At 44.7% G+C, this 144179-nt stretch overlaps 1 long non-coding RNA gene across 1 annotated transcript; it reads left to right on the top strand.

The window, feature by feature from the left end:
- Positions 1–21827: 21827 nt before the first annotated feature.
- LOC138258370 (uncharacterized) lies at positions 21828–98718 on the top strand. The gene is made up of 3 exons (XR_011198410.1): positions 21828–21944; positions 27553–27603; positions 97161–98718. It is a non-coding gene; the product is annotated as an uncharacterized lncRNA (long non-coding RNA).
- The last annotated feature ends 45461 nt before the right edge of the window (positions 98719–144179 follow it).

The following is a 144179-nucleotide window of genomic DNA, read 5'->3' on the forward strand; positions in this document are numbered from 1 at the left end:
GCCAAGTCCTACAATTGGACACCCCGCTAAACATGCATTGAACACTTGAACTACATTTAATAAAGGAGACAGTGATGAATTATAAACCTCTCAATCCATGGAGCCTGTCCCATCCACCACTTACCATAGGACAGCAGCCAGCGGACAGGTCACTAGGTGCAGGGGAGGCACCTATTATATACGGATGGTACACGGCGACACGCTACAGCCCATGCCCGTGCAGCCAATCATAAGCCACTCCATAGAAAAAATGAGCCTCACACGAGGTGGACAGAATTGCGGTGGCATCCAGCTTCCAGCTTTGTGGACCACCTTAAGGCCTAAATACTGTGAGCAGCAATAGCAGCGTCCTCGCAAGGGAAAACAAGATGGTTAACGTGCCCATCTCTGCACCCCTTGGCCTGCTCTGTGCTCAAGATTACTGAAGCCGTGTGCATGTTTTCTTACCAATGTTGTGAATGCTCCACCGAGATGCTCCATGCTGGTCTTGTGGAGCAAACTCAAGCCCACTCTTCCATCGCTCCTCCTTCCCAACTCCAGCCTCTATGTGTATGCCTAAACCACATCCAGTACATACCCCCTGGTGGTGAACATCTGCACAGTCAGCAATGTAAACAATACTCAAAATGAATAAGTAGCGTACTCTATAAATCCAGATCCAGCTCTGCGACCTCACCATAAATAAGCCTTGGGGGCTGGTGCAGCTACGCTTAGCATACCATACTACACTAAATGCCCAAAGAACAAAATCTGGAACAGTGAAACCAGAGGAACACACGCTCTTGCACCACTAACTGATCAGCTGTTATGATATAGCTGTCTTGCACCGATAAGCAACTAATCAACGTACTCTTACGTCTACTGCAATTCCCATGATGGCAGATCATAGTGGCCCAAGGAGGACACCTCAAAACATCCCTCCCAAACTATAGATGAATCCCTGATGCTTCTTTCCCTAAATTAATACCCTCTGCATCTCACATAGCTCAACAGCGCACCCTCTGTAGCTCACATTAATTAACTTCACCACACAATACGCTGTCAACCTTAAAAATCTTAGGGATCAACCATTGGGTGCGAATTCTATACTCTATCCCAGTAGAACTTAGCTTCCTCACCGTGATAGACTTCCAGTCAACCTACAACCATGTCGCCCCAACAGACCTCCACCATGAATCGTCTGGCAAATTACCCGTGCCCATTAGTACGTCACTGACTTTCTAATAGTATGAACCTATTTCTCTGTTTGAAACAAACTAGCTAACCTGCAGGGCTGGGTAGCCACTGAGTTGATTTGGGACGGGCCAGAGTGTGTCTCAGTTGTCTCACGAAGAATAAAGGTGGGGGAATGCATCTTAAATACATTCCAAGGGATGGGTGGAGGGTGGGTATGGGTTGTTCCTTATGTTATCATTTTATTTTATTGTCTTGTTACACCGGCTCTTCTTTTCTCCTGTCTCTATCTCTTCTATTCTGTCTCCTTCCACTCTCCCTGACCCCTCCATTCTCTTCCTCTGCAACATGGGTGGTCCCCCAAAATACACTACCTTAGTACACACTTAACTCTACTCCAGGGCACCATTCACACCTGTGGACCAATTATGTAGCTTTGTACTACACAACACAATCAAGAACAAGGTGTTTCAGCTTCACTCTCATCCATGGGTTTTTCCCCTCACAACATCCCCCTCAACAATGTAAGAGCCACACTTACTCAACATGGCTCTCCCCCTAAACATACTCTCACAAAGAGGCTTAACCATCTGGTAAAACGTAGAGTAGTGGCAGAGTACTTTAGCAAATTAAAGGGGGGTATCATCCTCTTATGAGAGACCCACCTGAAATCTATTCACGATGTGAAGTTCTACTTGTCATGTATTGCAGACATTGGCCTCTCTCCAGTTCCACAAAAAATAACTGGGTGGTAACATTAATATTAAAACAATCCAACATCTCAGTAGTATCACACACTCATGACCAGTCTGGCAGATGGCTCATATCTAAGGTGAAAAAAAGAGATCTAGAGTTCTTCTGTAACCGAATGACAATGCTACTGCTTTTCTTGGACCTACCAGACAACCTAGGTATGATTTTAGGTGGAGAGTTTAACCTACCAATGGATGGTAACCTAGACAGAATATCAGCCCACATATTCATAGCCAATAAAACACACAAATGAAAATTTGTTGTAATAATAATAGCCTAGTAATGTCTGGTGATTACACAACCCAACTGGTAGAGACCATACCTTTTACTCCTCGTCTCATCATTCATTCACACAAATAGATTATACTATGTTAAGCAACTTCCTACTTCACCTCTCCCATTCCCCAAAATTTGAACTGATAGTGATCTCTGATCAAGCATGTGTGCCCATTCAGTTAATGCTCAATGGCCCTTCCCCACCACCTTGACAATTGCGCTTAAGTGATTAACTGCTTAGATGAGCCCAACAACAGGATGGAAATTGAGAAGGTCATTGAAAACTTCCTTGAGGAAAACCCCGCGAAGGATACAATCCCCACCAGATGCAATGCCTTCAAAGCCACACTGAGAGGAACACTGATCCATATCTTGTCCCTAAACAATAAAGCTGTAACCAACCGCCTCAAGGAACCAGATTTGGACATCCAAAGACTAAATACCCAGCTTAGATAAACTAAAGACTCATCTCTCCTAACTAAATTGCATGCCGCACAATACAAATACAACCAATCCTCAGCCTGAGGGCCCAGAAATGGATTGAGTAGTAAATGCAGGTAGACTTTGCAATAACAACAGAGCTTGGAAAACATGAGCCAACTACTTAAACTTCACAAAAAACAAATCTCTTATATCGGCTATAAAGAACCCTGACTGGGTGGTGAGCACATCGACAAAAAGTATACTCAACACCTTTCAATCGTTTTATGCTAAACTCTACAACGCCAACAAACCAACCTCCATAACTAAGAGCAACAAATACCTGGACTCCTGCAATGTTACAACAAGACTCCCTTGCCATCAATGAACCCATCACAGAAACTGAAATTAATTTGGCAATACGCTCCTTTAAAACTGGGAAAGCCCCAAGCCCAGACGGTTATTCGGACAAATTCTTTAAAATATTTGCTTACAAAGTGACAGGTTCCCTTCATGAAGTCTTGCAAAAGTATACCTCCTCGGTTCACATCACTGGATTCACCCCTGAAGCCACAATTGTGGTGATCCCAAAGGAATGGAATGATCCCTTAAATGTGAAGAATTACAGATTTCTCTCCCTTATTGTAGGAGGCTGGCCTGGTTTGTAGTGGGTACCTTGGGTACTTACACATTACACCAGGTCCAGGTATCCCTTGTTAATGAATGTAGTAGTGTTCTAGCAGCTTAGGCTGATAGAGGTAGCTATAGCAGAGCAGCTTAGGCTGAACTAGGAGACCTGCAAAGCTCATGCAATACCACTTCTAGTTACACAGTACTTATGCACAAGTAAAGACAATACTCAGTGTTACCAAAAATAAAGGTATTTATTTGGGTGACACATTACCAAAAATATCTTAGAGACAATATTCCTTCTGGAGGTAAGTATTATACACAATATATACACTAGACACCAACATTAGACAAGTAAATAGTCATAGAACAATGCAAACAGTAGGAAATCCTATAGAATGCAATGGGAGAAAATAGGTCTAGGGGCAACACAAACCATATACTAAAAAAGTGAAATGTGAATCACAAATTCCCCCCTAGACAAGTGTAGTGTGTGCAGAATCGCCGGGAGAGTAAGAATACAGTAAAGGTAAATAAATTACCCCACCCCAGAGCCCAGAAATGCAGGAGCAAAGTACTGCAAGTTTCCTTAGGACACACTACTCCTCGTTTTGGGGATTTTGCAGCAGCCAACCAAGTCTGCAAAGAACAACTGCTGGATTATTGGACCTGAAGACCTGCAAAGGAAGGGGACCAAGTCCACAAGTCGAAAGAAGTTCCAGGAAGGACAGGAGCCCCTGCCAACACAGAAGAGGGTGCAAAAGAAGAGTCCACGGTTAGTCAAAGACTGCAGAAATGCACCCTAGGAAGATGCCAGCGGGTTCCTGCATGATACAAAAGATGTCCCACGGCGTGAAGATCGTTGCAGATGAGATTTCGTGTTGGAAAGCGCCCACAAGCCTTGGCTACGGCAAAAGTATGTTTTCCATCAAAATGGCATCAGATGGACCCAGGAGGGACGTGGGGGCCTCAACTCTATGTGGGGAGGAAGAGGGGGCTCTCAGCACTTTAGAGAGCCCTCAGGATGCCAGCCAGCACCCCCAGAAGCCACAGGATCCAGGTTCAAAGGAGGTGCAAAACGCGGTTGATGCAACACAACAAAAGAAGGTCCCACGCCGCCGGAGAGCAACTTAGCGAGTTGAGCGTCGCAGGGTGGAGTGCTGGGGACCTGGGCCAGGCTGTGCACGAAGGAATTTTGCAAAGAGTGCACAGAGGCCTCAGGAGGCGAAGAAGACACAATACACAGGGGTACCGTCATTCTCAGGGAAGGCAAGGTCTAACCTCTTCCAAATTGCGTCAGCAGGACCTCAGGACAGTCTATGTTGATGATGTCTACCCTCTGTGTCCTTAGGAGCAAGCTTGTTGCCGTGAGAGGAGTCCCAGGATACCGGTCGTAACCTTGGAAGGTGCCTGCTTGGAGCAGGGGAGTGACTCTGTCACTCCACAGGAGTTTTCTTCGGTCCTTCTGGTGCAGAATGAAGACAGGGAGTCCCAAGAGCATGCACACCGTGGAAACTGTTGCAGTTGCTGACTTTGACTGAGGTTGCTGAAGAAGAGTGTCTCTTGTAGACACTTTGTTGCAGTAACAACGTTTCTTGGAGGAGGCTGCGGTTGATCCGAGGTCAGAAGAGTCTGAAGTTGTTGCAGAGGATTCCTGAAGGAAACTTGCAAGCAGAATCTGAAGAGAACCCACAGGAGAGACCCTAAATAGCCCTGAGAGGGGTATTGGCTACCTTATCAGGTATGGACCTATGAAGAGGGGTCTCTGATGTCACCTGCTGGCCACTCAGAGCCCTCCAGAGTGCCCCCACACCTTGCAAAGTAAGATGGCTGAAGTCTGGGACACACTGGAGGAGCTCTAGGCACCACCCCTGGGGTGGTGATGGACAGGGGAGTGGTCACTCCCCTTTCCTTTGTCCAGTTTGCCGCCAGAGCAGGGGAGAAGGGGTCCCTGAACTGGTGTAAACTGGTTTATCCAAGGAGGGCACCATCTGTGCCCTTTAAAGCATTTCCAGAGGCTGGGGGAGGCTACCCCTCCCCAGCCTGTAACACTTATTTCCAAAGGGAGAGGGTGTAACACCCTGCTCTCAGAGGAAATGCTTTGTTCTGCCTTCCTGGGACTGGGCTGCCCAGAACCCAGGAGGGGAGAACCCTGCCTGTGAGGTGGCAGCAGCTGTAGCTGCAGTGCAAGCCTCAGAAAGCTGGTTTGGCAGTACTGGGGGTCCATGGTGGAGCCCCCAGGATGGATGGAACTGGCTCCCCAATACCAGATTTGGAATGGGGGGACAATTCCATGATCTTAGACATGTTACATGGCCATATTCAGAGTTACCATTGTGAAGCTACATATAGGTATTGACCTATATGTAGTGCACGCGTGTAATGGTATACCCGCACTCACAAAGTCCAGGGAAATGGCCCTGAACTATGTGGGGGCACCTTTGCTAGTGCAAGGGTGCCCTCACACTTAGTAACTTTGCACCTAACCTTCAGCAAGTGAAGGTTAGACATATAGGTGACTTATAAGTTACTTAAGTGCAGTGAAAATGGCTGTGAAATAATATGTGCGTTATTTCACGCAGGGTGCAATGGCAGGCCTGTGCAAGAGTTTGTCTGAGCTCCCTATGGGTGGCAAATGAAATGCTGCAGCCCATATGGATCTCCTGGAACCCCAATGCCCTGGGTACCTAGGTACCATATACTAGGGACTTATAAGGGGGGTCCAGTATGCCAATTGTAATTGGTAAATATAGTCACTGGCCTACAGTGACAATTCTAAAAGTAGAGAGAGCATAAGCACTGAGGTTCTGGTTAGCAGAGCCTCAGTGACCCAGTTAGGCACTACACAGGCATACACATTAGGCCATAAATTATGAGCACTGGGGTCCTGGCTAGCAGGATCCCAGTGAGACAGGCAAAACATACTGACATATAGGTTTTTATCTATGAGCACTGGGGTCCTGGCTAGCAGGATCCCAGTGACACAGTAAAAACACACTGACACACACTCACAAACAGGCCAAAAGTGGGGGTAACCATGCTAGAAAGAGGCTACTTTCTCACACTTATTAACATTGACAGCAAGGTCTGTGCAAAGATTGCTGCCCACAGACAATTGGTAATTGGTCATTCAAAACTTGATAGCGAACTCACAAAAGGGGGTCCTCAAAGGTAGACTCAAGGTGGACAACATCAGAACATTCTGTCATGTCTTAGAAATAGCTAAGCTATCCCACTCGCCAGCAGCGGCCCTGGCACTAGATGCAGAAAAGGCCTTCAACAAGGTATCTTGGCCTTTCCTACATGCCACATTAAAGAGGTACCACCTTGGGGATGAGTACATTTGCATGTTTATGGCCCTTTATCCAAACCCCACAGCAAGGGTCAGGGTCAACGGCCACCTATCCCAACCCCTCACTCTCTCACAAGGATGAACCTCCCCAATTATCCCGACTACTAAACGGCATTTCTGATATCCAAAGGCGCATGGTGGCTGTGACCAAAGGAAACCACATCCTACCCCCATGGTTTAGCATTGAATCTAACCTAACCTCGACCCTCCCCCTTAGTTCCATCCTCACATTACACAATCTCTCAAAATTTCCTCTGGAACACTCCAGACCAGTAATAATGGGCACGGTTGTGTCACTCCTACTTCTCGACAAACGCCTAGAACATCGACTACACGGGTCCCCTCTAGCCTCCCTATGGTTCAACTGCACAACTAAACGTGAGGGGAAGATGATATTCTGGAAATCAGGGTCCCACAGGGCATAAAATCCATAAATAATTTGGGATCACGTTCCAACCCTGACCCAGTCTCATCTTTGCAAATGAAATTTGACTTACCTAATGTAGACTTCTGCAAATGTTTAAACCGAAAAGTGTACTGAGTAAACTGAAACCCCCACACAACCCGGATATCCCTGGAATATTAGGCATCCTTAAAAGCAGAGGCCATACTGCCTCACATATCTTGAGTCATCTAATGGAGAATATTTGACCAGAAATTGGAACCCCATACACAGTCTGCATGCTCCTCAAATCTCACTGAAACAACATGACAAAAGATCTGGAAATCTCTCTTTGATGCTAAAATCACCCATGCTCTAGCACATTCTAAATTTTGGTCCATCCACAAAGCATTGTGGGCTCCTGCCAGAATACATAAACTGGATCTGAGGGACTCAAGCACATGGTGGCAAAGGGGGGTGGGACAAGGGAACCCTTAACATATGTTTCTTGACCGCAAAATGGAACTCCCATTATGTGCAAAGATCCAAGCACTGCTACATGAGGTCAACAGGGATTACAATAGAAATTGAGTTCCTAACAACTGTATCAGGCCTACATGCCAACCCCCGCTCCTTGGAACTCAATGCCCACACCTCCCTGTTGGTCGACCTCCTCCTCTCCTTAGGCACCAAGGATTGTAAATCAACATTGCCAAGCTTTTTCAGCAAAATGGTGGAATTTGCTATGCTCTTTCAGAGGCGCTGACAACATCCTACACACAAAACGTCACGGCACTTCCAGCCCCAGATGTCTTTGGGTTGCCTTCAACAATTACCTACAGGAGAACAAACCCCTGTGAACCTCCCTCCTCCCCACCAGGATATACCTCAACCATTTGCTCACTCTTGCCCGGTGCTCGTAACTGGTGCCGTTGTCACCACCCAGTGTAACCTATCATCTCCTATTTCTGTCTTTCTGTCTTTCTCTCTTCTCGCTCCTACATTCCTCCATTAAGATTTCCTCTTTCCCCCATATATCTCTCTCCTCTCATACGCCATCAGACCTCTTCCGATGTACACTCCGATCAGACAAGATCACTCGGCATAAAGTCTTAGTATCACTCAATTCCTTCAATGCTAGTCCTCTCGCTCTTTCAATATAAATAGTGCCATGTTTGTTTGAGACCGGAGACACTTAGGGGGTCATTCTAACCCTGGCGGGCGGCGGAGGCCGCCCGCCAGAGTTCCCCCCTCCAGAATACCGCACCGCGGTCAGAAGACCACTGCGGTTATTCTGGGTTTCCCACTGGGCTGGCGGGCGACCGCCAAAAGGCCGCCCGCCAGCCCAGTGGGAAACACGCTTCCCACGAGGAAGCCGGCTCCGAATGGAGCCGGCGGAGTGGGAAGGTGCGACGGGTGCAGTTGCACCCGTCGCAAATTTCAGTGTCTGCAAAGCAGACACTGAAATTCTTTGTGGGGCCCTCTTACGGGGGCCCCTGCAGTGCCCATGCCATTGGCATGGGCACTGCAGGGGCCCCCAGGGGCCCCACGACACACCCCATACCGCCATCCTGTTCCTGGCGGGCGAACCGCCAGGAACAGGATGGCGGTATGGGGTGTCTGAATCCCCATGGCGGCGCAGCAAGCTGCGCCGCCATGGAGGATTCATGTGGGCAGCGGAAAACCGGCGGGAGACCGCCGGTTTTCCTCTTCTGACCGCGGCCAAACCGCCACGGTCAGAATGCCCTGCGGGGCACCGCCAGCTTGTTGGCGGTGCTCCCGCCGACCCTGGCCCCCTGGGGTCAGAATGACCCCCTTAGTAGGCACCTGTTAAGTCATGTTATACAACTGACGGATTTGTACATTTGCACCACAGATGACACACAAATGATAGCATTGCCTCTCTCCCTCCTCCTGCAGCAGGAGTGTACTGCTTAATTTTGTACTGATTGTTCCTTTAGTTTTCCTTTTCCCTTTTTATATAAAATAAAATATCAGAACAAAAAACAAGTTACCCTCACTGGTCTTAAAACTCACCACAGGACCCGGTGAGTCAAAACAGATGAGAACTACTTGAGAGATATGTTAGTCATCAACTTCTTACCTAGCATCCTATAGTCAGCGGCCCTCTGCAGTGAACATGCTTCTTGCTATCGCTTCTCCACAAAGACAGTGTGTTACTGACTAATCAAGGTGTTTAACATAGATATCAAAGGGTTGAACTTTAGCTCTCTACAAGCATCAATTATCAAACGTTACTTTGATTGGCTACAGTGGGATCAGCCAATCAGTTTTGATTTCATTGTGACCTCCATGCTTGTGAGGGGAATGGTGGACATCAGATGATCTGATCACCTAGTGCAGTCACATAGTTGTCTACTTGCTGTCTTTTCAAATATTGGTCTACCTCAGCATAGGCTTCTTTCAAGAGACAACTAGTATTTTTTTCTTTAAAGAGGGCTTACTGACCAAAAATAATCTAGGTTACATTCAGAGGTCTTTTGAGATATGGGCAAAGTGGGCATTTCCCAGGACTCCCATTTTCCAAGGGGCCCCCTGGGAAAGTGTTTTTTTCCTCTACCCCATTTCTCTATCTAAACCTCTGTCTCTACTTCTGTCTCTGACTCTGTGTTTCTCCTCTGTGTCATTTTCAGAATTGTTGGGATCCCGAGCAACGCATCTTTAAACTGTTTTTGTGTGACCCTTAAACATATAGGCCCATATTTATATTTTTTTTAGCGCTGCATTTGCATCATTTTTTGATGCAAAAGCGGCCCAAACTTGCCAAATACAATTATATTTTGTAAGTTTGCGCCGTTTGAGTAAAAAAGCGGCGCTAAAAAAGTATAAATATGGGCCATCATTTAGTAATACTTGGCGCCATGCTGGCTTAAATGAGCAGACAACAGATCATATAATGTGAATTTTTCCCATACAGAGACCCCCAACTATATCTTGCCCGGGGCCCCCAAAATCCTCAAAACGACACTGGTTACATTCAAAGAGCACACTTGATGTTTGCAGTGACTTGTCTATTACCATGAAGATGAAGGTAATTTATAACCTCCAGTAAATTCCCTGAAAAATAAGAATGCAAGGCCTGTGTCTGATCTTTCCATCCCACGCCCAAGGGATCTACCTTAGCCACGGCCACTAAATTTCCCTATACAGCAGTCATCTTCCCAGTTAGAAATATCAGCTCTTTGGAGATACACAGTTTTCTTCAGTTCAGTGAACAAGCTAGTAGCCTTGGCATGCACATACAGAGGGCTTTAAATGTGCCTGGTCCTGCCAGTGCTCATCACCAGCAGTCCTAAAAAGCGGGTGCTGTGACGGGTCCCTATCGGGCTCTCCATTACTGCCCTCAAATCTTAACTCGGTATCAGTACCACCCTTCACTGTCTTTGATGTAACTTCAAAGGGACTTGTTATAGTTGCATCAGTCTCATCATTTCAGAACTGAAGCATTTTCAATATAATATACAACAAAGCCATTGTTGTACTTGTTTATCTTACGCTACTAACAACCATTGACAAAACCAATAGTCCTGGCTTGTTTTAGGTGTAATGTCAGTTGTATTATGTACACGTCCTTAGTTATACAGGCCAAGCCCCTTTAAGAGGCCCCCTCCCAGTTATTTCATCCCACCTTTAAACCCTGCACATACATATTATGAATATAGCCCAACTACCTTCCCCTCGCGTCAATACTTTTTGCTGCACTATGTGAGTAGGATTGGCAAATGTTGATCCCTCTAAATGCAATCTGCCACCACCCTTGGAAGCTGCTTAGTTTTGTCATTTTGTTATGTGTATTAGCAGCTCTATCGCTATTCGAGGTGAGAGTGCGCCTGGGGGGAATATTTCACTGGATAGAAAGATTTGTGACTCAAAGCAGCAAATCACTGTATCTGTTTTTATTATCTATCTTGCGATCCACTTACTGATACATTTATTAAAGACATATAGCCACAGTGTCACTCATGTTTTCAGCCACAGCCTGCAGGCTACCAGTGTCTCAACACAAAAAATGAAGGGGCATCCCTGCAAAGTGGATGAGGGGGCCCTGGATCTCCCATTTCTCGCATATATTCAGTGCCCTTGGGCTGAATGAGGCCCCCCTGAAGGGTTGGAGGCCCCCGGAAGGATTCTTACTCCCCCTGAAACACAATGACTGCAAGGGTCTGTGTTACGCCCCGGAGGCCACTTATTTTCCCCAAATGTGGCCTCCTTCCCTATCCACTTACTTGTCTGCCACCCCAGTCTGTATTGTTGTGGCAATGATGCCACCTTTTGTCGACAATTACTGAGTGCATTTTTGTGTGAATCACTCTCCCTTCTGTACCCGTCCAAGATCGTAGCAATCGATGGTGCAGCAGATGCGGTGGTACCAGGGACCAGAGACATGAGGGGCCCTCTGAAGACTGATCATTTCTGTATTTAACTATCCAACCTATCCAACCAACAGCAAAGTGGCTCCCATTTAACTGGCTTGCACTTGCCCCCCACCCATCTCTGCTCCGCCGTCCCTGCCACCCATCTGTGCTCCTTTCTGCACCACTTTATCACTGTTTTGTGTTTGCTTTAGCTGCCTGCTTTGTTTTCTGTTCCCCTGTCCACTCCACTTGCCTCATCTCTTCCCTTGCCAGTCCATGGCTCCTCCTGTGCATAGATGCCCCTAGTTAGTGTCAGCAGTCATTCTTAGGTCTGGTGTGACAGCAAACCTGCCTGTCTGCAAAGCAAGTTGACTCAATTATTTAACGTGCAGAGAGTGGGCTTTGTCTGCCCAGAAGACTGTTTCTCTCTCACCTCATCCTGCTGGTTATTTGATGCATCATACTGCCTCATGTGCAGTGCTTGCATTACAATGCTTGGGGATCTATATTACATCTCAAGCATACACTGAATCATCTCAAACTGCATTCATCATCTCATACATGCAGTGTCTACATAGGGGAACCCTTGATTTGTTTTGTTGTGACTGCTGAGGCTTTACCCAGAGTTGTAGTCAGGACATGTGCAAGGGCTCCCTGCCTGCTCTCCCCAATATGCTTTTTCTCCGTGTGGCTTTCTCATATACTTTCCATTTGTGTTTATTTCTAGTTTTTTTTCCTCTTGAATGAACGTCCCTGTTGTTTTCTTCATTTGAGTCCTATCCATTATTCTGCCCATTGTTTTCACATTAACAAAACTGTCTAGGCCATCAGTTCTGACGTTTCTCAGCTAAAACATGCAAACACAGTGATGCACAAATGCTGTTTCTGTGTGTGAACACATTAAAGCCTGACCTATTGGTTAATGTCTTCTCCTGTTCCACTACCTGTCCATATCTGTCTCCACAACCCTGCACCCTCTGTACTGACTGCTCCTTTCCCTTACTGCATCAGAATTTACAAGATGTGTTGGTAGTCATGGGTATATTCAGGGGGTGCATCCCATTTTTCTTCTGCTGCATGATGCAACCTCCTAATGTCCTTTTGCTGCCGTTGGTATCGTTACTGTTTTGTTCACATATATATTCCAGGCTGCAATCAAAATGTGCCAATGTTGAGCTTCTGGGCACATGCTACTGCATATCTGTGGTTCCACCCGGAATCATGAGCATGATGAAGATTCTCCTCTAGGGACCTCCTCCAAATTATTGTCCATCTCTCTGTGTCTTCCCTCTGCATCACTTTATTCCCCTCCACCTGCATCCTTTGCCACGCTTTCTGTATTCGGATCACTGACGCAATATCGTGGTATACAATATCATTGAGAAAAGAAGTTTGTCAACAACATTGTTTACCACAATATCGTGCTCCTGTACTTATAATGGTAAGTACAAAAATATAGAAAAACATATCATTGACATTAACATTGTCTAAACATATACAAAAATGCAATTTTTTAAACATGAATAGAGTTTAAAGTAGTAAACGTGAAATAGTTTAATATATACATTTAATATAATTTAAATTGAATAAATTCCATGACTACTTAAAACTATATATGATTATGTAAAAACACAAAGACACACGTGTTTTTATGTATGTTTATGTATATATTTATAGTGTAACACAATTAATAAAAATATATTTATTTTACATTAGTTTTTGATATTTTAAATGATATATTTTCATAGTAATAAATTATTTCATTGTCAACGATATTTGTGCAAATCATTTCCGATATTTTTGTCTCCTGATATTTTTAAGTCATTATTTTGCCCAAGCACCCTCAACACCAAAGCAGGGCACCAGCACAAGGTAAAGTTACCAACATTGTCTTAAAAGAAACCCCATTGTATTGCATTCATGGCTTCTGCTCATTGCCACTAGGCTATCTGACACCTTAACCCGCACAACTTCACCCATAATCACCTGACCCTACACAAGGAATAAGAAGAGATCCCAAGGGAAGCGCTTCATATGACTACATTTTGGGGTCATTTTAGGCCCAAGGTACAGGTGCATAAGTCTATTTTAATCAATGAGGACTTTGAGAATGGGCGGTGACAAAAGCACATCACAATAACCTGGGGTTTGGACAAAGATTGTGCTGTTGAACGAGCAAATACAACAAATAAGACAAACTCCTTAACTTAGGGGGTACGGAAAAGGAGCATCCCGCCGAGACCTTTTTAAAAAAAAGAAAAGAAAATGTGCTGAATTTTGAATGATATATTTATTAGTTTATATGTAAAATGCGTTACAGGTGCAGCAATGCAGGGTCCAGCCACTCACAATGAGCAATTAGTAAAATAAATGACTATTGTTTGACTCTTGTCTCAGGGGGTTATCTGAGGAGAGGCAGAAATGAGAGGCAGCTCTTGAATTTACTCAACATTTTACACGTCATAGAGGGAATGTTGATTAAAATAAGCCTATGCTTGCTGCAAGTTTGTATATTTATTATAATGCACATTATCAAGCATGCACAACATAACATCGTATATACTTAAGGTGTAAGGATTGGAAAGCTAAAAGGAGCACAGTCTTAGTGCACATGAAATCAACATGATAATAGTGGACTACACCACAGATGATCTCATAAATTACACTCATTTATTTGCCTCTAGTTGCACCAGAGGCATCTGTAAAAAAATAAAAATACAAGCCTGAGTTAGTTTATCCATCTGCACATCACGCAAACTAAATTTAAGTAACTTTCATCTGTTTTCGAGTGGCTTTTATGTGAGACGTCTAGGAGGCAATATGTGGAATTTCTACTCTTACTCCAGGCAAAGATCTGAAAAAAAATGTAGGTTTTAAAAATAACACATTTTTTTCATTTGCATGAGGTATTATTACTCTGACATAGTATCCTCCTTTTGCCATTTATTGTGCCCAGGAGGGAGGTAAGAAAATAAAAAGACAGCAGTCTCAGGTTGGATTTTTGTGTGGCCAGCTTTAATTTGGCTGTCTGTGCACACACACCAAATTCTGCAAGACAAAGCGCATCACAGCCTTGTTGTTAAAGCTTTGTCCTGAACGCCCTCCAAGTCACCTGGGAGTGCTGCAGCACCTATTGCACCCCTACTTCCAGCGCCTCTGTCTGACAAACCACCGCTTCTAGGCACAGGGCTCTGGAGCATCAGCTACATGCTCAGCAATACAAGCTTAAAGTGATGAGATGAAAGTAGACGTACAGCTAATCGACTAATTTTCAAAACAAAGGGGCATATTTATGAGAGACTTGTGCCGCCATTGCATCACTTGGAGTGATTCAGCGGCGGCGCAAACCTCTCAACCAAGCCACTTTGCAGGGCTTTGGATGACCTCATAGATATGGAGTAAGGCGAGGCAGCGCTAATTCACTATCTTGCCTTACTCTGTGTCAGGGAGACATTCCATGGGGTTTGCGGTGGCTGGTCCCATGCAACACCCATGGATTTTGACGCATCCTTAGATTTAAAAGGACTTGTAAAGCTGGGGCTGTGTCACAACCTTACACCTCCATCGTCAAGGAATTCAAAAACCCTGGATCAGACACCTTGGACAAACCCTCCACTCAAGACCTTTGCGACAACCTCGTCACATTTTTCTACTTACCCTTTTTCCACTCCACCCTTTGTACCAGACTCCACGATGCCGGCATCCACGGCAAAGCACTGGAATGGATTAGATGCTTCCTGACCGGTAGAACCCAGAGTATCAGACTCCCACTGTACACTTTGGCACCCACAGAACCCTGCTACGGAGTACCCCAGGGATCCTCACCAAGCCCAACCCGCTTCAACATCTGCATGGTCCGCTCCCCAAAATCATCAGACATCACAGATTAAACATTGTCTCCTCTGCCAATGATACCCAACTGATCCTCTCTATTAGACTTTTCATCCTTGGTGTGGTCTCCCTTAACTTTTTGTCTGTTTCCCAGGTTGTTGATGTGTGCTGGACTCTGATTTTGCTGTTTCTGTTACTCTGGGCATTTTACCACTGCTAACCAGTGCTAAAGTGCAAGTGTTCCTTTACAAAATGTGTATGTAATTGGTTCATCCATGATTTGCATATTTGATTTACTAGTAAGTCCCTAGTACAGTGCACTAGAGGTGCCCAGGGCCTGTAAATCAAATGCTACTAGTGGGCCTGCAGCCCTGGTTATGCCACCCACATTAGTAGCTCTGTAAACATGGCCCAGACCTGCCATTGCAGTGTGTGTGCAGTTTTCAACTGTAAATTCGACTTGGCAAGTGTACCCACTTGACAGGCCTAAACCTTCCCTTTTCTTACATATAAGGCACCTGTACAGTAGGCCCTAAGTAGCCCTAAGGGCAGGGTGCAGCGTATGGTTAAGGTAGGACATATAGTAATGTGTTTTATATGTCCTGACAGTGAAATATTGCTAAATTCGTTTTTCACTGTTGAAAGGCCTGTCCCACTCATAGGTTAGCATGGGGGCTGCCTTTAAATATTATTAAAGTATAGATTCTCTTTGGGAGCGGATTGACATGTGGAGTTTGGGGTCTCTGAGCTCACAATTTAAAAATACATCTTTTGGTAAAGTTGTTTTTCAGATTGTGTTTTTGAAAATTCCACTTTTAGAAAGTGAGCATTTTCTCGCTTAAACCATTTCTGTGACTCTGCCTGTTTGTGGATTCCCTGTCTGAGTCAGTTTGACAGTTGGGCTGGTTGCCCCTCTCACTAGACAGTGACATAAAGGGAGCTGGGGTGTAGCCTGCATATCCAGATGAGCCATTTTTGCTAGAAGGGAGGGGAGGAGTGGTCACTCACACCTGAAAGGGCTGTGCCTGCCCTCACACAATGCAGTCTCCAACCCCCTGGTGTGTGTCTAGGGCCTGGCCTGGGCGGCAAGGCAGGATTTCACAATCAAGAGAGACTTTCCTTTGAAGTAAGCCTATTTCAAAGAGAACACTAAGAAGTACAGGCAGTGGGTGACCATCAATGGACAGAGGGTGGCGGCTCTGAGAGACACAGGAGCCAGTGAGGAGTCAGCTGGTGGCTGAAGAGCAGATCGATCCCCGGGTACTTCACCAAGTTGTTACAGTGGACAACTCAGAGCGCCTGTGCAGAGTCGCGCAGGTTCCCTTTGAATGGGGGGAGGACTCTCAGGTTCCTTGAAGGTAGCTGTGAGTCCAACGATGCCTGTAGATTGTTTGCTAAGCTATGACCTGGAGGATTCCCCTTGGAAGGAGGTGGAACACATGTCTCACTTGAAGATGGAGATGTTGCATGGGTCTTTCTGGGTGGGTATGCATATCCACACAGTCAATGAGAGCCCGTCAGGGTGGTCAAGAGCCCCTGGAACCTGAAACAGTAGCCCGGAGGACTGCCAAGGAGAGGAAGGGCAAGGGGCACGGGAAACCAGCCACAGAAGTTCCCACGGTCCGGGAGGAGGCAGAGCCTGGGGGTGACAACCTGGAGCCTACAGGGGAACAGGTGGCTGAAGTGGGTGAGGTCCCTGAGCTGCCGCAGTGGCAGCAGGAAGGGGGGCCCACCAGGGAAGCATTCTGTGCAGCACAGAGGACATGCACTACTCTGGAGGGTTTGCGATCGCTCCTGATCTATTGGGAGGATGACCTCCTTTATAGTGAGCCTAAGGTTCCTGAGCCTGTGTCAGCCTGTATGCTGGTGGTACCCCAGTGCTTCAGTGCCTTCCTACTGGGGTTTGCTCTTGATGTGCCTCTCGCTGGACATTTGGGGCAGGACAAGACCTTTGAGAGGCTTGTCACCCACTTTTACTGGTCCCTAATGCGCAGGCACTCCGATGCACATTTCAGGTCTTGCCAAACTTGTCAGGCAAGTGGCAAGAGTGGGGGGAAATGTAAGGAGCCCCTCCAACCTTTAACAGTTGTTAGTACTCCCTTTGAGAGGGTAGGTATTGACATTGTGGGGCCTCCAGATCCCAAGACAGCCATGGGCAACAGGTTCATCCCAGTCTTGGTGGACCATGCCACCCGGTACCCAGAGGTCAATCACTTCCCCTGTGGTGGGTCATGCTTTGATGGGGGGTTTTACCTGCATGGGGTTCTCCAAGGAAGTGGTATCTGATAGGGGTACCAACTTCATATCCACGTATATGAAGTGTCTGTGGAAGAAGTGTGGGGTAACCTACAAGCTCACCACCCCTTACCACCCCCAAAGTAATGGTCTGGTTGAGAGATTCAACCACACCTTGAAAGGCATGATTATGGGCCTGTCAGGGCCCTTGAGGCGGAAGTGGGATGTCCTCTTGCCATGCCTTCTGTTCGCCTCCAGGGAGGTGCCTCAAAAGGGACTTGGGTTTAGTCCCTTTGAGCTGATCTATGGCCACTCTGTGAGGGGACTTTTAAGTCTGGCCAAGGAGGCTTTGGAAAAAGCTCCTAGTACCCCCCCTTGATGTATTCAGTTACATGCTCGTTTTGAGAAACCAGACTGCCCGCTTCAAGAGTCCCGCACAGGAGAAACCGGAAGGAAGCCAGGAGGACATGAAACGCTAGTATGACCAGAATGCCACTCTGGCCGACTTTCAACCTGGACAAAAAGTGTGCGTGATGGCACCAGTGGAGCCTAGGGTGCTCCAGGACAAGTGGACTGGGCCATTTGAGGTGGTGGAGCGCAAGAGTGAAGTCACCTACCTGGTGGACTTGCGGTCTCCAAGGAACCCTTTAAGGGTCCTGCATGTCAACTGCCTCAAGCCGCACTTTGAGCGGGCTGAACTGTCCATGCTCCTTGCGACAGATGATGGGGTGGAAGAGGAGAGTGAGCCTCTTCCTGACCTCTTGTCTGCAGGAGAAAAAGATGGGTCTGTGGAGGGAGTGATCCTCTCCCCCTCCCTGACTGAGGAGCAGCAGGGTGACTGTCACCACGTGTTGGGACAGTTTGCCTCACTGTTTTCCCTAATCCCAGGAGTCACACACTTGTGCACACATGATGTGGGCACTGGGGACATTACACCTGTTAAACAAAAGGTTTACAGGATGACTGGCAGGGTCAGTGCTTGCATTAAGGATGAAGTATCCAAAATGTTAACTCTAGGGGTTATTGAGCATTCCAGCAGTCCTTGGGCCAGCCCAGTGGTATTGGTCACAAAGGCTGCTGCACCTGGTGCCACTCCAGAAGACAGGTTCTGTGTGGACTACCGGGAGCTCAATGCGGTCAGCAAGACTGACGCACACTCCATCCCCCGAGCTGATGAGTTTATTGAGCTGGTTGGGAGCTGCCAAGTACCTCAGTACGTTTGACTTAACCCCTGGGTCCTGGCAGATTGCCTTAACTGAGGGGGCCAAGGAGAGGTCAGCATTTTCTACCCCAGACGGACACTTTCAATTTAAAGTGATGCCATTTGGGCTGAAGAATGCCCCTGCCACCTTTCAGAGGTTGGTCAACCAGGTGTTGGCTGGGCTGCGTGCATTATGCAGCACACTTAGAAAGAGGATGATGCCTCAGGTGATTGTTTTTGTGCAGGAAGGTGCCCCTTCCTGCAGAAAAACAATTCTGCCTACAACTCAAAACATGGTGCTAAGGTGCCTGCAGTGACGCTAGGCTGCTGAAACTGCACCAGCGCAGGGGGAAAGCACAGGAATGCACCATATGCCATAGATATGGTGCATTCCTGCCCTTTCACTTTGACACAGGGCAGCACAGCAAGATGAGTTGCTGCGCTGCCCTGTGCAAAATCCCCATAAATTTGGACCTAAGTCTGCAAATCTCCTAATTTACCAGAGCAGCGATCGACTGCTGGTTGAGCAGGTAAATGCAGATGCAGGGGTGGAAAATTATTCTATTTAAGTGCTCAGAAGTTCCTCCACTTCAGATGACAACCTCCAGCTGCCACTACAACCTTCTGTTTTTTCTCTCTTGTTAAAGTTGTCCACCATTCTTGCATATTCCAGCTAACTGTCCGACTGATCTGACTAATTTAGAGTTTGGTGGGAGGAGTTTACTCTGTCAGAGATGGCAGAGGACCTTACCTTTGCCAACCTGCACCATTTGGAAACATTTGACAGCTGATACCAGCTGATACCATCACCAAGTGACTGAGTTGACCAACAAGGGCAGGCAGGAAGCACAGTGACAGCACAACAGATTAAGGAGGGCAGAAACCAGGGTGCACAGGCATGGCAGTGGGCCATGGAGGGCAGGGGGCAGAGACAGGGGCAGCAAGTTGACCATGACGGTCAAGTGAGAAGAGGAGTAGCAGCAAAGTAAACCATGCAGGGCAGATGAGAGGTGAAGTTGCAGCACAGTGGACCATGAAGGACAGGAGGGAGGGCTAGTGGCAACATAGCAGACCATGGAAGCCAGGAGGGACTGGGTTGGGGCATAGACTTGGACACTGGAGGAAAGGATTGAGGCGAAGGGGAAGAGGTTGCAAAATGACCATGCAGGGCAGGCCAAAGGGGCGGTGGCAGCACAGCAGACTATTGAGGCCAATAAGGAGGGACAGTGGCAACACAACAGAACATGGAGGGCAGTAGGAGAAGGTAAGGGCAGAGACTCAAACAATGGAGAGAAGGTGGGGGCACTGGGGAAGCAAGCTAAGAAAATAGAGCAGGTGGAAGGCAGTGGCAGCACAAGGGGGAGGGAGGGCAGAGGCAAGAGCAACACGCTGACCATGCAGGGCTGGCACGAGGGGCAGTGGAAGCACAGTTTATAATGGAGGGCAGGAAGGAGAGAATAGGGGCACACACATACAACAGAGGAAAGGTGGGGGTCAGGGGCAAGGGCAGCAGGATGGTTAGTGGTAGCACAGCAGACCATGGTGGGCAAGAAGAAGGAGGTAGGGGCATGCACAAAAGCCATGGTAACTCTATGCTGTATATTACAATGGTAATGGTTTTGTCAGTGATGCCATTAATTAATGCAATCAGTGATGTCATTTCATCAGAGTTGTCATCATTTAACATGTCATGAGTGATATGTGAGGGTATACCCAGTACATGGTGGGGGTGCAAATTATAGCTAGCTCAGTAAACTACGACTGGTGAATATGAGTGTTTTTTTTTTTTTTTGTTTTGTTTTATTAACACCCAACTAAAAAGTCACTTTAACCTTTGGTTTTTCAGTAAAAATATATGTGTGTGTGTATGTGTGTTTTTCAGTGAAAATTTGTGTGTGTGTGGGCATGTATCACCCCTGCTGTGAGGACCGGATCGGTCCACATAGGGTGGGTAAACACTGTTGGGCCCAGCTAAACACTATCCTTGCGAGGACCGGTGTGTTATGAGGACCCACCCCTGTAGTTTCAAGCAAGTGTATCAAAAAATCAGGACCCATATTTAAGAAGGCTAATGTCTCTTTACGCCACATTAGTGTAATTTTTTTAATGTTAATGTGCCCCAACGAGGACAAAATCGCTGCACTAGATTTACAAAGTGGCGCAATGCATGCATTGCCCCACTTTGTAACCCCTTGTGCCGCATTATGCTTGCGCCAGGCATAATGTATGCAAGGAGGGCATTCCCCCTTTGGGGGGGCAAAAAAATGGTGCAAAGAAATCGAAAGGATTTGTTGACACTAATCCCGCAAAGCCCCAAACTAGTGTCAAAAGTTTTGATGCTAGTTCCCTAACTACCACCATGGTGCGCCATATTTTAAATACGGTGCACACATGGTGGGGTTAGGGGACGCCAAGGGGTGCAAAAAAGTGGCGCTGCATTAGATGCAGCCCCACTTTTCTTAAATCTGCCCCTAAAAGTGCAGTTATATTTGCCTCGGTCTGCTTTATAACCTTCCCTACGTGTGTGTATGTGAGTGAGTGAGTTAGTGAGTGAGTGAGTGTGTGTGTGTGTGGGCGCACGCGTGCATGTATGTGTGTGTGATGTTTAAAACATCAATCTTGCTACAAATCAATGGAGTATTATATGTGTTTGCTGGAAGGAGATAGGGGAAAATATATTCAGGCTGCGGATCACTTTTACCTACTAAAAATGGGACTTTTACTCAGTGTAATGACAATTACAAAATATGTGGAACAATAGGAAAATGTCTCGGGGTTCATTAAGCCGCACTACAGAAGCCTTGATTTTATTTACTCAGTTAACTAAGTCCAGACCCCAGCTTTACCCACAACCTCATTTGCAGAAAGTGAGAGAATCTTCGACACCATATTTTGTGTGTTCCAATAGCCACTCGTGGCGGCCCTGAGTCCTGCGCTCGTGACAAGCTTTCAAAACCACTGTGACTCGCGAAAGAGGTCCCAGCCTGAGGCCTTGAGAGCACTCAGCTAACACCTTCTACCTGTCTGGGCCCATCCATCAGAGAAGATTTCACTGCTCCAGCCGCCTGTGATTTCCAAGTGACCCGCACATGCCTGGGACCCAGGCCTCGGGGAGGAGGACAGGGCTCAGCTCTGGGTCACCAGTGATGAAATCCACAGTGATCGAGAGCGATTCTGTCATAAATGTGCCTTTGGAGGGCTGGTGTGCAGCCAGCTTCAAGTGCCACTGAGCTGGAAGTGAGCATGAAAAAAGGTCACAACTTTGGACGAGTTTAAGAAACTTTGGAAAGAAAGGTTCTCGGATACAGCTCTGAAGTAACTATCTAAACCCTGTTTTCTCATTCTGCTGAACTTTTTGTCTTTTCTGTGGGAAATTAGAAAATGGCAAGTAATAATTGGGCAGACGTTTTCTGACTGTTGCTGTGAATATATTATAAGTTTGTATACACAAGTCGCAGAATAGCCACTGTAAAATGTATTATGCTGTAACAAATTTGTCATGACGGTGCTGTATGTCTATTTATTGTAAATTGTAAACTCCGTTTTAAGACTTTTGTTTAAACATATCATATTAGAAGTGATGCCTACTTTGTTGGTTTAGATTTTTTCATTTGTAGAGTTTCTACTGGAACATCTTAATTAGGAGAGGCATGCCTCCATGTGCAAAGCGCCAACAGCAGGATGAATCTAGGGAGCCAGAGCTGGCCATCTGCATCCTCTGAGATGCATCAGGGGGGCCTAGTGTTTGCAAAGATGCAAGCCTAGGACTGCGAAATGTGGATGCTTTAGCAAGCAGCTCATGCAGGGTTTTTGTAGTTGCCAGAAGTTACATACACAGGACACACAGGTGATTATCTGCACTACACACCGACGGCCATTCCTTCTGGACATTCACTGTCGGTGCCAACACTTCGGCGGAAGGGTTACTCGTCACAATAATATCCCGTCCGCTGAAATCTAAATTCCATTATATTCTATGGATTTAGATGTCGGCAGACAGGGTATCTGTCACCATTGTGACGGCGTAACCCGTCTGCCAAGTTCTAAATCAGGCCCTTAGTCTACGACATTCACTTAAACCCCCGGTCAGTCAAACAGACTATCATAGAATGCAGCCACCAGACCAGGGCATGCCCTAGCGCATCTCAATACACCATCCATCTGCAGAAACAACATAGGGTACCCAAATGTACCTTCAGACATGCAACCTGTCAAACATACATTCATACCATCAGACACTCACACAACCCATCAGACATCTATGCATACCATCTGACACCGATGAATACCAAACAGCCACTCAAACATAACAGACACCTATGCTTGCCGTCAGCCTCTCGCACATACCGTTAGATGCCCAAAAATGCCATCAGCCACTAACAGATACCATTAGGTACCCATGCATGCCATCAGCCACTTGCACAACCCATCAGACATCCATGCATACCATCAGCCACTGGCTGATACCATCAGACACCCATGAATACTATCAACCACTCACACATATCAGACACCCATGCTTGCCATAAGCCACTGACACATACCATTAGACACCCAAAAACACTATCAGCCACTAACACATACCATCAGATACCCATGCATACCAGCAGCCACTCACACAACCCGTCAGACACCTATGCATACCTTAGGGCACTCAGTCACACCATCATCCATCTCAAACACAATCAGTGTCACACAAAGTAGCACTGTACACTTCTCTCCACCAGTGGCGGCCAGCAGCTTTAGGAGGGAGGGGGCAGGCGGGGCACACACACACACACACACACATACTCATTCTTTCACACACACGCACGCACATCCATTATCAACACTCATACCATTCAAACATACACGCACGCACCAAACATTAATTTTAAAACATCACACACACTCATTCTTTCACACACGCACGCACGCACATCCATTAACAACATTCATACCATTCAAACATGCACGCACGCACAAAAGATTCAATTTGAAACATCACACACATACACACACACACTTACCTTCGGCCTCCAGGTCCCAGGAGGGTTGGGACTGCTGCCTTACCTTAGGTCAGCCAATGAGAGAAGGCAGCAGTCCCAGCCTCGTCACAGAGTGGGATGGGGTCAGTGAGACTGCTGACCCCACCCCACTCTGTGACGAAGTGTCACTGATTGACATTCGCCCTGGGCGCTTCAGGGCTTAAACCTGAAGCGCCCAGGGAGAGTGTCAATTGGTGACGCTTTCCTCGTCACCCCGGGGAGGGCCTCGAGGCACCTTTGCTGGGCCGAGGAGGTCACGCCCATAGGAGCTGTGACCAGCAAAGTTCAGCTCAGGCAGCCAGGAGTCTGCGCAAATCACGCATGTCTGCTCCTGGCTGCCTGACCTGAACATGAAGAGTGTCTGTCAGGCTGACCTTTGTTCAGCCTGACAGACACTGTTCATGGGGGGGCAAAAGGTGGGGGGGCGTGGCCCCTCCGCCCTAAAGGACGGGCCGCCACTGCTCTCCACCCATTTTTACTTGGCACCTGGTTCACAATACTAGCTTGGTTAACTGTCTAGCTCTCTGATCACCTATTCACCATGTCTTGGTACTCCTCCACTTCGTCCTGGCAGACCCCTTGAACATTTTGACATATCCAGTCCCTGCCCCCTTATCTTCTTCCTCTACATGACTTCTATCAGCTGGTTTATTTTCTCATTGCGATATTCATATGCACTACTCAACAAAGACACACACACATCTTCTCCTTCCCTCTTTAAGTGCCATCTAAACCCCCAAGGCCCCCTTCCAGTCTAGATGTCCCTCTGCCAGGTAATGGTAAATTTCAGAAAAACTGGATTCTTCTATTTCACATCAGCGCCATTTGCCACATTAACTCTATCTTTCTTGTTGTGTGTGCAAATATCTATGTTTCTCCAAAGACATTGAGGAAAAAGGATTGTTTCATTTGTGTGATTCAAAAGCAGGTATATATCTTCAATCACTGCATCTAAAGCGGCACAGCATAAACATAGTAGTCTGCTAGCAAATTCCAGTGCACCTAGAATCTTATTCCTCTTGTACTTTGAGGCTTTAGAAGTTAACCTCTGCCAAATTCCTTATGGATTGTTGTCATTGTTTGCATTTGATTACTAAGCCTCGCGGCAAAGAGCTGGAACACCTTGCCTCTTCACCTCAGGCAGTCACCATCGTTGCCTCAATTCAGGAAGGACCTTAAGACCTGTCTCTTCAACTGAATCACAGAGGGCCAACCCCTCTCAGCGCCTTGAGACCCTTACCGGTGAGTAGTTGCACTCTACAAATTAGATTTGATTTGACAAGGCGTGTCCAGAGGGCAAGCAAAATGCAAAGTGCTTAAAGCTATGACCCAACCAGGAAAGATGGACCTGTACCACTAAAACTGGTTCCAGAAGAAAGAGCAAAAGCCAATCAAGCCTGTGATCTTCCCTGGGTGCAAGTGGATTGGACATATTGAATATAATGAAGGTCCTTGATGTGACTTGAATTGTTGCTGTGCATTCCTCTACCTTTCTTTTTGTTTATTGGCTTACTTTGGGAGTTTAGAAGTGTCTCCTCCCTGCACAATGAAGTCCTCTGGCATTAATGCCTTCTTGGAAGGGATGAGAAAGTGTTCTACATATTAGTGCATTTCCTTGGCAGGTCCTCTGTTTGCACCGGGAAGCAGATCATCAAGGATGTATTTGCCCCAAAGGATCACGTCTTGTTACACTATCAAAACATCTAAACCTATGTTTGTTATAGGTAAAGCTTTACCTAATATAGTTTAAGGTAGCTGGGGTGATAAGGGACAGTTTCCCCTTGTATCCGGTCTTCGTTGTCAGAGATTGCAGTCTTTAATGTGGGTAGGTTTATCAAAGAGCCCATGAAAAGATTCTATTAATTGTATTCCCATGATTGTCAGAGGAAAATCTGCAGCCACCTAAAAGCAGACAAACAACTCCTAAATGTACACAAGGAATGCCGTTTCTGTTTCAGCACTTGCACACCCAGTTTATTTACAAAGGGAGGGGCATATTTATCAATTGTTCACGCAGCGCAATGTAACAAGCCACTTTGCTGCACTGCATGAAAGGGATAGGGCAGGAATGTGCCGTATTTATCAATACATTGCGCGTTCCTGTCATTTTCGAGCACTGGCGCAGTTTCAGGTGCCTAACCCTCACGCAGGCACCCTTGCGTCTTATTGCAAAGGTGCATGCATTGTTAGATGCAGCAGAGGTGGAATGAGGACGTAAATGAGGAGAAATAAAGTTATTTCTCCTTGTTGCGCCTCCAGTGGGAAGGCGTACAAGCCTGATGCATTCGGAGGTCTTCCAGTGTTGGTAAATCTGGGAATGTGTCAGAATCCATGGGTGGGTGCGTGGTAACACCCACGCTCCACCACGCAAGGCCTCCCTGCTGCAGATCAGCGCAAGCCAGCGCAAGCCAGCGATTAGCGTTGCCTTGCATTACTCTAGATTTATCAAGCCACACAGGGCCTTGGATGGCTTGATAAATCTCGTTTCGGTTTTGCGTACCCCTTGCACCCCTGTTGCATGGTGCAAAGGCAATTCAAAACCTTGATAAATCTGACAAGGTGTTATGAGGGAAAAAGATCAACCTGAGTATTTTCCTATTCTGTACACAGCCTTTGTAAACAGCAACCCCTTTCTTTCTGTCCTATGGAACCCATTCTCTCAGGGTGAAAAGTAAGAACACTTATTCCTTTCACATCTACAGCAAACTGTGCATCTAGTTTACTATGTTCTGCCATAATAAATACATAATCAGTATGATCTTGTCCCTTTAATATCTTATGCAGTAACACACAGATTAAATAGGCTTACATTCTATGTTGTGCTTTAGTTATGAGGTGAAATGGATACCAAGTCCAGCGGGCATTGGTCAAAAAGAGAGTACCACTTCCTTAGTTCCTAAATAGGGGATCAGCGAGCATCGTCTGCGGCTGGACCAGAAGTGAATAGGAACTGCAAAGCAAGATAACTGATGAAACCAGCATCTTATGGGAATGTTTCATTAACTAACCCACAGTTGTGACCAAGGTGACCCACACCCAACTTTTATTACAAGTGATTTAACTGAAGGTCTTTGAGAGTTGACTTCAGACTAATGGTATATCACAAGCCAGTGTCTCTCATTTTTCAGGTGGCCTAGACTTGCCTTGCGTTCCTGCCTTTGGCACACTAGGGATATTTCAGGACAATACCAGGCACAAACCAATTCCACCTAGTGTTGTCAGGATGTCCAGACAGGTCTTTGAAACAAAGAGGAAGGTGCTATCAATCAAAGGCTGAATAACCCTGGCTTGATATACCAACTGCATTTTCTAGTACATTTTGTACAGCACAAACTGCACTTCTAAATTATTACCTGAAAAAAACAGTAGTAACTCCAGCACCACTGGTACTGCAACAATTTACCCTAGAAAATTATGGAGGTTCAGACTTTAAATAAATGCCATAGTAAATAATGTACATTAAATTCAATTATTTTAAATAGTTACAATATAAATATGTTTAATTTAATGTTTAAAAACGTATTTATTATTTAACTGGAAAATATTTTAGCTACCTTTTTGAATTAAAAATGTAATGTAAATTAATTATTTTTAATTAATTCTATACATCACTTATAATGTTTATTAAAGAAAAATACAAAATGTATATATTCCTCTAGTTTGGAATTTACGATTTCACAAAAAAGTCAGAAAAAAATGTTAATTTAATGTAATATAGTTATGTTAATTAAGGAATACGTTCAAAATAAAGTTAATAAACTTGTAGCATTTTTTCTTTTGTTCTACATTTAAAAATAAATATTAAATGAGTTTACATTATTGTTTAGCATAAAAATATACTTAATATATTTTTTCAAGTTAAATATGTTTTTTTCATCTTTTCTCTACCTTTCTAGATACGTCTACTCAGTACAGGCAGAGATCTCTGATCTCCATCTATATTAAAGGTATGAACCAGCAATCAGTGCTTAATGTGTAAAAATAGCTGTAGAGGCTCACATTAGTTTCTGCATAATGCCTGGGTTCGCCAGCTACAAATGTGAGGGCTATCTGGCCTTTATTTCACTCCATGCCTCTTTCATACATTACTCTAGACTTCCTGTCTTTTTATCTTAATATAGCAAGTTCTTTTTCATGCATTCTTTTTCCAGTTTGCAAAGCTTTCTAACATTTCCCAACTCCTTTTTTGACCTTTTTCTGTCTGTAGATTAGTGCCTCTTTTTACATTCTTACCCCTCACTTTTTTGCCTGGTATTTGATGTTATTTTGACTAAAAGTGCACTCGGTTCCTGCTAACCAGGTCCCCCGTGCCAGATCTCTTTCCCTAAACTGTACAATTGTTTTCCCAACTGGCAAATCCTTTAGCACCCTCTGTAAGTCCCTAGTAAATGGTACCCCAGGTACCTAAGCCTGAGGTGCTAAAGAGGGTCCCTAGGGGCTGAGGCACGAATTGTGACATCCCAAGGGACCCCTCACCAAGCACATGATGGGCAGCCATTGCAGACTGTGTGTCTTCTTGCAGACAAACTTGAAAATACAAAAATACAACATGGCACACAGCCTTTGTGCCTTGTCCTCTAAACCTGCATGGATATATATGTCACCCCTCTATTAGGCCCTACAGCCCTAAAGCAGGGTGCATTATATTACAAGCCCATTGGCTACTACCCTACACACCCCAAAACACCTGAATTTAGTACTTGGGGGAGTGCCTGGCCCCAGAGAAGCAGATACTGACAACGTAAGAAGACCAAGAACACCAAAGAGCTGCAACAGCAGAAGAGGAGAAAAGAATCAGCCGACCTGGTACCAATCCCACCGGCCTGTCTGTATCCCTCGTCGAAATCTAACCAAAGTCGACTCATCCTGCAGCTGTGACTCCAGAAACCTGGGAGGACTGCCTGCCTTCAATAAAGATTTAAGACCTCCATTGAACAGCTAAGCTGTTCTCCAGAAAACTCCAAAATAAGGTACTCTGAAGCCTCTGGAACTGCCAAAACCTGACACCTGAAGTTACCACTGTACCCGCTGTCTCTGACCCCAGTTGAAGTGGACCACTGGTGTCAACAAGGTGGTTCCCCAGCCCTCCAGAATCCGAGTCGATTCTGGTTTCATCCCTCCTAGACTCCTGCAGCCTCTGCACATAGCCCCCCTCCACCGTGAACACTGTGGTAAAGAAAACTGACACCTAAGAACACCTCCGCACCCGTTGCCCCTGAGCTGTGGAGAAGAAGACCAAAGGTGCCTACCTGTGCCCGAGCATCATGAGGCCTGACCCCTGCTGTTGGTTCAGCCCGACTGGCCCCCTGGCCAGAGCCTATGGCCTCTTTTCGATCTCGAATAGGAATGCATTGGGTACCCAATGCTGTTTTGCACTCTGCATCCAGCCGCCCCTGTGCTGCTGAGGGTGTACTGCTGGTGCTGCCTTGAACCTTGCCTACTACTCACCTTAACACCTGGAGATTTTTCTTGTAAGTTGCTGTACTCTACCTGTTTGCAAAACTTGTTTTTGCTCCCATAGGATAGCATTGCAGAATTCAGAAATTGCATGTGTCCACTTTTTAAAGTGAAAAGAATTCCTATTTAAAAACATACTTACCCGAACAATATTTCTCTGATGCCTAGACATATATTAAGATACTTGCTATTTTTATAATTTGGTGTGGATCTCCTTTTTGAGTTGTGTGTCTCATTTTTTGACTATTGTGTGTATATTTGTAGATCTCTTGCACTCCTCTGTGTTAAGCCTAAAGCGGCTCAACCACACTAAAAGAGCAATTTGGGATTGCATAGCAAGCCCTGTCCACTCACTGGGGAACTCCTGAACAGTTTATACAGTTTTCACATACCACATAAAGTGTCAGCTTCCTACACTGTCTTTCTCCCTCACTTGCTAGTGTTCAAACTTTGAAGTGGAAAATAAGTCCTGGTCTCCAAAAAAATGAGTGCCGGTGGCCATCACCTGCAAATGCCAGCACACATTAAACATTGCCAGGAAGCTGAGTAGAGTTCAGCGAAGAACAGTGGCGAGCTTGCCTCGTCTCAGAAATGTTTTGGGGTCAAGAAGTCACTCACTAGAGTTCAATAAGTCCAAAACATTCTATGACTGTATTAGTAGCTGCTGTCATTTTGTGAATGTGCCAGCAGGTTCTTGAAGCAAGGCACAAATCCTTGGGGCATGTTGTGCACATTACAGCAGACCATCTGCACTGGCTCAGATATGTTTGTTGCTTGCTGGTTCTTGATATACCCTTTCCCTTAGGGGTTCTGCTGTGACAAACATCAATTACAGGTAACTGTCTCTCTGTGCAGTGATGTTACATGGTGGTGTTGAATTGTGGTCAGCTGTGCGTAAGCATTAAACACTGTGGCACAGGGGAGCGGAGATGCTGGCTTAAACCGCATCGATTGAACTGTGGGAAGAGTGGCTGACAGTTATTCATTGTGACGGGGTCATAGTTGTCACTGCAAGTGGACACCAGGGAGTGTAGATTCAGCTACAGAAAACTTTAGTGAGAAAGTGAGACTCAGAAACAATAGGACTCCATCATAACCAGAATGAGAGAATATGAGAAATAAAACAACCAAAGTCCTTTGGGTGTTAAGTAGCGTTTGTGTTGTCCTTGCCTTTTTTGATTTCAAAATATTTTATTTGTTTTGAGAGTACAAAAAGAAAAAAGAAAGGGGTAATAATTATTTGCAGTGCATATAACACTTATGACATGTGGGACTCTTTCCAGACACAGAGCAAGAAGCATACAAAACGCGTGAGTAGAGTTATAGTGCAGTAGATTACAGTAAAGCATTATTGTTTGTAACCCCTACTTGAGAGAAAACAAAGGGATAAGGTAGGGAAAGGGGGAAGATGGGAGGGGGAGAAAAAAAAAGAAAGCCCCAATTCAAGTAATGAACAAGATAGGGCATAGGATGCAAGAGCAATGTCAGGGGTAGTACGGTGTCAGAGTCTAACTGGGCTGTAGTTGCGAACGAGTGTTGGTGTGGCGTCAAGTGATTTGTAAATTTATTGTATTGTAATAAGAGGTGGCTCATATCCCTCATCTGGCATGTCCAGTGGAAGTGAGAGATAACACACCCAAGCTCAGGGAGGTTTAATTTTAATGTGTTAGCCCCACTTCTTGTGAAGCATAGCCACACCCACCATGTGTGGTGGGTTAGGTGTTGGAATTATTTCTAGTCACAGAGAATATTTTTTATTCCCATTGTTAGTAGAAGATCCATGTCCTTGTGTTTATCTTCAAAGCAGGAGTGAGGAACCATGGTCCTGAAGTTAATGTATGAAAGTTGAGTGAGAGCTCAGCGTTGAAGATATCATTTATTATGGTTTGAATCTCAATCCAGAATGAGTATAGCATCTTGCAGTGGCATAGAATATGACTAAGGGTGAATGGTGACTCCAGGCATTTCCAGTGTTTGACTAACTCTTAGATCCCTAGCTTAGAGAGTTTTTCTGAGGTCCATTATGATTTGTGTAAGATCCAGTATTTGCATTCTGAAAGGATAGGGGTATTTTTGATTTTGTGGTGTTAAGTCCATATTTTTTCCAGGTTTCTTCATTTCACGTTAGGTGACTGGAAGTAGGGGGTGATTCTAGCCTTTTGATTTGGATTTCAGTAGTGATTTTGTTGTGGATATTGGGAGAGTTTAGAATCTTATATGTTGTGGCAACAGTTTGGGGAAGGGTGAATAGTTGTGAGAGTAGGGGGATAAGGTCGGATATGTGTGGTGTAAAGGTCTTCCACACTGCGACCTTCAACTTAAGGAAGTTGTAGAAGTCAATATTATTTACATTGTGGGAATTCCCTAGCTCTGCAAATGTCATGGGATTTGCAATCAATCCTTGATTGTTGAGGTATAACATGTTATTTGATGCCCAGGATGTCCACGAAAGGGACATGCCATTGATTTTTATTTTAGAGTTGTTCCAGAGGGATTTTGTTTTAGAGTTTTTTATCAAGTATTTTTAGAGCCACAATGGTGCCTTTGAGGATTGCATGGGAGTGTTGTAGAGTAATCAGTTTCATAGTTAGCAATGAGATTAGGAAGTGTAGTTTAGTGAGAAATTCTTCAATCCCTACCCAGAGGGGTTTGTCTTTGGTGTGAGTGTTGATCCACCAATAGCTTGTTTGATTAGAAAGGCAAGTTGTTATTTATGAAAGCCAGGGTCATTCAGGCCTCCACAGCGCTTATTTATTCTTAGTTTTTTTAAAGCAACTGTATCTCCTTTTCCTTTCCATTAAAACTATGGAGTCCATATTGTTAAAAAAAAAAAAATAGACAGTTATAGGGGTAACATGGAGGTGATAAAAGTTATTTGTGGGTTATCATCATCTTGATACATTCCATGAGGCCCCACCATTTTATAAATTTAGGCAACCGAGCAGACAGTATTTCTTTAATTTTTTAAAGAAGGTTTTCTTCAGCTAGTGTTCTTGTATCCTTTAGGTTGTTTTTGAAGTGAATACCTAAGTATTTAATCTGTGATGATTGTCAGCGTAGTTTATTGTTGATCACAATGGATGGCAAGGTTAAGTTGTTCAGTGGGAAGACTTTGGTTTCTTGAAGTTTAAAGAATAGCCTGAGACCAGCACCTGTTGGTTGATTTCATCTGAGATTGCAGGTATGTCGATTTCAGCCTCTTGCATGAAGATAAGTACTCTATTGACAGGCCTATAATACGTGTGTTAGATCAGATAGCAGCAAGTAGGGGTTTGATAGCTAAAAGATACATTAGAAGGGAAAGGAGGCCGCCTTGTCTTGTCCTTTGTGTCAGGTTCATTTTGTCTGAGAGGAAGCTGTTCACTCAAATATGAGCAGAGGGTTGAGAGTATTAGGCGAAGACCTGGCTGATAAAGGTATTACCAATGGTTCAATTTGCTCATTACTGTGTGTTGGAATGTCCATGAGACCTTATCAAAGGCCTTTTCTTCATGTAAGGCCCTGGCAATTCTGGGCGAGGTTAGTGATTTAGCTCTTTCAATGATGTGGCAGAAAAGTCTAACATTGTCTGGTCCAAGTCTACCTTTGACAAATCCGGTTTGTGTCTCGTGGATAAGGGACAGTAGAATTTTTACTAGTCTTATAGCTACAATTTTTGTGTAGATTTTACAATCTACATTTAGTAAGGAGATGAGTCTGTAGCTTTTTACCTCTAGAGGATTTTTCCCTTCTTTATGGATTACGGTAATAGTGACCTCAGAGGTTGTACCTTTGATTTTCCCATTCATCACAAAGTGCTGGTAAAGGGATTCCATTTGTGGTTATAGTTAGTTTTCAAAGGTTTTATAGAAGTTGACTGTGAAGCTGTCAGGCCCAGGTGCTTTACCCAATTTCAGAGAATGAATTGCATTTTTAATATCAGACAGAGAAGAGTTGTTTGAGGGTTTTATTGTCTGTGAGAACTGGGAGTTGAATTTTGTCTAGGCAGTTTGTGCAGTTAACTGGAGAGAACGCTGTTTTGGGGTTATATAATTTGTTGTAGTAGTCTTGGAAGATCTCAGGTGCTTCTAGTGTTTCTATGGTGGTTGCTCCTGTTTTGCTCCTGATTGCCGAGATATAGTTTTTGTGATTTTAGAATTTTAAGTAATTTGCAAATGTTTTACCTGCTTTGTTGGATTCTTTTATTTTGTTATGTTGAACCCATGTGTGGGCCCTACTACTCATTATTTTGTTAAAGTCGTATTTTTATTTGGAATTCCTGTTTTTTAGTTTCACTGAATTTATTTTCTATTTCTTTAATTGAGTGTTCTAGTTCATTTAGGGTAAGATGTACGACGCAGAGTATTGCGAGTCTCAATTTGCGACTCATTTGCGAGTCACAGTCACAAAACCATCCTACATCGCACTGCGACTCGCAATTAGGAATGGAACGCCCCTTCCTAATTGTAACTCACAAACCATATTTGCGATTCGGTAAAGAGATTACCCAATTGCAAAATTGGGTTTGTGCATCACCAAATGCTTTTTTTGTCGCAAAGGGCCCGATTCTGTAAATCGGGCCATTTGCGACAAGAAAAAAGCTTTGTACATGTAGTTTTTTGTTTGTGTATTTGTTTATGTTAGACATGATATTAATGGTTTCCTCTCTAATTATGGCCTTCATGGCATCCCATAAGGTTTCTTGGGATATGTTGTTGGTGTCGTTGTCATGGAAGAAGTTATTGACGGTTAAGTTTATTTTGTCTATAAGCATTTGGTCTTGGATAATTTTTTCATTGAATCTCCAGTGTTCCAATTTGGGGGACAGGTAAATTCGGTACTTGTCAGGTTATGGAGGTGCCAAATGTCGTCTAGATAATGTTTTTTTTATATACATTCCTCATTTGTTTGTGTGATTTATTTTATCTATATTTACACGAAGAGCTTCTATCTAGTATGGTGTCCCAGAGGAGGTTGAAATTGCCCGCAAGGCGAATGCCAGAATCATTTGGTAGTTCACAGAGTTGTATATTCAGGGTAATCCAGAACTGGGGTTTGTCGGTCGTGGGGCCATATATGTTGATTATGTAGAAAGATGTGGTGTTGTTCTTTACTTTGGTGAACTTTGGTGATTAGCCATCTACCCTAGTTATCATGAATGTTGTCCAAGATTTCAAGATTAGCTTTTTTAGCTGTAAGAGTAATTCTTTTTCTTGCCAATCGGGCAGGAGGAAGTGCCATGTGTTCAGTGGAAATGTATAGAGTTGCATTCCCTGTGGCCAATTTTAGTTTCTTGCAGGATAATTATATCCCCTGTAAGTTTGGGACAGTAGTCTAGGATTTTCCTGCACTGCACTGGGTGATTGATACCTTTTGTATTGAGGGAGAGAATTATAAGTATGTTATTAGGCATGGATTAAGTAGGATGTTGACGATCCAGCAGACAACAATGTTAAGTTTTCATCAATAATAGATTGCACGAAGCATTACATTAACAAGCATGTATCAAGTATATGATCTGTATCAACCAAAAAAAGTATTGTTATATATTAGATAGCTACATAAGGATCAATAAGCAAGGCATTAGAATTTGAATTCAGGTTATTACCAAAATGACAATATTAATTGCCCAGTGTATTATAGTGTCACATAAACATCCTTGAAGTCCATCAATTATACTTAATAATGAGCAATATAATCTAGTGATATCCAATAAACGCTTTCATTCTATTCCTCCGAACTAGGAATCACTTCCTGCGATTCACTGTATCTTTCGCATAGTCCTGTGAAATGCCAATTTTTTGACATTTCCAAGTGAGGGTCTTTATCGATCCTATTTGATTTAGTATTTTCTCAGTGTGTTTGCAGCGCAGTGGTCTGAAAATCAGTGGTCAGGTGCTTTAAGTTGGCAGAGAACTGTGGTTGGGTCTCCATGGGCTCTCTCATTCTCAAATTTTTAGAACTTGTGGTGTCATGGATTCTATGAAGGTCACACGCGAATCAAATTCGCTCTTGGCTTGTTCAGATAGGCCAAAGTTCCTAAGGTTTCCTCTTCGAAGTTTGTGATTTCTTTTTCGAGGATTGGTGTATTTTTTTCATCAGTGTTGAGCTTTGTCTGGAGAGAGGAGGTCAGGTGTACAACCTTATTAACTCTAGATTCAGCTTTGTTAACTATGAAAGTTATGTTTTGCAGTCCTTTCTAAAAGTGGCATTTTCAGACTTACAGTTTGAAATCACCATAAGTTGGGATTTTCAATTGTGAGTCCAGGAACACCAAACTCCAGGTACCTTTCTCTTCCCAATGGGAAATTAGAGATGTTCTAGTGTAACCCCATGGGAGAGATAGTCCTTGAAGTAGTGAAAAATTAATTTAAGAGTTTTAAAGAATTTTCTACTATCTGGACATGTTAAATATCAGAGTACATCAGAGCACATGTCCAACTTTTTAAATACACTGCCACGGCCATCACAGGCGCAGTGAATCTCCTCACTGTAATAATAGTCTCTGGGTACTGGGTGGCACGGTCCACCAAGACAGAAACTAATCTGTTGCCCATGGCTGTTTTGGAATCCAGAGGCCCCACAACATTGATGGCCATCTGCCCAAAAGGGGTGCCAACAACAAGTAAGGTTTGCAGGGGGCTCTTGCACTTCCCCCTGACTTGCCCCTCACCTGGCAGGTCTGACAGTGCCTACAGTATCCAGCTGTGCACTGTCTCTTTTGGGTCCAATAAAAGTGGGTGACAAGCCTGTGAAAGGTCTTGTCCTGCCCCAATTGACCTGCCAGTGGCACATCGTGAACCAGACCAAGTAGGAAGTACAGGGGGACCACCAACACACATGTTGCACCAGGCTCAGGGTCCTGAGGCTTTCTATACAGGGGACCATTGTCCCAATAGATCTGGTGCCTACCAGGGTCTTCACCAGCTGCCTGGGCTTTGGCCTGCTGCTGAAGGCCCACGAGAGTAGGGCACTGCCTTTGCACTTTGCAGAATTCCTGCCTGGTAGGACTCCCCTCCTGCGGTCGGTTGAGCAGCTCAGGCAGATCCCCCAGTTCGTCTATGTCCTCCCCTATAGGTACCGGGGCGTCCTCCTTAGGGTCAGCCTCCTCCCAGACCATGGGAAATCTCTGGGGCTGGTTGCCCACATCCCTTGCCTTTCCTCTTTTTGACACCATCCTGGGCCATAGTTTTAGGCTCCAGGTAACCACCCTCTCGGGCTGCCATGGACAGTGTGTTCAGACACACCCACTCAGGTAACCCCATCATCTCCAAGTGTGACTTGCGCTCCACCTCTGTCCAGATGGTGTGATCCACACTACCCACCCAGTTCTGGTGTGAAAGCCTTTGACTATCCCTGTTTGCCTGCATTTCTCTGAGGTTAGACTGAACTTTCTGACCAGAGCCCCCTTCATGGTGGGATACTTGATCTTATCCCCTTTATATGGGGCAGGAGAGCATCCCTCTCCTCATTAGGGATGTGCCCCCACAACTCAGTCCCCCAATCTGCTTCAGGGACCTTGTGCATGCTGAAGGCAATCTCACATACCTCCAGTTATCTGTCAATGTCATCCCCCACCACAATATCAGACACCAGATGCTTGGGTATGTGTGCCTTGGAAGACACAGTAGTATTACTGCCACCATCCTTGCTGGACTCCATCTGTCTGGTCTTGATGTCCAGCTCCTTCAGGCTCTGCTCCTGAGCCAGCATCATCTTTGTTTTCCTCCATAGCCAATCTCCTCTGGTTTTTCAATGGCTAATTTCTTTTGTTTTACCTCCATCTCCATGACCAGTCGTTTCTCCTCCAAGGCCCTATCCTTCTCCAATTGGACCTTAGCCAGCTCTAATTTTAACTTTCTTTCCTCCTGCCTGTCTTCCAGCTCCTCTGGGGACAGGCCCTTCAATGATACATTACTCCCTGCCCTGGAAGGGGCCCTTATCCTGGGAGTAAGTTGCTCGCCTCCCTCACAGACAGCAGCCCAAGACCTCAAGCCAGAACCTGGTTAAAGTCATCCTCCACATCCACCACCTCCTCAGTCTCATTTGCTAAAGCGTAGGCTTCAGAATAGGGTCTCAGTGCCTTTTGTAATTCTGCCTTTTTGCTCATTGCAGGCAGCCTAAACCCCTACAGAAATCCCTGAGCTGGGCCACAGTATATTCCTCAAGCTTGGCCAGCTCAAACTTCATCCCTGCAGGTGCAGATCAAGAACATTCAACCCAAAACATGATTTAGGGTAAAAAATACAATGCCAATCAGGGAGAATTAAAAAATCAAAATACCAACTGAAAAGAGCAGAGAGAAAAAAAAATGCAAGTGGGGATCAGAGATAATTAGTTTGAACTGGTCTATGTGTGGGTAGTACTGTACACCAAATTACTGTAAGTGTTGTGGGTACACTAGCACATCCAGGAGCTCGATTACAGTAAGGTGCTGTTGCTAGTAACATTCAGACTTATTTGGGTATATTCATTACACCCTTGAATATCAAGTTTGCAATAAGCAATGCTTTTTAAATGTCTCATTTATCATAGCCAATGCTTGTTGGTTTTGCACATTGTATCACACCTGCTAAACCCGTGCAGACTGTAACTGCCAAAACATGTGTTCTTCACAATGTGATCTGTATTGAACATCTGCCACAATCAGGAGGATAATTGCTTATTTCCTTAAAAAGCAATCAGCTGCCTATCCACCTGCAAAGAGGAGGCTGGTATTTTCTCTTTTTCTCTTCTTAAACCCCCTTCCCCTCGAGGACTTCAAACAGGGCAATGCACTGTTCATAGCGGTCATGTTAGTCCTCACTGAGATTGGGGAATTGTCATCACCCCATTGGAACGCCTGGAATCAAGGTGAGCGGCTCGCAGAGAACAGAAAGCCAAGCCACAACATTAAAGTTCCCTTGGGGTGAGGTGAAGTCATCATGGATCACAAGTCTGCAACTGATTCAGATCATTTACCCCCTACTGAGCAGGTGGCAGTTCTAGCACAAAATATACAGGAACAAGTCCGGAAATTACGAACAGAGAATCAAGACCTCAGGGAGACTCTAACACGTTCCACATCCTTCACGCAATGGAGGGACCCCTCAGGTCCATGGCACGTTATTAATCCCCCAAAATGTAGTGCTCAACTCTCCACTTCCACTCCTGCTAATCCCTCTGACCAGAATTTACATGTAACAGTGACCACTCCGACATCTGTGTCCATGATAAATTCACTGGGGATTGTTCTCGTTTTGCTGCTTTCATGAGCCAATGCCAGTTGCATTTTTTGTATAAACCTCAAATATTTACATGTGATGCTGCTAAGGTAGCTTTTGTAGTTTCCTCTGTTGGTGGTGTTGCCACCAATTGGTCTGTTCCACTTATTGAAAACAATTATCCCATCCTATATAATTTTGCCACCTTTAAGGCAGCCTTAATGCAATTGTTTGCGAAACATGTTTTTATCCAGTCTTGTGACAACAAATTAATACATTTACGACCAGGGCCCAAGGACCTCCTCACTCACATTACTACTTTCAACTAGTTAACTACTGAGACTAGATGGACTGAAGGAAAACATTCCTCACTCTTTTACCGAGGCCTGAGGGATGACTTAAAAGATAGTTTATCCCATATTGTTGAATTACCAGAAGATTGCAGTGAATTTATTAATTTAGTAGTGAGACTAGATCATCGGTTAGGAAATTTGAACGTTCTTGGAGTGAACCCAGTGTAGTTGTTTTAAAAACAGATAAAAATGAGATTGAAGAAAAAGCGCAGGAAACCGAACCCATGCAAATTTGGGGAGTTAGAGGTCCTTTATCTATTGAAGAGAAAGAACAGTGCTGTAAGTCAAATCTGTGCCTATATTGTGGTAAATCCGGTCACTTCCTACAAGACTGCACAGTTAAACGTATAAAGCTGTCACTAGTTTGAGTGTTCCCGAGCCGCAGCAGGAAAACTAAAAGTGAAATGAGATCGCCTCTCTGAGAGGGTCCCTTTACCAGATCTCCCAGTGCTTGACTAATGTCCTAAACTGTGTACCTAGACACCTGACCATTAGAGTAACTCTCATTCTATCCCTTCAAAATAGACAAAGTCTGTCAGTGCTCATGGACTCAGGTGGTACAGGTAACTTCCTTGATCTGGTCCTAGTGGCCAAGCTGGGAGTCTCACGTGTTATCAAGGCAGTACCCAAACCAGTGAGGATAGTTGATGGCTCAGCCTTATCCTCTGGCCTTATTCGGTTTCATACTAATCCATTACCCATAGTATGTGACAATGGTCAAATGGAAGATACAATCTTTGACTTAATTGATACTCCTACCTTTGGTGTTATTTTTGGTATTCCCTTGCTGGAACGCCATAATCCAAAAATGTATTGGGTTTCTTGAACAGTCACTGTGGACTCCCTTTTCTACATGACCACATGCTATCAAGAAGCCCGCTGCCCTGTGACACCCCTACATTGTGCCACAACCAATGACCCTTCTCTCACTATTCTACCAGAAGAATATTGGGATTTCCAAGATGTCTTTGACCTAGTCAAAGCAACTCTGATGCCACCCCATAGGGTTTAGGATTGTAGGATAGACCTAGTTCCTGGAACAGTCCTATATTTATTAACAGAACCTGAGACTCAATATCTGCGCAAGTATTTGGCTGAGGTGTTGGATTTGGGGTTTATAAGACATTCTGCTTCTCCCATTTCACTGCCTCTTTTCTTTGTGGCAAAAAAATCAGACGATTTGTGGGCTTGTACTGATTAAAGAATGGTTAATAAAGCAACCATCAAATACCTCTGATACCAGACCTGTTGGACCAAGTCTGGGGGTCCACCATTTCCACCAAGCTAGACTTATGCTGCGCATATCACCTGATCCGTGTCAAGGAAGGAGATGAATTGAAGACCGCCTTTCGGACAACATTTGGTTTGTTCGAATATATTGTGATGCCCTTTGGGCTCTGCAATGCCCCAGCAGCATTCCAATACTTTAACAATGATGTATTACATGAGTTCCTAGATGTCTGCGCTGTCGTCTATATAGATGGTATCTTGATATTCTCTAGAATTAAGCAGGAACACACTCAGCACACTAGGGCCATTTTGCAATATCTACTTGAACACTCGCTGTATGACAAATTAGAAAAATATACCTTTAATACTGGCTCAGTAGAGTTCCCTGGATATCACATATCACCAAGTAGCATAACCATTGACCCCAAAAAAATAGACACTATTCTTTCATGGCCAACCCCTACATCTGTTAAGGATTTCCAAAAGATTATTGGTTTTGCCAATTTGTATAGGCGCTTCATCCCACAAGTCTCACAAATAGTAAGAGGGACAACCATTTATGTGGTGTTTAGCAGCAGAACAGGCCTTTGCAACTCTCAAAAGAAGTTTCTCCTCTGCTCCCATTTTACGTCACCCAGATCCTGAGCAGCCATTTTATGCTGAAGCTGACGCTTCTCAATTCGATCTAGGAGGTGTGGTATTGCGAAAAGATCCACAAACATGGCATCTCCATACTGTAGCCTTTTATTCAATGAAACTCCTTCCAGCTGAGAAAAATTATGCCATTGATGAAAGACAACTATTAGCTATTAAAACAGCATTTACTGAGTGGCGACATCATTTGCTGGGAGCAAAGCACACTGTCACCATCTACACCGACCATAAGAATTTGCAGTTCTTTAGTTCAGCTAAGGCTTTGACCCCAAGAGAAATGCGCTGGCTTCACTTCTTCAGTGATTTTGATTTTATTATCAGATACAGACCAGGGACCAAACAACTTTAGTCAGATATCTTGAAAACGGTTCAAAAATATTTTGGTAGAAAACCTTACACGAAGGTGTTTATGACCATGTCAATTCATGCCCATGCTTGGAATAAATCCTCACTCCTGCTTGTCTTCTCCAACCCTTGCTAATTCCCCCTAAACCATGGCACACAGTCAGCATGGATTTTATTACAGACCAGAACCTAACAAACATACTACTGTGTTAGTTGTAGTAGACCTCTTGTCAAATATGACAATTTTCCTACCACTCAAAAATTACCAATGGTAGCTGAGCTTAGCACTCTGTCTCTGTTCCTACACCATAAAGTCAAACTCCATGGATTGCCCACAAACATTTTCTGCGATCGTGGAAGTCAATTCACATCAAGATTCTGAAAGGCCTTTTGTTCTTTACTTGGCACAGAAATAGTCCTAACCACTGTTTACCACCCTCAAACGGATGGTCAAATGGAGAAAAATTCACATATAATAACTCTGTCCACTCAGGGTTAGGGTGCTCACCATTTTATTTTCTCACCTGCACCCATCCTCGTAATCTCCTGGGAACCCTTCCAGACTTAACGCCTTCAGACCCCTCTGCCACTGAACGATTAGAGGTTTTACAGGACATCCAATGGAAAGCGAAAACCAAGCTAGCTAAACACAAGACCCAAATGAATTTAAAAGCTGACAAACAGAATCCCTGAACCCACGTACCAAAGTGGAGATTTAGTATGGCTCTCTACTCATAACAATACCATAGCAGGTCCCAGAAAACTGAAACCATGTTATCAAGGACCACTCAAGATCACACAAGTTTCAGGGCCAGTTACGATGAAGCTGCAACTACCTCCTGAATATACAATACATCCGGTGTTTCATGTATCTCTTTTAAACCCTACCACCCAAACACCAGACCTGACTAACCACCCCCTCCAGTCATTATCAATGAGCATCAGCATTCAAGGTATGTCACATTTTAGAAGCTAAGCAAATTAATCGTAAATTGCATTCTCTGATAGATTGGAAAGGATATGATCCTTCTGAACATTCTTGGGAACCCGCATCCTTCATTCATGCCCCTCGTTTGGTGCAACAATTTGTTTAATCCTATGAAACCACACCCTGCACGTTGGCCTTTTGGGGGGAGAATTGTTGTGGGTACACTAGCATATCCAAGTGTAACAAGCGCTTCACTGAGAATTAGGAGATCGGAAATAAAGCAGGTTTATCAAAACTATTATTGGCAAGAGATTATGCCAGAACACAAATAAGCCTTTTAGTCCAGTTGATTGTTTTTGAGGTTGGACATTGCTTCAGAGGCTCTGTAGAAGTATTGTAAAAAGAGGAAGAGACATGTTCAGCGGTATAGAAACATATGTAAAGAACGCACAATGTATCAACAATAACTGACATTATGCAATGTATAATTCAGCAATAGTTTATGCAAGTTCAATGTATTAATGAAGTGATACTTTTACAGCCCAGAATCCTAAAAACCAAGAACCCAGTATTTTGAAACATCAGAAGTCCTGACGCCCAACATGACAAACAGTCCAGGGTCCAGCACTCCGATTCTGATGTCCACGAAGCAGAAGCTGGTATTTTCTCTTTTTGTTTTTCCAAACTCCCTTCCCGTTGAGGACTAGTGAGAGGGCAATGTACTCTTCAATGTGTTCATATTAGTCCTCACTTTGATTGAGAAATTGTCATTGCCCCATCGGAACACTTGGAATTCAGGTGAGTGGCTCACACAGAACAGTAAGGCACTGCACAAATACAAGTTCTATCCTCACTGCTGATCACCAATGTTAGAAATTGGGTCTCTAGTAGGTATGCACCCTGTCCAAGTAGGGACCACAATCCCAGTCAGGTTAAGTGAGATACACAAGCTAAATTAAGCTGTGTATCTCACCCCTGGTAGCTTGGCACAGAGCAGGCAGGCTTAACTTAGAAGGCAATGTGTAATGTATTTGTGCACCCATTGCTTAGATACCTCAGTGTTTAGTGATAATGCGTTTGATGCTGTTGCAGTTTGGTGTAACTATAGTCACACAGGTAATGGCATCATCAGAGGGATTTGTGTTAGTCTCTAAGAGGGTATTTCTGTGATTATCCTGTGCCCTCTTTTCAGCCTGTCTGCCAATCCTAATAGGATAGTTTCTTGAGGACAGAGCCTTGCTGAGCATCCTAGCTGGCACAATTTCTTAGCTGCAATTTCTTCTAGGCAGACAAATTGTCCATATGGCGGATTTCCCCATAGGGCTGTTCGATGGTGACTCTTGAAGAGCAGAAGGCTGTTACTATTGGTGGTTCACTGGGGTATCCTAAACACCAGGTCATTAAAAAGTCCACTGCTATGATTTGCTTTCAGGCGCACTCAGAATTTGAAAGATCATCTTGTACATACTAGACCTTGCTCTAGACAGTCCTACATGCAGAACACTCTGTGATCCCTACCACCTCTCATAGGACCCTATCCTTGTGGGTCTTGTGGGGTGTGCTCGTTCACTCAACACTCTAAAGAGGTCACACTTTACCTGGACACAGAAAAATCACACAAACTGTAACACAAAAAACGACATCTATCTCATTACTTGTCTCTGCAGTCTCCAATATGTGGGTTTGACCCAGGGGTGCCTGGTAGTTTTAAAAGTGGTGGGGGGAGCAAAGTGTCCCACTGCTTCCCAAAAACCTAAATTAAACAACCCTTCCCTCCAAAAGTAAAAAACAACGAACTCCTCCCTCCCAAAGCCAAAAAAAACAACCCCTCCACCCAACCCCCCTAAAAAACATAACTACCAACTTAATCACTACACTGAATTGCATAACACATTCTTAATAAATAAAATAAAATGTTACTTACCGACCAGCTCTACATCCTCCTCAGTGTTCCTCTGCCATCTGATGCACTAAGGATGGTCCCCTAACCAATCCAGATGCTTCTCTCATGCTGTTAACCAGCAAGAGAGAAGCACCTGGATTGGATGGAGTGGCTTGGCTGACCCCTCTTTCAGGCCCTGGGGGCCTGGAGAGCTTCAAAATGTGCATGCCAATCTGGCCGGCACAAAACAGCCAGCCAAAGTGACATGCACACTTTGGAGTGTACAGTTAAGCCAGTGCTCCAGTCCTCTGTTGCCGATTTGCAAATTGGCAGCAGAGGATACGCCCCCATTTCTCCTTGCTCAGGAGCAGGCTGCTGGCTGCAGCACTTAATGGTGAAAAAAAATGGCAATGAAATCATTTAATTGACATTTTATTTTTCACGTTTAGCGTGCCTAGCAGTGGTGATGGGGGCGACGCTGCCCCTCCCTAAAGAAGAAACCAACGCTGGTAGGACCACGAGGACTGTCAAGACTAGAATAATGGAACATCACAGCACTATACTCTATGGGCGCAGCACCACTAAAATGTGTACGCTTTTCTGTGCTTCTAAACACTCTCCTAGTGACCTATGGTGGACCAACTTGGAAGCAAATCACCTATGGAATAATGCCAACCACTTCAGGAGGGAGCAGAGATGGATATGTTACCTTTCCTCTAATAGCGTGGGTCTGAATTATGAATTCCTATGATGTGAGATATGATTACTGGATGACCCGTTCATGCAACTGCTGCGTACAAAGGACCATGGCATTTCAAATGATCATAAATGATCTGCCCTTTTCCTTATTGAAATTATGCTGTATTTGACATTAGATTGAGAGACACTCTGATGAATAGCCTGTGAGGGTGATATACTTTAAGAGGGGCATTCCACTAATTACAAACATGTCATGAATATCATTCATAAAAGACCACTAGCTGAGGGGTGTTCTCCTCGATTACCCACCTGCAATAATCACATAGCCAAACATAGCAACCATCTCAGAACGACACCCACACCATCACATGGGCCAGCCAGATCCCAGGGCTAGCTCTTGACATACACCATACATTAACACACATGTTTGTGCCCCAGCATCTGTTGCTTTAATGAGCTTTCCTTGTTCCTCAGAAGCTCAGGCTTAGTTACTCTCGACTAGTGTGGACCGTCAAGGAGAAATGCCCATCTCTTTATCTTCAACTTCCTCCTTTTTCGGTATATGTATCAACATTTAACACCACTTTAAAATGGAAGCCGCTGAGGGGCAAACCTCCTGGGCTTTTTGAGTCATGTTCCCCTGACTCAACCACACTGCCCTCCACCTGCAAACCTGATTGGTTAATTGATGCTCGCACTCCCCTTACATATACTTGTATTAGCTCATGTGTTTATGCCCCCACATTTGTTGCTCGAATGAGCATTCCCTTTTTTGTATTCTGCAACACTATTGTGAATCAGGAATATCTTTGACAGATTTATCAATGACCAACACTTTTTCTTTTCACCTTTTCTCTTTTGCAGTTTAAACAGCGGAATCTAACACCACTTCAGTAGGTCCACCACCGCGGTGCGAGCATCCTCGGCTCACACCAATGACTCTACCATGCTGTCGCCCACCCACAATTCTGATTGGCTGTTCAATGCTTGCACTCCCCCACACCTGATTCCATTTACCAATTTACCATGCTTTATAGCTGGGCAACCTCCTCTGCTCAGTCTCAATCCAGGCTCAGTCTCAATCCAGGCAAGCAGAGGAGGGTACGTCGGTCGTGCTCTCTGCACAGTAACCACATTAGTACAGTTCTCCTCACCTCCAAGCTGTGATTTCTTGCACCTCCTAGTTGCATTAGTTTCTTCTCACACTTTGGCTGCCATTATTGTTATTGCTTGACAGTTAGCAGCTGTGCTCTAAAGTCTGACCTATTAGGCATATCTGATTGATCCAAAGGTAAGACCCCTCGCTAACACCTAAATTTAAATCACCTAGGCCCCACTGTGTGACACTGACACAGATTTGTTTTTTATCACACATGTTTGTTTTGTCTGTTACATTGACATGTGTACTCTTACTCCTTTTCTGCACTCATGGCGATTGAAACAGGTCTTTTTTCACAGCATGCATATGTCTACCATTAGGGACATGAGGGCACCATGTACTGAAAGAGCAATCTTGTTGGTGCTTTTATCCAGAAACATAAGATTTTCTGGTTTTACATATTTCTCTTGCTCATTATCTAGGTTGGACGATCATTTACTCATTACACCAGGTATCGTTTTCAAGGGCAACACCTTTACCACACATGAGAATATAGGTGTGGGGGAAGGTCGCACCCCCACATTTTCTAGGTCCTGAAGAAGCACTGGAGATCCTTTCTTGGGGCTTAAGGTGCAAAACATGTTGACCTGATTGTATTCACCTATTTTTTTTAGGCTGCTTGGGTATATTATACCCCCATAGTAGCTCTGACCACCTTATTAAGTTTTTAACCATGTCAAGAGAACCACCACATTAAAGGATCTATTTGGTGTCTCCTAAAGAGTTTTATCTTCCCTCACTTGCACATACACTATGACTCCACCCCACACACCTAGGATACCCTCACACATTTACTACTCACCATATGGCATAACAGAAAAAAGATATTTGCTAAAGCAAGCCTTCGTGGGGCCCATAGGACATTGCACCACCAGTCCTACGAGGAGCATACCCTATGATGAAGCATGACATCCCTACAGGATGTGTGAGGGCACCAAGAAATAACCTTTAGGGTTCCCAGTCCCTGTCTCATCCTTGGCCCTGTTCTCTCCCTTTCTCTTTAACAGGAACAGTACCTCCCTCATTTGTTATATAATGTATTGGTGCTCATGTAAGGTGCTCCAAAACCTTCGGCTCGAGTTCCTGCTATATAAAACTGCAAAAAACTAAATTGAGTGACACCTTCTCACATAACCCATGCCTTTTGTGGAAAGGTCCTCATACGTGATGAGCAGGGAGGGTTCCCCATTTCCTGTACCCAGGATCCAGAGGTTGCACATGGGGATCTGCAGCAGCCTTGGAGCTGTCCTACTGGTAATGGGCTGCTCCATTCACAGTCTAGGGCATCAGGCTGCAGAGTGGGAAAAATAAGCCCCTTCCTGCACAAAAACAATCATCCCCACAATGCAGGCATCCTTGCACCATGGTGGAAGTGTGCCAGCATTGGTGCTAGGCAGCATTTTGTGCACCAGAGCAGGGAGAGAGGACAGATATGGGCCAGAAGTGGGCCACCAGATTCAAGCTGGTCTGGCTGATGAGGGGTAATACACCAAAACTGGTCCCAGGATGCTTGTTTCCGTTCCAGGGAGGACCTAGCCTGGCAGTTTGGGCAGCACTGTTCCCATGGGCAGCAGGCTCAAAACTTCAAAAAAATCAGGCTCTGATTTGCATATTGCTGTGTCCAAACTGGAGTGTCATGGCAAGCAATAAAACAGATGGATTAAACCCAGACGCATTCTGTCCATCATCAGTTGTTTTTGCATTTGTCTCCCTAAGTGGGAAGGATAGGCCCAGATGTGGGTCCTGTGCTCGCCATGCCACCAGATTCAAGTTAGCCTGTGCAAGGGTGGAAGACGCCTGGCCTGAGAGCTCCTGACAGGGGGTGGGAAGGCATCCTCCATGTACTTTGCAGGGAGGGTCCTCAAGTTTTGTTACGCCACTGACCATCTCATCCGTAGCACTCAATGGGTTAGGAACAAAGCTATTGAGAGCTTTTCTGTGCAGTTGCACAGAACCATTTGTGAGCACAGGCCAAATCCTATGTCTGCCCAGGAGGACTGCATGGTTTATGGTGTCAATTGCTGCTTATAGATGGAGAAGGATTAGTACAGACACTGTCACCATCAACAGTCTTTCGGAGGCAGTCCAAAGATGTTTTTACGATAGCTGCACACTTTGGTTAGGCTGAAAATACATGTGTGCATCCTCCAGTATGTTGTTCTATTTTAAGAAATTGCTAAATTTGCCAGAAGCATGGTTTTCTAAAGGTTTTGGGGATATAGGAGCAAGAGATAAAGCCAATAATTGGTCAAGGCGAGGCGGATGAGGGCAGGCCTTTTCATTATAAGGAGTACAGTTGAGACTTTGAATTGTTAAGGCACTGACCTCTGTATGAAAAAAGATGCAGATAATTGACACATGGAGCAATGCTAGACCAAAATGTCTGGTAAAATTAACTAGGTCAGAACAAGATGTGTGACAAAAAGGTCTCTCTGATGAGGGTAATAAGTGAAACAGATCAGGATAGTGGGAGAGGTAGAAATGGCAGCTCCCTTTGCATGATGTTCGCCAAAGATGGTGTTCTTAATGTCTTCGCCCTTTGAGTATAAAAAGGCCAATAATAATGCAATGCATGACAGGAGGGTTAGTACCAGTTTTAAAATATCCTTTTGAGTTTTGTCTGCGACAGGAATATGATTATAGAAAAGGGCAAATAGATTATACTCAGTTTAGCCTTTCTGTGGTTGGGTCTTGATTTAATGGGAAATATTTTGAAGGGTTGAAGCAAGCTGTTTCATGTAGGGTTAGCAATTATTTACCTTTTAATTGGGAAATAAGTATCACTGTACTTGTCTTTTTGTGGGTATTTCAGAGGGCTACATGTCTTGGGTATAGATGAGAGTATGTCATATCATCTGGTAAAGGCCCAGGCTGAAAATGTTATTCTGTTCGTGGAATTGGTGGAATTTGGTGACTCCGCATTACAAGCGTAACACGGCTCCGGCCAAATTCCATCATGTGACGGAATTTTTTCTCCTGCAAGGCTCAAGAAATACGAGCTGGCAAATGCACATGAGTGCGAGCAAGACTTGGGGTCCCCTAGCATGATGTGCGGTCCCTAGGAGGACTTTCCTAATGCAGGCTGTCACGAGTGCAGTCAGAGGGCTGCTTCTTGAGTACATTTTCTACTTGAGAGGCAGCAAAATCAACTTGAATGGATGCGTGTCCTTGCGCACCTTGTGGTGCCATTTTTGCTGATTTTTAAGTGCAAAACAAGCTACTAGCACTGAACAGCAGTGCGCGCAGTGCCACATGCAAATTTCTGCCCATTGGCAGAAATCTGCAGATTCTTCCACAGTTTTTATGTAACTCTGTGGAATTCCAAGGAGTGAAATTGTGAGAGTTCCATCCACTCCTATATGGATGTCCAGTTCTCTTCACTGTGAAGCACCACATTTAGCCTTAGATTTAAAATTCTCTAATGGCATTTCTTAGTTCAGGAAAAAGTGGTAGGACCAAACCATTGGTGACACTGAATAATGACCAGAGCAGATAATTGCAGAGATTATCGACCAGACTCCCAATTTGCCCTTAACCGTGTTTGTACTGCAGTCGTGGAGTAAGGGGAAACATGATTAACGTAGGCAGAGAAAACAATCTTGGTTCAGCAACTCAGAAATTTAAGTCACAAGCACACCATTTCCTCCATTTGTCCTGAGGCCAACTTGAGCTGGGTGAATTCTGCAGTCTGTCTCTTAAGGCTGCAAGAATAACTGGACAGAGTTAAGTAGCAGGCAGTTACACAATAACCCAAAGGGGGATGCAAAAACACAAAAAAGGTGCACGTGGAGGAAACGAGATGGGTGAGCGAACTAACCATCAGTGGAAGAACCCACCAACTATGGACATGGCCAAGTTATATGCTGTCAGACGCCCTACTGAACTAGAATTGAATGATCAGCCACTTGAAAGTCAATGATGATTATCTTCAATTTGAGATATCTGCCATTAAGGAAACAGATGCCATAAAAAGGTGTTGGTCATTTTGAATCAGTCAGAACTCTAACCAGATACCAGGCACAAAGCACAATCAGCAAACAATCTCCGTCCCTGTCCTGGTGACCATCGCTGCCAAGTCTGCCATCGACAAAAACTGGCATGCGGAGATCCTGACACACTGTAATGAAGATGGTGAAGAGGGTGCAACTTTCTTTCAGCCCCCACAAATTCCTGACATGTTTTCACCCCAGTGAGTATATCAGGATGGCCAAAAACAAGTTTGGGACTTATCCTAAAGTGGAATATTTAATGAATTCATATGTTCAATCAAGTCAGATGTACGTATTGAAAGGGGATCGTCAATTGACAAATGAAAATCCCTTAAAAGCTTCACTTTACTCCAGCCAAGGGTGCAGACCTCGCATAGTTACAAAAAGCGTTTGTAACTAAAAACAATAACTACTAAATGGTAGGTCTAAATCTAAATCTCAATGCATTTGTGAATGCAAGAACAGTCTATAAACACAAAGAGTGCTGCTTCTGAAAAGACCAGTGCAGACCACTTGTTAACTAATTTCCAGGGCATGGGAATTCTAGAAGTTTGAGTACTTCCCAACTTTGTTTCTTTAGTAAATGGGTGTTGGTACTATACACTTTGTGCCTCATTGGGAGTTCGGCGGATGATTCTTATGGGGAGGTTGCCGCCACACCTGTGTGACCCATTACGAGTTTCCCACTGGGCTGGTGGCAGAAACCGAGGTTTCCACCCGCCAGCCCAGCGGGCAGCTGTCTCCAGCTCAAAATCGAGCCGGCGGCAATGCGGCCGCTCTAGGGTGCACCACCAACCTTTCAATGTCTGATTGGGCAATGCAGGGCCCCCCCTGTGGGCCCCAGCATCTTTTCTCTGCCAGCCTTTATTATGGTGGTAAAACCGCCATGAAAATGCTGGTGGAGAACAAGGTCATAATATTCAGCCTGGCTGATTGTGATTTCCACCTGCTGTTAACCCGTTGGGGTCACCGAGCCTGGCGGAGATGGCGGAACCCTGATAGTCTGGCTCTTAATATGGTGGTCGGACTGCCACAGTAGCGGTGATCCTAACCGCCACCACGAGGCTGACAATCTTAGGACCGCCAGCCTCGTAATTAGGCCTATTTGTCGGCAAGTCACAAACCGATTAGCAAGTAAACTAAGAGTCACCTAGGATACGTGTATGCATGCTTACTGGGCTGTGCAGAAGAGAATAACGAAGCTGAGGTGCCAAAAATTCTGTCTTCCACTGCGGGGGTGTTACACCTCTTCCACATTACAATGGAAAATTCATTGCATTTAGAGATCTCTAATAAGACACAGATGTTTTTTCACCAGAGTGCCTGCCTGAGCTATGGAAGGAGCAGGTTTCAGGAGAAAAGCTCCTTTGAAAGCCAGTCACTATGGGTATCGGAAGCAGGAATTTCTTCCACCTGTTTGGAGGAGTTAGCACAGCATATTGGCCACCCACTTGCAAATACTGAGCTATGTCTGCATGTGCAGCATCTGCTGTGTACAAAGCTCTGAATTCAGTGCCACGGCTAAAAGGGGCAATAATGGATGGTTTGCCATTTTTGACAAACCCTCCATTACTGTCTTCCACTTGATGATGTCCCAATTCTTTTGAGTTTTGTGGAACATATTCTGGTAAAAATTAGAGCAAATAATAAAATGTAATTCTCCCTTGCCAACAATGCAAATCTCTATATAACCTGCTAAAATTGCAATTAATACATTTTTCAGAACACCCTTCAAGTATGAGGACACACAGGCCCTCATTGCCAGTTTGGCGGTCAGTGGACCGCAACGGCAGAGATGGCGGTCGCACCGCAGCAGGCCTGGCGGTGGGAAGGCACCTGTAGAACATAGTCAAGTTTCTGTCCGGACCGCCATTGTGGATGGACCGCTGTTGCTGGCGCGAGGCCCCTTCGGGAAGGCGGTCACACAGTTTACACCCACCGTATTACGAGGTTGCACACCACCAGGACTTCCGGGGTGGTCTAACCACCGGGAAAACCATGGTGGAAACGAACAACATAAAAGGAAGTACCCACCTTCTGGAACACTAGCACATCCGTAGGCGCCATGGCACGTGAATTGCAAGTCTTTCCAATGCTCCTGCTGGCCTTTGACATCCAGGAGCAGCGATGCCGCAATAGACACCAGCTGTAAGTACCCCAGCCTAGCACACACTGGAGGGAAAAACATAAGTACACACACACACACACATGCACAAACGCACATTCACCATACATACACGTGCAAGGAAAGCCAGGACAAGCTATGTGGCATGGACACCAACGGTGCAGTTGTAGATAAATATAATTAGATATGCAAAAACTGTATTGAAAGCAACAATTCATATAATGCCACAAGGCCCAGTGCATGAGTGTCCAAATGTCCCGGGCACACTGGGCATTTGAGGAGTGCCCAACTTGACTCCTGACTGCAATGTGCAGACCTCCACAGAGCAGGGCATCAATGGGTCATGCAGGCACCTCAGGGATGGAGGGTGTGTGATAAAGGTTTGTATGGGGGGGTCCCTCCTCTTGTTTCCAGACTTCCCCTCCTTACTGTACTGTTTTCTCAGGGATGCCTTAGCATTGCCCCTCTTTCCTGCCTTCTTTAGTGGGACAGCGGTGGAGGCCACGATAGCAGGGGACCCAGATGGAGTGGTACCAGGCCTGGAGGTGTGAGGGGCAGGGCTGCTCATCACAGCAGCACTGCAGACTGCTGTCTGAGGGGCGTGGCTCAGCCCAGAGGAGGACAAGGAGGTGGAAGGCATGGGTCTGGGAAGGGTAGCAGGGTGTCTGGTGGGAACAGGGACTGGACCAGGGGACGGGAACAGAGAAAACTCATGTAGGATTATTTTTTTCGGGGCAGCGGGTAGATCATGGGTAATGCTTTTGGGAGGGGAGGGACAGGGGATTGTTGGACAGGTGTGTACGTGGATGTGGTTTGGGTGCTAGTGCGTGGGTGTATGACGTGTGTACTGGGTGTGTGTTGGGTGGATGAGTGTGGGCGCATAGGTGTACTGGGAGGCGGAGTGCAGGAGACACAGGGAGATCGCAGAGGGGATGTGTGGGTGAATGCTGGGGTCGTATGTGCAGGTAGGGTTGATGTGCTGCATGTGGTAGTGTTGACTGTTGTGGTGCATGTAGGTGTGGTGTATGGGGTGCATGTATGGGGGTCGCCTGTTGTGGTGATGGCGGCAGTGACGGCACACGTGGCTGAACCTGGGACTGATGATGTGGTGTCTGCAGGTGTGAGTGGTGATGTGACTGTGAGGGGGAGGAGGGGGGGGGAGTCAGTGTAGGGAGTGGGTGTTGTTGTGTGTGCGTCTCAATGGTTGGTGTGTGCATGGCGGTGGTGCCGTTTGTCATGCATGTGATTGTCATTGCACTTGTTAGACTTTTCATACTTGGCGTGGTCTCCCTTAACTTTTTGCCTCTGTTCCCCAGGTTATTGATGTGTGCTGGACTCTGATTTTGCTGTTTTTATTACTCTGTGCACTTTACCACTGCTAACCAGTGCTAAAGTGCAAGTGCTCCTGTTTAAAATGTGTATGTAATTGGTTCTCCATGATTGGCATATTTTTTTTACTGTTAAGTCACTAGTAAAGTGCACTAGAGGTGCCCAGGGCCTGTAAAGCAAATGTTACTAGTGGGCCTGCAGCACTGGTTGTGCCACCCACACAAGTAACCCTGTAATCATGGCTCAGACCTGCCACTGTAGTGTCTGTGTGTGTGTAAATGTGCACTGTAAATTCGACTTGGCAAGTGGGCCTAAACCTTCCCTTTTCTTACATGTAAGGCACCCCTAAGGTAGGCCCTAGGTAGCCCCAATGGCAGGGTGCAGTGTATGGTTAAGGTAGGACATATAGTAATGTATTTTATATGTCCTGACAGTGAAATATTGCTAAATTTGTTTTTCACTGTTGCAAGGCCTGTCCCTCTCATAGGTTAACATGGGGGCTACCTTTAAATCTGATTAAAGTGTAGATTCCCTTTGGGAGCGGATGGACATGTGGAGTTTGGGGTCTCTGAGCTCACAATTTAAAAATACATCTTTTAGTAAAGTTGATTTTAAGATTGTGCGTTTGAAAATGCCACTTTCAGAAAGTGAGCATTTTCTTGCTTATACCATTTCTGTGACTCTGCCTGTTTGTGGAATCCCTGTCTGGGTCAGTTTGACAGTTGGGCTGGTTGCACCTCACACTAGACAGTGACACAAAAAGAGCTGGGGTGTAGTCTGCATTTCCTGACGAGCCATCTGTGCTAGGAGGGAGGGGAGGAGTGGTCACTTACAACTGAAAGGGCTGTGCCTGTCATCACACAATGCAGTCTCCGACCCCCTGGTGAGTGTCTGGGGCCTGGCCTGGGCAAGGCAGGATTTCACATTCAAAAGAGACTTTACTTTGAAGTAGGCCTACTTCAAAGGAGAAATTGGGTATAAGAAGGGCACCCAAAACCACAGACTTTAGAAACACTTCTGGAACCAAGAGGAACCTCTGCCTGGAGAAGAGCTGAATAGCTGAGGAAGAAGTGCTGCCCTGGCTGTGACTGTGCTTTGTGGAGCTTTCCTGCAGTGCTGCTTCTGCCAGAGTAAGAGGGCAAAGACTGGACTTTGTGTGCCTTCCATCTTTTGAAGAAATCTCCAAGGGCTTGATTTAGAGCTTGCCTCCTGTTGTTTGAAGTCTCAGGGACAGCAAAGACTTCTCTCTGCCAGCACCTGGAGTCTCTGGAGAGACTCCTGCTCTGACAAGTGGTGCCCTATCCAGTCCCTGGGCCCTTGAAAGGAAAGCTGGTGGAAATCCAAGGAAATCAACTTCGGACGACTCCGGACTGACGCCGCTGCTGAATCCGGGGACGCCGCCTGCACCCGACGCCGTGACCTTTGCTGGAACGCAACGCTCTTCGCAGGCCTGACGCCACTGCAGCCCCGCTGAAGTCCGCGACTCCGTGGAAGTTGCCGCACCACGTCATGACCGACGCCGCTCGAAGTGCACGGATTCAACGTTTCGCACCAACGCCGCGATCCCTGACTTCGCGCATCGACTTGTTTTCACTCTTCACCAAAGGTACTGTACTTGGGGGTCTACGCGACTCCGTGTCCGGCGCCGCTGGTGTCGGCTTGTTGGGAACGACTCCGTCACGACGCTGTGTTAACACCTCATCGAAGCATTTTTGTTTCTAAGCGCTATTTTTGAGTTTAATCTTTAAAAAATTCATAACTTGACTTGTGTATGTTGGATTTTTGTCGTTTTGGTCTTGTTTTGTTTAGATAAATATTTCCTACTTTTCTAAACTGGTGTTGTGTCATTTTGTAGTGTTTTCCTTACGTTACTGTGTGTGTGGGTACAAATACTTTACACCTAGCACTCTGAAGTTAAGCCTACTGCTCTGCCAAGCTACCAAGGGAGTAAGCAGGGGTTAGCTGAAGGTGATTCTCTTTTACCCTGACTAGAGTGAGGGTCCTTGCTTGAACAGGGGGTAACCTGACTGTCAACCAAAGACCCCATTTCTAACAGCGCTCTTGGTCTGTTGGAGGGGATGCATGTTGTTATGAAAGTGTGCTTTGGATGGGAAATAGGAGAGGGATAAGGGAGTGGGAACAGGTAGTTGGAGGGGGGACGGAAGAAGAAGGAACACTGGCTGCCACCAGTGAGGAGGCCAGAGCCTGAAACGATATCTGAAGGGCAGACAGGGCACCGTCAATCTGGGATGCCAGTCCCTGGATGGTATTCACAATGGTTGTCCGCCCAACAGAGATGGACCTCAGGAGGGCAATAGCCTCCTCATTGAGGGCAGCAGGACTGACTGGGGCAGGGGCAGAGTTGTCTGAGGCAAAGGAGATGCCCACTCTCCTGGGTGAGCGTGCACGGGCAACTGGGTGGGGAGCTACAGGGAGGGCGGTGCTGGTAAGGGGGGTGCCGGACAAGGAGGGTGCAGGCATAGGGTCTGAAGGTTCCGCCACCACCAGGGAGTCGCCATCAGAGGAAGGATCTGATGATGCTGTAGTTGTTCCTTTCTCCCCCGTGGTGCTCCACTCACCCTCCATCCCACTGGTCACCTCGGCTCCACTGGTATCAGCCTCCTGGGTCCCGTGGGATGCAGCTTCCCCACTCGCCGGTGCACCTTCTCCTTTGCCAGATGATGCTGATGCACACAAAGACAGAGGAAGAGAGGGAGGGAGGGTGGGACAGTGAGAAACAGGGTGGGAGAGAGAGACAGGGGACAATTGGTCAATGCCAGCACAACAGCCACACACAAGTCACTACAACGTACTCTAATACCATGTCATTACATGCCATGCCTTCACTCACACATGCCACTCTAATAACAGACCATGGGTGCCACCACAGTCATGCACATGTGTTCCACTCATGCTGACACACATTCAATCCTGTACAGGATGAAAGCCATACCTTCAACACATAGATAAACTAGCCCAATGGGTCATGGCTCTTTATGATCTCAAAACCCAAACTAAATACGCTACGGCATTTGGTGGCATGCTTGCACAGCCACATGACCCATGCACATATAGCTGTGTGATGTGAAACCTCAGACTTCGCAGACTACACATACACCACATGCCAGCAGACAGCAGATAGGGATATGGCTCCAGGCACACTGTTTGGATAGTTGGGACTACAATGTGTGTGAACTCCAGAAGCAGGGACCCTGTCCACATACAATACCCTACTCATCTACTACACAGTTGCCATGTCATAGATACTACTTAGCAGTTAAGTTAACCTCAACTCACAACCTGCACAGCATTTTAACACATGTATGTAGCACATCCGGCCTCAATGTGTCCCAAGCCTAGTCCGACAGTAGCTACCTAGCACACATTCCACAGCCTTCATACACTGCACGGGCTGCACCTATCACTCACCACATAACCTATGTATGAATGTGAAATCACCCCCTTGTGGCTGCTGTGCTGCCCTCAACCACCCATCCACCTCAGAGCACGCCACTGCCAAAATGCAGGACATAGAGGGGGTCAGGGTCCGACGGGCACTTCTCCCTCGCTGGGGGGACGTCCCCAGATGGGCCTCACCAGTTGTCCTGGCCCAATGTCTCAGGTACTGCCACTGCATCCTGCAGTGGTTGCTCCACCGGGCATGGACCCCCAGGGTCCTCACTTGCTTGGCGATGGCACGCCAAATCCCCTTCTTCTGATGGGCCCTCACCTGCATGGATGACATGGAGAAAAGGAGACAGTCATGTAGCGTGGCATCTTAGGGACTGCATTGAACACAACACATCTCATGAACATACGCACATATCACCATTCCAGTTGTACTCACAGACCTCAGTCAGGTCCTTCCACAAGTCACTCATCCTCGTCTCAAGACCCCCGTCCACATTCGTACCTCTCACAGACAGTACAATCACAGTGGACTCACCTGCTGCCCTGGTGCCTCATACAACTGGGCATACAGGGGTATGACACCCTCCACAAGCTTCTCTAGTTCTTTCTGTGAGAAGTCTGGGGCCCTATGCCCTGCATCTTGGCTACCAGAGTCAGCACACAGCAGCACACGCAGTGGAGGTCTTCTCAGCATGAGTGCCAGGAGTCAAGTGAACATGAGCACATGAAATGGTGGTCACGGCCACCGCGGACATCACCGTCACCTCCGGTGGTGATCACCATTGGCTCATGTCTCCCTTAGGCAACCATGTTAACCAATGAGGATTTGCACGGTGGTTCCGACCAGTTACTGCCGTGATGTCTTACGCAGGCAGGATTCGCTCACTGTCAACTGTCCTGTGCATGCAGGACAGGCAGCTGCCATTTTACTTCTACAATGTATATAGAGGGAGTTTATGAGGTGCATCATGGATGTTTTACAGTGACCTGTGTACAGCTCCAATGCGTGCTCACAGTCCTTAATGCACATAATGATTGCTTCTCCCTCCTATTCCCAGGTACGCTGGAAGAAAGATGGTGAGGAATGCTCCAGTCTACAGGCCCCGGGTAGATCTTGCCACCCTTAAAGACTTGCACGTCATCCAGTGCTATTGGCAGAAACGTCAGACCATCATGGAACTTGTGAGGCTGTTGGAGCCGGATCTGCGGCCTCGTATTCATCATCCCAATGTCATCACACCCACAGTACAGGTGTTGGCAGTACTCCACTTCCCTGCCTCCGGGTCCTTCCAAATTACAGCGGACTGGGCTGCCGGAATGTCCCAGCCCATGTTCAGTCACATCTTGAAGATCGTCCTATGTGCCCTACTCAAACATATAGGCAGATATATAAGGTTCTCCCAAAGTGACGATCTACCCAGTGTGATGGCAGCCTTCTACGCTGTAGCACATGTGCCACATGTGATCAGGGCTATTGATAGGACCCACATTGCCCTGGTGTCACCCAGGGGGAGTGAACAGGTGTTCAGGAACCGTAAAAACTTCTACTCAACCAATGTGCCGGTGGGATGTCTCGCAGACCTCTACATCACACAAGTGACTGCCCGGTTCCCAGGTTCAGTGTATGATGCCTACATTCTGCAGAACAGCAGCATCCCACACCTGATGGCACCACTGCAAAGGGATTGTGCCTGGCTCATCTGTATGTTTCGTGCCATATGTGTGCCTCTGTATACTGAACACTTTATACCACCTGCCTGATTTACCTACATTTTACAATATGCCTGTTACCTCTGTGCACACAGGTGACTCTGGTTATCCCAACCTGCCATGGCTACTGACACCTCTCAGGCATCCGACTACAGCAGCTGAAAACCTTTTCAATGAGGCCCATAGAAGGACTCAGCGGGTCATCGAACGCACCTTTACAATGCTGAAAGCCAGATTCTGGTGCCTGCACCTTATTCGAGGGGCCCTACTGTACAGACCAGCAAAAGAGTGCCAGATCATAGTAGCATGCTGCCTGTTACACAATTTGGCTCTTAGACGTCACATCCCATTACTGGATGCTGAGGAGGGTGCAGCTGTGCCAGTGGCTGATGAAGGGGACGTGGGGAGTGACGAGGAGGAGGATGACGAGGATGCAGCTGATTCCAGAGCAGAGCTGATACAACAATACTTCCACTGACATACAGGTATGTGTAAAAGCCATGCTATGCAACCAGTAGCAATGTCTGACGTGTGCACGGCTGCCACCAAGGTTGGGTGTTCAATGTGGGTTTTGGGTGAACCCATAACTTCAGATGTGGTGCTGTTATCTGTGTTCCAGAACTTGAAAATGATTGCTTCCCTTCTGGCTCTGTCACATGCATTGGTAGGACAATGGTCTGTCTGTTACACATGTCATGGCTGCCTACTTTCTAATCATGGTAGATAAAGACTTAGGCAGTAACTGTGCTCAAAGGTGTTTATTTTTATAAGACAAGTGCAAGGGCTGATGAGTGGGGTCATGGCGGGTGGGATCATTAGAGTACTAGGCCCACCTGTGGGGAGTCGAAGTCCAGTATGATGGCCATGTGAAAACGGAGTTATGACAGTGGACAGTCAACAGGGTGTCGCTGTGACACACAAGGGGGTATGTTCTGAAGTGGTTCACTTCCTGGCGGTGGTCTTGGTCTTGGCATCAGTGGAGGCTGGAAGTATGGTTGGATGTCCCAGCTTGCATGGGGGCTCCTCAGCTACAGGGGAAGGGGTTCTGGTGTCCTGCGTGTTCTATGGCAGGGCCTCCACTCCACTGGCTGAGGCTGACGTGGAGGGCTCAGATTTGATCTGGATAATGGTAGTGGGCTGCTGGTGGGAGGTTGGCTGACACAGGGTGGTGGTAAGTTCCGTCAGCACCCCTGCTATGGAGGCCGTGGTGGCATTGTGGGTCTGCCACTGCTGTATGGCCTTCTTATGGTTCTCCCTCTGAAGCCTCTGGGTCTCATGCAGGATAGCGAGGATCTGGGCAATGGTGTTCTCGGTTTGGTGGTATGCACCCAGAACTTGGGTGAGGGGCTCCTCTCCAGTCTGATGTTGTTGCTGCCCCCTCCCTTGGACCACAGATCCCCTCCCAGTACCCATGGCCCCATGTGCCTGTGCCCCTGACACAGTGTGCCCACTCCCAGTAGCACCAGGGCCTTCATTGTCTGGGGCCATGGGGCACACCTCTAATTGAATGGTCCCTGAGGCACAGATTTGGGGTGGAGGGGCTAGCTGAGGTGTTGTTGCCAAACAAGAGGGTGAATCCGGGGTGTCCAGGTTGGGACTGCTTGGGGTGGACTAGCCATTTACCCCAGATGGCCCAGGCAATTTGTCATCCTCCAGACATCCAGTAGGGCCTTCATCCTGGGGAGGGCTGTCTGACCCTGCCATCCTCTGCTGGGTGGCAATAGCAGGGTAAGCAGTGGATAGAAAGGGTGAGAGTTAGTATGTAGATATGTCATTGTAGTGTCATGGTGTGCTGCTTGCAGTGGGTGGATTCGTTACCCAGGGATGGCTATGACATTTGCAGCAATGCAGACACTGCATGGCGAATAGGATTTGGGCCATGCTTTTCATATCATGTGTAGTCGTGGGTTTGCTGTTTGACATTGCTGTAATTGCCATAGGTAGTGAGGCGGTGTTGGCTAGCAGTCGGGGTGGGCTGTGGAATGATTGTCCATGCAGGTGCTCCACTGTGAGGTGTGAGTGTGGCTCGGATCCGGCGTGTGTAGTGATGGATTGTAAGAGTGGTAGTTGAGGAGATTGTGAAGGTTTAGCATGCATTGTGCTGGGTGGGTGTGTGGATGGTAGGAGAGGGGTGGTGTGGCATGCAGAGTAGGAAGGTGGGGTGATAGTGTGAGATGCATTCTTGTGGTTTGTGATAGTATGGGAAGTGGTGGGTGCTTGGGAGGCATGCAGAAATGGAGTGGTGAGTGCTCGGGGGGTGTTGCTTCCTTACCAGAGTCAATCCCTCCAATGATTCCAGTCAGGTACTCAGGATGCATGATGACCAAGACCTTCTCCTCCCAGGATGTCATGCCAAGGGTAGGAGGGGGGGTCCACCGCCAGTCTTGTTGAGAGTGATGTTGTCTCTGGACGCCATGGGATGGACCTTTGCCCTGAGGTTGTACCATCTCTTTCTATTGTCCTCCATTGTGCGTGGGTAGCTGCCGACTGCGTTCACCCTGTCGACGATCCTCTGCCATAGCTCGGTTTTCCTGGCTATAGATGTTTGCTGGAATTGTGCTCCCATCAGTTGTGGCTCTACTCTGACAATCTCGTCCACCATGACCCGCAACTCATTGTTGGTGAGGCATGGGCGCTTGTGGCATGACATGTTGTGGGGGTGCGTGCACTGTGTAAAATTAATGCTCAATTTCCAGTGGGTCGTGGTAGTATTCACCAGGGTTTGAGGTAGTGTGATGGTGTGTGTCATGGTACAGTGAACAGGTTTGTGTATGTGTTTCAGGTGTGGGGTATTCGACCTGTCCACCTGTCCACCTGTCCACCTGTCACCTGCCTTCTATTGGCGGTGATTTTCTATACCGCCATGGTTTCCCGACGTGCATGTTCTGCTGTGCTGACTCATAATATGGCGGCCGGAATGGTGTCAGCGTGGCGGGCCCGGCAGGTGGACAGTCGCTCTTTCACCGTGATTGGCACTGGCGGTGTTGGATTTCTGGCTGTGTTTCGTCAGCTTACTGATTGTGACTCATAATACGGCGGCCACTGTACCGCCAATACTGGTGGTGTTATTTTCCATGGCGGTCTTGCCCGAAGACCGCCAAACTCGTAATGAGGGCCTCTGTATCAACCTCAACCAATCTTTCTCTGTCTCACCTTGGGCTCTCTACTTTACCACTTTTCTCTCTATTCATCTCCCTTCTACTCTTCTCTCATCGATTGCTACATTCATTTTTGCCACATTTCTCTGAACTGATCTGCCGTTCTATACCACTTCTCATTTTGCCCACACCCTACTTTGCAGATCTGTCTACCATTCATCTCCCTATACGTCTCTCACTATCTAACCTCTCTCTGCCTATAGCTCTCTCTAACGCACCTTCTTCTATCTTACCCACCTTTCTGCTCTCCTACTCTCCCTCCTTGTGCCACAACACTTTCCCATCTTTACATTTCTTCTCCCTATATCTAACTCTCTTCACCTCATTCAAAATTATATACCGCTGCCTCTCTTTCTCCATCTACATGTTATTCTTACTCCCTCTCCTTGGTTTTCTTTTTGGCTTTTTCAACCTCTCTCTTTCTCTCACTCCTCTTCCTAGTACATTTCTCTCTTTACCTCATCTCTATTTCCGTTCCCCGTCTTCCACTATTTCAGCACTGTGAGTATACTGTCCTCCTTACCTTTTTGACTTCCTCAGATCTCCCTTCCTCTCCCTTTTCTCTTAATCAGTAAAGATGGAGATCTCTCTCTAACTAGGGAAGAGTACACATGAATTGAAGACAGTAGGGACAATACTGGGGACTAGAAACAAATAGAAATCTATGATAATTCCCCTGATAGAATGGTGAAAATCCTCAGAGCCCTGCTTTGATTTTCACAGTTGTAGTGAAATTGCACGTTGTGAAGAGGGATTTATTTGTGATCATAAAAATTGGACAATTAAAGATACAGCTGGTCATTACAACCCTAGCAGTCTTCAGACCACTAGGGCTGCGGTGGCGGTCCGGCAGCCACATTACGAGACTTGAGTTTGCGCCTCTGTTGGACCGCCAGCACTGCCACCTTTCGGCTGCCTGACGGCCTGGCGGTGCTGGCTGTCCCAATCCGCCAGGGCAGCGCTGCAAGCAGCAATGCCCTGGGGATTACGAGTCCCTTCTCTGCCGCCGATTACATGGCCGTAGCCCCACAACATAAAGGCTGGCAGAGACGGCGTGCAGGGGGTCCCATGGGGGCCCCTGCACTGGTCATGCACTTGGAATGGGCAGCGCAGGGACCCCCATGGCCAGCCACGTCATGCTTTTCAGTGACTGCTTTTAATTATGAGCCGGCGTCAATGTTGTGGGCTGTTTCCCGCTGGGCCAGTAGGCGGAAACTCTGTCTCCGCCCACTAACCCAGCGGGAAACTCGTAATGGGGCCTGCTGGAAGGAGACCACACTGGTAGTAACCTGACTGTGGGAATTTGGCGGACGGCCTTTTCCGTACGCAAAACTCTTAATGACCTCCACAATCTCAAGTTCAATGTGCATATTTCATATTTTAATGTCATGGATCAGTCCATCAAATAGCAACAAAATAATCCTTTCCATGTCTTTCCTACAATGATAGGCTTGCTAGACAGTGAATAATAAATGACAAAAAGAAATCTCATCTTAGCTCAAAAAGAAATGGCTTTATTAGCTTGTACAAGTTTTTTTTTGCATTTTTGACTGGTGGGTGTTGGGCATCTGTAGCTCCTTTTGATTTTAATGCCACCATTTTTGCAAATTTAACTTATAATTCAGTATTGTTTGGCATCACAAGGGTTTGAATTAGTTAAAAGTAGTTAATAAAGTCAAAGCTGGACCGAACAGAGGTCCCATATGTCTTGCCCAGGCCCCTCCCCAAAAACATATGACAGTACTGAGAGTTTGTCCCACTTCATGAGCAGAGTTAAAATTGTGCACACCCCTACATGTATTACTCACCTAAGTTACATTACTAAAAACATACATTTCTAAGTCATAGCAGATAGGAATGTTGTATTGTACTTTTTACACAGGCATCTTTGGGGCTCTCTTCATTGGTGTACGTAATGTATAAGAAAAGTATTTTGTGGTTCTAATCCAAGGGGTGACAAAGTATGAAATTTCTCTTAATCGATCTCGAAAAAAAAATTTAACAGCTTCCCAACATTTTTTAAGAAAAGTGATTATAAAAAGTCTATTAAAATAGTCTTTATAGGGTTGTGGCTTTCGCGCCAAGCAAGATGGCGGCAGTCCTGTGAGGTCTGACAGTCAGCCGGGCATTATTTCTCTCAAAAAGCCACCAGCTGATTTATAATCCTCTCTGAAGCATGCCTGAGGATGCCGCTTAATCTCGCCGATGCAGAACTCTATCCATTTGCTTCTCTTGGGTGCAGTGGTGGTGAATTTTATTTGGACCGCGAGCGGCTACCATTTGGTCAGCTCGCCACTCGCAATATTTCTTCTCATGAGGTACAGTCGGCTTCTCAGGAGTACTCAGGAACAAAATATGGAATGTCTTTCATTTCCCTTTATTTGACTTTGTAACTTTACTTTTCTTCACATTTGCATTGCTCAGTGATGCAGTTTGTCAGCAGTCAACTTTTATTCAATGCGTTGCTTAGGTTCTTTTTTACATGATGTCCCTATATTTTCCCTGTCGTGCCAGGAACTCCTTTTTAGCCTACATATCGACTTGTTTCTCCGAGTTGACACTACACGTTTCCTACATTTTATTTCTTCCAATGGCCCATTGATGCTGTTTGGCAATTGTCACCATTTTCTGTGGGACTTTGTCTGCTCTCTCCCTCCAAGTTGCAACAGTGTTGCACCATTCAACAAGTCACCCTATTATTGTTGTTTCCTTGTCTCCTACATGTTCATGCTGCATGGATGGACAAAGGTCTCCATTTCCTCAACATAATTGCCTGACAACTCTGTTGCTTTATATTGTCTTCAAGGTATTGTTGCAAATTTGATTTGCTCAGCCCTTACTTCTACTCTATGGTTGTTATAAGATTACTATATGGGGAGAATAAAATCCTCTCAGAAGGTTTCTCACAACAATACTCTTCACGTAAAGATGGCCAGGGTCTTGCTTGCTAATGTAAAGACCACCTCTTCTGACACGGAGTCCAAACAGGTGAAAAATGACCCTACTTTACCTATCATTTCTTTTAATAATCTAATCTTGGATAGTATCCCTGACGAAGTGATGGGCTTACAACCTTTTATGTGTGTCACCAATGTGAAACTGAAATAGATTGAAGATAGGTGGATCATAATGGAAGGCAGGATGGTTGAAATGGAGCAGCACATTAGTTCTCTTTAGGATATGTCCGCTAAAATTCCTTTACTAGAACAGGAGATCATAAAACGTAAACTTCACACAAAAGATTTGGAGAAAAGAAATTGTCAGAACAACCTACGCCTATATTGCTTTCCTGAAGCTCTCGAAGGTCCTGATCTACTGAAGTTTTTAAGGAAATTTCTTTAAAAACTCCTTACACTCTCTGCTGCTCCTCCTCTCAATTTGCAATAAGCTCATCACCTGGGTCAGTAAAACCCTCATTCTTCCAAGTTTAGAGGTATAATTATGCTCTTCCTTGAATTTCTAGACCTTCCTTGTGCCTTGAACACTGCTAAGGACAAAGGGTGTCTTATATGGTCTGGTCATCATATATTTATATCTCAGGACATCTCTAATGTTACGAATGCCGAAAGAAAGGAGGTCCTTGCTGTGAGGCCTAAAATGCAACATCTGGATATACGATGAGGCATTTGTCACCCTTGCTTATGCAAGATAACTTCTAAAGGCACTTTTAAATCCTTTGATGATCCTATGCAATTGCAAATGTTTCTCCAGAGCATATTGTCACATGATATGGATACTGCTGCTTAAAAGTCTTAAGCTGCCTCTATGCACTTGTCCGTTATTCCTTTCTTTGTATTGGCTTTTTTTCCCCTTCCCATTAACGTATTTTACAGCCCCCACTGCTGTTCTCGTTATGGCACTAACAGGTCTCTTACCACTTCCTAATACTTACATTTTCAGATCTGGATGTTCATCCCTGAGGTCCTCTTTCTTCTACTCTGTTGTGTACCGTCTCTTCTCTGTGTTACTCTTATTACCTCCCTGTTCATTGTGAGGGCACATATGATATCCGTTCTTGTTTTTTTTTTTTAATGTCCGGGCTCTTATCTCGTGTTTTATTTCACAAATGTTGTCATTTTGTTTATTTTGATTTTTTTGCTGCTTGTTACCCACTTTCCTGTAATGTAACCTTCTTGTATCCAGTATGTTTATTGTTGTCTTGTGGAATGTTCGAGGTCTTGGTCATCCAGTCTAGCATCAAAAGGTATTCTCTCACTTATCTAAGCTTGATCCTCAAATTGCCTTTTTACAAGAAACTCTCTGTTTCTGATAAAATGAAAAGACAATGGGTGGGCCAGGTTTTTTTCTCTCCTGCCATTGATCAAAATAGTGGTGTTCCTACTTAATGCTATAAAGCTCTAGGGCTATAGATTACATCCACTGAATGTGACACAGAGGGCCGACGGGTGCGAGTCATTGCCATTATCCATAACAAGCATGTTACTCTTTTTAACATGTATGGTCCTGTAAAATCTGATCCAGATTTTTGGAACTCTGTTAAGGTAAAACTTACCAATATTTGGAATTCAGTTATCATTATGGCAGGATACTTTATCCAACTGTTGGATAATTTTTTGGATAGAAAGTCTAAATACAATTTAAACCATAAAACACATAAAGCATTCTAATCAGTCATCTCATCTCGACCATTATTTGATGGTTGGAAAACTTTTAACCTGGATACATTTGAATTTTCTTTTTTCTCTAATGTTCAACATACGATGTCCAGAACTGGTTATATTCTAATCACTAAATGATTGCTTCCTTCTTTAAATTCCTCTGAAATTGGCTCCACATTATCTCTGATCATACCCCTGTTCTGTCCTCTTTTCATTTTTCTACTATTGATTCAGAAACTGGCAGATTGAAATGTAATAACTCCTTGGTATCTGATGGTCAGTTTATTATTGAAGCCAATGGCTTTATACAAAAAAATCCACTTCAACAATCCTAAGGACATATCTACTGTCAGTAATTGAGATACTTTTAAGGCTTCCTTTCAAGTTTTCACCATAGCTTAGCCAGAAGAAAAAAGAGTTTAAATGCTCAATATCTCCTCCTACTCAAACATATTAAGGCTCTCGAACATGCCAAACCTCTAAATATTCCTCTAAATCTTCCTCTATGCTTCATGATTTGGTCAAATCTAAATCTGAATTTAACACACTTGCTACCATTGATGTCTGTAATATTTTACTCAAAATTAAATTAAAGTTTCATGGGGTCAGAACAAAGCTGGTAAGATGATTTCCAGCTACTTAAAAATAGAAGCTGAGCATAAAACCATTGGCCCTATTATCAATGAACATTATAATTCCACTTCGATTTCTAATTCTGATATATTCATGGCCTTTCAATCCTTTTATGAAACACTGCATACAGAGGACACTGCTCCTTCCACACTTAGGACTTGATTCACAAAGGGCCTCCGCACTTGTGACGGAGGGCCCCCAGTTGTCGCAAAGGTCCTGCACTCAGGGCAGGACCTCTGTAATGGGTAATTGCAGTACGGAGGTCTCGAGAGTAGGACCCCCACCATTACTGTGGGACCTCCAACACAAGTGCAAACGACCCTTTGTGAATCAGGCCCTCAATGTGCAAAATTTCTTTGATGGTGTCCCTAGCCTACCTTCCCTTACAGATACATTCAACAAGTTGGAAGCTGACATTACAATGCTGGAGGTTCTTGATGCAATTCAATCTCTGAAGAAAGCTTAAGCTCTTGGTCCTGATGGGTCCTTTAATGAACTTATTTCATCACAATCCTCCAGCTTTGCTCCTAAATTACTAGAACTTTGTAACTCTTTTCCATCTGATTCTAAAGCCAATGACTCATTTTTGAAGCCTTGAGAATGATACTTTTCAAACATTACAAGATCCCGAAATTCTGCAAAACATATAGGCCCATTTCACATATTAATTATGATTGCAAGATATTTGCCAAGATCTTATCTTCCCACCTTGAATCTGTGGTATGCCTTCTTGTTAAACCCGACCAACGTGGCTTTATGAAGGGTAGAATTGTTGTGAACATTTTCTTTAATATTATCAGTCTAGCTGAAAAATTGATACCCCTTTTGCAGCTCTCTCTCTGGATGCTGAAAAAGCTTTCGACTGCAATAATTACTACCCTTCACTGGTTTGGTTTAGGCCCTGGATGTATTTCTTTTATAAAATGATTGTACTCCAGCCCCTGTGCCAGTATTTTTGTTAATGGCTGTTTTTCTCCTCCTTTTGATTTACACGGAGGAACCAGACAGTGTTGTCCTATAGCTCCTTTATTATTTGTCCTTTGCTTAGAATGATTCCTTGAATGTATACAATGTTATACTCATATCTGGCTTCCGACGGGTTTGTTGGAAGTTAAACTATCTGCTTATGTGGATGAGATTTTGGTGCTAAACCTGAACAGTACATCCATAGCGTCAAAAATGTTGACGCTATTGCCCCTACCTTGCACCATGGTGCGTTGTATTTTAAATAGTGCTCACACACGGTGGCGGTAGGAGGGCGCTAAGGGTGCAAGAAAAGTGGCGCTGCACTGGGTGCAACGCCACTTTTCTTAAATATGCCCCTTAATTTTACTAAGACTGAGATTTTACCAATGAACTCCCTCTGCTATCAATACATGTTTGGTCATACCAGCTTCATGTGGTTTCCCCACCATAAAGGACACACTATGTCGCAATTTCACTGTGCTGAAATCCAGGTTACAAGCGTTACTCCTATCTTGGTCTCCACTACATTTATCATGGTGCGGGGGAAGTCTCAGTACCACAAAAATGATGATTGTTCTGCATATTCTTCACACCATCTATATGTCACCCTTTAAAATCTCTAATTATTATTTTAAGCTACCTGATACCATTTGCACGAAATTCTTATGGCATAATAAGCACCTCTTTTTTTGCCCTCTCTAAACTGAAATGTCCAAAGTGTGAAGGGGGTGTTGGAGGCCCAGACTTTAAGCTTTACCACTCCTCTTTTTTGATTCAACAATTTTGTTCCATGATCTCCACATTTCAAGACCAACCTATCCCAATGTGTATTAATTTGGAACACTCTCTACTGAACAACTTTTACTTTAAAGTGATCATTCATATGTCAAACTGTATTTCCAGATCTAAAAGCCCCATTTTGAAATATTCAAAATATTTACTACACAAAGTATTTTTTGCCTACCAAAAGTTTCAACAGTGCTTTCTGTACTCCTCTATTTGGTACAATAAATTTCTTAAATTTTATAATCGATCATTTTACTTTAAGCTTTGGAGGGAGAATGGTATTATGTTTGTTCATTAATTTATCGAAAGTAATTCTATTGTTTCTTTTGACTTCTTAAAAATGAGTTATCATTTACCTGTCTCTTTTGTAAAGAAAGATGGCCTCTTCCCTCCAATGTTTCTTTTCTCAATGTCAGAAGAACCCCCTATTCAGCAACACATTTATTTGCGACTACCTTTGATACTGTTTACATGACACTATTCCCAAAGCCGCCTACATATACAAAACATTAATATCTTCTAAATCCCACAGAACTTAAAGCCTTCTAGAAGTGGGATGGTAAACTAATTTATCTCTCTCTTTTCCTCCACCCTTTTGGGATAAAAAGCGGAGTAAATTATTCAATACCTCTAAAGCTGCTCACAATACGCAGCCACTTTTTAATTTATAATAGAGCTGTTGTCATTCCTGAATTTGTTGCTAAATTTGATTCACCTGGTTCTCATTTATGCTGGTCATGCTCTCAAAATACTGGTTGTTTACTTCATATGTTATACAATTGTTTTCACGTAAAACATTTTTGGGCTCAGGTTTGGTCTAAAGTTTAAAGAGTTTTAGCTGTAATGCATAGCTTATATTGCAGAATGTATTCTTAGGTATTTTGTGACCCAGTTTTGAGCAGTTAACCCCTAAATCCTTATTGTTTGATCTTTTAATTACTATTGCTTTTAAAGTGATAGTTTCCTGCTGGAAAGACTTCTCCAAGTATCCTACTCTTACATGGTGGGACTTTATATGTGATGAACATAGAATTCATAATGTTTCATCTTTAACTTTACATCATGAAATCAAATCTGCTCCATAGTCCTTACCCTTTACTACTTTTCTCTCTTTTTCCTCATCAAATCCTTAAACTACACCTTTCTCTTAGTATTATATCTCTCTCTTACCTTTTCTATTATTTTTCCTTCTCATTCCTACCTTCTATTTTCTATTTTTGAGGTGGTGCTCTAGTTCAGGTTTTTGCTTTACATTCTGGGGCTTGTAGTCTTGTATTTTTCATTATCAAATACCATATAAAACTTTTTTTTTTACGCTTTGTCGGTGCAAGCCTCTCAACCATATCTATGAGGCCACGTAATGCCACGTTGCGTGTCTTTGAAATGCCTCATAGATATGGAGTAAGATAAAGCAGTGAAAGTCGCTGTGTTCCCTTACTGTGCACCAGGGAGGCGCTGTGGTGGGTTTCCCCACGCAACACCCATGTTTTTTTACGCTGCTCCAGATTTACTTAATGACGTAAACCTGGAGCACTGCCAAAACCTTATACCTCCTCAGAGTAGGCGTAAAAAGGAGAAATAATTTTATCTCCTCTCCTTTTTCCCTTTTTCCGTGTGTTCTGCATTTTGCAGCACACACGGAAAGAGGAACTACCTCTCTGGATTCTTTTGTGCAGGAAGGTGTTCCTTCAGGCACAAAAGCAATCCTGTATGCAACACAGAAACCCTTGCACAATGGTGCAAGGGCGTCTGCATTGGGGCTAGGCAGCAAATTTTTCAGCAGCGCAGGAGGAGAGGACAGGAATGCACCATATTTCATAAATATGGTGCATTTTTGTCCTTTTGCATTGGCGTGGGGCAGGCAGCGATAAAACTTGCGGCGCTGCCCTACGCCAACTTCCCCTAAATAATGGCCTATGTCTACAAGTCTCAGAATAAAAATAAAAAGCCTGTACTGGAGCATCACATCACACTTGGGCCTGGGAAACTTGACATCCGTGCATTTACGTTCCACATCGTGACTCTGTGCCTCTACGCATGCGCAGGTGTCTTTTTCTTGCCCTAAATAGCTACTCTATCCATCTCGCTTATGGGATAGCTAAACAGTAACCTCCAGGTGTCAGCCACAAACCTAATTGGACAAGGCGACGTTGCCAACAGCTTGAGAAGCAAACGACCCGGCGCCCTGCGTTCTGCAGCTTCAGAATAATGCTGACGCAGGCTCTGCTATTGATCGAGCGCTGGAAACTGCTATCATGATGCAAAACAAAGCCTGCTGCCTTACAGAATCCTTATTAGCAGACATAATCATGTTTTATGTTCGCTCCAAGCCCGGGCTGTAAGCGAGAGCTAATTACTAAGAGCTGGTGACATTGGACACGTGTCACATGGAGCGTGCACTTGAAATGACATATATTAAAGAGAGCGCAGATTTATTCTTGATTTAAGTCAGTTTCTATTTTCGGGATCTTCTTGTCTTGAGGACACGAGGAGTGGAAAACTGCACGGAGCCTGCAATTGCAGGCAAATAAACACACTCATTAGGGTAAACTTTGACGGAAATAAATGATGTGCTTGCAAAAGCTTTGGCAAATCAAATGTAACACCTGGGGAAAAAAAGCTCCCTTCTGATAACGAAATACAATATGAGTTGGAAAATGAGGAGACTGATGCATTAGCACCCCAAGTTTGCCAAACATTAGGAGTGCGGCTGTGGGTTAGTCATGAATACATTGATACCTTGATAGCGTCTTGGATTGTTTATTATAATAATAATGTATTTTATGTATAGTGCTTCATACATCTACGCGCTTTGTAGGCACTACTGCTAAACAGTTAATACCACAAAGCAGTGGCGTAACGAAACTGGAGGTGCCCCCCTGCAAAGAACATGGAATACCCCTCCCGCAGACTCCCTCAGGTCAGGTGTTGCGCTGAGGGAAAGCCCTGGAGTTCGCCCCCCTAGCCCCCGCGGGAGCCTTTGTTACGCCACTGACGCAAAGCAACTTAACCTCCCTCAATATCCGACACCGGAAGGAGGGTAAGCATTGCTTTCCCTATTCAGATTTTAACTTCTGACCAATAGTTCACTAAATTCACTGAGCAGTTTCACAAGTTTTAATCTGGGCCCTAGCGCCAGATGCAGTGGGACTGCAACCTTTCGCTGCAGTAGGAATCCCAACATTACCACATGGGCGTCAATTCCCAAAATGCCAGGGGCAGCGGAAGTGACATCACGCGCCCTTGGACCTCCACTTTCACTGGCAGACACATACTCACACATTCACGCTTAGACACCCACTCTCTCACATAAACACACTCTCACCCGCAAGCACGCACCAAACATACATATAAAAGTATTTTTACTTACCTGAGCTGCCATGGAAGGCCATATTCACATTTTTATTATACTAATAGTGAATACAATTTTATTATTCACTATTAGTGCGATAAGAAATTGACAGAAAAGAAAGAGTGGAGCCTCAACTGACGTTCATAAGGACGAGCTGCCAGACACTGAATTTGCCACCTCTGAGGACAGGGTTGGCAAAGGCAGTGACCGTGCCCAGGGTCGCAATGGGCAAGCCAGGGGTCGCAGCTGCGACCCCTAAATGAGGTCTATGCATTACCACCAAAAATAACAGCGCCTGCATATTGAAAGTTTTATGCTATTACCGAAAGAGGCAGTACCTCCAAATTTAAAGTTCTGTACCAACACCCACCGCGGTCAGAAATGCACTTCAAAACACTTCCACCCAAAGCAGGTGGTAAGCACTTGCCACCTACAGCAGAGTGTGGGGGAAATGGATGGACTTGCTTGATTGAAGTCTTTTCGGTGGATGTGCTTTCCTGCGTTTTTGTCATGTTAAGTGGCACCATTAATAACCTTCATGTTCCGTATCATTCTGGATGCAAATCAGAACTGGTATTACTTGTTCGTACCTGTGCAGGCTGTGTAGAGTTTTTCCCTTTTTGTTACTTATGTTTCCTATTAAAACAATAAAAATGTGTTTATAAAAAAAAGATGCAGTGCTAAACAAGTTGTGTAAAGTATACTGCCATACAACTGTGGTGTTGCTTCTATTTTTTATAGCACTTTTTACCTCTTTGAAAGCAGAACCATTATAACAAATACCCACTTGCAGAGTGTGGTAACAACATTACATCATTGTAGCATCATTCACAGAGTGATCACCAGAGTCGAAATAAGGGTGTTTGAGTGGATGATATTTCTATCTGCCCCCAAGAGTGTTTCATCTCTCAACAGGGAAAGAGCCTATCTTGTCTATGATTTCCTGAAACCATATTAGATGTTAAAACTTCCCTGGGGTGTTGTACTGTGGGAGCAGTGAGTGGACAATAACAGGTGAAACATTTTGAAATTTTGGAGTGACCTGTTCCAAGTCACATCTAGACCTCACTCCATGAGATGAGGAAAGTTGGCATCCTTGGCCATGGCTACGCCTCTTCGCGACCAATAAGAAGCAAGGGCCAATTTGTATTTGTTGAGGGATGGTGCAGTTGGTGAATAGTCTGGTTGGTTGACCGTGTGTTAGCAACCAGGGCTGGACTAGAACACACTATTAATGCAGTGGGAATGTATTTTCACTATATGTCCAAACCTCAACCCCTTCCACCCAAAGCGAAACATGCGTTCCAAGAAAGGACTGTCTTTTCCTGTTCCACCTCCATCCGCGTGAGTGGGTCAAACCTCCGTTCTCCAACTTCTACAAACATAAGTAATTTGTGGAAAAAGTATCCTAACTGCTATAAGTCATCAGAAAGTACAAACAGGGCCATGTCGTTAAATAGTTCCACAGGGATGTGTCTATAGCAAATCTTGTGCATGCAGAAAAATAGAAAAAACACTTGCAAGGAGGGGATTTTAGGAAGAAATAAACATACGTCTTCTGACCCTTCTGCGGATGCTTCACCCCATGGTCTGGAGATCTTTGCCTTTTATTTGGGCACAGAACTTTAAAAGCCAGGGTGTTTGACGAGGAAACAATCATACACTCAACTATGAGAGAAATATAACATATTTATACACACACCGAGCATACTGCATAGTCATCCCCGATTCAATAGCTACCTCTATCTACCTTTAACAAATGAAGCATTTCAGAGTCCCCATTTTCTATGGACATGACACTGCAGATGGAATCAACCCACTTTGTATTCACAACTGAAAACACAAAATTAAATAACAGCAGAAAAGTACTCTAAGCTTAACCCCAGACAAAGATGGAGAAAATAGTCGAGGCACATGCTTTACACCCTCAGGTATGAAGTGTGTGCCGTTAAGGTATCTTCATCACTCGCTCTGACTCCACGTTTTTTGCAGTCAATAAGCAACCGCCTAACAATTAACTGTGTGCATCCCAAAGAGCTGGGTCAGTTACATAAATACACTCAGTGTAATACGAGTTTCACATTAATACCCCCATCTCAACAATTAATCCATCAAACATAGTTTTTGTAGCAACAGGATCTTGTATCACAGTCCTAACTCCATGGTGCCTTGTAACATTTCACCTCTATTAGAACATTGGAATGCTGGGGGCTCCATTGAAAACAATGGAGTGCTGCGGGCTTTTACTGGCCGGTAAAAGCCCGCAGCGCCAACATTCCAATGGGCTTTGTTCACAGCAGCAGCTGTGAACAAAGCCTCACGGAGCCCGAGGGGATTCTAATCCCCTCGGGCTCCGTGAGCAATTTGTTTTTTTTAAGAGAACATTCTGCCCTGAGTGGCAGAATGTTCTAATAGCCTTAGAACCCGCCGTAGCGGGCTCTACCGGCTATTAAAGGCCCTTTCCCTTGTTAAATGCCCTCGCCTTCGGCTCGGGCATTTAACTCGGGAGCGGGCCTTTAATAGCCGGTAGAGCCCGCTACGGCGGGTTCTAAGGCTATAATAGTTCTGGCCACGTTCAGCTCTAGAGAGGGTTTCTACATTAAGAAGCTAGAGAATCAGTGTTATTAAACATTGGCATGTCAAGGTCAAGCCTGGTTCAACATCACAACATACGGTTGTGATGCTCTGGATTAACATCACTTAGAGTTTAGAATAACGTCACTGTGGGGGTCATTCCGACCCCGGCGGGCGGCGGGCACTGCCCGCCGGGCGGAAACCGCCCAAACACCGCCCCGCGGTCAAATGACCGCGGGGAGCATTCTAACTTTCCCGCTGGGCCGGCGGGCGATCTTCAAAAGATCGCCCGCCGGCCCAGCGGGAAAGCCCCAGCAAAGATGAAGCCGGCCGGCCCAGCGGGAAAGCCCCAGCAAACATGAAGCCGGCTCCGAATGGAGCCGGCGGATTTGCTGGGGCGCGACGGGTGCAGTTGCACCCGTCGCGATTTTCAGTGTCTGCCAAGCAGACACTGAAAATCTTAATGGGGCCCTGTTAGGGGTCCCCTGCACTGCCCATGCCAGTGGCATGGTCAGTGCAGGGGCCCCAAGGGGCCCCATGACACCCGTTCCCGCCAGCCTCTTCCTGGCGGTGTAAACCGCCAGGAACAGGCTGGCGGGAAGGGGGTCGGAATCCCCATGGTGGCGCTGCTTGCAGCGCCGCCATGGAGGATTCCTTTGGCCAGGGGAAAACCGGCGGGAAACCGCCGGTTTCCCTTTTCTGACCGCGGCTTTACCGCTGCGGTCAGAATTGGCCAGGAAGCACCGCCAGCCTGTTGGCGGTGCTTCCGTGGTCGTTGGCCCTGGCGGTCAATGACCGCCAGGGTCAGAATGACCCCCTGTATGTCTTACAATTCACAGCAGGTGGCCATGTGGCCAACTCTGGAATTTTGGGCAGCCCTTGAACCAGGTCAAAGTTATTAAATGTTTTGTCAGGTGCACCTGTGTTCGAGAGCGGTTAGGGAGCTCTTTATTTGATAATGGTAAAGGCAGTATTAGGCCACCTGAGGTGACACCCCATACATGGACACTTTGTTCAACTATAAACTGATGGAGCCGCAGGTGCAAAGGACATGCACAGGCTCAATACTATGCTGCATGTGTGGGCGTGTGACCTCATATTAGTAGGCTAAGGTGACACGTAATAGGGTAGTGACATCTACTACCCTCAGAGGTCGACTCAAATTTTTTGACTCAGTAATAAGATCATCAAATCAAAATATGAGAACTAATAGCCATAAACAACCAAAATATGCAATGAGAAGTCAGTAATTTATATGCACCATGACCTATGTGGTCATGAATCACCACACCAATTTAGTAAACCATTTATTACCCTTATATTAACAATGCTAAGGTCACAGAAATGATGCGCAAAACCAAATGATAGCAATGCAGAAACAACACAGGCTGTCCAAACTGTCTGAAGAATCTTACTCTAATAAATGCAATCACCATTAAACACTCCCAAAGAATTATACAGAATAACAACAGTATTATTTGAGAAATAACAATAGATTTAATTAGTTGTGTAGTTGAATCAATCATAATCAATTAATAAACATTTAATTTAGTTTTTGGGTCAGACATCCTAACTACCAAATTCTAATTCAAAACGCATGTGTGCGGCTGGGCTGTGCACATGCAAAAATTAAAAATAAGACAAAAATTAATTCGGAAAAACATCTAACTATGGCGCTAACAAAAATATGCGGTTGGATTTCTAAGGGAGAAACCTGCAAAGGAAAAACAAATGCACATTGGTTATACCTCTCCCAAAGGAAACAGCAGTTAGCAGAGGCTTCCTCAGCAGAGGACAAGCACCAAAGGACTTCCGCAAACAGCATCATTAACATGGAAAGGGCAACAGTTCAGTAATGTCGGGCCTAAAGTACCTGAACTGTTAAAATCATAAGTATTTAGACAAGAACTGAAAATAACTGAAACTGCAAAGCACTAAATGAAACTGACTTACATCACTTAATCTTTGCTACATTTAAGTCCCAAAAGTTACTAGCTAGGCTTCTACTGGACAAGACAATGAGGTGTGATGGTGAGCAACCAATTAAGTTTTGTTCCTTCTCTATTTTGTATCTTTCTTCATTCTTTCGTCAAGACAGGCTCATGTTGACGCTTCCTTCCGGTTGGGAGTTTCCACAGAATAATAACATAGCAGAAAACAGAACAGAACATGACACATAGCTAAAATTATTTCTTACCAGAAACTAAGGCCAATTGTTGAAGCTTGCAATAGTTATTACAAAGAAGTAGGGAACGAACAGCTAAAGCAGTACATTTCCACTGTGAGCTTTCAATAGGATGTCTCAGAAACAATGTTTGCAAAAGCATTTCAGTAAAGGCAGCATAACATTTCAACACTGTGCTTCTGGAAAAATACTAAAACATAGGCCTTTTTACTAATGCTAATACATGAAGAATAACACACTATAGTAATAATTTCACATTGTTAGTTTAGCTCATTAATATTAATCATTGTTTGTCAGTACAAATGATTTATGATTCATAAAAATACAAGTTAACAGTCATTTATTATTTCACATAGAGCTCAATGTGACGGACACCATGTCAACCACATTTCAAACATGCATGTTTTACATTTCTAGCACAAGTTTCTCTAAATTAGTCCTTTCAGTACACAATAATTATAAAGTTTTGGTTACTTATATTTTAATTTGTAATATTTGCTCTCTAACACATGTGACTGAATTCTGATTGTATGGACCCTTCAGACACCACGAGGTGTAACACACATGATTCACAGACAACAGTAGTGCATATAAGTGGTGCATATCATTCCTGCAGCAGGAAATGTACCAACATATTCATTTTGTAGACACCAAAATTTACAGCATATACTTCAGTGGTATCTGCTCAGAAGTGTTTGAATAGTACAGATATGAGGCTTGCTGGTACCACAATTACTCGCTCCGTAAACAAATGTGGCTGCTCAGCATTGCCACATGCTAACAAGAGGCACAATGTGTGTGCGCGGGCAACCAGATCTCAAAATTTAGCACTGCCAGACCCCCATCACACAGCTAAGATCAGCCCAATGAGCAGAGGAAGTGGCCTAGCCAAAAAGATGTAATAAGTACACAGTGAACATTCTGAAATAGGCATTAAAAATCCAAGTAAGGCAATCATTTCAGTTAAACACAGACATGCAGTTTGGAAGAGTGACAGTCAAGAATGTCAATTCACCAAAATGTGAAGGGGTAGCAGGAGTGACATTGTTAGAAATGGGGTCTTTGGTTGGCAGTCAGGTTACCCCCTGTCCAAGCAAGGACCCTCACTCTAGTCAGGGTAAAAGAGAATTACCCTCAGCTAACCCCTGCTCACCCCCTTGGTAGCTTGGCACGAGCAGTAGGCTTAACTTCAGAGTGTAAAGTATTTGTACCAACACACACAGTATATTGATGAAAACACTTCAAAATGACACAACACAGATTTATAAAAATAGAGAATATTTAGCTAAACTAAACAAAACAAAACCAAAATGACAAAACTCCACAATACACAAGTCAAGTTATCAATTAAAAAGCAAAAAGAGTCTTCATGTAGTTTTAAACATACACTAACACTGTTAGCGTGAAAATGTACCGTGGGTGCGTCAAAAATAACCCCGCATGGGCAAGTGTGTGTCAAAAACGGTCGGGTGCATAATTTCTTCTCTCTGCAGGAGAGCGAGGCATCGATCTGGTACGCACTCTCCGGTCCGGGCAGGCCTTGCGTTCTCTTTACATGCTTAGCGGTGCTTGCGTCAGAAATCCAGCCGCACGATGATCCGAAAACCACCAGCCTCCGTCAGCGATGCTGCGCGTCGTTTCTCCAGCTCCATGCGTCGATTCTTCGGTTCCATTACAGACGAGCGTCGATTTTCAGCCGCAAAGCCGGCGGCGCGTCGATTTCCCAGCTACAGATCGGAGTTGCGTCAATCTTTTCCCCGCATGGCATTCTGTGCGTGGGTTTCTTCCTTTTAGGGTGCCACATTCTCCTTTCAGGGTCCCAGGAACTGGATGGGCACCACAGCGCAGAGTAGGAGTCTCTCCAGAGACTCCAGGTGCTGGCAGAGAGAAGCCTTTGCTGTCCCTGAGACTTAAAACAACAGGAGGCAAGCTCTAAATCAAGCCCTTGGAGATCTTCACAAGATGGAAGGCACACAAAGTCCAGTCTTTGCCCTATTACTCTGGCAGAAGCAGCAACTGCAGGATAGCTCCACCAAGCACAGTCGCCGGCAGGGCAGTTCTTTTTCCTCAGCTCTTCAGCTCTTCTCCAGGCAGAGGTTCCTCTTGGTTTCCAGAAGTGTTCTAAAGTCTGTGGTTTTGGGTGCCCTTCTTATACCCAATTTCTCCTTTGAAGTAGGCCTACTTCAAAGCAAAGTCTCTCTTGAATGTGAAGTCCTGCCTTGCCAGGCCAGGCCCCAGTCACACTCCAGGGGGTTGGAGACTGCATTGCGTGAGGGCAGGCACAGCCCTTTCAAGTGTGAGTGACCACTCCTCCCCTCCCTCCTAGCACAGATGGCTCATCAGGATATGCAGACTACACACCAGCTCCCTTTGGGTCAATGTCTAGTGTGAAGTGCAACCAGCCCAACTGTCAAACTGTCCCAGACAGGGAATCCACAAACAGGCAGAGTCACAGAAATGGTATAAGCAAGAAAATGCTCACTTTCTAACAGTGGCAATTTCAAACACACAATCTTAAAATCAGCTTTACTAACAGATGTATTTTTAAATTGTGAGCTCAGAGACCCCAAACTCCTCATGTCCATCCGCTCCCAAAGGGAATCTACACTCTAATCATATTTAAAGGTAGCCCCATGTTAACCTATGAGAGGGACAGGCCTTGCAACAGTGAAAAACGAATTTAGCAATATTTCACTGTTAGGACATATAAAACACATTACTATATGTCCCACCTTAACCATACATTGTACCCTGCCTTTGGGGCTACCTAGGGCCTACCTTAAGGGTGCCTTACATGTAAGAAAAGGGAAGGTTTAGGCCTGGCCTATAGTTAAAAACTGCACAGACAGACACTGCAGTGGCAGGTCTGAGACATGATTACAGAGCTACGTGTGTGGGTGGCACAGCCAGTGCTGCAGGCCCATTAGTAGCATTTGATTTACAGGCCCTGGCAGCTCTAGTGCACTTTACTAGGGACTTACTTAGTAAATCAAATATGCCAATCATGGATAAACCAACCAACTATACAATTTACACAGAGAGCATATGCACTTTAGCACTGGTTAGCAGTGGTAAAGTGCTCAGAGTTCAAAAGCCAACAGAAACAGGTCAGAAACAATAGGAGGCAAGAGGCAAAAAGATTGGTGATGACCCTGCCTAAACTCAAAAGTCTAAGAGACATCACATGCCTTTTGACTGTCAGTATCAAACACACACACACATTCTTACACATAAACACATTCATACATACAGACACTCTCTCTCATGTAGACACACCCTCACCCGCAAGCACACACACAACCTATATTTAAACCCATTTTTTACTTATCTCAGCTGCCAGGGAAGGTCATAGTCCAGCTAATTGTACTCCATGTTTTGTGGCACTAATGGTGGAAAATGAAACATTATTCATTATTAGTGTAAGAAAAAAAGGACCTTGGTTAGGGCTCCTCTCTCTTTGCTTTCTCTCAATTCTTTTATTACACTAACACTAATACTGAATAATGTTTCATTATCTCTCATTTTGTTATTACACTAATTCTGGATAATGTTTCATTATTCACTATGAGTGTAATAAACTATTGAGAGAAAACAAAGAGAGTGGAGTCCTAACTGGCATCCATAAGGACGAGCAGCCACTGTGGGTCTGTCACTTATTTTGCCTCCTCTGAGGCCTGGGGTCTCAAAGACAGTGCCCGGGGACGCAAGGGGCAAGCGAGGGGTAGCCGGTGCTGCCCCTAGATGTCATCCATTGTGACAGTCCAGACTGTGTTCAACCATTATCTCAACTTATCCACAGCCACTTCAAAATTCTCACTTCATGACCTAGCCAAGCATGACTCAAAGCTACACCAACACATGTGACTTAATCAGGCCCCCACCTAAAGCTAAAGTTGGGTGAACTTAACCCTTCACCCTTTGCAAAGCAAGGCAAAGTGTATTCACTTCAACCAACTTCCTTTGAGGTTTACTTCCACTGTTTCTTATTTCTTACATTCAGATGTCCCACCCAAGAAGGGCTGGACTACACCCTGAAGAAAATTGACTACAGAGCAGAACTGTTCAGTGGTGCCACTCAAGGCTATCTTGAATGAAGCAGGGGCACTCACTAGCCGCCTCCGAGCTGACATGTAAATACCACTCCATGCGACCAGAAGTCTTAGGGCAGGACTCTGTGCAGTGGAAAAAGAACCATAAGCTGCTCAGGAGCTGATGGTAAGATGCTGCTGAGCAGTGTAACACTGAGCGGCAGCAGCTATTTTTTTTCTGCCACAAAGGGTTCATGCATTACTCCGCTCTTGTTAAGCTGTGCCAGGGTCACTCTGTTTTTTTTTTAAAGAAAATTTGAAAAGTTACAGAGTATTGGACATTGCAATTTTGCACACTCCTACACAAAACCCAAATTCTGAAGTGCCTTAATAACAGAATCTGTCAGCAGGAAAACATTGATTGAAACCAAATAATAACTACGCCAGAATAAGCAAAAACTTTTGAATATATAGAATGTTTGGGGTCAAATTTTTTATATGTTTAACATGTAAGCAGCTGTCATCAGCATGCAACAACAACAGAACAGTATGCAAAGGGACTTTAATATCACAGTGTCTGGGACTAAATCTGAGGATGCAGGGCGACCGGTGGTACTCAAGGAACATAAAAGAGATGAAAAGGGACATCCCCTGCATAGATGTATTGATGTGGAGGTCAGGCCATCGGACAGGACTCCAGTAGCTGGCTGGGCACACAGTACTGCAAGAACTACAATGAAAAATTACCTTTCTTCCATTCTGTGCGGTACGTCAAATTGAAAGAGCAACTCTATTCAATCGAATGCCTTTTCGGCATCAGCCTATCATCTATATGGAGTACGATTCAATAAAGTATTGAAATAATCTTTTATGATTATATGATCAAAGCAAACAGGAAATATATCCAGCCTGCTGTAGTACTCCCAGCGTGGACACCGGCGGCATGAGACGTTAGACTCTCGCCTAAATATTACAATCCAGAATTATCGAGGACAGCGGATCACATGAAAATCACTGATCCTATGGTTTGTCCATCTCAAGCATGAAAGTAATTGCTCCTTCATGTGACAGGGCATAATTGACTTTTCAATACCACATGTTTATACCTTGAGGGTAGCTGAGTTCCGCAAATACTTTTATTGCTCTAACACTTTCCGCATTATTTAATGTTCATTGAGACCTCCCATTTACTTGAAAACAAAAACTCAGCAGCACGAGGGCATCTTGTTGGTATCAGTGTGCAGTAGAAAAATGATTTCATTAATTCACTCACTTATTTATCCATGTAATCACTTGATACCAGAACAGTCCTACATGTCATTTCCACCTTTTGCACCCACAACAGTGAATCCCTCATTTAGACATGGGGGGTAAATCCAAGGGTAATACCCAGAAAAGTTAAAAATGCAACTGGAATCAGAATACTTGCCATTACCTCCTGATATAGGCTTTTCACCATATAAGCATAATCATCTTTCGAAATCACATTGCTGCAGGTTGCACCACATTTAGGTACTCTACATTTCCACCAGTGTTTTGCTGGTGGTTCCAAACCACGATTCTCCCAACCTTTATTATGGTAATCCCACACTTGTTTACTTTATTACTGCATTGATCCAAAGCAGATGTACAACTCTGATATTTTTAGAAGAATAGTTTTGCCCTTTAAATGAGGATGTGATCCTTCCACTTTACAAGAAAAGTGTGGAAAGCTGTTCCCTTCATATCTTCACAGAAGGATGGGTCTTTGTCTATAGACAACACCAGTGTAAAATGTGCTTCACTTGCATTTACCCATCCATAGGTATTAGTGATCTGCTCTAATTACAATGACGCGGTGTGCTCAGAATACCCACTGACCAGTTCAACAAGTTCCTGTAATACCCTTACCTGCATTGCCTACTCTGGGGGACCAATTTGTGAACACCTCCGCCTGCAAATAGAATTTGCATTGCACATAAATCAGTCCCAGACAGATAAACCATGTTGGAAAGAAGTAGTCCGCCTTTGAACGCCTTCATCTGACCATGGCAACTTTGGTGGAATTAAATGTGAATTCTTGACAGTCAGTCTTCAGCTGTTTGGCCCTTTGCCAAGCAATAGAAAGAAGCATTTTCTCAAGAACTGCAGTCCATGTAAATGTTTATGAAAGGCTTACATCCCCTAGTTCCTTTGGTGTTTAGTTTGTTGTTTGCCATTTCTTTCTATTAGATTCTAGCTTTTTTTCTATTTGTTTTGATGTCCTACTTTCATTTTTATAGCTATTAGTTTTGTTTGTCTCCTTTGTCTCCAAAGTGAAGCCACCGACATTGTGTCTGCTGTGCTGCATGGATTTGAACCAAATTGGTTAAACAAATATCATATCAAAGGTTTAAAACCAGGGCACAAGTCCTTAAAAAAAAATTGTGGCATTCCAGGAAGTGACATCACAGGAAGTGGCATCACAACCCATGCTTTTACAGGAAGCGGCATCATGAGAAGTGACATCAGATCTTAAGACCTCACACATGTTTAGCAGGTCTATTATAAGTACATATGAGCACATTACTAGTATGCATGCAAACACTCCTGATTTAGACAGAAGACTCATGTTTTTGTAACCTGCACATAAACAATGTTAGCATTTGTCAGTGTATAGCTTCCTTTATCCAAGGACTTAACAAACTATCTTCACCGGGGCATAATAGTCCATATGCAGCACACTTTAAATGTAGATTGCTTTAGCTGCCTGCATATGTAACATCTACCTGACGCAAGGTAACTCAATGCAGGGCAATGTGCTGCCTTGCGTTTGTGTTTTTTTAAAAACAAATTAACACAACTGGGATTTGTGTGGCACTGTAAATCACAAAATAGATTTTGCATCAGGGTTGTGCCAGAAAAGTAACCAACCCTGAAGCAAAATCTTCACCTCCACTTATAGATTGGTTTTTTTTAAACTGTCACAAACAAATTGGCAACAAGGAGAAACAGGACAATAAATCTATTCTGCCTAATTGGTTGCAATGTCTGCATTTGAAAATATCTTATAGGGTTAAGGCACTTGCTGATCTTTGGTTCAGTGTTTTGTTTAGTGCCCGTTTTGACTCAAAGTAGCATAGAGGATTAACGTTGCCTGCAAAAGCACATCATGTAAAATGCTCATGACAGATTTTTATTTTAGGTTGATAGGCAAGTGAGTTACTGCTTTTTACACAGAGATATTTTTGTTACTTGCATATCAAAATTGTTATCCTTCTCATATAGCCAGTGAGCTATGAAGGACGATATGTGACTCCTACATATGTAACCTATCGTGAACATTGATGTACAAACTTCCATGATTTATTGTGAACGTAATGAGTACTTGTTATGTAAAGTGCCAAACACCCTGCATTTTTATAAATAGCATTACAACAGAAAAAAAAATAGTGGTATTTAAATTGTTATTTTGTGTAAATACTGGGACAGACCAACACATCTGACATTCTTACAGTGCATGCATATCTCTCTTATACAGAGATAAAAGTGTGCCACTCTTAGGCACGTGTAAAGTTCTAACAAGTTGTGTGCCTTTGTTTCCCTTCCACTGCATTTGCATCTAGGTGTGAGGCACCAGATAGCTTCCAGCCAAGGATACTCCAATAAAAGGAAGCCTGATGGCTCCTTAAATTCGCCTTTGTTATGGGCCCAGCTGGAGTCTGAAGCCTGCATATTGTTGCTCGGATCGAAAGTAGGCAACGTGCATGTGCTGCTGAATGTGTCCCGGTGTCTGAAAATTACACAGGGCAAGTTTAGCACTTTATAGTGGGGCCAAATTTCTTGGCCGGGGGGACGGCATCCACCTGTGAAAATAGTGGGTGGACACCGTCCACTCGTGTGTAACTCCGACTTCTGCCCTGTTCATGACACAGGGATGGCCTATGCTATAGTCGCCAAGTTGCAGACTTTGAATCTAGGAAACGTGTTTTTGATCTAGGGGTCTTGGTGCTCTTGGACAAACCACAATGTCTCCACTTAGTTAGTGATAACCAGGTATAACTGCTGCTACCCCGTTTCACCATTGTGTACCCCTGGCCCTTGCTAGTCACTGTGTCAATGAAGGCAGCAGCAGTAACACAAAATACATAGGACTCCAGGGAGACATGTTTCCTGTCTCCATTTTCCACTCCAGGAACTAGTCCAAAGCAGGAAACATTAGGCAGTCAACATTCGAAGGAGGGGCAAAAACATAATCTCTGTAATTTTATTGTGGTCAAAGAATATGCATGCATATACATCTGTATGTGTGTAAGTATGTAGTGGCCTAAAGGCAATGGAGCGTTGTACAGGATCAAAGATACAGACACAGCCAATAGCTAATTCCTTTACAAGAGACCAGTGTGGAGTGTAGAATTCCTTGGAGAAGGATGTTGGCACCATCTGGATATACAAGGGATCCCACTGTAGTACTGAAATCTCTTTCTGGGAGGAAAGGTTTCACTTTCTTTTGTAGAAAGAACTGGTACCAGGCTGTCTTAATTTTAGTTGGTGATGTGTTACATGAGGTGAGGTCTGTGTCCGGGCTGAATCCAAGCAGATTGGCATTGGTTGAAAGCTGCCATTAGAATCCTGTCAGGCTCATATGATTAAGCCATGATTAAGACTAGTTGTTGTTTCATGTTCTTGGCCAATACAAGGAATTCTTTTTTGGTGTGGTTGAGCTTCAGGTTGGTGTTGACATTCAGGTCTGGAAGAGGTGCGGGAAGTCGTTAAGGCATTGACACATAGGCATAACGCAGGCAACTGCAGTGCCTGCATCTTTACTTGCTGCGCTGTGTGGTGTGATTTCTTAGTAAATTTAGGCTTTTGTATTTTTCACAAAGCATCAACAAAAGTAGAGTACTCTTACCAGGTCAAAAATGCTGTCTGTCAGACCAGGCATCCTTGGTGTGATTTCACCCAACATTTTCCCTTCGGACGTCCTGTTTTTGCTGACTTTGTTTTTGCTGACTAAAGGATTCTGCACACTTTATCACTGCTAACCACTACTAAAGTGCTTGTGCTCTTCCACTAAAACATGGTAACATTGGCATCCACACAATTAGCCTATTTAATTTACATATAAGTCCCTCATAAAGTGCAGTACCTGTACCCCGGGCTTGCAAATTAAATGCTACTAGTGGGCTTGCAGCACTGTTTGTGCCACCCATTTAAGTAGCCCTTCAAACATGTCTTAGGGCTGCCGTGGCAGACCCTGTGTATGCAGTTTAAAATGTCATGTTGGCCTGGCAAAATAACTCTTTAGCTAGGCCCAAACCTCCCTTTTTAATAATAATAATAATATAATAAAACGATGTATAAAGCTCATGGCTACTCCGGACAGAGTGTCCCAGTGCTGGGTTACCATGAGTCATTTCCTAATAAATATAAAATACATATAAGTCACCCCTAAGCTAGGCCCAAGATGGCCCCAAGGGCAGGGTGCAGTGTATGTAAAAAGTTGGGTATATACCTTCATGTTTACATGTCCTGGTAGTGAAAAACCCTTACATTTGTTTTTCACTACTGCAAGGCCCATCTCTACCATAGGATAACATTGGATTTACCTTATTACATTTTATGAGTGTAATTTACAATCTGGAAGCTAAAACTTTTCAAGATTGGTGACTCTTGAATCACAATTTAAAATCACAACTTGTGGTGAAGTCTGATTTGCCTAAACTGCAATTCTGAAAATGCTCTATTGCCTGGGAGTGAGCAGGATTGCACCTGCATCCCTACAACCCAGAGCCCAGAGTGACTCCAAGGACAGTTGATAGGTGTTCTGTTTGAAGTCTCAGGGACATAAAGTACTTCCAACCAACCTAAATGTACACCTTGACTCTGCCATCTGTGAGTCTGCCCTGCCAAGTAGTGCCACCCCAGTTCTGGACCCTTGGAAGTTGGCTTAGGGTGTTTGCTGCAGCTGAAATGATACATCGCTGCCGCTGCGCGGATTGGAACCAGCACATCGCCCCTGTTGCATGGATCGGAACCGGCGCATCAGCCCCATTGCATGGATCAGTGTCAGTGTGTTGCGTCTCCAGCACGGATTGACCTTGGTGCATCGCCCTCAGAACCACCGCATCCGAGACCCAACAAATAGCTGCTTTTTCATGGAGAAAATCAATGCATCTTGGCTACTGCATGGGAAAGATCGATGAATCACCTCCACTGCAGGGATCGACACCGACACATCAATTCAGCCTGCTCCCCACGTCTTTGATGTTGACGCAAACAGGATTAATGCAATTTGGTTCCACTGGCCCAATGGGGTCCCTGTAGCCGGCTAGCGATCCATTCTAGTAAGCCTGAACTTTTGACTTTGTCCCTGTCTGGGGCGACCAAATATCGCTGGTTAGCACTTTTTGTTTCTAAGCACTTTTTAACGGTTTAATTTTAAAAAATTCATATCTCAAGTCTTGTATTATTTAGTAAATTAAGTTCTATTTTGCTAAGCGGGTGTGGTATCTTTTTGTGTGGTGTTTTCACAGTTTTACTGCTTGAAGTGTTGCACGAATACTTCACAAGTTGCCTCTTAATTCAAGCCTGACTGTTCTGTTTCAAGCTACCAGAGGGTGAACACAGGTTAATTTAGGGTGTGTTTGTGGTTTTTCTTGAGTAGGATTGTGGTTGCTGTTTGACAAGACTCATAGGTGGTCATTACAACCTCTGCGGTCTTTTTACAAGACCGCCGAGGGACCGCCGTGCGGCGTATTATGACTGTTGGCTGCTCTCTGTCCTTTTTCCGACGGAGAGCCGCCAACAGCCATACTGGCGGGCGGCGGGGAAGTGGAGGTTGCTCCACCTTCACCGCCACGCCAACAGAACCCTGACGGCGTGGCGGTGCTCTGTTGGCGGTGTGGTGTCGGCGGAGCAGCCCCCATGGCTCCCATCCCCTCCCGGAGGATCGACGGAAAAGGTAAGTCGATCGTCCATTAGGGAATGAGTGCGTGTATGTCTGTGGGTATGTCTGTATGGACGTGTGCGTGTATGTTTGTATGTGGGTGTGCGTGTCTAACTGTGTGTGTGGATGTAGGCATGTATGTCGGTGCGTGTGTGTGTTGGTGGTGTTTGCGTGCGTGTCGTGTGTGTGTGAGTTCTGTGATGTTGGGGGTTGGGGTGGGGAGGGGGGCCCTGCCACCTTTGGAGTGTGGCAGGGGTGGTGGGGGGTGTAGGGGAGGGAGTCAGGGTGGAGGGTGGGGGAGACCCCTATCAGTGCCAGGGAAGGAATTCCCTGGCACTGATAGTGCTTACCGCCTTGGATTTCATGGCGGTTCCAACCGCAGGAAATCCACGGCGGTAAGCCGGGTCAAAATACCGCCGGCAGTATAGTGACGGCTGCCGGGCTGGAGACCCAGGTTTCCAGCCCGGCAGTCGTCTGCGCCCTGGCGGGCGGAACGGAGAACCGGCGGATGACCATGGCGGTAACCGCCATGGTCATAATACAAAAAAAAAGACCGCCAGCCTGTTGGCGGTCTTACCGCCGCTTCTCTGCCTTCCGCAAGGGTCATAATGACCCCCATACTCCCGTCAACCAGTAGCTCAATTTCTAACACTGTCGTTCATCTGGATATATTTAAAGGGCAGTCTAGGTGGAAGTACTGTAATTCATCTGGACGTATTAATAAGGCAAACTAGGTTGAAGCTTGGGTAGAGTTCTCTGTATCTGTTTATCTGTCACTCCATGTTTTTTCAGTGTCATTACTTGTATATTTATAGGGTGTAAAACAGGTGCATATGCTCCTTATTGTGTGAGTAAACTGGAGTCTAAAACAAATAAAAACATATCTCTGTCAAGAAAGATGAGAGATAGCTAATTAACCTGCCTAATTTAATAAGTTAGAATAAAGACACGAAAAAGATGAAAATTAACAATCGAATGGGATGGGAAGATTCCGGTGTAAAATAAACAATACCAAAGCAAATCCTTCTTAGATGAAACTGAAGACGCAAGCCACAACCGTTAGGTTTGGCAATGCTTGTTCACACTGCTTGCTCAGCCCCACTTATTACAGTTTTTGTACACACAAGAAAAAAATCACACAAACCCACACACACACACACATTACCAGCAAGGAGATCAACATAATGTGACAAGAGTCCTTTCCCATTGAACACATCTGTCTAAGCAAGCATGGACAAGAGGTGGCAGCAGAAGAGAATCTTCACCATTGACTTGGCCACACTCATCACCAGGTGAAATCCAGCACACATCAAAACCCATCACAGACAGTCTGGTCACATAAGAAGGCAAGCCACAGCCAAATAATGTTTTACTGTGTCAGTCGTTAAAAATGGAACAGGTGGACTGAAATCCACTTAGCACTTGATGCAATATAGCAAGCAGTACAACAAACTATCAAAGACAATTGTCCTTTCAACTGACCCGGGTTCTTGCTAGAAAATAATCAGTTGAAACCAAAAACTAAAATACATGAAAACAAGGCCAAGTCTTAATACAAGTCAATGAAGCATAGTCACAAGACAACAACTTGTTAGTCTTAACAAAAACGTATCACATGTACCAGTGGCAGGATCTTCTCCTCAAGGAAGCACAAAAAACATCCTTGAGGAAAAGAGATCATTTCTATACACAATTCTAGACTTAATATTCTCATAAAATCCTGCTTCTACTTGCTATGTTTGAAAATGAGTGGCTTTGATGTGTGATATACTGCATGAATGTATATCCCAGTATTTATGTAGTGCACTAGTCTTTTGTCTTTCCTTTTAGGTTAGTGTGACTGTGGTGGTGTTTCTTCACTCTCCCTTTGTTGTGCTTTGTTGTGTTTTGGTCAATTACACATCCTTCGATGTGGTTGGTGTAGAATGCGAGATCTGTCTTGTCCTGTGTTTATTCATTGTGAGTCAGTGAAGCGTGAATCATGATGTCATACAGAGGTGTCTGAGATACTATTCATCTTTACTGGTGTTTTGTGTTCTGTGATCTTGAGAACAAACCACACTGTTTCTACATGCACATCTATGGAGTCTACTGACAGCTTCACTGTGAGCTTAATTATATCACATCTTTCTTTGGTTTCCACGCATGGGATGAGAAGTGGAGTCATCTTTTAATAGAGCTATATTTGAGCAACCTACGACAATTGCCAATCACATTGCCAATGTAGTATTGGATGAAGTAGAATGTGCTAGAGTCGCTTCTTTATTGGCCTTCATAACCCATCACAAAACATGTGTTTTTATGTATATTCCTTTTTGCGTTAGATAGGGAAGTAATAATTGTGATTATGGTGGTGTAACTCAATTTACTAGAAATGCAAAAAACTGTTGACAAGTGTGATCATGAAGAAGTGAACATTAGCTCTTTTCTCTCGTTCTCATGCTCTTCCTCAGGTAGACTAGACCAAGGCTGGGACCAACAGGACGTGGGGCGAAGGACCACATCTAAGTGATGACACAGGATGACTCCACCACTGAGCAGGAGAAGGAAACAATGGTTACCAATTCTGTATCAACCAAGTCAATGAAATGATACCCACCCAGAGGTGGACAAGGTCCCATTCACAGAGCACTAGGTGGATGCTGAACCAGCTGAGGAGGGGGTGGTGATTCTGTACACCACATTCCAGGAGGAGTCTGAGGACAGAGCTTCTCCTGACCAGGAAGAAGATCTTGTAATGTCCCTAGAACAGGCACCTTTGTCATCGAACCTGCTGCCCCACCCAGCACATTTGGTCAGGCCCAACAGAAAGAGGGCTTGGGGCTGTCCTGTGACTCCCCCTTCACTAAGAGTGGCTATTCAGAGCAACAGCTGGTGAAGGTGCAATTCGCCTCAGATTCCAGAGTCTACAGTTAATATAATGACCCTTAATGTATTGCTTTTAATTTAGAATTGTATAGACATTTTTCTTTTCTAAATCTAACTTTAGTGTATGTTTTTTGTTTGCATTCTGCATGATTATGCTTGTTGAAGGATGTGTGTGTGTGTGTGGGTTAAGTTGTAAGGGTACTGACCCAGACTGACTCACACATTCCCTACCATTTGTAAAATACTCCCTTCTTTAGATGTAGGTACTCATGAAATGACTAATAGCAGAAAGTTAGGAGCAAAAGGTGTTTATTGCACATTGAACAGAGGATTGTTGCTTAAATAACTCATCCACCTAGAGGAAAGCAGTGGCCCAAAGCAATCCCCTCCCTCACACCTTGGGGTCCTCCTATTAAGGATCAATACCTCGGAGAGTGAATATCCCTCTGTCCTCTGCCAGGGATAAAAAAACCAAGAGTTGTCTCACATGTGGTTTTCTCTCTCTCTGGGGATATGTACTCTTTGCGGACAGACTGACATCAGGTCTGATTCAGGAGACAGATGAAACATGGATGTGTGTTGATATTATCTGGCCCAAAGTTGGGGCTGCCTGTACCGGGCAGGTCGTACAGCAGGATGAAGGTGCATGCTGGAAAGGATGTGCTCATCGAAGGGAAAGAAATGGAGGCATCGTCTGAATTTACCCCAAGCAAGAGCCTTGGCCATTTATATCCTGGCAAACTTGTCCTTTGGCTGCTTCTTCCCATCCTTCCAAATGTTTTTGTCACCCACAGTGACCTAAATCTCCTCCTGCTTTATCGCCACTTTTTCTGCTGCACTGAGAATGTGTAGTGATAAAAACAAATGTCTTCACATTTCGGGTCTCCTCCTCAATTAAGTTCCTCTTCCTCTTGAGTGGGATGGTCTGCACCATTGTGGCTACGGCTCAGTTCTGGGTGCCCAGTTTCAGCACAAGGCAAAGAGAGCAGAGACCAGAGTGGGAGCTGTATTTATGTGCTTACAATTGTAGTGATTGTCCGGTGTGTGATGGTCCTCAGAAGATGCCGGTGTTTTTGTTCTTATGAACTCATAGGGGCATATTTTGGCCCTAGTGCCACCTTGGGCCACATTAGCGCTATTTTTCTTGACGCTAATGTGGACCAACAAGGCCAGAATCCTCACACCATATTTACAAAGCGGTGCAATGCATGCATTGCACCACTTTGCAACCCTGTGCACCACCTTATGCCTGCGGCAGACATAGGCCCTCATTCTGACCTTGGCGGTCGGCGGAGAGGCGGCGGTCGGACCGCGAACAGTCCGGCGGTCAAAAAAATGGCATTCTGACCGCGGCGGTCACCGCAGCGATCGACCGCCACTTCCCCACTCCGACAGCCACGGCGGTCATGACCGACGGGCTGAAGTCTGCGCACTCCGGCCCGGCGGTCGACCCAAGACCGCCAACGGTATCATGACCCTGCTTACCGCCGCGGTTTCTGGCGGTCGGGAACCGCCATTCGAACCATGGCGGTAGGCACTATCGGGGCCAGGGAATTCCTTCCCTGGCACTGATAGGGGTCTCCCACACCCCCCACTGCCCCCCCGAGTCCTCCCCCCACACCCTCCACCCCCCTGCCACCCTCCAGAGGTGGTACGAACCCCCTCCCCACCCCCACCCCGACATGCACATACACGCACCCCGACATGCACACACCCCAACATGCACATATACACACCCCCTACACACACACATACACAACGGGGACACATACCCGCACACATACATGCCGACATGCGCACCCGCCGAACTACACACATTGCCCATAGGCACAGCAGCACCCCCCGCCCGCATGCACGCACTCACACACCCCCTCTACACACTCACACGCACACCCCCATGCACGCACACATCACACAACACCCCCACCCCCTCCCCTCATGGACGATCAACTTACCTTGTGCGTTGGTCCTCCGGGAGGCGACAGGAGCCATGGGGGGGTGACCGCCAACAGAAGACCGCCAACAGAAGACCGCCACACAGAAATGTGGGTCGTAATTCTGTGGGCGGTGTTCTGCGGGCGTGGCGGTGGAGGTTGACCAGTCTCCACCTTCCCGCCGACCGCCAGTGTGGCTGCTGGCGGTTTTCCGGCGGAACGCTCCCAGCGGTCGGAATGCGCACAGCGGCATACCGCCGCGGTCGGCGGTCTTCACCGCGGCGGTAACTCGGCGGTCTTGCGAAAAGACCGCCAAGGTCAGAATGACCCCCATAATGTATGCAAAGAGGGCGTTCCCCTGTTTCCTTGCGTCATTTTTTACGGCACTTTTAACACCTGCTCAGAGTAGGCGTTAAAAGGGGGCTTCCACTATTTATAATGGGCCCCTTTTTGCTTTACTGGAGTAACGCCAATATTTTGGCGCTACTCCTGCAGAGTACATCAATAGCGTCACTAAAAATACACTGTTGCCCCCTACCCTGCGCCATGGTGTGCGCACACATGGTGGCAGTAGGGGTGCTAAGGGGTGCAAGGAAAGTGGCGCTGCACTAAGTGCAGCACCACATTTCTTAAATATGCCCCATAGTTCTACATAGCATAAGTGAAGTGGATATCTGCACCCACACTATGATGAATTACCTTTGGTTGATGTATGTACGAGGTGCACTCGTAAAGTTAACAGTATTAACCTGCTGGTCGTATTTTCAACCCTCATGTAAGGGGCGGGGACACACTTGCCTACTGCTAGAAATAAATAACCACCCGCTGTTTGTGAATTGGATATAGGCACAGATTTATTCACAAGCATACACGAAAATCAGCATGCAGAGAGGTCTCAGCTCAGAGATTTATCTTTCTGAGTTGCCCCTGCGTTTTTTCCAATTAAGGTCTTTAGTCCTCATCCCTTATTATCAGTAAAACCTGGCGACTTGGCAAAGTTCGGGGTGGGTGGAACAGAGGGAAGCAAAACAAAAAAATATGTATAAAAAAATTCAACTTACCTTGTCGCCCCGCTGCTGATGCGTCACTCCAGGTAGAAGCTCCCAGCCTGCGCCAATCATGATGCTGCTCAGAGCAGCTTTATGATTGGCTGGAGTCGCCTGGCTGGGCCCTGCAACGCAGACTGGGAGCCTTGCCCGGCTCTCTCCAACCCAGCTACACAGTGCTGGGTTGGAGAGAGCCCTTGTGCGCATGTGTGTTTGGCCGGCTTGAGACAGCCGCCCAAACATACATGCGCACTGAGGGGAGTGCTCTGTGGCCCCCCCATGTGACCCCCCGTGGCCCTGCCCCTTTAGAAATACAACTACAATAAACATTGTTTATTGTCGTTTTGTTTCTAAAGGTTTGCAGCTCCTGCTGGTGGTGGTGGTGGTGGTGGGGTGGGAGAGGGCGATGCTCATCCGTCACATATCTATCTATCTATCTATCTATCTATCTATCTATCTATCTATCTATCTATCTATCTATCTATCTATCTATCTATCTATCCATCCATCTATCCATCCGAAACCCACCTGTCTATCTATCTATCTATCTATCTATCTATCTATCTATCTATCTATCTATCTATCTACCAACTTGTCTCACGTTATCTGTCTGCCTGTCTAATTGCTTGTATGCCTTCCTGTCCGTCCGCCTGCCATGAGTCCATCTGTCCGTCCCTTGATCCGACTGTGGATATATTTTTTATCTTTCAACTGTTTCTATGTTCCTCCCTATCAGACGCACCCGCCCCTGTGCCTCTTTTACACCAATAAGGCCGTTCTTGAATCATTAATGGTCCTCAGCTCGCCTTCCACCCAGGACTATGTGCGCGTTTAGCCTTTTCCAATTAGCCGTAGAGCCCACATCCCGCCTGCAGCCTCTGTGGGGATGACTGCATGAACTCTCTGCCATTCAGTGAACAGAGCTCCTCACCTTCACAGAGCTGCCTTTTGTAAAGAGATTCTCTCTCTGCTGCAGCAGAAAGGGAAGCACAAGATGCTGAGGACAGAAAGTGGCTTCATCCACCCCCCCCCATGCTGCTGCACAGTGCACCCAGAGCATCATTAGGGCTGCAGGAGGCGTGGCCGGGGCCTCTGCTTTCACCCAATCAATACCTGCCTCTCACAGGGCCTGGCCTCCTGGGGTGTGCTGCTGTCCATCACTGGTTTGTTGTTCTTACAAGCTTTTGTCTTGTGAGACAATATCCTTATTTTTCACTCCTGTGATCTCTTATGGGCTACTTTTATCAATCAGTGCAGCCAGTTAAATATAAACTATGAGAAAATGCACTTTAGCAGAGTTGTACAACTTTGCTATTATCGTTTATAGACTGTGAAATGCACCATAATAGAATCTAGTAATTAAACTTATATGATTAGGAATGCAAGAATGTAGTTTCTGATCCAGATGTTCCAGACGATGCAGAATTTTGTAAGAGGCTGGCAAATAATTGATCAATGTATGAGGCAATCTAGTCATGGAGGCTCAATTATAGGCTCTTTGGGGCATATTTATGGGGATTTTGCGCAGGGCAGTGCAGCAAGTGATGTTGCATCAAAGTGAAACGGCAGGAATCTGCTGTATCTATAGCATATGGCACATTCCTGTCCCCTCCACCTGAGCTGGTGTATAATGGGCTGCCCAGCACCAACGCAGGCACCCTTGCACCATGGTGCATGTGTGTCTGCGTTGCATGGAGGATTGTTTTTGTGCAGGAAGGGACATCTGGGAGGCAAATGAGGAGAAATAAAAATATTTCTTCTCGTTGAGCCTCCCTTTGGGAGGTGTAGTCTATTTCAAGGGATGACCTTAAGCGGTTTACGGAACTAGGTGCAAACTTTGCTTCTAAGGAGACCAAACAAGCTGTCAGTTGCAAAAGTCATGTTCGGCTCATGACTCGAGACATTTGGCTCCTGCCTACATTCAAAAGAGGAGTAGATTCAATAATGCACTTGTTGGCATGGAAAGGGACATTATGCTACGCCCACTAGGTGTCCTTATCACCATGGGCCACAGTCAGGTCTGGCGTGAGCATGCCTTTGCCATTCAAGCAGTGTATGGAAGGGAAATCACCTTGATGTTTTCATTTTATTTGTGACCTGCAACGTCGGAGTTTTGGACCTCAGTAGTTGGGGCCTGCCAGAAACGCCTCCCTGCAAGTGTATGTACCAAAAAACATGAACTATTTTAACTTTTTAATTGTTCTGTTTGACTTTTTTATATGTTGGTTGTATAGCACAGTGAAATGGTGCAAACTGCCAAAATGGAGCAAAACCTGTAGTATGTGCTGACGAAGCCCCATGTAACACAACAGGATAAGACTGCTCTGCACGGTGGGAAAGGGAAACAGCAGGAATGTGACATGTATCAAGATATGGAACATTCCTGATTTCTGCCTGCGCACAATCTGCTGCTTAGCGCCAATGCAGGCACCTTTGCGCCACGGTGCAAGGATACCTACGTTGCAGACAGGATTGTTTTTTTCCAGGATAGGACACCTTCCAGTACAAAAGCAATCCTCTGAGGCTTTTTCCTCTTTCTAGTTGTACTGCAGAATGCAGCACACTTACAAAGAGAAAACAGCTATAAAACTCCTCATTGCTCCTCATGTTGAGAAGTCATAGCATTTTGACACATTGCCAGTAAATCTGGAAATGAGTCGAAATCCGTGGGTGGATGTTTGGGAACACCCACGCCCCACCCATGGAATGCCTTCCTATAGCAGAGTAACTCAAAGCTGTGAGTTGTGATGCCTTGAGTGACTCCAGATTCACCAAGCAACACAGAGCTTCGCAAGGTGGCCTTGCATTGCTTGGTAAATCTAGCTTGGGTATTTCGGTGTCCTTATGACATCATGCACGACACAAGCACAACACAGTACCTTGATAAATCTGGTACTGTGTTTTTAAAGGGAAGCTGACCTTTTTTGCAATTAAATTTATGGGTGTTGAAAATGGTGTATTTTTCCTCACAGAATTATACAAACTTGTTTTTAGAGTGAAGTGTGGTTTGCTGGTATCCCTCATGACCTTTTCATGTGAAAACATACCTTGCATGAAAAAAATCAAGCAAAACACTTGCAGGAAACAGTGGTTTGCTGACACATTTTCTGCCTGAACCAGTCTCTTGTGAGAACAAAATTGCATGAAACTGCATAATGCTAAATATTGGAGAGGTTCACACAATGCACATTTTGGTAATTTGCCAGCATAATTTGTATTTTTCCCAGGCCTGTTGTTTTAAATTCCAGAGCTAAAACTGTGCTAGTCAGTGGGCAGTATCCCAAAGTTAAGCCCAGTTGCATAGTGCGTAACTCCTAAAACTCACCTGTGCTAAGACTTACATTTAGAAAGGGAAACAAGAGCTCCACTGCTATTTTACAGCTACAGCTGATGGTTTTATCCTGGGGTTTACAAAATGTTTTTTTGCAAAATTATGCAAAATGTCATCAAAATTATATGAAATTACACATAATTATATGAAATGCAACGATGTCATTTTGCGCTATATCTTAGCACGAAATGCACTCTCATGTCAGACGCATTCCATCCAAAAAATGAGCTAAAAACAATGAAACAGCTGTTTGCATTCTGTTGTTTGGGTGCATTTGCAGTAAATGTTTTACCACGAAAAGGTGGGTTCACAGTAAATGTTTACCGCAAGTGTCACATACTTACAAGAACTGGCGTAATTTGGGGAATTTTGCATAACAGATGCAATGTGAAATTCCTGAAATTCCCCAAATTATGCCACATAATTCAAATTTCCCCCATACCTAGTTTTAGATATACCTAGTTTCAAAAGCCTTTTTCTCCATAACTCCAGTTAGTAGATAGGTATAAAAGCCATTTTTGTGGCAAATAACTAAGTAAAATAAAAACCTTTACTCAGCATTGACCTTTATTATGTATGTTCAAAGATGATTTTCATGATTTGTCATATTTTCATGCTTTAAAGGTACTTCTCTGTATTGATAATGTTTATCCTTTCTCTGTAGCAGATATCCCAATGGCCTACTTCAAAAGTGGTTTAGTTAGCAGTTCATTCCCTCCCAAAAACTGTGCTTCTCTTCCACTCATCAAAGCTCTTTCTAAAAAAGCCACCATGTCACTGCCATTTTGTCTGGACAGCTATCTGTAAAGGAAGGTACTGACACATAGCTGCTTCTATAAGAAGAGGGTTTTAAAGAATTGAAGACACCCTCTCCAGGTGGGGCTACCAGATGTGCCTAAAAGGGTGTGATTCTGATTCAGTTGAGCAGTGGTCTGAGGAGGCTGAAGAGAGGAAATCCTAGACCATGGTCAGCTTTGCTAATTTGTACAGCTTGTAAAGCTTGAGAACAATTCATTGTGGATTTACATTTGCAATGAAGTGTCTTAGCTGGGACAGGAAACTAAAGATTGACATAGGAAGACTATCTATTCACACGTTTATCAATCAATCAATCAATCAGGATTTGTAAAGCACGGCTAATCACCTGACGGGGTATCCAGGCGCTTGCAGGTCCCAGAGGCTCATTCCAACATCCACGTCTTGAGGGCCCTTTGGAATTCTGGAAGTGAGGCGATGTCCCGGAGTTTCGTGGGGAGACTGCACAGAAAACAAAAGAAAAGGCAAGGAGAAAGCAGTGAAAACGATGGAAAAGCAAGGCGAAGGCATACAAAAAACAGGTGTAAATGCAAGGAAAAAGCAAGGACAATGCGCACAAGAAACGAGGGAAAAAGCAAGGAGAAAGCAGTGAGAACGATTGAAAAGCAAGGAAAAAGCACTCAAAAGTGGGGAAAAGCAAGGAGAAGAAAGGGCCAGGAGCGAATCAGCAGCACGGGGAGATGTGGGCCTGGGACCTTGCAAACGTTTTGTGAAAAGTGAGGCAGCACCTTCAGAGGAAGCTGTTTTTGGACTTAGAAAACAGACGATAACCAGCTGGGAATACTTATTTTTTGCCAGGAGAAGGCCTATTGGCTACTGAGAATGCTTCAATCTGTGGCCTGAAATGCTGGTCTCTAGCTTAACCACAAGGAGAACAAGCGTTCATCTCTCTCTCACTTTCTGAAGGCTGCCTTCTTTTTTTCCTGAGGGAAGTGTAAAATGTTCATGGAATAGCTACAACTGTATCCGTCAAGAAAAAGAATAAGGGCCATGTTAACTGGACTTTTAGATGTGGTCCTACGCAGAGGTAAGGAAATGCTATTTTATCACTTGAACATGTGCTGGTCTGGGGGCAAAGAAGCATTCGCTGGATGATCACTGAATGTTTAGGTACTTCTGGAGGGTAAGAGAAAGTGTTAAATGACCAGTCATGAAGATCTAGTCATTTTATTTAATCAGTTACTTTTTTTATCAAGAACTTTTGATGCAAATGAGTGAAAGTATATTTTTAAATGACAGCGTTTATCAAAACGTCTGCCCCCTGGATGTCATTATTTTATTTCAATGTGAAACAAAAGGCACTGCTTCCCCCTTTTGGCAATTCTAGATGAATCACAGTTAGGGATTGTTTTGCTGAAATGTTAATTCCCAAAACTCTCTTGATTAAAAAAGCACACCAATAAGTCCTTATCATTACCTCAGATTTACTTCTTTTTCTCTTAGAACAATCACTAAACATTGTTCTTTTAAAGAGAAATTTTATCTTGCTCATTCCTTAATTATAATGTTGTTTTGGGTTGCTGTTCATGTTCCACATGCAGTTTTCTCTGAGGAAGGCCTTGCTGCTCAAGCTATCAAGGGTGTACTTGGGATTCTTCACAGAAACCGCTTTTGTTAATAGGCACTAAATTTTTCTGCCTTTGGGTGAGCTCAACGACGGGTTATATCAAGGATTACTCCTTTGTCCCACATAGGTAAACAATATGGGGTTCTCCTGCAAGAAAATAAGAAAGAGGCACGAGTCATGTGGTTGCAGAGCCTAAGTCAAGCGGTGGAAAGAAGGCCAGGGCCTGTTGGATCATAGTCCTCTCATAGTCAAACTACTTCATAACTGAAGCTACAAAGAACTGAAAATAGGGGAATTGAAGGGGAAGATAAGAGAATACAGTGGGTCATGGTACCAGGCACTGTCTATTTACAAGGAATCAAAAGAGGATGAAATGTTGAGAATTTATAATAATCAAACAGTGCAGATGCACATTAGCAAGTGTCTAGAGCACAGGGCACTCTCCAGCATTGACATGCTGATTGTCGATAAATACGGGGCCAGTGATGTGGTCATCAATCACTGCATTTCTAAAGTGTGCTACATACCCGTGAGGGTCTCAAGGCGCTGGGGTGGGGGGGACGCTACTGATTGAAGAGCCAGGTGTTGAGAAGTCTTCTGAAGGCCAGCAGGTCCTGAGTCTGTCGTAGGTTGGTAGGGAGAGTGCTCCAGGTCTTGGCGGCGAGGTAGGAGAAGGATCTGCCACCGGTGGTGGTTTTCCGGATACAGGGAATTGTGGCGAGGGCGAGGTTGGCTGAGCGGAGGCTTCGGGTGGGGGTGTGGAAGCTGAGTCAGTTGTTGAGGTATGTAGGTCCGGTGTTGTGTAGTGCTTTGTGTGCGTGGGTGAGGAGTTTGAAGGTGATCCTCTTGTCGACGGGGAGCCAGTGCAGGCCTCTTAGGTGGGGTGTGATGTGGCTGCGTCGGGGGACGTCGAGGATTAGTCATGCCGAGGCGTTCTGGATTTGTTGTAGTCGTCTCAGGAGCTTGGTTGTTGTTCCTGAGTAGAGGGCGTTCCCGTAGTCGAGTCTGCTGGTGATGAGGGCCTTGGTGACGGTTTTCCTCGTGTCATGGGGAATCCATTTGAAGATCCTGAAGAGCATCCACAGGGTGTTGAAGCAGGACGCGGAGACGTTGTTGACTTGCCTGGTCATGGAGAGGGTGGAGTCGAAGATGACCCCCAGGTTGCGAGTGTGGTCTGTGGGTTCCGGGGCTGTGCCTAGCGATGTGGGCCACCAAGAGTCGTCCCAGGCTGATGGGGTGGGTCCGAGAATGAGGACCTCTGTTTTGTCTGAGTTCAGCTTCAGTCTGCTGTCCTTCATCCAGTCGGCTATGGCCTTCATTCCTCTGTGGAGGTTGGCTTTGGCGGTGTGGGGGTCTTCGGTGAGGGATATGATCAGTTGGGTGTCGTCGGCGTAGGAGATGATGTTGAGGTTATGTTGTCGTGCGACGTGGGCGAGCGGTGTCATGTAGATATTGAACAGCGTCGGGCTGAGGGAGGATCCCTGTGGGACGCCGCAGATGATCATGGTGGTTTTTGAGCGGAAGGGTGGGAGGCGGACACTCTGGGGTCTGCCGGAGAGGAAGGATGTGGTCCTGGCCAGGGCCTTCTCTTGAATTCTGGCATCATGGAGGCATGCTGATAGGGTGCGGTGGCAGACTGTGTCAAAGGCTGCTGATAGGTCCAGGAGGATGAGGGTGGCTGTTTCTCCTTTGTCCATCAGGATCCTGATGTCGTCAGTGGCGGCGATGAGGGCGGTCTCGGTGCTGTGGTTGCTGCGAAAGCCGGATTGGGAAGGGTCCAGGATGTTGTTGTCTTCGAGGTAGCGGGTTAGCTGTTTGTTGACAATCTTTTCTGTCACTTTTGCCAGGAACGGGAGCAGGGAGATGGGCCGGAAGTTCTTGAGGTCTTTGGGGTCCGCCTTGGGCTTCTTCAGAAGGGCGTTGATCTCGGCGTGCTTCCAGCTTTCCGGGAAGGTTGCTGTCTCGAAGGAACTGTTGATTGTTTTCCGGAGGTGGGGCGCGATGGTTGTGCTGGCTTTGTTGAAGACGTGGTGAGGGCAGGGGTCGGATGGGGATCCGGAGTGGATGGAGTTCATGGTTTTGATGGTGTCTTCGTGGCTGACGTAGGACCAGGCGGTCAGGCGGCTGGTGCGGGTGGTGGTCGCAGGGGTGGTGGTCTCGGTGGTGGGTGCGGGGTGTCGGAGTTGAAGCTGTTGTGGATGTCGGTGATCTTGCGGTGAAAGAAGGTGGCCAGGGAGTCGCACAGGTCTTGTGATGGTGGGATGTCGTTGGTGTTGGAGCTGGGGTTTGGAGAGTTATTTCACGATGCTGAAGAGCTCTTTGGTGTTGTGTGCGTTGTTGTCTAAGCGGTCCTTGAAGGCGGTCCTCTTGGCGGTCCTGATGAGTTGGTGGTGGCTGCGGGTGGCGCTCTTGTGGGCTGTGTGGCTGTCTGGTGTTCGGTCGTGGAGCCATTTCTTCTCCAGTTTCCGACAGGTGCGTTTGGAGATCCGGAGGTCTTCGGTGAACCAGGCGGCTTTCTTGTTGGTGTGGTTGGTTGTGGAGGTCTTGAGAGGGGCGAGGGTGTCGGCGCAGTCGTTGATCCACTGTTTGAGGTTAGTTGCGGCGGTGTCTGGGTCGGTGGGGTCGGCGGGTGGTCTCAGGGCGAGGGTGGTAGTCAGTTGGTCTTTGGTGATCTTGCCCCAGCAGCGGCGTGGTAGCTGTTGGGTGCAGTGGTGTGTGGTGGGTTTCCTGAAGGTGAAATGGACGTATCTGTGGTCGGTCCAGTGGGGTTCGGTGGTGTGGCTGAAGGACACATGGGGGCTTGTGGAGAAGATGGGGTCCAGCGTATGTCCAGCGGCGTGGGTGGGTGTTGTCACGAGCTGTTTGAGTCCGAGGTTGGCGATCAGGGCGGTGGAGTTGGCATTGTTGTTGTTCTCGAGGTGGAAGTTCAGGTCCCGAGGAGGATGTAGTCCATGGAGGTGAGGGCGTGGGTGCTGACGAGCTCGGCGATGGTGTCGCTGAACTGTGGTTGTGGTCCGGGTGGTCTGTAGACGAGTGTTCCCCTGAGGGTGGTGTTGGGGTTGGTGTGGATCTGGAAGTGCATGTGCTCGGCGGTGGTGAGGGTGTCGTCGGTGTTGGTCGAGACTCGGAGGGTGTCCTTGTGGATGATGGCGATTTCCCCTCCCACTCTGTTGGTGCGGTCTCTGCAGGAGATTTTGTAGCCCTGTGGGACGGCAATGGCGATGTCTGGTGCTGAGGTAGCGTTCAGCCAGGTCTCCGTCAGGAAGGCGATGTCGGGGGTGGTTGTGTCTAGGAGGTCCCAGACTTCGATGGCGTGCTTACGAGCGGAGTGGGTGTTGAGGAGGATGCAGTGGAGGTGGTTGGGTTCTCTGGTTGGTGGGCTGGATGCTGGTGAATCTGCAGTTCTGGCAGGCGAAGGGCCCTGGGGTGCGCTTCGGGGTGGACCGGTAGCAGGGGTGGTCTCGTCCAGTGATGAGTTCGTGGAGGGTGCTGGAGTCATAGTGTAGTCTGGCGTTGCGGGGGGGGCGGGGCGCAGGGTCCAGGGGTCCTGGCGCTGGGCGCGGTCCAGACGCGGACGGGCGCAGACGGGCTTGCATTTGGCGCGCCCGCTGCGCGCTTCCGCGCGGCAACCTCCATAAGTGGGAGGGAGGAGCAGCTGGGAGGCGGGAGCGGGGTGGCCAATGGGCGAGAGCACGGGAGACAGAAGGTAAAAGGGGGCGGGGCCACAGGGGAGCAGCGGACAAAAAGCAAAAGCAGAATGCCAAAATATAAACAGCAAGTTACAAGACAATTTGGGAGAAAAAAAGATTAGCAGTCCAACCAACAGTCACCAGGGGCGGCGAACCCTCGGCAGCAGCGGAAGTGAGACACGGGCACCCAGGAGGAGCCGTGCGGCGTGGGGAGCGACCCGAGGTCAGGTCGCACTCACTGCCGCGTGGTGACCTCCATAAGAGGCGAAGTGGGAGGGAGGAGCAGCTGGGAGGCGGGGAGCGGGGCGGCCAATGGGCGAGGGCACGGGAGACAAAAAAAAAAATAAGGGGGGCGGGCCGCAGGGGAGCAGTGGTGGGAAGTGGGGGGGGCACAGAGGGCAGTGGCGCAAAAGGGAGCGCCTAGCAGAGAGACAAAAATGAGAGACAAAAAGCAAAAGCAGAATGCCAAAATATAAACAACAAGTTACAAGACAATTTGGGAGAAAAAAAGATTAGCAGTACAACCAACAGTCACCAGGGGCGGCGAACCCTCGGCAGCAGCGGAACTGAGACACGGGCACCCAGGAGGAGCCGTGCGGCGTGGGGAGCGACCCGAGGTCAGGTCGCACTCACTGCCGCGTGGCGACCTCCATAAGAGGCGAAGTGGGAGGGAGGAGCAGCTGGGAGGCGGGGAACGGGGCGGCCAATGGGCAAGGGCACGGGAGACAGAAGGTAAAAGGGGGCGGGCCGCAAGGGGAGCAGCGGCGGGAAGTGGGGGTGACAGAGGGCAGTGGCGCAAAAGGGGGCGCCTAGCAGAGAGACAAAAATGAGAGACAAAAAGCAAAAGCAGAATGCCAAAATATGAACAACAAGTTACTAGACAATTTGGGAGAAAAAAAGATTAGCAGTACAACCAACAGTCACCGGGGGTGGCGAACCCTCGGCAGCAGCGGGAGTGAGACACGGGCACCCAGGAGGAGCCGTGCGGCGTGGGGAGCGACCCGAGGTCAGTGATGTCACAACTTCTCATAAATAAATGCAGTGTATTATTGAAGTCACGTTCATGCTAACTTAGAGAGCATAGGTCTTAGAATTCATCTTGCCTGTGACACTTGTTGCCAACATTTATATGATATGGGTAATATGGGTCACTAAGGGTCTGATTTAGAGTTTGGCGGGTGGGTTACTCTGTCACAAACATGACAGCTGTCCGTCCTCCGTATTACAATTCCCATAGGATATAATTGCATCCTAATACAGCGGACGTAATATCCGTTATCTTTGTGATGGAGTAACCCCTTCTGCCAAACTTTAAATCAGGCCCTATGTCTGTCATTTTTGTAAGCCCAAATGGGTTCCACAAGTTGATTTTAAATGTCATTTAAAATGCCAAAAGAGAACCAGGTTCAGTCCAGAGCACCGAACTCCAACAGGGAATAACACCCCCCTCATTCTATCAGGTGAGCAAATAGAATTAGGCAGAGCATGCCAGCGTCAGGCAGCAGAGCATAACGCCAAAGCAAAGAGAAGGAATGAATTCCAGAGCCTATGATATTAGGATTTAGGTCCCTCAAACTACTGATTCTTCAAGAGCTACAAAGAAATTAAAAAAGGGAACCAAATACTACTTTTTTCCTCAAACTTCAGACATGTATAGGAGGTGCAATCTGAGCTTTCTTGATTGCACATATTGGACAAAGGTGGGAGAGATACCAATCAATATACAATGGGCTTTTCATAACCTTTGGAATACATGGAAGCAGAGAATCAGAACAGAAGAAATGTAGTTTGTATTACATGTAATAATTTTCATTGTGTACGCATTACAGAAATACACAGCCTATAAACAAAAAACACATTCATCACAAAAGGGGGAATTATTTTTTATAAACTAAAGTGTGGCATGTATTCAGAGTACATTCAAGGCAAATCATGTTGCTACATTGACAACAATGGGAGAAACATTTCTGTGTTAGTTCAGTGAGGAGCATTCATTTTTGAATAGCAGCATATTTCAGATTATTTTGACTTCAGTTGACCTTGCTTGAAAAATAATAACCTTCATATCAGAACATAAGAGTGAGAAAAAGTCATCAAGGTGTTCCTTTGAATTTACATATAGTATTAATTCGGTTATACTCTGACAACCACGCACAGGTGCACTGGGGAAGCAATGGAGAGCTAACTGAGCATCTCACCAGGGAAGTGCGGCGGGGTTGCCTTCGCACACCCACGATTTTCATTCTCTTTAATAATGGTTGTGTTAACCATTTGCTGAAATGTGAAAATCATTCCCCATCACTTGTGGGCCAAAAAGTCCCAACATTACTATTCACAGATTAAACATTGTTTATTTCTAAAACACCAATTGGTTTTCAAGCTTTAATTGAAAATTTCAAAAAGCTGTGCTCATGGTTTGGAAACTAATCCCATCAACACCAAATTCATGACTTTTAATCCTCATCTATCTTTTCTCAACTCAATACGCATGGGTGACATTGTATTAGAGAAGGTCTCAGAATTTGATTACTTAGGTGTCAAGTTGTCAAATTCTCATTCTTGTCCTATTGTAAAAAGTCAACTACTCTTAAATCAAAGAGCAGCCACTATTCAGAAATGTTTTCACCTTTCTAGATTGTATTCCATATCACCTGCATATCATTTCCCTCCATATCAATTACCCCTGCAAGTGCTGCACTGTACAGCTCAGAGCTCTGGGGCTGCCGTATCATGACCACCATTGGTTAACACGGACAACACATTTCTTAAAGTTCTTTTGAACTTGCCACAGAACCCCTCTACTATCCCATTATGGGTTTACATTTACTTAAAATTTATAGGTCGTACTGCAGATCTTAGACCTCTTTTATATGAAACAGAGGCCTAAAGTTCTTAGGATTGCATTGATAAAAACATGTGAAAATCTGGTTGGATCCTCTAGGCCTGAGTGAATGTTGGTCCAGTCCAGTACTGATTCCCACCAGTTGTGTTAGAAGTGGAAAAACTAGATAGTGGGAGATAGTTTTAGTGAAATGGTGATCTTATATACCGACTGCGGGATGATATTGATTCCATTTAGCATAAAAAAAAAACTGTAAAATTTGAGATGTTACTGGATTATATTAACCCTGTATTTACAGGAGTTTTATATTAAAAAATGATGCGTGTCATGCTTCCGCTTACTGATTTTACTCATACGTGTCCCAATTCAAAACCTCAGGTGAAGCATTGCCCTCTGTGCAATCTTGCAAAGAGAATGTGAGCATGTGTTGTTCTTCTGTAGGGTGTCGTCCTGTTACCACCATCCTACAACCTGTAATGTTGCAAGAGGTACTTCAGCGGGTTGAGACTCCAAATAACTTTACCCTCCAGACAAATGAAATTTTACTAGCACTATTCTTGGGTAGCAGCCCAGTGTACTTTATTCAGTATTCCTCTCCTATATTGAGATGTATGTGTGGAGGGGACCAACTGTGCAGCACTGTTTGCAGAAACTGATGTTCTGTGTCAGCCTACCAATGCAGCCTTCATAGAAAGTGCTGCAATAGTCCAGAATTAATTTGACAATGAATCACAAAACACCCTTAGTTCTTTGACAACAGTGGTTACAAATCTACCCTAAAATCACGAGGCTTCATAATGCTCTTCTTAGTGGAAGACCAGAGGGAACAGAGGGAACATAAGACCTGAAGTGTTTAAGGTTTTTAACCGCGTTCACTGAAGAAAGTGTTCTGTTTTGTGGGGACAAAAAGCTAAAACTCAGTATGTGAAAATTTCCCTGCAAGTTGGAAATGGCTTTGCAACTCAGAATGTCAATACTGTGACTCTTTGTGAATCAGAATGAAAAGCATGGCGAAGAGGTAACACTTCGCTTGGTGGAAGTTGTATGTGAGGAACAACTTTACTGAGCAAATACCAGCTCTAGGCATGGAAGGAGCTGACAATGGTGCTGTGTACTGCTGCATACTTCCCCCATGTCCTCTGTTTGAAAGAGCCACTCCTTTTTAGGTTTGGCCGACCAGACAGCAGGAACTCTCCAGTTTCAAAAGACTTATTGTGAGCTTATAATGCGCTTAGAGCCCTTCCATTGCTTACCGTTGGTTGGCTTTTCACTCTCATTTACTTGCTTTTTATTTGAATACTTGCCTTCCTCCACTTGTGTTGGTCCCTCCCCTGGTTAGGGTCTCTTTAGGATTCTTTTAAGTAGCTGACTTGACGTCTTCCACTGCTTGCATTTAGAGAGCTACCTTGTTCTTTTTCATTCAGCACTCCATGATAATGCATGTGTTTTCTAGCTGTCTCCTTCTTGTGCTGCTTGCACCCCCTCAACAGCCTTCCCCTCAAACTGTGTTGCTGCCAACCCCTCCCAACTTGCCTCTAAAAGCAAAAGTAAAGGATTGTTTTTGCTTTATCTACACATACTGCTTGAAAGCACACACTTTTGAAATCAAAGATGTTTATGGCTCCGAGGGAAGCGCCATCTGCTGCACCTTACTCAGCTGGCCTCTGAGGCAGAAGTTGTGCTTAGCATGACACTTCCCCTGGAGAGACATAACTCTGATCCCTGGGCTACTGAAGTAGATCAAATGACCGAATCCTGAAAGCTACATTAGACCGGGGCAAATATTCCCCTTTACATTCTGACACCATCTTAATCTTTTCAAATTATTACAGAGGTAAAAATAAGCCATGCCATTTATAACAACTGAATATATTTAATTAAATATTCCGCTTTGAGATATCACAATATTTGTGTTTGCTGTTCTTCCAGTATTTTGATTTTTTTCCCTTTACTAAATAATACTCTACAGACCAACATTGTCAACAGCAACAGCTCTGCACTCACATTAGGTAGGCCAGACCTATTGGCTTTGCCAATACTTATTGGCATTGGAACCCTTTCACTTTGAAAGGTCAGTGGTTTCTAATGATGACCTCAGGTGACTGCAGGGAAGGAAGTATATTATACTCATGTAGGCCCGCATTATGTACACCTGGAAAACTCAAGTCACAGATTCCAGACATACCCCTGGGAATGTCACATGGCATTTGCTATGACCCATATGCAGAGTTATTCACATTAACAACTCTGCATTGTGGAAGGCAGACTGCTGCAATGGTAGAAAACCATTCTATCATGCATGCTCACCTCATTTACATGCTTATATGTTACCCAGGTGTGCTGGACAGTGGGAGTGTGGTGTTGAAGAAGGTGGACCTGCCTGATGCAAGGATGTCTACACATATAAATGGGCTATGAAAGAGTCATGTGTCACCATGCATTGGAGTATGACCTCTATGCTGGAGGTTCTGTCTTTGTTGTGAACAATGTCAGTGAACCTTGACTCCTTGGAGCCAACTACAGAGTTAAAGATAGTGATGGAGGCACGGCAAATGCACTGTATGCTGATGAGGGTGGAGACTCTGTGTGAGACTGATATTATTTGGAAGAGTGACATCTGCAAAGAGGGTTAAATCAAAACAGAGCCACACCGTTCCCTCCTCTCAGCCTTCCACCTGCCACCAGCGCCATCATTTCAGGGTCATCTCATTAGAAGTCATAGGAAGATGCCAAAACCCCTTACAAGATCTATGTATGTATGTCAATGTCAACTAATGTCACTCAGCATAACCTTTTGTACAAACATCCAATACTTGAGGACCCCCACAGCGACCGCACCCCACATCAAATTCTCATTTCTTGTTATTATACCTGCACTGCAGACACGTCTTACTGCATGCCCAGGGCACTATCATGGCACTGCTTGTCTACATGTCCCAGGCCCTTCTAATAAACTGTTGAAATAAAACCACTTTTTCTGCCTAGATGACTGTTTCCTTATCAATGTGCACTTAAGCATGCATACACATGTAACGTGCAGTAATCTCTGAACCAACATGTGAGGCGTTATGATAAAACATGATAGTTCATATTATGTGACATGCATGAATGTACACCACTGTGCAAAATAACCTTTCACCCACCATGGACTCTCACAGCATGCCTCCATACCTGGCCAGCTAGGTTTGGCTTTAGAAACACCAAAATATACATACATGCATACTTTGTGGTCACAACCGCAGCTCCAAACACAACAACCTATACGTACCAATAGGCCTGGACCATGTTGTCGGTACCACTTGGGGGGATGCATTCTAATATGATTTATTGGCTCGATATGGATGCCTAGAGAGGGAAAATATGTGATAGCAAGTCATAACTCTTTGCCTTTTGTGAGTTACCACTCCACTCCGAAGATTCCTTGATGTAAATGGAATTATTTTCATAATTTTTATTATTGTGAATTCTATTATTGAACATTACAATTACTGGCACAGTATGGATGCCTAGAGAGGGAAAATATGTGATAGCAAGTCATAACTCTTTGCCTTTTGTGAGTTACCACTCCACTCCGGAGATTCCTTGATGTAAATGGAATTATTTTCATAATTTTTATTATTGTGAATTCTATTATTGTACATTACAATTACAGTAAATGTACAATTAACAGTAAATGTGATTATGTAACTTGATAATATTTGTAATAGTAATTATGATTATATTAAGTACATGAAGTACAATTTATAAATATTTTTATGAGTTTCTTTTTTCCTGAGCTGGTAGTCAATGACTGTGCAGCATCATGAAGAAGAATGAAACAAGCACATCCTGTCTCTCTGACCCCCAGTGTATAATTCATTTATGGTCAAATGTCCAAGATGGAGTTACGCTGACAAGTCCGCAGGACTACTCATAATGGAAAACTTTGTTAGAAACAGCTCAAGTAAGGAATCACATTCCACTTTTAGACATTGCGAGAAATGTGTAAAACAACACAGTTCCCCAGGTGTTCTACCACAGGAAGTGCAGGAGCCTGTTTACTATGAAAAGAGATTTACAGACTATTAAGCGAAAGCAAGTATCAGTGATAATGCTGGAGCGAGTGAGTGCACGAGTAAACGCTTAAACAGAAGAACATCATTAAAGTCAAACGTGTATGCTGAAGAATGTATATCTTGTGGAAAGTTAAAATGCTGCAAGTGAACATCAACGTGTGAGAAATGAATCTCAGCCACAGACCTTAGAGTTGACAAAGGGCTTCAAGAGTGTGAAAACATTAAGTGTGATTGAAAGAGATTAACAGTTTGTGGTAGGGACACAGTGGCTGCAGAAGCCCATTTGTAGGAAAGTCCTCCTTTTGGCCCTGGTCACCCCCACACTTTTTGGACAGGTACTGGTGGTTACTGACTCTTGGCTGTGCCCTGGGTACTGCTTACCAGTCCCAGGGCCAGTGCTCTGTGTAAAGTAGATATGCAAATTAGGCTAATTATAATTGGCAAAGTTAACCTACCTATAAATCCCTAGTATATGGTAGGGCATGGAGGTTTAGGGACCCCAGCAAAGGTAGTCCCCCATAGGTACACTGCTGAGGTGCCCCGTGTCATTTTAAAGGCAGGCCTGCCTTGCTGGATGCTTTTAAATTAAAGTTACATGCAAAATCTACTTTGGAATTAAAAGTAGTTCCAAAGTCTTAAACTACCGTATTTTTACATATAAGTCACCCCTGAGGTGTGCCCTAGGTGCCCCTAAGGCTGGGTGCAATGTAACTATAAGCAGGGTCCTTATAAAAATAGTTTTATAAGCCCTAGTGAGGTAAAACAGCCAAATTAGTTTTTTCCCTCATTGTAGTGAATGGCCTCCATAGGCTAGAATGGGGAGACTTTATTTTAATTTTAAAAGTTCCCTTAAGTAACAGATGACAAGAGTTTGGTATCAAATGAATTGTTATAATAACTCCCACAACTTCCAGTTGTTGGATTTAATATAACGTGTTCAGGTAAAGAGTTTTAAACTTTACCTAAAAAGTTGCCAACTTCAGCCCTGCAGTGTTTTTGCTGCTGTGCTCTGATTGGCCAGGCTGCCTTGATGAGGTGTGAAGTGGCCTGGCTTCACACAAAGAGATGTGCCTGTGGGAGGAGATCTCCCCTCATCAGATGGTGAGGCAGGAAGGGGGAGGGCTGCCAAACTGGTCTTCAAAGGCAGAGAAGGACACTTGGAGCAACCCAGCCACACCCCCACGTCCTGCAAACCCAGACAGTTAGGTGCCCCCTTGATTAGATTAGGAGAGGGCAGGAGAGGGGTGTGTTTAGGATTTTTAGCCACAGCAGTAGGTGGGCTCAGCCAGACGTAACCTCCAAAAATCACTTTCAGCCATGATGGATTTTTGAGGAATGTTGCCTCCCGGGATTGATTTTTGCCACACTTCCCAGGAAGTGGTCATCACAGGGGGAAGGACTCTGCACCTGATTGGAGAGCCAGGAGCAAGGATAAAACTGGCAGACCTGCACCCACACCTCAGATCCCCATCAGATTCCAACAAGGAAGAACCACAGGAGAAGAAGGACTGCCCTGCTGGACCCCTGGCCTGCACCTGGACCCTGCACTCTGACGGACTGCACCAGCTGCACACTTGGGCTTCACCACAAGAAGGACTTTGCCTGGCTTCAACTGGTTCAAGGAGGGACTCCCCTGCACCAACTCCTGAAGACAACAACCAGCTGACCACTGTCCAGTGGGCAAAAAGGAGTTTGCGCCCGTTGCATTCTGGGAGTTGTAGTCCACACCCCCCAAGGATCATTTCAGAGCCTCTGGAACCTTGGGGTGAGCTGCGGACCCCAAAAGAACCTTAAAGGGACATATGGGAGAAGATCCAGAAGTTTGGAGAAGTTTGGAGAACTTTTGAAAAAAAGCTCCATAGACGGACCGACCCACCGTGGCAACTCTAGCTGGCTTGCCTCAACCGCGACCCGGCCTGACTTACAGGTTCGTCCCGGTGAAGAAAATCTCCAAAAAAGAGACTACGTCCGAACGTAGAAAGTTGACTGGGACCTCCCAGCCAGCATATCCGAGGAGGGCTCCAAGGACTTCGGATCAAGATCCAGGTTTGCCCCGGTCGAAGGATTTTCACCTCGAAAAAACGACTAAGTCCGAAGGTAGAAGTCTCCACCAAGGGCTCCCGTGACACGTATCCGGAGAAGATTTCCAGGAGGTCGGATTGGACTAGCAGGTTCGTCCCGCTGAAGAAAATCTTCAGAAAAACTACCAAGTCCGAAGGTAAATTTTTGACTGGGGTCTCCAGCGGGCTGTAGCCGATCCAGGCTCCATCGCGGTCGGCCTTAAACTTTGACTTTGCCCCGGTCGAGGTGCGACCAGATGACCAGATTGGCGCTTTTTGTTTCTAGGCGCTAGAAAATAATAATTCTTTAAAAATTCTAATCTCCAGTTCCCCTTATCCGATTTTAATTGTTTTTGTGTCATTTTAAAGATAAACATATAATCTATTTTTATAAATTGGTCTTGGATTTTTAAACTGATTCCTGTGTTTTATTTAATTACTGTTTGTGATATCTGAATGCTTTACACTCTGTCTCCTAAGTTAAGCCTTGTCGCTCGTTGCCAAGCTACCAAGGGTTGAGCTAGGTTTAATTTACTGAGACCTAACTGGACCTAAGTGGAGGTTAGTGGCCTATTGCTAAGTGTAGGTTCCTACCTGCCCTTACCAATAACCCATTTTCCAACACCATTGTCATGCATCTTGTTAAAGGAAATATACAAGGGTTAAAGCAAAGGGGGAAGATCCTGCATCTAGCATTCAAACTGATGAGCACCATAAAAATATGAGAGATGAAACATAGGATAAACTATTTCAGTACATTAGAACTGTGATTATTCCTAACAAGGAGCTAACACATGTGATGACTCTAAAGAAAGGGTTGAAACCCTCATGACACACAGAGGAACACAGGGAATAGATAAATCAACCAAGAATCATGTTAGAATAAAATTGGACTCTGAGTTTAGTGACAGCCTCCAAATATTCCCAGACAACCAAGGAAAATTATTGGCACAACCTGATAGTGTCATGCACCAGGATGATGTAAGAGAAAACCAGAGAAAATAGAAATATCAGTTTTAAAGGTTAAGGCAACAGACATGAACAAGATCATTGATTGAACATCATTGCACATAAAAACAATTATTAAAAAACTTGACATCAACACCATAGCCATACCATCCATGAGACATTGATAAAGATTCATTTACAGTGCCTGATTACCTTAAACGGTTCCTATTAGGACCTCTGACAGGGGATCCAGAAAACACAAAGCCATCCAAAAGGGTCTCCTTTATTATGCAATCATTCAGTAAGGAAATTATATATGCAGTCACAATTGGCCTGCAGAAACACCCCAAGCAATTGTTGCTCTCACACGCTGTAAAAACGCTGACAGGCAATGCTGAAATAATTTGCACTCTAAACAGACTTGGTCATGGGATTTCATACTCACAACTGGAAGAAAATGATAGCGCCTTGTGTCTTCAGAAACTTGCTGTTACCTTAAATGAGCAAATTGTTCTTCCAGCAGACATTCAGTCTCATGTCTTCATTAACTTAGCATGGGATAACATTGATAGAGTGGAAGAGACTCTCACTGATAAGGGGAGAACTCATTGAGTCAACGGTGTAACTGTGCAGCCCACGTTGTTTGGACCACACCCTTTTAAAGCTCCCCTTCCATGCATTGAGAAACAAAAGCAAAGAACATTGCCCACCACAAATCCGGAAGAATTGTTCATGTATGTTTCTAGTGAACGAGTTGGGCCTCAGCCACTGGTCACAAGTACTGAAGTTGTGCCGGAATGTGTAGCCTAATAGAGGCTTGCACAGCATAAGAACATAATCTCGGTTGTTAAACAACAAGAAGTGAGCCTCGCACAGATAATACCAAGTTGGACAGGATTTAACATCAGTACTAGACCCATTAATGCCCCTACAACTGAGTTGACATCTTTTGCAGAAATTTTGAAACAGTCAGAGCTTGTAAGGGAATCGCTGCGAAAATTGTAGTGGTCATGAATCAAGCTGTCTATGCAAAAGCAACTGAGATCGTGTGGAAGCATAAAGCAATGTATAACAGAATCATTCTTCAAATTGGCACTTTCACACCATTTGCAATGTCTTTTCCATTCTTGGAAAACCCTTTCAAGACACTGGCCTTCGCAACCTTGGCATCGAAGCAGCCCAGATAGCAGAAGGATCAATATCATCAGTACTAGAAGATTGTATGTACAATCGTGCAGTTTGATTAAACAAGTGTGTGTATGAAATTATGTTGAGACTGGCTTGGTTGGATTTTATCCCCTAGGTGGAAAAGAATTTGGAAGAGAACATTCAGGTAGTCTACTCCAGCGGTTCCCAACCTGTGGCCCGTGGCTCCCCCAGGGCCTGTAACACATTCCCAGGGGGTCCGCAGGTCTGGGCCGGCAGGAATACACTTCTCCAGCTGAGGCCTCTTGCTGCATGTTTTTATATTTATTACTTCCTTTGTACAGTAGTTTTTAAAGCACTGCAAAGTTTCTTGTACATCCAGCAGTTTACAGGCAAAAATAAAAGTGTCAAGATAACTCTTGTGATTAATGTGCCTGCTGGAGAGAGATGGGAGTTTTGTCTAGTGGCAGTTTTGACTCATTTAAGGATAGCGCAGATGGTTAAATGCCTGCTGTAAAGAATGTGTATCATGCAAAGAACAGAACCTCATGTGTATAGCACAGTGGGATGCTGCTTTTGTCACAGAGATTCTTTTGTTAGTGTGCAGTTCATAAGTTACAATCATAATCTAGCACAGGAAGCTATGAACTGCCATCAAAGAATTGAATGCCAACTGCATGGCACAAATTAGAAAGTTACATTTTTTCCACAGTCTTTCATTATCTGTGTGCTGCTAAAAAAGGTTTGCTCGCATAGAAATACATTCTTATTATTAAAATCAACACAAACAACTGTGTTATATTCTGAATCCTAAGTTTGTGCCTCTCCAGACCAGCACTCTTGGAATATGCCTACCAGTATGGATGTAATAATAATGTAGGTCAGTGCAAGGGGGAAGTAGCCTAGACTTCCACGGAATGTTAACAACTTAATGAAATCACTCTGTGCCATAAATGTCAAACAAACAAGATTTATTGAGCATTTCAAATGTTTTTTTCCTTTGCATCTTATGTTAACATATAATATTAATAATAAATTGTCATATTACGCATCATGAACGACGGTAGGTGCTCCAGAACAAACAGTGAAAGTGTGAAGGTGCAAGTCAGTGGTGGTGATATGTACAAGTAGTGCAGAGTGTGGTTGTATAAAAATTGATGACTTGCAGTGGCTCCTGCAATCAAGGAGGCCCTGGTGTGTCACAAGGTTTCTTATATGCTTTTCTCATTCACTCTTTTGGAAAGTGTCGACGTTTCGACCCCTTGTACAGGTGAGTCAGGACGGGGTCATCATCAGGACAGAGATGAATATGTTGGAGGCACCTACGGGGGGCATAAAGCACTGAATTACTGGGAGTCTAATGATTCAGTATCTTATTAATAGGGAGATTGGAGTGCAACACACCTACGTTCCAGTGGTGAGAAAGGACCAGTAATGGCTGGGATCTCCCTGTTTGAAAAATGAACCATGAGTCACAGACATCGTACAGAATGTGGAGTAAACAAAAATTACTTTAAAATAAGGTGGGACTTACAGTAATCGTAGTCCCGAGGGGCTGTAGGTAGGTATCACTCTGTTCAATTACTATGAATTAGGCAGGCCCAGTGTCGTATAGATCAGACGTGAGGGAATTACTAAGGATATATATAGGATATATTGATTAGACATCTCTAAATAAGGATCAGGTATTGCTAATAATTCTGAAAAGTGAGTAAAATTACTCACATCAATTTGAACAATCCGTGGGCTAAGTATAGCCAGGAAGCATCAAGACAGTAGAAGTAAAGTGAACTATAAAACAAAGACCAAAATTAGTGAATAGATCAATGAATAGAGTCTCTCAATAGTGAATTATGATTGTTTTAAAAAAAGGGGGGGGGTTTAGAAACTCACAGAAACTTGAAACAACCATGGGCTAGAAATAGCCGGGGAGGCGAGGTTCCGATTATCTAGGAATAAAAAAGTTCAAAATATCTATAAAAACGGAGGCTGGTACATAGTAAATGATACCGCCAGTAGGAGGCAATTGCCAAATCTATTCTCACCCAATAATGAGAACTTCCTCGTTGTAGACGGACGGCCGCATCAGTCGGCCCCCGTCCTGTTTCCTTAGCATCCAGTGCGGCGTAAAAACAACCAGCAGAACGCCGCTCAAAAAGCGGACGTTCTATATATCTGGCTCCGCGAGGGTAATGGAGCCAGTAATCCAGCGTGTGATTGCAGGAGAGCACCTCCAATCACAGAGTAGCCTCAGACTGGCAGGAGACGGACCGAAAAGTGGGGGTTCCCCTTCTGGTCCGCACTGCCGGGGGATTCAATGTGTAGCCGAGGCCGCGACCTGCATGCGGGTGTCGGCGCTACGGTATTAGGCGGACGCTAATGCTACGAGAGATCATATCAGTTACAGGGAAGGGGAGATAAGGGGGGGTCTGATGTGTGTAATAACATCCCGCAAGTCGTCCAAGCACGTGGGCATGCATGGCGACTCTATGGTGTAAAACGCAACAAATAAATATGCAATAGCACTGGTGAACAAAATCTTATATGTGCCATATAAACTAAATTAAGTCACATTGGACCGTATAAATATATCTGGCAAATCAAAGTTCTAGATAAATCCATACAGAGATGGAAACATGTGTAAAATATAATATAAACACACTGTAAAAGTTTACAATGAAGACAAAGGGCTCATTCAAACGAGTCCTAGCATATAAATAATGGTCATCGGAGTGGACACTGGTCCTTGGGAAATCAGTGTAGAGGAGAACTAGCCACAACGACAACCAACCACAAATCTCGGTTTTGGAGGTGTCCAACAATAGCGTTGGTTGGTCAGACATACAGTGAAAGCTTATAAAGCTGCGTGACGTCAGTCCTCGATAGCATTGAGTCCCTTATTAATCGTGTCACATTTCTCGATCCAAAAAAGTTCACGCTTGGATAGGATGCGTTCCTTATCTCCACCCCTTGGTCCCAAGGAGATACGTTCAATCACTTGCCATTTCAACTCCTCACTATTAAGTCCAGCTGTCTCATAGTGCTCCACCAATGGGGCGCCTGTCTTTTTGCATCTAATCCTACTTTGGTGTTGGAGGATCCTGCACTTGACTTTTTGTGTGGTCTGCCCTATACACAATAGGCCACAGGGACACCAAATGGCGTAAATCACATCCTGCGTGTTGCAATTGCTGAATTTCGGCAATGTAAACATGTAGTTATTGTGATCGAAATCTGTTGTGTTAAAAGTTGTTTTGCAGGCTGCGCAGTTGCTGCACTTGTAGTGACCCACTACCGCAGGTAAACCCCACAATGTGTTAACGTCCTTTTTGGGTTCTTGGGGTAAGAGTGCACTCGTGAGTCTGTCTTTCAAATTCCTACCCTTCTTGTATGAAAACAAGGGCGCCTCTTGTGTATGCAGGTGGTCCTTAATCAATGGCCAGTACTGTAGAATTATTTTGCGGATGTTGTTACTGGCAGGGTTAAAGGTGGTGACACATGCAAGTCTATTGTTTTCTATTTCATGTAGTTTAGGCTCTAGAAGGTTCTCCCTATGATTGAACCAGGCTTGTTTCCTCGATCTTTTCACCAGTCTCCTGGGGTACGCCCTTTCTATTAGTCTGTTAATCAGAAAGTCAGATTCCTTGAAAAAATCTTTTTTATTCGTGCAATTCCTCCGAATTCTGAGGAATTGTCCAAAGGGGAGATTATCCCTAAGACCCCTGGGGTGATGGCTTGTGTAATGCAATAGTGTGTTCCTGTCAGTTGGTTTGCGATAAAGGATCACATAAAGTTTTTCATTTTCCACTCCCAATTTCAGGTCAAGGAATGGAAGGATTATTTTACTGGATTCCATAGTGAATTGGATGTCCCTAGATTGGCCGTTTAGCCAGATGTGAAAGTCTCTCAGTTGAGTCATAGTACCATGCCAAATTAGTAGAACATCATCAATGTACCTAGACCATTTTCTCAAATGGCCTCGAAAGGGGTTTATATGGCTGAAGATATGTTGTGTTTCATAGTCAGCCATAAATAGATTTGCTAGATTAGGTGCGAAAGTAGCACCCATGGCTACACCCTTGGTCTGGAAATAGAATTGATTGTTAAACATGAAGTAGTTTTTTCCCATGGCTATACCCATCATCTCCACCAGAAGGCCTTAATTTTTCATCGGAAACAGAAATCATTGTCACCATGGACATACAATCATTATACACCAACATCCCCCAGATACAAGCACTCGACACCCTCGCTAAGTTTCTTGACAGCCGAGACCAACCGGTACAGGTACCCACATGGTTTCTGGTGGAGATGATGGGTATAGCCATGGGAAAAAACTACTTCATGTTTGACAATGAATTCTATTTCCAGACCAAGGGTGTAGCCATGGTGTTTTGTGTATGACAGGATGAACTACGCTAGATATCTTCCTGTATACAGTGCCAAAATGACATTACTTGCAGTGAAATATCCAGAGATACACCACAACTTAATCAATGGATGCTTTTCAGTTGAACTGTCAGATGTTAATCCATTTGTACAAATTCTTGTTGATCAAGCAATAGAGGTAATAGTCAACAAAGACACACAGACTCCTGGTGGTATGACAATGTTCAACCGCAAGGCGGGTGCTGTGAAAAGATATTATATGACGGCTGAACACAGAAGCACCTTTTTGGGTCAGATATTGGAAATGGTTTGTAACAACAGATCAGAGCTTATTCACGCAGACCTACATAAGTCACAAACTGAAAAAGACGAAGATACCGTTACAAGAGCTGTTAGTCTGGTTCAATATTGGATGATCTCAATGGTCTCTCCACGGTAGCGTGAAGGCGTCACAAGACATAGTATTCAACATAATGAAGGAGCCTGAAATAGGTGAGCCGTGCTATACAGACTTCAAACTTGAGCAACTTGAGAATAATCCACCTATTAAGAAGTTTCATGAGTCAGTGAAAACGAACAAACTAAAAACCTTCACTAATATGTCCAAGAAGAAGACAGTGAACAGCAATGGCAGGACAATCATCATGAAAGCAAACAAAGCACTACTTGGTTGAATCATTGTGACAGCACAGAATCTGAACCTTCAAATGGCGGATGTACTCTCTCATCCCTTAGGACCTTTACCATGGGCTTTAGCAACTCTAGAAGGTCTATTGCGAAAGACAAACAAAGCTGTTTTAGCAACAAATGTGCAGAAAAATGTTACCCTTGCTAAGGAAATACCTGGAAATTCAGCCACGCTGATTGATGGTATGGTTCTTGTTCAGAGAGGTCAGAGAGAGTTCTCTAAACTTCGGTGAGGTGGCTATGTCTGCCTTGTCCAGGACTTCCCGGGAAGAAAATAGGAGTCAAAGAATCGATGTTGTGTTTGATACATACAATGATACTTCTATTAAGAACAGCGAAAGGACCATCAGAGGGAAAGAACTACGGCACCAGTTACAGAGCATCTCATCATCCCAGATTTCAGACAGTTGAGGAAATTCCTAAACCACATAAGGAATAAACTTACAATGCATTTCTTGTTAACAAATGGAGGCCATGATACGTCTACATACACTTACTGGATGTGACACAGGAAGTGCATTTTCAGAAAAAGGAAATGTAAGTTAATTCAAAATCCTCTCTGCCAATAGGCTCTCTGAAGAACTAATGGTAAATTGGAGCAATTCCTGTGCTTGTCGTATGCACCAAAATCTTCTGTTCATCACATGAATGACTTAAGATATCACCTATTCTGCACAAAGAAGGGTGAGATAGACGGTCATCAACTTCCACATTGCAGGGACTGTCTGATGAAACATGCCAAATGTGTGAATTATGAAGCCGCTATAAGTAAGAAAACTCTTTCTGAATGATCCACACACACCTAGTCCAATTGAGAGAGGGTGGAAGTTGGAAAAACACGAGGGAGCACAGCAACTGGTAGTGGACTGGATGGAGGGGAGCCAGCACCTCAGACTGTGTTGGATCTACTAGCTTGGAACTGCATTAAGAATTGCAAACTGCCAACATGTGTCTGCTGTCTGAATTACCTCAAGTGCACAGACGTGTGCAGGCTTCCTACCTGTGAGAATCAAACAGATGCAGAGAATGATGACACCTGTTCAGAAGAAGTAGATGACGACAATGAATGTGAATGATAAAATTGTGTTTAATTCACTCATGACGTACATTGCCTATGTAAGATGTGACAACTATTTATATTTGAAATTGTAAGTGAAAATTACGCAAATAAGCTATATCAACATATCACAAATACATTGACATTTTATTGTCATTATTTTAAGGACTATATTGTTATTATTACAATTAATAATTATAATTATTTTTAAATTAGATTTAATTTAACCAATCTGGTGGAATTAGATTTATTTTTCCACATATGACAATGAATTTGTATGCTATTTATCAAAAATATGAAAACCATTATTTTTTTCGGCTATGTTTGCTAATCCAATAATATCAAACAAAAGGCAAAGAGTGATGACTTGCTATCACACACTTTCCAACACTATGTATCCATACCTGGCAAAAAAAATCATGTTCGAACCCATCCCCCGAGTGGTACCAACGGCCTAAATTTGTGGTCCTGGCCTAATACAAAAACAAAGCAGAAAATAAGAAAATGAGGTTTGTCCTGTTCCTTTGCCCTCTGAGTCAACCTTATCGCCCATGAAAGACAGCCCCCCTCAAAAATGGTCTTCAGGGAAGAATATAAAACCTTCCAAACATCTAACATGCCCAGCCCACCCTATGTGACCTCTGTAAACATGTCCAATCAGGACTAGGCATCTAATCTCACAAATTCCTTTTGGTGCACCTCAGCACGTAGGTGCAAAGACAAACAGGAATTTGTCCAGCTGTGTCTGACATGGTCTGTTTGGAGAGATGGGCCTGATTTAGAATCAAGGAGAGGCAGAAAAACCACTGATTCTTTGTGGAAGTGCTGAATATGTAGAGAAAGTAAATAACATGTCTTTCCCTTCCTCCAGAATTAGAATATTTTCCATTACCACCCAACTTCAAACCAGACTCCCTGTGAATTTGGGCTCCTCTGTCCTCACTGCAGCACAAGCAATGCAACGCAATGATGCCCTCCACATTATGGACCACAGGAGCGTAACAAAACTTGAGAGGGCCCCACCTCCGAGACCCAGTCTGTGTACTGTGCTGAGGGGAACCCTTGATGCTCACAGACCATCGGGCATTGCGGGGGCTGCAGGGACTACTGTTCCAGCACTGATGGACGATGACAGTGCCAGTTTGCTGTCCTTGTGAGATCTCTTGATGTTACTCTATTCTATGACCATGTACTACGTGTCATCGAACCCACAAATGCAAAAGTCAGAACAGCCAAAAAATATGCACGTATTGTTATGTATATTTGTATAGCACACAACTCACCTGGAAAGGTATTCTGGCAATAAACCTCTGCTGGGAAATTCACCAATGCCTGTTACTGCTGGTGGAACTTCCTCTAGCAAGTGTGGGGGCTGAAAACGTATCCCCAAAGTGGGTTAACATTTTGTCCATGTTTTTATTTTTTTTTGCAACTCAACCCAAATGAACTGGAGTGCTTTACATGAGCACCAGTTATATCACATGAGGACACATTCATTTTTGGTAGGCATGGGGACATTAAGTGATCTGCCCAGAATCACGGGATGTTGAGCTGATGCCAAACCTGGATCACCAGTTCCAAAGTCGCAGCTCTGGCCATTACCCAACACTTTCTATGCAGGGGCTGCGTCTGAGGCGCCTCGGCCTCACACAGATGTGGACCAGTCATCCTAGATTGGGCTGCCGATCCACCACCTTGTCTCAGGCTGGTGATGCTGAGTCTGAACTTTGTCTTGACCAATTCCATATCCGGTGGAGTGTGTCCTGGCACCATACTGCCAGTGATGCGGATGCAACATCTGCCATGTGGTGATGGATTATTTCTTACTATCCCTCTACAACAGCCCGAGTCTTGTACATCCAGTACAAAAAAGCTGTATTCTGCAGCACACATAGAAAGAGGAGAACGCCTCTCAGGATTGTTTTTGTGCAGGAAGGTTTGCTACCCTGCACAAAAACAATCCTGCATGCAGTGCTGGCACCCTTGCACTAGGGTGCAAGGGTACCTGCATTGGCGCTAGGCAACCGATTGTCCGCCAGCACAGGGAGAAAGGACAGGAATACAAGGTATTGCATGAATACGTTACATTCCTGCCCTTTCACATTGGAGCAGGGCAGCACAGCAAGGAGACATGCGGCACTGCTCTACCACAATTCCCCATAAATATGCACTGTAGAGTTTACAAAAGATTGACATAAGTCGTAATTACAGAGCAGATTTTGAAGGAAAGGGGAAAAGAATGCATTTTGAAGAGCGGATTTAAACTCTTAGATTGACATACCTGTTTGTGTCGTGCATCTGCAAATGATCATTGCAGTTATTTTTGGTACAGTAGTTCAGCAAATCCTCTTTTCTAAATCTTGGGCGCTCTCTGTAAGCTATGCATCTAAAGCAAGTCATGGGAGATGCTTTGCATGGGGAGAGAGGTGATCAGACCAGAGAGGAAAGTAGAAAAGATATAGGTAGGGAGGGCAGAAGGAATGAAAAGGGAGAGGGTGGGAGGAAGGATGAGAATGTGGCAGGTGTTAGTGAACAAAGAAGGAAAAATTAAGGAAAGGGTAAATGCGAGAAAGAGAAGAAAGACTTCAGGAGATTGAGAGAGGAGGTGGTGAGTGAGGGAAGAGAATTGAAGCAGGATAGACATTGTGAAAGAAAATAAAAGAACAGCAGTGTGGAAGTGGAACCTGATGGAGCAAGAGTGGAGAATGACGGAAGAGAGATAAGTGTCAGAGGTGCAAACATAGCAAAAAAGAGAGACAGAGGGAGAAAAAAGGAAGGCTTGAAAGAGGAAGAAAGGGTGAGAGTGCAAGGTGATAGAGAGGCAGAGGAGGAAGGGACATTCAGAAACATGACCAAGGGCCGTCACAACGGTGATGCATTTCCTGTCCGCTGAAATATAAATCACATAGGGAATAATGGGATTCGGCGGACGGGATGCCCATCACCTTTGTGACAGAGCAACTCGTCGGCCGAAATCTAAATCAGGCCTAAAGACCCCTTTCCTTTCTCTGATGCATTTGTCTTTGCTCTGGACCACTTATCTCCCACCCCAGGATCCCTCCTTCTGTTTTCCCGCCCTCTTTCTAGTGCCTTTGAAATCAAGAATGAAGTGTTGAAAACCAAAGTTTGCCCTTTGCTGTGACCCTCGATTTCATCCTAGGTGTTTTATTTTGTATTTTCAGACTAGTTATCTTTTTTCTCACCTTTGCTTGCTTTGTTGCATTTTCCTAATGGCTGAAGGATGTTTGTATTTATATTTCTATATTTAAAACAATGTTGGTCTCTGAGGTTCTTTCCACCCTAATAAATAGATTCAGAGGTATGAAATGTACACTTTCTGAGCTAAGATAAAGTGACCATATGTGATTCCTTCTGAAATCATACTAATTTCACACCTTTTGATGACCCTGTACTCCACTTGCCACAACAATAAACTGTTCACACAATGCCATGGATGGGGGGAGGCAGCAGGTACCTCACTACCTTTTTGATATCCTTGTTTCTCTTTATTCATGTTGGGTTTCTCGAGTGTGGTGTCTTTGTGTACTAATGGATCTGCTCCAGCAGTCAGTGTTTGACCTCACGGTCGTAGGTTTGAGTGCCAGTGGGTCTACTCAGTCTTTCATCCTACTGAAGCCGATAAAAATGGTACAATTGAGTTTGGTAACAAGAAATATATGTCATTCACCGCCACAAACCCCAGGAGGTGACTGTATGTTATTTTACTTATATGAAGAACTTCATCCTTTTTTTTGGTCAACATTTGGTCTCAGAAAACTTCAATATATTGCTGGGTAAGTCATCTCTTCCCCACTTGTCACTGTAGAATGAAGCTTTTCAAAACAACTGTTGACCATAGAAAGTGAAGGTGTGTGATTCCAGAGAAGGTCATAGATTGATCAATCATCACATTTTATAAGAAAACCAGTATTTGTCTGGAATAACTAAATGGATTTGCTAAATATCTGCAGATGGAGGTGGAGGGCAAAGATGCGAAAGAACTGTTACTTTTAGATCTCCCCACAGCCTTCGACAGTATTGTTGCTTTCCGTTTGTGGCAACATCTTGCAGAAGCAGGGATGTCATCAATGATGCAATTTAACATGTCATGAGTGATGTAATATGTGGTATCATAAGCAGTGCATGATGGCGGTAGGCACTGTAGGTAGTTCACTAAACTATACCTAGTAAGTTTCTTGTAACTTTAGTTCTTCTCTCATTTCAGCACCAAGATAGAACTCTATCGCTTTACAATTTGGATTTCAGTGAATTTCAGTTTTTTTAAATGTATTTATAAGTTGATCATAATCCTATCTCCCTCCGACATGCTGCACCCAAGCCCCGCAGACGTGCAGCGCACCCTGCCTAAGGACATGCATTGGTCCATGGTTTATGCCTTGGCATGCTTTCATGTGTATTTGGTATTTTTTAAGGTATGTAGATGAGGAAAAAGTAAATCTATACTTTATACGCTTACCTTTACAATATTTTGGTTGTTGCTATTCTGGTTAGGATAGTTTTGTATGACAGTAACCTTGTACTTAAGATTCTGTTATACAACCTAAAACCTAGGTCTAATTTCGGAAATTCACATGATCCTTCTGTGCAAAAGATCAATGCTTTGGAAAGGACAAACAAAGGAAATATAACCCTTTATGGTGCTGCACACTAAGGGGCATATTTACATGGAACTGGTCCAGCGCGGCGCTGAGCCAAAATTGGCAGCTCCATGTTGCATCAGTTCTGAAATGTAGGGATGCACCGTATTTACAAAAATACGGCGCACCTCTGTGCTTCCCCCTGCACTGGTGCTAAATTTAGCTGTCAGCGCCAACGCATGCATCCTTGCACCAAAGTTCAAGGGTGTCTGCGTTGAAGGGAATGATTATTTTGTGCAGGAAGGTATCCCTTCCTGCACATAAACAATCTACAATGGTATTTTGGCACTTCTATGTGTGCGGCAGAACTCAGCACACATAGAAGTAGCACATCGTCATTACTGAATGATTGTTTATGTGCAGGAAGGGGCAACTTCCTGCACACAAACAATCATTCATGGCGTTTTGCCAAACGTGAGGAGAAATAAAAGTATTCCTCTTCGTTGTGCCATGCTAACGCCACCCTTAGAGTGGCGTTAGTTTTTTGGCGCTGCCACAGATTTACTCCTTCTTGTAAATTTGGGGCAGCATCAAAAGCAATGGGTGTTGCGGTGGAACGCCCACTGCAACACCCATTGCACGCCCCTCTGCCGCAGAAAACTACCTCGAGGGAAGTCAATATTTACAAAAAGTGGCTTGCCGCCACCTTGTCAATATGGCACAGTGCACAGCGCCACTGGAGCGTGACTAGAAGTGACGCTCTAGTGGCTTGTAAATATGACCCTAAATATCAATGTCCACTTGTTTCTGGTTGAGTAGTAGCTACATGGTTGGTTGCAGAATCAGATATTTTAAGGTACACGTTTATATGTTGTGTTCTGATGCCAATCTGCCCACTAAAAATTCAGGAAGAACAACTCCAGCTTTATCTTGTTCTTCCCAGGAATGGTGCGAGGATTTTCAGAGATTCAGGCAAAATTGCATTTTGCCGCTTGGAGCGCTCCTCATAGACTGGTTACAGATATCACGCATTTAGTGCCTACTTAGAAGCTTAAATCTGAGCAGTTGGCCAAAAGGAGTGCTGAAACATAGCTTACAACTGTTTTTATCTTGCCAGAACTACTTTATTTTAGCCAATGATGTTCTGCAGACTGCCATTTATGGCCCCATATTCAGACTGGAAAGGAAAAAGAATAAGTCTTGACAGAAGAGGCCTCATAAAACAGAGCCAGTTAGTTGGAATCGTGCAATAAGGAGTTACAAAAAATATCTGATAACAGAAACAAAATGCTACTTGGGTCAGCAATAGAAGAACTGGGGTTAAGTATCAAGAAAATGTGACCAAGATTAAAAAAATACCAGATATCAGACACAATGCTGAAGGACAAGGCGATGGAGAGGGTGATAACTAATGGAAGGACAAAGGAAAACAGGAGCAAGGGGTTTTAAGATTTTAAGAGAGCAGCAGAGCACAGATGGGAACTCGATCTGAGGCAGCCACGCTCAAGGAGCGGCAGAAGTCTCCCACTAATCAAATTAGTGTTACAGGAGTTGCAATCTCCTTCCAAAAAATGCTCGAGAGAGAACGTGAGGGAGAGCTGGGGAAGGATTAAAAATTGGAAATTGTATTTGTTACTCAGTGTTGAGTTTGTGACCTTATAATAAAGGGATTAGAGCGTTTTCCAAGCGGAAATGAGCATTTGAATGTTTTGTGGGGGAAAGGCTTCAGCAAATCTTAACTCTATCAGGCTTTGTCGCAGTGTGGGGGAAAGTATATGCGGTGCTACTGCCCCCTTGTGGTCTTTTTGTACGCCCAGTGGATTTAAAAAAATGAACAAACAAACCTTAATAAAACGCGGCCCAGTAAACGCATAAGGGGGTTCAATATCAACCGCTATGAAGAAATTTACAACTCTTTTCAGGATACTTTCAGGAAACAGAACATGACTGTTCTTAAACTAGTGCATTTCCTTGGTTGCTCCCACCACCGTATTTGCCACATAATCTGCTGCAAAATCTACACATTATTTTTTTTAATTCCAAAAGATTTTTGATTATTTTATAATTTAACAAAACATACAGCATTCTGTACATATATTGCTTGTCTTAGGCAATGTAAAAAGTAAATAAAAGAAATCAAAGTTAAATATTCATACATGTGTAAGTCTGTATTATATTAGATAAGAGAAATACAGAGAGGAGGTAACATAGAAGAGACGTAGAAACGTGAAGAGAGAAGATAAAGAAATAGAGTAGGATTCGGCATGATATTGCTGTGAGATACAGATTACTGAGTGTGATATAAGGGTTGAGAATTAAATGCACTTGGGTGTCATTTGAAATGAGATCTAGAAGTTTGTTCATGGTGGTTTGTTGGAAGCAAAGAATTGATCCCAGGAGCCCCAAATATTATGTGAGTGTGTTTTCCACGGAGCATATTGGAGAGCAGTGTTATCGCTCTGCGGATTTTAATTATCCAATTTAACCATGACGTAAAATGGTTTTATGTGTAGATTTCCAATTAACTGTAACAGATTTGATTGCTGCTGTGAGAAGAAGGTCAAGAAGTAGGTGGTCTGATGCAGTGTTGATATTAGGATCTAGAAAGCCCGTGATTAAGTATGAGAAACTGTTGTCTAGTTAAATATGGAATAGTTTTGAGATAAAAAAAAGACTTCAGTCCAGAATTGTTGGACCTGTCTGCAATAAAAAAACAGATGAGGTAGGTCCCCTGTCTCCTTCTGGCAGTTCCAACAAGTAGGTGTATCTGCTATGTGCATTGTGTGTAGGTGTCCAATAAATATTATGTAATACCCAAAATTTGCTGTGCGAGAGTATAGGGGTAATTTTATGTAAAGTCACTGATTTCCAAATTTTCGTCCACTCTGGATCCGTAATTACAGATTTGGATTGGCTATTCCAGAATTCTAGAGTCTTTCAAAAATGATTGGTGGCTTGTGGTTGAAAATAGTGGTAAATTCTAGATACCCGGGCCCTGATTTATACTTTTTTTTGTGCAATTGTTTGACGCAAAAGTGGCGCAAACTTACAAAATACAATTGTAGTTTGTAAGTTTGCGTCTCAAAATGACACAAATGCGGCTCAAAAAATGTATAAATCAGGGCCTTGGTGTCCAAGTCTGGAGATTTGTAAAAGTAAAGGAAGGACTGAAGGTTCATCGTGGAGAGAGTGAGACTTAGACAGTGCTACTTTAAGTTTAAGAAAGTTATAGAATTCCTGGTCCCCAATATGATATGTTTCTTGTAGGTTTGCAAAGGTAAAAGGATTGGAGAGCGTGTCTAATTGTTTGGGGTAGTAAATTCCTTTGTTTATCCATGAATGCCAGTGAAGAGTCTGACCTTTATACTTGATATTTGGGTTGTGCCAAAGAGACGCAAGATTGGATAATTTCAGTTTAGATTGCAATTTGTTATCAATTAAAAGTAACACATTTTTGGTATTCTTAAAGTTACATTTAGAGTATGGCATGTGCTTGTCAGTAGATGTGAGTGGAGTTGCCGGTTCTAAGTTTCCCAAAATTGTTTTTTCCACTTCAAGCCATTATAGAGTGTACTCTACTGGGAGTGAGAGCCACCAAGGTACCTTGTTTGGCAAGAAAAGCTGATTGGTAATTTTTAAAATTGGGTAGGTTGAGGCCACTCAGGTTTGTGGGGAGTCTTAATTTGTGTAAGGCTATTCTAGGCTTTTTTCCTTGCCATATAAAGTTATTGATCATTTTATCAAGTTTATGATGGATTCGTCGGTGAGTGATAAGGGGAGCAAACTTATTAGGTAGTTAACTATGGGAAATATCATCATTTTTATTATTTCGATGCAACCCCACCAGAAGATACATTTTGGTGACCAATCTTTTAATAAATGTTAGATTTTTTGAAGGGTTAGGTGCTCGTTATGATTCAGAGTGTTAATTAAATCCGACCCAAACTCGAATTTCTAAGTACTTATGACCCCACCCACTGCCATGGTTTCTGTGGCTCCTGTACCGCCACGAAAACCATGTCGGTAGGCACTATCAGTGCCAGGGAATTCCTTCCTTGGCACTGATAGGGGTCTCTCCCGCCTCCTTCACCCTCCCCAGAGCTCTCCCCCTCCCGACCCACCCAACATACACACACCTACACGCACATACATACACACTCATACACACACGCATACCCACATTCACCCATGCATGCATACATTCATACACACACACAGCAACATTCACAAACATACATATTAGTACACACACAATCACATGACACAACACACACGTAGACTCACACCCAATCATGCACAAACGCATTACACACACCTCACACCCACATGCACACACACAAACACAGTCACACCCCCCCACACACACACACAACACCCCCCACCCCCCTCCCCTGTTGGAGGATCGATTTACCTGCTTGAGGGGGTCCTCCGGCAGGAGACGGGAGGCCGCCAGCAGAACACCGCTAGGCCGTATCATGGCTCATGATACGGTTTGCGGCGTCCACCTTACCGCCGTCCACCGCCATGACTGTAGCCGGAATTCCACCAGCCTTCTGGTGGAATTCTGGCTACGTTGATATTTTGGTGGACGGTTGGTAGCCACGGCGAGGGTATGTTGGCGGCTGTCAGCGTGGCGGTAGGCGGCATTTGCCACCAATGTTATTTATAATAATGAGGACCTAAGTCTTTTGGCTACAATTTTAGCATAGATTTTACAGTCGAGATTTATTAGCGAGATTGGTCTGTAATTCTTTGGTAGTAAGAGATCCTTCCTGTCCTTGGGAATGACAACTATATTTGCATCAGCGGATGTACCAGTGATTTTCCCAGAGGAGGCATATGTATTGTATAGTTCTAATAGAGTGGGATGAAGGGATTTGGTAAATGTTTTGTAAAATTTGGCATTGAAACCATCGCGTCCTGGGGCCTTATTATCTTTTAGTGTGCTAATGGCCTCAGTGATCTCAGTAGTAGAGATTGGTTTGGCTAATACCTCCGTATCTTCTTCGGATAGTTTGGGGATCTGTAATTTATTTAAATATTCTTTGCATTGTTCGGGTGTAATTTGGTTATCCTCCGAGTATAGTTCCATATAAAATTGTTTAAATGTGTATATCTTTTTGGGGGTTGGTGTGGGTGGAGTTCAACTTATCTTTGATTGAAGTTATGTTCTTTTGATTTTGTTTGTGTTTAAGATATGATGCTAGCATTTTTCCTGCTTTGTTGGCCTCAAAGAATTTAAGGCCCTTAAATTTGTTAATCCATATGCCTGCCCATTCGCTGAGTATTTTGTTATATTCATATTTCTTTGCAGTAAGTTTGGTAGGGATCTGCTTCTCTAGTGTTTTGATATGGGAGGATTCTAAGAGACCAATCTCATGCTCCAATTCCCATAGGGATTTATCTTTTGCCTTTTTGATTCCAGTTTTCATTTCTATTAGTGTATGCCTTAAAGTTGCTTTAAGAGTGTCCCAAAAAGTTTGTATATGTATGTCTGGGAGTTATTCGTGAGAAAGTCCGAAATGGTCCATTCAATTCTCTTTATATTCTCTTTTAAAATCTTGTTTTTGAAATGCCATTTTTTGATACTGGTTCTAGAGTTGGTACCAGTTAGTAGAGTATTGATACATGAATGGTCAGAAATTATTATTGGTGAAATATTTGTTTGGTCAATAAGGTGAGTATGGGAACCCAAGAGAAGGATATAATCTATTCTCGTGTATGAGTTATGAGGAGGACAATAAAAGGTGTAGTCTCTTGAGTGAGGGTGTTGGAGGCTCTACTTGTCTTTAAGGTCATATTTAGTGCAAATATCCTTTAGAATTCTATGTTCTTTAGGTGGGCGATAATTACAAGTGGATTGTTTATCTATCGTGGTATCCAGGGGAAGGTTGAAATCTCCAACTACAATTAGGAGTTCATTAGTAGGCAACTGGCGTAATTTCTTTGAAATTGTATTCTAGAAATCACAGTCATCAATATTTGGACCGTATATATTAACAAAATGTAATCTAGTCTCAGCTTACTTTAGAGTTGTTATGACCCATCTTCCTTTTGTTATCAGAAATATAGGATTCAGTAATTAGATTAGCTTTTTTGGAGATCAGTGTAATCACACCATTTTTTGTGGACTGCTGGAGAACAGTGTACGTCATCAATCCAATTGTTTTTGATTTTGAGTGCTTCTGTCTCTGGAATCCTTGTCTCTTGGAGAAGGATAATATCTCCTTTTGTTTTTTTATGTTCGATGGCATGTGCAGCTGCAGATACACATGCTGTGCATTATCCTGCCATCTAGTGTTGGGCTCAGAGTGTTACAAGTTGTTTTTCTTCTTCTTTTCGAGTCACAAGACCGAGGGACTCCTCCCTTTCGGCTCCATTGCGCATGGGCGTCGACTCCATCTTAGATTGTTTTCTTTCCACCATCGGGTTCGGACGTGTTCCTCTTCGCTCCGTATTTCGGTTCGGAAAAGTTAGTTAGTTATCGGAAAATTTGACAGTATTGTTTGCGGTCGGTACCGGGTTAGTGCTAGCACATCGACACCGAAGAAAGAAGCGCTCCGGCGGCCCTTCGGGGCTTCCACTCCTCAGCGGGGCCTGGTCGACCCGACCGCGTCCATCTTCAAACCTCATGGACTGGACCCCCTTCCGCTTCTGCCCCAAATGCCACGCAAAGTATCCTTATACAGACCAACACTTGGTCTGTAATCTGTGTTTGTCTCCTGAACACAAAGAGGATACTTGCGAGGCCTGTCAGGCATTTCGATCCAAGAAAACACTGCGAGATCGAAGAGCTCGAAGACTCCAGATGGCGTCGACACCGGCCGGGCACATCGGCGTTGACGAAGAGGAGAGATTCTCCATTCGAGATTCGGAATCGGACGAGTCAGAGAGTTAGCAGCCAAAGACGCAGCAAACCGTGAGTAAACCAGCAAAACTCACTCAAAAATAATGAAGCCCAAGGGGACGCCAGCGCCAACAGGCCATGGCTTAACCCGAAAACACGGTGACCAAACATCGGCACCGAAAAAGGCCTCCCAGCAGCCGAAGACATCTGACTCCGGTCGAGATACCGGCTCTGAACAAACTCGACACCGAGAGTTCGGCACCCCGAAAGTCAAGAAGGTTTCCTCAGAGCCGAAAAAGACTGTCGGAAAAACTTCGGTGCCGAAACATGCGGCCTCGGAGCCGAAAACAGGCTCCTATACAGAAGAACAAGGCCTTTCAACTCAATTACAAGGGCACAGATTTGAACAAGAACTGGGCATGGGAGAACCAGACCATACCCAGAGGAGGTTGCATATACAAAAAGACACGGGGAGAATCCAAACTCTTCCTCCAATAAAGATGAAGCGCAAGCTCGCATTCCAAGAAACTGAAATGCAGCCAAAAGCGAAAGTGGCTAAAGAAAAGACATCACCACGGTTCTCTCCACAGCAATCGCCATTACATTCGCCACATCTGTCCCCGGTAGCAACACCCCCAATGATGCAGTCACCGACACACACGGGGACGACCCAAGATGACCCGGATGCATGGGATTTGTATGATGCACCGGTCTCAGACAATAGTCCTGATTGCTACCCGGTAAGGCCGTCACCACCTGAGGACAGCACTGCATACCTGCAAGTGGTTTCAAGGGCAGCTACATTCCATAATGTAGCAATGCATGCAGAGCCCATAGAGGACGACTTTCTGTTCAACACCCTGTCATCTACTCACAGCCAATACCAAAGCTTGCCAATGCTGCCAGGCATGTTAAAACACTCCAAACAAGTGTTTCAGGACCCAGTAAAAGGCAGAGCCATCACGCCTAGGGTGGAGAAGAAATATAAACCTCCCCCTACTGACCCTGTATATATCACACAACAATTAACTCCTGATTCAGTGGTAGTGGGAGCAGCCCGGAAAAGGGCAAACTCCCAAACCTCAGGAGACGCGCCACCGCCCGACAAGGAAAGTCATAAATTCGATGCAGCAGGCAAGAGGGTGGCAGCACAGGCAGCCAATCAATGGCGGATTGCCAATTCTCAAGCTCTACTGGCTCGATATGACAGGGCACATTGGGATGAAATGCAACATCTCATTCAACACCATCCCCAAGAGTTCCAGAAACGTGCCCAACAGGTTGCTGAGGAGGGCCAAACTATCTCTAACAACCAAATAAGGTCGGCTATGGACTCAGCAGACACGGCGGCAAGGACAGTGAACATGGCAGTAACCATTTGTAGACAAGCATGGTTACGGACCTCCGGATTTAAGCCAGAAATCCAGGCGGCTGTGCAGAATATGCCTTTCAACGAACAACAATTGTTTGGGCCAGAGGTGGATATGGCAATAGAAAAACTTAAAAAAGACACAGACACGGCCAAAGCCATGGGCGCGCTCTATTCCCCACAGAGCAGAGGCACTTTTAGGAAGCCGCACTTTAGAGGGGGGTTTCGTGCCCAAACCACAGAGCCTTCCACCTCGCAAGTCAGACCCACATATCAGGGCCAGTAACAAAGAGGAGGGTTTCGGGGACAATATAGAGGTGGACAGTTCCCTAAAGCAAGGGGGAAATTCCAGAGCCCAAAAACACCACAAACCAAACAGTGACTTCAATGTCACAAACCCTCACCACACAACACCAGTGGGGGGTAGACTTACCACATATTACCACTACTGGGAACACATAACAACATACACATGGGTCCTAACCATTATCCAACATGGTTATTGTACAGAATTCCTACAATTGCCACCAGAAGTGCCTCCAAGACCACACAATATGTCCAAACAACACTTAGACCTGTTACAACAAGAAGTCCAAGCATTTTTACAAAAAGAAGCAATATAACTAGTACCCAACCATCAAAAAGGAACAGGTGTCTACTCCCTGTATTTTCTAATTCCAAAAAAGGACAAAACACTGAGACCCATATTAGACCTCAGAACACTGAATCTTTACATCAAATCAGATCATTTTCACATGGTGACACTTCAAGACGTGATTCCCTTGCTCAAACAATAGGACTACATGTCAACATTAGATCTCAAGGATGCTTATTTCCACATACCCATACATCCTTCACACGGGAAATACTTAATGTTTGTAATCCCAGACGTGCATTACCAATTCAAAATATTACCATTCGGCATAACAACAGCCCCAAGGGTATTCACAAAATGCCTTGCAGTAGTAGCTGCTCACATCAGGAGACAGCATATGCACGTATTCCCTTACTTAGACGACTGGTTAATAAAAACCAGCACTCAGCAACAGTGTCTTCTATACACATAATATGTCATAGAAACACTACACAAACTAGGGTTCTCCCTAAACTACCAGAAGTCACATCTACAACTGTGCCAAATACAACAATCCTTAGGAGCAACAATCAACACACAAAAGGGGATTGCCACTCCAAGTCCACAAAGGGTACAATCCTTCCAAAATGTAATTTTAAACATGTACCCAAACCAACACTATCAAGTGAGGTTTGAAATGAAACTCCTAGGCATGATGTCTTCATGCATAGCCATTGTCCCAAACGCAAGACTACACATGCGGCCCTTACAACAGTGCCTAGCAACACAATGGACACAAGCACAGGGTCAACTTCAAGATCTAGTGTTGATAGACCACAAGACACACTTCTCGCTTCAATGGTGGAATCCTATAAATTTAAACCAAGGGCGGCCATTCCAAGACCCATTGCCACAATACGTGATCACAACAGATCCTTCCATGATGGGGTGGGGAGCACACCTCAACCAGCACAGTATACAGGGACAATGGGACGTTCACCAAAAACAACTGCACATAAATCAGTTAGAACTGTTAGCAGTTTTTCTAGCATTGAAAGCATTTCAACCACTAATAGCCCACAAACACATTCTTGTCAAAACAGACAACTTGACAACAATGTATTACCTAAACAAACAAAGAGGGACACACTCATCACAACTGTGTCTCTTAGCACAAAAGATTTGGCATTGGGCGATTCACAATCACATTTGCCTAATAGCACAGCATATCCCAGGGATCCAAAACCAGATAGCCGACAATCTCAGTCGAGATCACCAACAAACACACGAATGGGAGATTCATCCCCAGGTACTACAAAACTACTTTCTACGCTGGGGAACACCAGAAATAGACCTATTCGCAACAAAAGAAAACACAAACTGCCAAGACTTCGCGTCTAGGTATCCACACCCTCAGTCCAAGGGCAATGCGTTATGGATGAGTTGGTCAGGGATATTTGCTTACGCTTTTCCCCCTCTCCCACTCCTTCCTTATCTGGTAAACAAATTGAGTCAAAACAGACTCAAACTAATACTAATAGCACCAACCTGGGCTTGCCAACCGTGGTACACAACACTACTGGACCTGTCAGTAGTACCTCATATAAAACTACCAAACAGACCAGATCTGTTAACTCAACACAAACAGCAGATCAGACACCCGAATCCAGCATTGCTCAATCTAGCAATCTGGCTCCTGAAGTCTTAGAATTTGGACATTTAGACCTTACACAAGAATGTCTGGAGGTCATTAAGCAAGCTAGAAAACCTACTACAAGACATAATTATGCAAACAAATGGAAAAGATTTGTTTATTACTGCCATATAAATCAAATTCAACCACTACATGCTTCCGCAAAAAACATTGTAAGCTATTTATTACACTTACAAAAATCTAAACTAGCATTTTCTTCTATCAAAATACATCTCACAGCAATATCTGCCTATATGCAATTTACACATTCAACATCACTTTTTAGAATCCCAGTCATCAAAGCATTTATGGAGGGTTTAAAAAGAATCATATCCCTGAGAACACCACCAGTCCCCTCGTGGAACCTCAGTATTGTATTGACACGACTCATGGGTCCACCATTTGAACCAATGCACTCCTGTGAGATACAGTACTTAACCTGGAAAGTAGCCTTCCTAATAGCTATCACATCTCTTAGAAGAGTAAGTGAAATACAAGCATTTACTATACAGGAACCCTTTATACAAATACATTAACATAAGGTGGTTCTCCGTACAAATCCCAAATTCTTACCAAAAGTTATATCACCGTTCCACCTAAACCAAACGGTAGAACTCCCAGTCTTTTTTCCACAACCAGACTCAGTAGCTGAAAGAGCCTTACATATGTTAGACATTAAAAGAGCACTAATGTATTACATTGATAGAACAAAACAATTTTGCAAAACAAAACAATTGTTTGCAGCCTTCCAAAAACCTCATACAGGAAATCCAATATCCAAACAAGGTATTGCCAGATGGATAGTGAAATGTATTCAGACCTGCTATATTAAAGCAAAAAGAGATCTACCTATTACGCCAGAAGCGCACTCCACTAGGAAGAAAGGTGCCACAATGGCCTTTCTAGGAAATATACCTATGACAGAAATCTGTAAGGCAGCCACATGGTCTATGCCTCATACATTCACAAAACATTACTGTGTAGATGTGTTAACAACACAACAAGCCACAGTAGGACAGGCTGTATTACGAACATTATTTCAAACAACTTCAACTCCTACAGGCTAAGCCACCGCTTTTGGGGAGATAACTCCTTAATAGTCTATGCAAAGCATGTGTATCTGCAGCTACACATGCCATCGAACGGAAAATGTCACTTACCCAGTGTACGTCTGTTTGTGGCATGAGATGCTGCAGATTCACATGCTGTGCATTATGTTATTGACAATGTTGATATCTATCCTGATGGCCATTAATTCAAGTTGCAGAGTCCGTGTTTATTTTTTTGTAGATTTAGCGAGGTCATGCACTTAGAACAGTTTTTTGAGAATCATATCCATCATACTGTTTATATCAGCCTTGCTTTTGATCAATGAATCCGGAAAGGTTGCTTCCGCTTTGGAAAGCTTATTGTGAGGTTTTAAATTAATTCTCAGCCATATTAAGTTCTGCTGATTTTTTGTGAGGGAAAGGGTTAATGTGCCGTTGTTGTAGGAAATACCGAACACTAATTGAGTCTTTTAGTTGTTCAATTATCACAATTACCTAAGGATTCTGGCCTTGTGTTACATCCACAACCGGTCTGGGCCTGAAGAGTTCTGAAGTTATAGGTTTGCAAAACTAAGCTGTGATAACATGTCTATTTCAACATGCTTAGCATTTATCAAGAGACAAGTTCACTGGAAGGAGCATATCTTTTATTTTATTAGTTGGTATTTCACACATTTTTTAAACTAGCAAAGAAGAACAATATTCTCCGTTTCAGGATGGGTGCCATTTTAAGGGCAGGCAAATCGAGTTTGAGTGAGCAACTTGTTTTCTTCACACATTCAGTGAAACATGCAAAACTGGTGAATAAATGCATCCATCACTTGCCAGGATCAGCGCACGCTGTACAAGGATTGTTCAAAAGATTTCAATTGATTCTCCGGTTTAGCATGGGTGCCATTTTGAGGTCAGGCAAATTGAGTTTGAGTGAGCAATTTGTTTTCTTCACACATTCCGTAAAACTTGCAAAACTGGTGAATAAACGCATCCTTTACTTGCCAGGGACCACGCAGGTTGTACAAACATTGTTCAAAAGATTTCAATCGATTCTCCATTTCAGCATCGGTGCCATTTTAAAGTTAGGCAAATCGAGTTTGAGGGAGTAATTTGTTTTCTTCACACAGTCGGTACAACTTGCAAAACTGTTGAATAACGCATCCATTACTTGCCTGGAACAGCGCAAGTTGTACAAGCATTGTTCAAAAGATTTCAATTGATTCTCCGCTTCAGCATGGGCGCCATTTTAAGGTCAGGCATATCAAGTTTGAATGAGCAATTTGTTTTTTTCACACATTCAGTGAAACTTGCAAAACTGGTGAGTAAATGCATCCATTAGTTGCCAGAATCAGTGCAAGCTGTACAAGCATTGTTCAAAAGGTTTCAATCAATTTGACTTAATCCAACAATGTATCAGGTTTGGGAGCGGGATGCCACTATTTTAGGATGTGCACATTGGTTACAAAGAAAGGAGACAAACTCGATTAAAACATTTAGATTAGCTCTGACCTTAACTCTGGTCCTCACATGTGTGGCAGGAGTCTTTCCGAAATCAGAAATTTATATTTATTGAGTGTCTTCCGATCTCAGGACGGCAGAAACAGTCAAAAGTTACTCCGCGTCGCCAGGAGAGACACAGTCTTGCTGGAGCAATGTTTTCATCTGTCTTCCCTGCACACATATCTGATGAAAACTCTGCTTTTTGACAGCAGGAGCTGTTTGATAGCTCTCACTGCAGAAAGTGGACTTTGCTTGCTTTTGCTTGGTGGGAGCTCCCACCAAGCAAAAGCAAATAGCTGTGTCCCGGAGGTGGGCACCCCAGGGCATAGCAGGAGTATAGCCCCGGGAAGGTGGTGGTCTCCAGGGCTGCAGGGGGGAGCTCGCCCCCTGCATTAATTTGCATTTAAGCCCCGGGGAGGTGGCGGTCCCCGGGGCTGCGCAGCCCCCCACACATCATATTGTTTTAAAGACCCAGGGGGTGGTGGTCCCTGGGGCTGTTGGGGGTGGTGGGGTACATCCCAACTGCATTAAAATTAACAATACCCCCAGGACTTGGCCCACCCCGTCAAAGACACAAAAGGCCACTTTCCGGACCAGGCCTTAGCTTTCTACCAAATTTGGTTTCCTTTGGTCCAGTGGTTTCTGTGCTATCACTGTTCAAAATCCCTACGGAAAAATGAATGGGAAAAAAGTGGTTTGGCCGCCCCTCCTTTTCTCGGTCCCTGCTTTATAGATCACCCCAAAACTTTCCAGACAGATGCTGAAGTGGGCATCGTATTTTCTTGGAAAATTATGTGAAGACGTGAAGATTCATCAAACAGTGCCAAAGGTATTAGCAAAACAAAACGCTTTAGGTGATATATATATATATATACATACATATATGTCTTTTTGGCGCTCTGATCAGTCAACCTGATCTGGTTACTGGAAGCTGGGAACTGTCATCTTCAGAGTCAAAGATTTTTGTTGTGTGTTGATTCCTTGAATGATGTGTAATTATGTCTTTTAACTTCAGCCCGTCACTGTCATGGCTCGTGGCAGTGACAATCTGGGCTAACAAGATAGCATCTGGTGTACTTGATTTTACAATGAAAGTAATGTAGGCTTCACCCATCTTGGAAAGAATACCTTGGTCTTAGATAGGCACTCTGGAAACGTAGGCAGCAGAGTTTTTATCTTTTACCTAGATGATGCACAATGGTTTAATTATACTCTTGCAATCATAGTCCCAATTCAAGGAGGCATCTTGGCTTTGGTTTGCCAAAGATAGTCAGTAAAGCTCAATTATCAGCATAAAATGATTTCCAAATAGGAATGCATGGAAGTTTTCACAAGCACAACCGTGGCTAAACTTTCTTTCTCAGGCTGTAAGCACATTCTATTTGGGACAAACTTCTACTGCCACAGTATGCCTTTGAGCATTTTGGGTGTTGTTGGACTTTTCTTCCTTATGCAGGGTCATCCCCAGTCTTTTTGCCTCCTTCCTCCTATTTTTTCTGACCTGTCGCTGTTGGCTCTAGGACTCTGAGCACTTTATCACTGCTGATCAGTGCTAAAGTGCATGTGCTCTCCCATCTAAAGTTGGTATGATTGGCTTATACCTAATTGGCATATTTAATTTACCTGTAAGTCCCTTGTACAGTGGTATCTCTATACCCAGCGCCTGTAAATGAAATACTACTAGTGGGTCTGCAGCGCAGCTTGCGCCACCCACTGAAGTAGACTTTCAAACCTGTCTCAGGCCTGCTAGCACAGGGCCTGTGTGCACAGTTTTCTGCCACAGGGACCTGGCATCTAAATTTACTAGCCAGGCCCAGAACTCCCCTAAGGTACGCCCGAGCTAGCCCTTTGGGCAGGATGCCATGTATGTAGAAAGCAGGACATGTGCCAGGTTGCATGGCCTGGCCTGGTAGTGACAAACAGCCTAACTTCGTGTCTCACTGCTGTGAGTGCTGCCTTCTCATAGGATTGCATTAGAAATGCCCTGCCTTATGTGTAAGGGGTATTGTCTGATTTATGAGGGGTAGAGTAGGCATGTTTGGTATGGTTGTGATGGTGATAATAAATGCTGCTTACTGGTGTAGGTGTATTTTTTATTACTATGACAGAAATGCCACTTCTAGAAAATGCACATTTCTCTGTGCTTATGACTCTGGTGTTTTGCAGCTTGACTCCAATCCACGTCTGGGCAGAGTGACAGTTGGGGCTTTGTGCATACTTCTCAGACAGTCTGTACACAGGGAGGTGGAGGTGTCACAGAGGTGCATCTGCATACTGAATAGTCTTCCTGGGCTGAGAGAAAGAAGAGGCGGGGCACACCTGCATTTGTAAAGGCTGTGCCCTGGCCTCACACAATAGGGTTGTTTACCCCCCACTGATGTTTGGAGCCTGTGCTGGAGGATAGAGGGGGCACTCTCAGAACCAGTTGTAACTGGTTGGAACCTCCTCTCCCTACCTTTGTAAAACACTGTAAGGACTGGGTATAAGTACAGGAGAATTCTCCCCACAATTTGGAGACCCTTGGAATCATCTTGGAACTGGACACAAAGGACTGGAAGGACTCACCAGGAACCGCCATGGACTGCTGCTGCTGTGCTGACCTGTGACCTGCTTGCTCACTGTAAATGACTTGCCACCTGCTTGCATCCCCTGTGCTGGCCTGTTGCTGGGCCCTTCCCCTTGTGAGCCTTTTTCTATGACTCTTGTCCCCCCAGGGGCAGGAATGCTGCGGCCCCTGACGCCAGCGATGATCTTCAGGCAGGAAGAGTGCCTCCCCAGGTGTCTGATTAGCGCTGTGGAAAGCGCTACATTTGGAGCGTTGTTAGCACTTGAAAAGTGACAGTGGCCCGAAATTCACAGCTGCGACCCGGTCTTAATTTAATGCCCAAGCGCTTTGAGGAGCGCGTCGCTGTGCCTGTAATCACCACTGCAGCCCGGGGTGGCTGTTCGACCGAAGCGCGAGTTAAGCGCGCTTCACAGTGCCCCCGGGGCCGAAGGAAATGATTTTGTGGAAGCCCAGAGCGAGTGTGCTCCTCTTGGTGCCCCAGGGGCAAGGTCTGCTTCGTAGAGTGCCCCCGGGGCACCAGAAGGCCCTGATTTGGGCCTGAATCTCGCCGGAGGCAGGAAGAAGATGAGGATGCCTCTCCTTGGCCTGCCAAGCCCAGGAGGGCTCTTTGTTGGACTGCGGGCGGCAGCCTCGCCAGAGGCTCGCCCCTGCCGAAGGTCCCTTGTTGGCCCCTTGCGGGCCAGTGCCGGTTCTGTTGTTCCCCCCACCTTGGAGGGCCAGTGCAGGCCCGGGGGGGGGTAACCCCTAGAGATAGCGGGGCCCAGGAGGGTCCCGTCACCAATCGGAGAGGGTGCATGGCACCCCCCTACGCAATCTCCCTCCCCCCAGCCCTTGTGAGGGCCGGTTGAGGCCTGGGGGGCCCCCAGTGATCGCAGGCCCCTAGAGGGGCCCGTCAATAGCACAGAGTGGAGAAGTGTGGCACAATGGTTGGCAGACCCTGATGCAGAGATCTGGCCCAGGACCAAGGTTCAATTCCCGCCTCTGTGGGTCTTGGGCACCATTCCCTTGGACCAGATAATTCTCGCCTCTGTGCCTAATCTAATTAATGGGTCCCACTCTGTAACTCTGGGCAATAGCTTGCTTAATCTCCACAACGTCCCTGACAGCGCTTGGATGCCTGGTTTCACCCTGGGGCTGTCCAGGAGTGGGTGCCTCACAGGGAAAAGCCAGGAGGGGTTCCACAGCGGTATGCGTACAGCGCCTTGAGACCCTAACGGGTGAGTAGTGCGCTAAACAAGTGCAAAGTTTACAGTGTACAGTTTTACAGAGGAGGTGCGTGCCCCCTCCCCCGCCTCAGAGTAGCAGAGGCCCCCGTTTAGCGCAGAGGAGCGCCGGGGAGCCCTTGTTTTCATTTTGGAGGTGCCTTCATCATCAGGCCAGGTACTTTGAAAGGTACAATATATATCATAGATTCTTTTTAGAGACTTTGTTGATGTATATGTTGCCTACCTAGGTTTATGATGTTTTATGCAAATGTTCCTATTATGGGCATACCATTGCTAATGTGTTTTTATAACTTACCATACGTTTTCTAATGTTCCTAATATGGGCGTTTATGATATTCTTATGACAAGTGCTTTGGTGTAATAGCGTGTTTCCTGACCACTGCTTATGCTGCAGAATACTGAGTAACCTGTGTGTTATAAGTGACTACTGCTAGTTTGCAGAGTAACTAATGCGTAATGTTCTGACAACTGCTAAGGTAGCAGGATCCTACTGATATGTGATGTTTGGTCTAATAATTTTGTTGTGTACAATACAGTATATTTTCATATAACTTGGTGTGGTTGTTTCCTTTGTGGTGGGGATAGTGCGTCACATGTGTTGCGTGTGTTGTGCAAACGCTTTACACATTGCCTCTGGGTTAGGCCTGACTGCTCGTGCCCAGCTACCAAGGGGGTGAGCAGGGGTTATCTTTGACGTGTAACTCACTTGCCCTGCCTAGAGTGGGTGGGTTCTGCCTGGCTTAGGTGCATACCCTAGCCAACCAGAAACCATATTTCTAACAGGTGTTCACTGTACTGTGCAAGAATAGCTCCTAACCCAAATGGGATAGCGTCAACAAAAACCTCTGTCTGAAGGGTTGGATTGAAGTATGCCATTTCAGCAGCATTTTCAATGATGTGTTTGATTCTCTTGAAACTTCTCTCACATTCTTGTGACCATTGAAATGAAACATTTTTCTTCGTCAACTCTTGTAATGGAGCAGTTACAGTGGCAAAGTCTTGTATATATCTTGGACAGTAACTGGCCTTACAAAGAAATGAACGTACCATAGAAAAATCTTGTGGGGGATCAGCATTTGACAGAGTGTGAACTTTTGCAGGATCAGGTGTTATGCCCTCATCAGAAAACATATGGCCAATGAATTTTAGCTTTGTCTTGTCGAACTCACACTTGTTTGCATTCAAAGTCAAACCTGCATCACTAAGTAAATAACATACTTGTGTGAGAACTCTATCGTACTCCTTCTGTATACCTCTGAAAACTAATATATCATCACTATAATTGAACGTCTTCACATAAGGCTGGATGACACATTGAATGACGTCTTGGTAAAGTTCCGCAGCTGGTGACTCACCAAAACCAAGGCCCAAATCTAAGGATGGCCTTGCACCATCTAACGCCTCATTAGCGTCATATTTCTGATGTCAATGTGGTGTTAGATTGCCAAAAATGCAGCACCATATCTACAAAGTGGTGCAATGCAAGGATTGCGCCACTTCTTGACCCTTTGCATCACATTATGCATGCGTCATGCATAATGTATGCAAAAAAGGGCGTTCCGGCGCCAGGAGGCCCACAAAAAGGGTGCAATGAAATCTAAAAGATTTAATTGTGTCATTTTTAGCATCATTTATAATGCCTGCTGAAACAAATTTAAAAAAATGAGAGTATAATTTTAGCGAAATATCCCACTGTGTTATCTGATGAAATTGGCACATTGAAAGAATTTGAACACAAAATAATTTTAAAACAGGGTGCAGTGCTAGTGAAACATAAAATACAGGATATACCCTTATCTGTTAGGCAGGACGTGAGGAAGTATCTTGATCAACTATGCTTAGACAAAATTATTGAGCCATTTAATGCAGCAGAGTGGATCAGTGCAGAGGTGATAGCCAAAAAGAAAAATGGGCAGATTTATTTGTGTGCAAACTTGCACTCGTTGAATAAAAACATCTTTGTGGACTGTCACCCACTGCCAACAATGAATGAGCGTTTGCCTACAATGGAGGGAGCAAAGTTCTTCAGTAATATCGACCTCGAATCGGCTTACCACCCAGTGCCACTGAAAGCAAAATCACAATCCCCTACCTCTTTCATCACCCCATTCGGGGCTTATAAATATCTACACCTGCCGTTCAGATTTGCATCAGCAGCAAGCACATTTCAAAAGCTGATGTTTAAGCTATTCAAGGACGAGCCAGGAGTGCTAGCATTCCAACACAATATCCTCATTTTTGCCAAAACAGTGGTGGAGCACAACAGCATTTTAGACCGAGTGTTTAACATATTGTGTAAGCATGGTATGACAATGTCTAAAGACAAATGTATGTTTTTAATCAACAATGTAGAATATCTTGGCATTTTATCACCTCTGAAGGGATCAAACAAAAAGATTACCTTATAAAAGCTTTGAGGGATGTTCCCACTCCTAGCAACAAGGAGGAATTAAAGAGATTCTTGGGAGTGAGCAATTATTACTCCGGATTTGTGACTGGGTACCTACCCTCATGGAACCACTAATGATGTTAAAGAAAAAAGAGAAATTTAGCTGGAGTCCTGTTGAGCAAAGCGTATTTCTGGGTATCAAAGATATTTTAACCAAAGTTCCTGCTTTAAAAAACTTAGATTAGCGGTCACAAATGTGTCATTACAGTCGATGTGAGTGCTGTGGGACTAGGTGCGGTTTTATGTCAATGTATTGGCAATGCTGAGTATACAATTACTTTTGCATCTAGGGTCCTCTCTGAAACGGAAATAAAATATAGCACCATTGAGAGGGAAGCTCTTGCTTGTGCATGGGCTGTAGAAAAAGTTAGAGCATAGATGTGGGGTCTGTAATTTATATTGTGCACTAATCATAAACCTATAATGTATTTGTTGGGTGACAAAGGCACTTCATCAGCTTCTTCAAAACTAATAAGAATTCTATCTGAACTCCAAGAATATAATTTTGATGTTAGGTACATATCAGGTGGCCTTAATAAAAGAGCTGATGGTTTGTCTAGAC

This window comes from Pleurodeles waltl, chromosome 2_1 (genome assembly GCF_031143425.1).
Source record: "Pleurodeles waltl isolate 20211129_DDA chromosome 2_1, aPleWal1.hap1.20221129, whole genome shotgun sequence".
NCBI classification, from domain to species: domain Eukaryota; kingdom Metazoa; phylum Chordata; class Amphibia; order Caudata; family Salamandridae; genus Pleurodeles; species Pleurodeles waltl.